This window comes from Strix aluco, chromosome 5, assembly GCF_031877795.1.
Source record: "Strix aluco isolate bStrAlu1 chromosome 5, bStrAlu1.hap1, whole genome shotgun sequence".
NCBI lineage: Eukaryota > Metazoa > Chordata > Aves > Strigiformes > Strigidae > Strix > Strix aluco.
The window spans coordinates 81,033,842-81,178,020 of NC_133935.1; the positions used below are offsets into that span (position 1 = coordinate 81,033,842).

At 42.4% G+C, this 144,179-nt stretch overlaps 1 protein-coding gene across 4 annotated transcripts; it reads left to right on the top strand.

Annotated features, from left to right (window-relative positions):
* The first annotated feature begins 3,467 nt into the window (after positions 1 to 3,467).
* On the top strand, positions 3,468 to 66,783 carry FAM107B (family with sequence similarity 107 member B). Of its 4 annotated transcripts, XM_074827955.1 has the most exons (5): positions 3,468 to 3,666; positions 5,644 to 5,763; positions 57,257 to 57,440; positions 61,492 to 61,645; positions 63,631 to 66,783. In XM_074827955.1, the coding sequence occupies exons 3-5, from the start codon at positions 57,313 to 57,315 to the stop codon at positions 63,745 to 63,747; spliced, it is 399 nt and encodes a 132-aa protein (XP_074684056.1). In that variant the 5' UTR covers positions 3,468 to 3,666; positions 5,644 to 5,763; positions 57,257 to 57,312; the 3' UTR covers positions 63,748 to 66,783. The 4 variants fall into 4 exon arrangements, with proteins under 4 accessions (XP_074684056.1, XP_074684058.1, XP_074684057.1 ...); XM_074827957.1 differs by lacking the exon at positions 5,644 to 5,763; XM_074827956.1 differs by lacking the exons at positions 3,468 to 3,666; positions 5,644 to 5,763 and adding an exon at positions 15,589 to 15,609.
* Positions 66,784 to 144,179: the final 77,396 nt, after the last annotated feature.

Here is a 144,179-nt window from a genome sequence, read left to right on the forward strand (position 1 = left end):
ACACACAGCTAAAAGATTTCTGAAGAAGGCATCCAGCTGACACTTGTAAGGCCCCTGACTCGTATAACCAGCAGAAGCACTTCCAGTAGCAATTAATCTAATTCTAATACAGACACCTAAGACAGGAGGCATGAATCTCCCTCTGGAGGTATCTACCTCTCCCCCAGCCTACGTGACCTACTTAGACGAGACATCTGCTTTCAGACAGCTAAAATTGAGCAAGGGGAATCCCACAGCAGCTGACTCTGTACTACACTTTGTTTCTGCCACAGTGAAATTGTTATTACTATTATTTAAGGTTATATTATGGTAACACTCAAAGGCCAGGTATGGTGCAGGCATGGAATAAAATGCAATTCCCTACCCCACAAAGAGGACAACTCAAGTAATGAAAGGATGATTTTGCTTTTAATTCTGCAGTTTGACTGAAAAGAAATACAAACACCAGAAGGCAATTAAAATACATAATACTTGATTCATAAGATACCAAAATGCCAAACTACATACTACATATGTCCCATGACACTTATACAATAGAATGACTATATACTTTTGGCTATAATGTTAATAAGAAGGGGATTTATCTTGTTAAATATTTCCAGTGCATCATTCTGTCTGAGAGTTGTTCTAAAGTGCAGACAGTTTATTCATTTTTTTGATTCCAATACCCTGCTTTTCAGTTAAAATAAAATGGTAACATCTTACATTTATATAGTGCCTTTCATCTAGAAAGATCCCTGAGGCTTTCTCAAGCGCCTTCTGGAGTTTCAGTACCCACAGTGCTGGAGGAAGAAGGCTTGTCATGAGTAAAATACAGTTATGGCCAAATTTCTTTATTGCATGAACCACTCACTGTAATTTTCATCTGGTCAAGAGGCATGAGGCACATACCATGTGCCTTAAAGAAGGAAGGGGAGCTCGCGTGGCTCACAGATGGGAGACAATACTGACTCCTCATGTGTCCCTACTCCTAACTTACAGGCTGGAGTTGAGCTGGACTGACTCACTCTCTCCCCAGCCAAGGGTTTGGGGTACCTAGAAGCTCTTGCACCAAAATCAGGCTACCTGATGACACAAGCTATCCCTTAAATTACTTGTGAGATGTTTGACTCAGAGCTATCATTTGACCATGGTCCTGTCTCAGGCACTGAGTGAGGAATTAACACTGGGATAACAGGTAGATCTCAGCCATTGCTGGTCCTTAGATGTGTTCTTGGTGAGTCCTTTCAACTTTCTGACTCTCCTCTTTCTTACTTATGTCCAGCAAAAGTCTGGATACAGCCATGGCAGCTTAGGGGTTGCACAGCATTACAGTCATTTCATGGAGCGCAAGCTAATACTATGTGTGGGGAGGGACTTTGCTAAATCTGCACCTGGTACAGCCAAGGATACCACATAACCTTTTAAACTGAATGTAACGCTGGAACAAAGTAGCTATCGCCATGAAAAATGCCTGTGTGCCTTTGACAAGCCCTGGCAAGATACCCAGAAATTTTTGGTAGCTTCAGCAAAGTGTTACATTCCATTTCAAGGTGTGGATGCGCAGGATGTGCTGGGAAGAGGGTTCATATCGCAGCAAAATAGCTGTCTGAGCTGAGAAAGGACTGGGAAACACTGATGTTAAGTGTCAGATTTCAGAGCAGGGACAACTGCCGGTGCAGTGTCTAAGGCAACGGGAGATAAAAACTTTATCAGTCTACAAACTGTCTTTAGAATACAAATGGTTAATGCTTACATACAGAAATGATGTGGAGAGGTCTGTAAGGTCAAGAATGCAGAAGATAGGGAAATCCAGCATTCCATCTGGCCTTGAAGGTAGTGTTATTTCTTTGCTGTTTGCAATTCCCTGGTCATACACCATTTCCCCCTCCCATGATTCAGATAGAGGTTGCTCACAGAACAAGGAACTATTCAATATTTATACTCCCTCATTCATCCAGGCACATCATTGTGCTGCATTTAATAAAAAAAATAATCAATTTTTATGAGGTTTTTCTCCATATAGTATCCATGAGCTTCACATACAGAACAACTATATCTCACAACACTCCTGCAAAGGAAAGGGCACCAGGGGACTGAGGCTGCCCATAACCAGGGCTGACACTGTGACCATGGACAACGCAAAGGGGTGTCCAACTTGTCACGCCACAAGTGACATTTTGAGGAGCATGTAGCATTTTATAACATTTTGTTTGTTCACAGCATAGCTTTGACTGCATATGTTGGTGCTCAGCAAGAGAATCAAATTGAACCAGAACTGACAGTGGCCACCCGTGTTCTGGATTTTATCGATTTGTTAGGTTTCACCCAGGCTGCCTTTTTTTCCTAGTGAAAGAACAGCCACACACAAAGACCGGAGCAATCTTTTAGTACATACCGGTACCCCGGATTTCAGCTCTGCCCCACAGAAAACACATTTCTCTCCACGAGTCATGCTCCTTACCGTGGGGGGGCAAGGGATTATTTAGGACAGATTTGGTGGAAATAGCACCATCTACTGAGCACCCAATATCCTCCCTGTGGGGATTTCTTGGGGTTGGGGTGTTTGGGGGTTGGGGCTGTCTCTGCAGCCCAAGTGATGTTGAATGCTCAGCTCCTCAGGTTACTGAGCTCCTCAAATCAGTCTGAAGTTTTCCAGCCCTGGGATGACTCAAGTTGCTGTCACTTTGTTGTGATTCAAGTTATCTGCTCTGAAGAAACGCAACATAATCCTAGTGATAAATATACAAAAGATATCGATTCAATCCAAGTATCTACACCAATGCATAAAACCACATTTCATCTCCAAAGATCTTTCTGTTTTGGGGGGTTCATTCCCAAAGTCTGTGCATGCTGTATCGTGTCCCAGGCTCTCTCTGTCATGTCTCCATCACGTAGCCCTCACTATGAAACAGATTTTGGGGCACACCAAGGCACATTTTGACTGGCTGGCCATGATTTCTTGGCCTCTTACTTGGATGATTCTGCTCGCAGAGTGGGAACCTTATTTCCTGCAGACTGCCCTGTGGAAATAGCCACAGTGGACAGGGCTCCGGGCCACGGAAAGGGAGAAGAAACCACGCGGGGAAAGTTGAAGGGTGGGACAGCTGGAAGATTCCCCTTCCATGAAGAGAGGGGTGGCTCTTGCAGGCGAGTGGGGCCACTCAACGGCCTCGGCAGGCGTTTGCGAACCGCCCGCGGGCACTCCACGCGTGTTGCCCTTCCCGGGGTGTGGGCCCGGCTGCAGCCTCCCGCCGCCCTCCCCGCGCCCCGAGGAGGCAGAGCTCCACGACGCTCACCTCCGCCTCCACACCCCCCTCCAGTTTTTAACCCCCCGTTTCTCTCGGGATTTCCACCCAGCCAGGCCCCCCCACCCCGGATTTTTCCACGCCTGACAACAAAGGAGGCGGCCGGGCGGCCTCGGCGGTGACTCAGCGGCGGGCCCGCCCCCGGCCCGCCCCGCCGCTCCCCTCAGGCGAGGCCGGGCCGGCTCCGCGCGTGTGGCGGGGCCGCGCCGGCGGGCGGGCGAAGGCACAGTCCGTCCGTCCGTCGGGCAGTGAGCGGGCGGGCGGCTGCCGGCCGGCTTCCCTCCTTCTTCCCTCCTCCTTCCCTCCTCCCGCCGGGCGCCTCGGGGTCTCCCTGCCCTCGTCCCCCGCGCTGCCGGGCGGGGAGAGCCGCCCCGGCGAGGTAGGTTTTGTGTCTCCTCACACAAAGGCGCGGCGCTGGCGCGGTGGGACGGGGCAGCCGGGGGGTGGCTGAGGGAAGGCGGCTCCCTGTGAGGGTCCGCGGTGGGAGGCGGGAAGGGGAGGGGGGGTCCCATCACCGCACCCCCCTCCCCAAGCTGTCGGGGTGCCGCTGGTGGGAGGGTTGTGCGAAGCGGGAGGCGGCGGCACCCGCGGGCCGTGGGGCTCCCGCGGGGGAGCCCCGTCTCTGCTCCCGCGTTTCCCTTCAGGATGAAGGGAGTTAATAGTAGCCCTGCAAAAAAAAAAATAAAAAAAAAACCAAAGGGGAGAGGGGGTGAAGTATCAGGGTGCCCGGTGGGGTGTGCGGAGCAGCGAGGATGCTGCCGGTCCCGCCGACCGGGCGCCCGCCCGCCGACCCCCGCGGCCCAGCCGTGAGCTGCTTGGCGGGCTTCCCCTCGGCTCGCCGGGACCGTGGAGCCGCTGGGGCGTTTGGGTTTGCCAGTGGGGCAACTTTTATTCTCTGGTGACTTTTGCTGGCTCGGCGGGGTCCGTGGGCTGCAGCCCGGTGGGGCCAGGGGAGCGTGATGTTGAGTGGAAGAGGTGGAAAAGGAAAAGCAAATACAAAATATACATAATTCATTTTCTATATGTCCTGCCCTGAAAAATGAGAATTTAGAGTAGCTGAACTTCTGATGTGGACAGTGGATGTTTCCTTAACAAATCTTTAAAAAAAGTAAAAGCTGTGAGCGTGCCAGGACCGGAGGAGTTGCGCTGTCTCCCTGCGTGTGCTTCCATCCCTCCCGGTGCGGTTCTGTCAGAGTTTCCCTCAAGGGCCCCAAGAGTCCAAATGTCCAGATTTTCCTACGTTTGGGTTGAAAGGCAGTGCAGCTGGCCAGCGTAACTGCTGGATAAAGGTATTTTGGGACTTCACAAAGCGAAGGGGTGCAATGCAGGAGTTCTGTGTAACTGAACTACTTGTTTGCTTCTTCCGTTGGATTTTTTTCATAGCTTAATGAGTTCTGGCATATATCAATACTGTGTGAACACAGTATACGGCTGTGGCTGGTGTTGGAGCAGAGTCTGGTCCTATAAGTTCAGGGCAATGCTTGTAGCAAACTTGAGAGAGAGGCAGGAACATGTGAACTTTTGGGGTTTCGTTGAGAATTTGCATAGTCTAACAAAAACACAACAAAACGAGGAAAAGATGCTTCTGTGTGAGCGTAATTTGGTCGCTGTGTGTAGTTTGTGGTGGGAGCGTTGTTGAATAACTCTGGCAGGGGTGCTGTTCTGCGTTGTGGTACGTGTATGTGTGCGCTAAATCCTGTAGCACCAATGAGGATATTTAACTTTCATTGACTTGGCAAAGAAGTAGGAGCATGGAAGAACATTGTTAAAAATGGGAATAATTGCTTGTGGATCTCGTAGGCAGTTTGAGAGGCTTTTAAACTGTCTTTACTTTCCTTGTGAGATGAACAGGACACTGAGAATCTCTTGCTTTATTGATGGTTTTCCTAGCAATATATGGACAGACAGCATGCACTATGAATGTGATAGCTGCTTGCTTATTGTCAGCGATATTTGCTCAGGGACAATAAACAATTGTTTGCTGGGCTTTATTAAAAAGAACCACAAAGGCCCCATATCTCCTAAAACAAAGCCTTTATTGTCTTAAAGCAACTGTGGGCCAATTTCATGCTTGGTGTAGTTCCACTGATGTCCGTGGAGTTTTGCCAGGGATGATTTTGGCAGGTGAAGTGTCACTTCTGTTTTTCAGTGTCCAAAATGCTCAAGAGTAATACTGCTATTTTGCCTCCAGCACTTAAGTATTGTTAGTTAAAATGGTATGCTGATCGCTTCCCAAAAGTAAGAGGTAGAGGTGGGAGAGTCATCTCATCAAGTCCTCTAAATACTTTCCCATTTGTTTTCTCCTTTCTGCTTCAGATCTTACATCCCTTAATTTACTCTCTTCCTTCTTTTTCAGTCTTAGCACCTTTTTTATCTCTTCAAAATTAAGAAGTTTCTCTGAACTCCGGCTCAACCTTGAGCATTTAACGGTTTGAGACTAGCAGTGTTGAACCCTACAGCACCCCTGCACGACTAGGTAAGTGAGGAGCTATGTGGCAGCTGCAGTTGGGAGATCTTTCTCGCACATGCCTCTTCTTTACAAGCTCATTTGTGTGGTGGCTATGGTCAGTGTGTTTGCTGAAGTGGCAGATTGTTTGACAGTCATGCAGTGGAACAGCCAAGCTTGAGAGTAGACATGGGTGGCGGTAGGGGAGTCACTCAGTTTTTACACAGTGCCATACTCAGGATGTTGAGAAACTGCTTCTGGGAACACCCCTTCATAACATAGGTAAGGACAGGAAAATCCTAAAAATTGGGAGCAGAAGGAAAAATGGGGAAAGATAGAAGGAAACTTTCTTGTTTACTAGCTGTGGGAAGAAGAGTGGAACTGTTTAACCAGTAATTGGCTTTAACAGAACTTTGGCTCCATCAAAGTTTCAAAAAAAAGATTTTACTGAATAAAACTGTGTTATCTTTGTATGCAGTTAACAGTGTTAAGTACATGTGGCCAACTCTAAGGCTTTTCTGGCACTGTGGTAGTTTTAAAGAGAGCAAGTTTCAGTGCTCAGCTTTGCGGAGTCTCTGCTGAGCCGTTTTTATATCTTGACATCTTTGCGCTGTACAACTTTGGATCTATTTGCATCTCATAAGTACACAAAATGAGCATGTCAGACACAACTCACAGCTGATACCGTTCTGACACTTTTGGAAAAAGCAAGCATCAAAGAGCAAGCTATATTCACTGCCTAACTTTGGAGGGGAAAAAAATGTGCTTAATGCTTCTTCAACTCAGTGATTAGTCTAAAGTTTATTCTGGTTTGGCCAGACCTGGCGTGTTCTTGAGTATCAGTGGAAGTATGGTTTGCAGCTTCAGATGATGTTGCAAAGAGCATGCAACTCTTCTGTATTTACGTAAAGAGCATGTAAGTTGGAGTTTTGATGTTTTAACTTCAACAGAAGATATTGGAAGGGTTCAGCTGTGGAAAAGGAATTGGTTGCATGCTAACCTGAACATAGAGGTGCAAATTTGATAGGAAAAATGTTTTTTAGAAGAAAGATAAATTACATGGCTAGAACTACACTTCTCAGCGATACTTCCTCTTTCCACATCTTGCGTGTTTTTGTCAGGCTTATCTCTGTGCGGGCTTCATTTATGTTAATCCTCTCAAAGCTGTGCTGAAGTGGAAAGGTGCTGCATCTTCCCACATTGGGGAAGACACCTTCCCTTTGCAGATGAGGAATAAAAGGACCAGAAAGTAAACAGGTTGTCCATGACTACACAGGAACTTGAACTCTTGTCTCCTGAACTATTGGCTAGTGTTGAAACGAAGGAATTTCCCCCTGCATGAAGGAGTAGAAGAGGCACGGTCCAAAAGGCACAGTATGAAAATCAATTTGGTTACCTGGCTGTGATGCAATTAGTGGTCGACTGCTCTCCCACCAATAACACATATGTTGGTCTTTGTTAGGCTATGAAGAACAGGAGGGTTTTGTAATGATAAGTGCTTAAACAAAGACATTCAGCATACATAGGAGAGAAAAAACAGTAAGGGACATTTTTCTTCTCCTTTCTACACCTGCCTTTAAATAGTGGGTGCTGTTTTCACAGATGGATCTCTGGCTGGGTCTTTGGTCCTTCATCTGGCCCGTTGTACAGGGGCACATCAGCAGGTGCCAGCAGAAGGGAAGAGAAGGCTTTGCAGAGCCCAGAGGGCCATGGCAGACCAGGGCTGCCTTTCTGTGACCCCAGTGAGATGGTGTGAGTGCAGATCCCCACCCTGAGAGACCAGGCTCGTGCTTTTTAAAGGTGGTTTCTGAAGGGGCGGCTGCTCTCACTTCTGCACAGACACTTGCACAGCTGCTGTTCTTGCCTGGCCTCTTCCGCTACAGGGCGTTGGTGCGAAGGACTGTGTGTGTTGCACGACAGCGGGGAGGCAGTCTTGTGTGACAGAAATCTTACAGGCGTTATATTATCAGGGAGCACCAGCATCTGCAGGAAAAGGAAGGATGTGGTCTTTTCTTCCTCTTTCTGTATGACTTGAAAACACCAGAGGATACCTGTTACCTCCGTGTTTTGTCACACTGAGAAAACTGAAGTTTGAAATAATGTTTTTCCTTACAACACTGTGTTTGGTGGTTGACTGTTTTAATTGCAGTCTGTCAGCGTTTTAACTTTAGTTTCAAAAGGTGTTTCGAGCTGGCAGCTTCTTGTGTTTAGGCCAGCGTTGTAAGTTTTGTGCAATGAAGGGTAGGAAACTCACAGGTGGGAGAGCAGTGTTTCCAAGCTGTGTCTGTAAAAGAAGAAGCCACAAAGATTTTGGAGCAGTTGTGTGCAGTGCTCAGTCCAATGGTCTGTATCACATTATGTTAAAATAAAAATTGAAATCAATAGTTACTCTGATTTTTTTAGCCTGGGCCTATAGCTGAAAGGGCAGGGTTTGTGGTGGCTTGGTGCCATTTGCTTTCTAGTATAGATCTAGTCTGCTTTGGAGTTAATCAGCTTGTTTAGATGGGACAAGGATGAGAGAAGGAAGCAAAATTGCAATAACCTTTGCCTTATTTAGCTTTATTTATCCTAGAAGCAGAACTCCTGTATTTGCTTACATTTTGAAAATTTCTTTGGCAACATGAAGCCAGAAGGTTGCCTTTTGTGCAAATACACACTCTTCTTCAAAGAGAGGAATAGTACAGTCATTTAGGAACAGTGGGACAAATTCTTTCTTTTAGATGAGATCAATTTCTTTTATTTTCACATTTATACTGCAGTTTCTTTATGTGGCTGCAGGATGAACTGTAAATCCTCTGTCCTGTCCTTCAGCAAATCTCAGCTTTTTACATTTACTGCCCCTCAGTATGAGCTGCATTAGAGTCCTGTAGAGAACTAGCTTTATGATAATGAAGCATGAAACATGCTCTTGCTGTAAGGAGTGCTTTAACATCCTGGACAGCAACCTTGCTGCTTGTTGTGGTGGGACGGGTCTTATTTTTTACCTTGTACCCAGGAATTACTCACCTTCCCTGTAAGCTGGAGAGCTAAAACCCACAAATGAGTCTGAAGGAGAAACTGCCCTCAGGTTTGACTTTGGTTGAAGCAGTCCCTTTGCTTTGCAGCATAGTATATTTTAGGGAGGGGAAAACCGAGTCTTGAAACTGTTTGTTATAGTGTAGAGTGAAACTCACATTAAGCTGCTTTTGCGTACTTGAATATTAAGAGTTCTCCTGTCCGTCTTGGAAGGACGTTCAGTTCACCATGCTCGTGCCCACTGGAGCTGGCTAACTCAGCAGATCCGGAGGCATCTGCTCTGAATGGGAGCCAGACACTGCCAGTCAAAGGTATTTCAATAGCGATGGCATTCAGTGGGTCTGTTGGTGGGTTGGCGAGGATGATGATGGGAAATAATAGAACAATTCTTTTCATTCCTTGCCTGTACAGTGAATGGGCATTCATAAGACCTCATGTATATACACAGGCTTTTGTTCTGGTGCTAATAATAAAACAGAGTTCACAGCTCTGAGTAGTCAAGATGATGTTATAAGAAGTGAGTCAAGACCATTCGTGTGTGCATAACTGTGCTCCTAATCTAGGCCAGTGCCAGTGCTGGACGCTTCCGAACAAGCTGGAAAGTTTTCAGGGGACCTGGAGTTCATGCTGTCAGATGGGTGAAGTGCACCTCCAGCTGAGCAGAGCACTTAAGGATGGCGATCAGAATGGATGGACTTGAGTTGCTTTGCATGTTAATATGACCATAGAGGAAAAGTCTTACTGTTTAGTACCTCTGAAGAGCAAGGAGTTTAGTTTGAGCTAAAGGAAATTTCCTTCTTCTTGTCAGGATGAGTCGCTAAGCAGCCCTTTAAATATGTTGTTTCAACTGAAATACATCCCTGCTACCTCAGTTTCCTCTTAACTGTCACTGGGGAAAAAGATGACTTGCTGAGCATCCCGCTGTGCTGCTGCTACGTCCTTCAGACTTGCTGCAGTAGTTGAGCTCTGCGGTGCCCTTCAAGGACGAGTGGATGCCTGGGCTTGCCCTGAGGTGCAGTTTGTGGCTTGGCTGTTGGTAGAGGAGAAAAACTGATTTTCATCTGAAGCCACTGGGATTTGGGAGGTTTATTTTTGGAGAGAATAGGGAGGAGTTTGGCTGGGTTATGGTAGTTTTTGCATTATACTATGTTTTTTTTTTCTTGTCCTAGAGCTTTTCGAGGTAACTTGTCCTTGAAGATGAGCTATGTCATATAATGCAAGCTGTAATACACGTGCTTAACTTGTAATACCAGGCATATCACCACTGCCTCCTGGAAACAGTCTGGAAGAAATCTATAGCCAGGTCTGGGTGTCTTAAGAGAAGGGAGGAAAGGATGGGGTGGTCTGGTGGTTTGGGGATTTTCTTTGGGTGGGAGGTGTTTTTTGGTATTTCTAAAAGTAAACCAACTTTTTCTTCAAAGCCTTAGAAGTACCCTTGAGGCCATCCTGCTACGGACGGTGCAGAAGCAAACTGAAGCGCTGTGGGTTGTAGACGACTTCCCAGTTGTGCTGGCAGTAGGTTTGCAAGGTGAAGCGATGACCTTTCATAGGTGGCTGCTAGGGCAGGGGCGAGCACAGCTTGCCTTGCCACTCTCCCACCCTTCTCCTTGTCCTTTGTCATAGCGAGCAGCCGCAACGACACGCTAACTGATCAGAAATGCTCAGGAGCAGGGAGTCCTGTGTATTCTGGAAGGAAGCCCTGGCTGTGCATGTGGTTGTCCTGTGCATGCTTTTTGTTACCACAGATAACAACTGTGGGGAGCAGGGTGGCTCTCCAAAGACAGGCTAAGCGTGCTCATTTTGCTTCATTCACCTGTTTCTTCTTTCAAGGACAAGAAGGCTGAACAACTCAAACTTCTTATGCAAAATATGAGTGAACACATTCTTCCTTTTTCAGAAAATACCTTAAAAGCTAGCTTTAGAATTCAAGAAATTTAATGTCTCTGAAAAGCAGAAAGCATGTATCTTTTGGGGTGAAGCCGTATTCCATTGAAAAGATTTACAAAAATATTTTTCTGAAGTTCCAGTAACTGGAAAGCCAGCCTTGAAGTTTGTTATGAAGACTGTAGTTTGTGAATGTCTGTGCCAGTCAGTCTCAGGTTGAGGATTTAGTTTAAAAGGCTGAGGCATGTGTTACAGATGCCATTGTATGAAAACGCTCACTCTTGTGGGGAAGCTCAAATCTGAGTATTTGGGCCTGTCTTGCTTTCTCTGTAGTTAGTGACTGATGAAACTAAGCAAAAAGAGGGAGAGGTTGGAGTCATCAACTGGACGTGTTATATGCTACATCCTTTTCCTAATCACACAAAAGTGCTGTACCTTCACAGTTTCCTCTATAAACCCAAGAGTTTACTGAATGTACAATGACTTTGATTTTTTTTTTTGCAATGTAGTATGTAAGCAGAGTAAGATAAATTTCCTTGCTCGAGTATGTGAAGACAAGTTAGCACATCAAGTCAGAAAAACTGTGCCAGCTATTGTTTTCCAGTGGCCTGAGGGCCCTTCCTGCACTGTCCTAAAGAGACAGTCTTTGCCCTGAGGAATTTGCAGTTTAAACAGAGAAGAGAGTGAGTGAATGGACATTAGACACAAAAAGGTGAAGCATGTTTTTTTTTCTTTTGTGACATCAGCTCAGTGGTTTTGCAAACTTGAAGTAGAAAAATTTTTCTTATGTTGGAGATCAGTTTTGCACTGAATGCAGCTGCTTTGCTGGAGAGCCAGATTTTACTGAAACTTCCAGTGTAGATGTAGCTTTATGTATAAAAGTGCGTCACTCATGTTTATTGCATTACAGGAACATATTTTAACACTTTAAGCTGCCCTATAGGGATTGATATACTTCTCAGCTAGTTAAGGCCTACTTTTTCTCTGTAGAAGCACTAAAAAGGCATCTCCTCAACCTTGTTACCTGCTTCCAGATAACTAATAGGATTAACAGTTCCGAGGAAACATGTTCCTTTAGTTAAATGTAATCCATTTGCTAGCTTCAGCAAAAATTATTGCGAGGAGGAGAAGCACAGGTCTATATAGTAAGTCTTATTTGCAAAGAAAACAGGACTTAAAAAAGTTAGACCAGTACTTTTTGCTAGAAAATTTCTGCAACTGATGTAACTTTTATTGTGAAATTTTATGGCAGACAACTCTAAAAATGGGGGCCAGTTCAAAATGCAGAGTCAGAGATTGGTCTGGTCAGTGATGCTGGTATAGCTTTTTAAAGGAATCGGGTGAAGAACTTCAAAAGAAGGGTAAGTACTTAAATCCTGGGGGACTATCTTGGATGCTGTAGCAGTGGGCCATATGGGTCCCTAAGTAACTAAATTTTCTGCTCAAATGGTAATTCAGGTATCTGTTTGGTCTCTTTCTAAATCACTGCTGTGATTTCCTATGACTAAGTAGTTCTTCCTTTCCTCAAAGTTGTCACTGTGTTGCTAGCGTGGGATGGCTACAGACAGCATCTGCCAGGGAAAGGCTCTCATTTCTATGCTGCTGAGGTTGTGGTCGGCTCAATCTGTGATGTACTTAGCTTTGCACCCAGAAGGATGCCCAGGTTTTATAGTGCTATGCTAATTAAGGTCTTGGTGTCTGCCATACAAAATTCTTAACTGCTGAAGCATCCCCATATCAGCTTTCAGTAAAACTGTTTTTCAGAGTCTTTCTTTTTCCTTCAGAATTTTGCAGGAAAAAAAGACTCTAGCTGCTGAAGTGCAATGTTTTACTTTCCTGTGTTTTGTCTGTATTGATGGAAGGCTTTCTTTTAATGCATAATTCTTTTGACTGCCATCATCTGACGGTATACAGGGGGAGGGCTGCCTTTGTAATGCCTGCTCTCTGCACTGAAAGGCAAGAGTTTTGAATGAACTTTAAGGTAGAGGAGTGTGTGCTTTCAAAGAGCTTATTTCTTCCAACATTGACTGAAATAGAATTAATGAAGAGTTCCATCAAATTGGGCATAGCATGCATTGATAAAATGGTGCTTTGTTAAATGACTGCTCTAAGGGATCATTTCAACTCCTTCCTCCCGTTTTAATATTGGATCTTAATCTCTTTACTACAAGTAACATTGGGACTAGTAGAATTAAGTATTAAAGTTTGAGCCAGTGGTGAGTTCATTTATTCCTTTTTTTTTGTCTGTAATGATGAAGAAGCCTCAGCTGATTTCCTGTTCAGGTTTGATGCTTCACAAGACTTGAGGTTCATCTTTATTTTATATCCAGAATCACACTTTGGTTTAGGGTATTTTTTCTTTCTAATAGGAAGCTGATTAATTGGCTGCTAAAACAGCCACAGATGTAGTTAATTTACTTTCTAAGTACAGATGTTTATAGAGTGCTATGAAGTCAGGCAAAGATTGGATTTAGAAAGCACCAGATTACACCTACTAGTCAACAAAACACTGAATATCAAACATAACTCATTACTGTAAAAGCAATGAAATAAGGAGCTCCCACTCCTACTGGGTTTTTTCCCCCAGGAAGGGGACTGGAAAAAAATGTACCCTAAAATACAACCATTCAGATTCTTAAGATTAAATGTTTTTGTAATCAATGTACTGGTTTTGTGTTTGGTTTTTTTTTAAACTGCCGTAGTTAAGGTGCTATGAACTCAGTTTAGGGTATCATGGTTTGCTAAATGGGAGGTTTAGGAGTGTACTGTAGGAAACTATCCCTCAGGAAGGAAAGGATATGAAAGCCCAACAAGCCATTTACAAAAATTACAATCATTCCAGTTAATGTGGTTAAACTAGGTAATTTCTGCTTAACATTTTGTAGAATCATTGTGTATTTGAAAAATAAACTGTGTCAGGATAAACAAATCCTTCCAATATCTATTTAAAGTAGATAAGTATTTATTATTGTCCTTTTACAACTTGAGAAGCAAAGGCTGAATTGACTTGTCTACAGCTATAACTAATTAGTGCAAGGATAGAATTTGAACTTGGGACTTTGAACCAAGAGGAAAAACAAACAGAATGAACACTGCAAACAGAAACATAATGAAAAGATAATATAAACTTTATATTTCAAGCAAAAACCCACTATGCCAATATTGAAATCATCTTCTCATAAAGGCCTTTAGGCAAGTAGGCAGCCTAAAAAAGCTGCTTCTTACTGAAAACAGGATCTGGTTAGACCATGATCATTACTGTACTTGCCAGTTTTGCATGTCGTACATTACCCCCATTAACCTTGTTGCTTCTGAGAAAATTCCTAAAGACAAATTGGAATTCAAATTAAATTTTCAAATAATTGAAGTTCAAATGAAGAGCACCAGGCAAATTACACTTCATCTTGAAAAGCTGCAACAAAATCATGCTAGAGATTTCCTTTACTTATCTTCCAGATAGGTTATTGGTGTGAGTCACCCGAAGCGGTTGTACTAAATGTGGAAATGTAGCTGACTCAAAGACAAGTGATTGGCATCGTTTTATGGGGATGTCACTAACTGTGGTTTCATTAAATTGCAGTTTTTCCTCTGTCCTGGTCAAATGTTAATTTTCATTACAATTTGGGCTGAGCATAGAATAAACGTTTCTTTTTTGCTTTTGGTAAGTTCTCTGGACCACAAGGGCCATGACCTTTATTTTTTTAATGCAAAGGACAATGCTTCTTAAAGCACAATACTCGCTTGCTTCTCTAAATTGTATGCTGGAGGGGTGGTAGCACTCACACGGTTGCTGCACCACTTCAATATTTGTGCATTTTGGGAGAACAGTGTAGTCTTGTAACGGAGTTTGGGATTCCACACCCTCCCGCCCCCCACCCTCCACTTTTCTGGAAATGCATTTGGAAGGAATTTAATTAATTGAAGTACTTAATGTTTTCAGTCAATGCTTTTGTGTCACTGATGAAATTTAAGAGATAGGGAGTTTTTAGCGGTGTTCCTGTATAAGTTTAAGCAATTTCAGACTTTCTTAAAGATATTTTTTTGTTTCTAAACATGCTAAATTAAAAAGCAAAGTAAGCTTCTCTTAGCTTTCTGGACTTCTAAATGTCTTCTGTACTGGATGTTGTTTGAATTGGATTCCTTTGCCTTAACTGTCTTGTTTGCTCTGGTGCTTGTGATTCATTTAATTGTGAACTTGCTAGCACTTGACTAATGGAAAACCTAAAGTAAATAAGTGATAGTGCATGCTAGAGAATCAAAAGGCCCTACAGTGAGCCGTGGTGCTCTTTAAAAATCTTTCTGTAAACCAATTGTTGAATGAGGAGCAGATGAATGGAAGTTTAAAAGCTTGAATCATTAAAAGTTTGGGTCATTGAAAGCCTAGACTACATTTAAGTGTTATTACTTGGAAGTCCTTAATGGAAGGGGAGTAGAAGAGCATTTTTAAAAGGGCTTTACATTTGCCTAGGGTTTAGAACTGAATCTAGGGCTTGGAGTTTCCAGGATCAGTCTGGCACTGGAATGGGAATATCAACAAGCTAGTCAAATGTAGGTGGTCAGCTTAAATGATAAGGTTTTTCTGTTGTCTTCCTCTCCACTCTCTAACAATTTAGTCTCTACTGTGAATTGTTTTTTTCCTGATGTGCATATCTTCTACATCTCTTTTATGGGAGGCTTGAATTTACGGTGCAATTCCTCTGCCCTTCACCTGAGTAGTGTTTGTTAAGAATATGAATCTTTTTATCCAGAAACAGCTGTTCTGAAGCTGAAAACCTAACTTCAGAAGTTAGAGGTGGCTGAAATCTGACTAAGGTGTACACATATGTGTGCAGTAAATAAAAACAGGCTGCCTTGCAGCTGTGACTTGTGGTGGCACCACGCTTTCTTTCCTCCCAGCCCCGTTCTGGACTCCATGTGTTGCTTTTTACAGGTGGGGCATAAAGCACTGAGTGAAGCTGTGTGGCTCGGTACAAGCATGTATGCATCTTTCAGAGGCCGAGGATGATGTTGGACTGCAGCTGTGTCTGTGCCTGATTCTGCTCTAGGGATGTACAAAAAGCAAGAGAAGTAAAGGTGAAGTAGACAGTAACACAAAAGATTTTTAGTGATACAACTTGTCCTCAACTGAATAACTGGCCTGTGGTTAAACTGGGTCTATTCTCACTGCAGCAGGGTTAGACCTTGTTGCATTATCCTGTATAAGACAATTTGTTAAAGGTTAGTGGTTTCTTTTTTTCTAAAGTGAAAGATGCTTTAGATTATAGGTGTCAGTTAAGTAACTGGCAAACAAGAGGAAGTTTGTAAAATGACTGAAAGTGGTTCTTGCAAGAATCTGAAATTTTAATCGTGTTTATCACAATGATGGTGTGTTTTTCCTAATAGAAGAGGTCTTTGTACTTAAAGATTGAATAGTTTGTGCTTTTGGGCCTCTTTTTGTTTATTTTCAGTTTTTTACTTTTTCTTAAATGTGCCACAGAAGCCAGATGTATCCTGCAAGACACCTTCTGTCACAAAGAATGCAGGCACGTAGGTACATTAAAGTGGACCTTTCCATCATCATCATCATGTTTGATAAATTTTGACCTGATCTCTGGATTGGGGAAGAAAATGGGTCAGATAGTGGTATGAGACTGGAAAGAAAATGGAATGTGAGATAATTAAAAAATAAAATAAAATTTTGGTATATCTGTTTGTACCGTATGTATTTCTGCTACAAACCGAAGCTGTAAGCTTTCTAGCTGACCTGCATGAGATAAGCTTGCATGAGTCTTTAACACCAGCATCACAAGTTGAAGTCCTCTGTGCTGCATAACTAAATCCCTGTTGTCATCCTGTTCACATGTAGTCAGTGTGGGGATCCTCCAGTTTTGCCTTCCATAAACCTTGGTTTTGTTTTCCTGACAATTCATTTCCTGTTGATCCAAATTCTTACAGGTTGTTTGTTTTATGTTTTTTGTTTTTTTACTGTGCTTCCGAGGGCTGTTACTTGCAACTGTTGTCTATCTGCACTGGAATGAGCCCTGTCAGAGCCTGGACTCCTGCCTGGAGTCTTTCATTACTCAGCCACCAGTTTACATGAAATTTGGGGGAGCTTCATATCTTGGAGGCTTCAAACCCTTTAAAAATTTGGCTGAAACCAGCCAAAACTTATGAAGAGGATTGCGAGTGCACACTTTAAATTATCATATAAGAAATCTAAGAAAGTAATTTAGCTTAAATACCAGACCTGGTCCTATATTTTCTTCTTGGTTATGAAACAGTCTCTCTGGATATGTTTTTGCAGCTTAGCTGTGCACCAGGGGAACTCCCTGTGGTGGCTCTTGTAGCCCAGCTCTTGCAGTCTGGTTTTGCTAGTGTGCTGATTTAACTAAGATGTAGGCATCAGAATAGTGTCCTAGATTCTTCTTACTTCATGTCTAAATGCTTTACAACATAGTTGCTACCTTTTCAGAAAGCTGCTTGTGCAAGCAAACCACACTGATTTCCTTCAGCTCTACTTAACTGTCATTTGGTGGGTAGCTGAGATGGGGAACAGTAGATAGGCTTTCATTCTTGCTAACTTTCTGAACCACATGAAAATTTTGTAAAGCTGAAGGCGGGAAAAAACCCCTATGTATTTCAGTCCCCTCATTTGGTTACAACTATAAAGGCGTAATGTTCATTTATCAGTTCCTTCTGGAAGCTTTTGGTAACGGAATGAGCTACTCCAGTAATTCAATATGTGCATCGCAAAGTCTTGAAAATTAGAATGGATAGGAAACTCTTGTTATTTCAAATTGTTATGTATTTGTAAACTGGCTTCAGGCCTTTGAGTTGAAAGACTAACCATTGAATTCAACATACTGCTGGATTGTATCACAGAAAGATAAAACTTAGTTCCACGTGAATGAAGTGAAAACTCAAGACACGCTAGTATGAAACTCAGTAAGCCCACAGTGAATATATGTTGGCTAGTTTTGTTATTTCTTTTTTTCTTTTTACAGTTAAAGATCATATCATAAAGCAATTTCTTTATATCAGTGTCCTGTCACATCATGTAGGATCAATATTTGCTCAAATAGGAAATACTTATTAAGGAAAACTGCTGCAGACCTGAGCTTGCGTTCTAACTGTATTATCTCTGCTGGCCAATAACCGCATGTTTTATCTGGTATTCTTCCCAGTGCACGAGCATGCCTAGTGAGTAACACATGAAAAACAAATATAACAAGGGGTTGATACATTTGCCAACTTGCAGAGTATAAGGATCTCATTATTTTTTCCTACTTCCTGCCTTTGTATTTTTCCTTGGCAGCCTAGGCAAGGTTCTTTCCCATTTCATCTGCATGTTAGTCTTTCTGTGGGGATGGCTATGTTGAACGATGAATTCGGTTTTAATTTTATTTATTTATTTTAACAGTAGCTTTTTTTATTTGGATGTTGCAGGAAGTTACATAGTTATTTTTGCTTAATTTTGTTGTTGTATGTAAAAGGAAGGCTAAGGACCACATTCTACAGGGGAAAAAGAAAAGAAGGATGTCAGGAATGTACAACTTACTGCTATCAATAAAACTTTAATTAACTAAATGCGCTCTCTGGCCTTTTGCCCATGTAATAAATAAAAATTAGAGAGAATCTCTTAAGTCGTTATTACCTGTTATCAAAAATACTTATGTTTCCAGTTACATTTCCGTCCCACAGTGGAGATGAAGAAAAATTGGCTAGCAAGTCTCTATATGCAAAGAAATTTTGGTTGTTCAGGTTACGTGGTTCCCTACATTTGTGTGTTTGCACTGGTGTCGTAAAGAATCGCCTTTATCAAGCCAATCCATATTTAAAATCACCTTTGTGTATACAAAAAGTATGGATCCTTCAGCAGGACTCCTGTTGACTTTGCTTGTAAGGTCTGCCCAGGGTTGTCTCTGTTTACTGCACTATGCAGGATATCACCTGCACAATTCCTTGGAGAGGGAAATTCCTGTTCAGCAGAGCCTGTGCCCTGCCTCCCCCTGTACCATTAACCTGGTTCCTGTTGATGAGAGGTCTTTCTGCAAGCGCTGCTCAACCCAGTAAGTCTGGATTTAAACTGTCTGAGCAGGTATTGGGCAGCTGGGCTGCCAACACAGATGGCAACTTGTCTCGCCTCTTCCAGGAGAAATGAACCTCCCCACTCCAAGCCTCTGCAAGGTTTTTGGTAGTTCTCAACTTCTTCTGCTGGAGACCAGTAAGAGCCTGCCCACCTCTCCAGAAGGGATTGAACCCGTGTCAGCGCTGCCTGCAAGCGGTTGTCCTTTGGGTGCAGTTACAGTGATGAGTAATGAGGAGGGAAACAACTCCAACTGCCTTGTTTTACTTCTTGTGCCTGAATCTCCCATTTTTTATCTCTAATCTTCAGGCTCAGCCAATGAGGTTTAACTGCAGATCCTAACACTGAGCTGATTATGCGCAGATCTGCGGGTGAAACATTAAGCTGTCAGAAGGGACACTTGCCATGCTGCCTGACATGAAGTGGTGTCTTCTTAGATCCCCATCAGGCAAACTGTGTGTTACCATGTCCTTCCAGAGCCCAGTGGTCCCCGGGCACCATCCCATCCTGCACAAGGGGAGAGCGCAGGGGCAGCATCGCACTGTGCTTTAAGTGCAGCCCTGACCCCGGGTGTGAGCTGGGGCTCCCATCGGCCACAGGTTTGGCGTGACTCTCCCCAGGTTATCCTTCTGTGTGCTGATGCCGTGGGATTGCGGGGCCCTCTCTCCAAAGGGTCACCCCCATCACCTGCTGCAGGAACTGGTGGGACTGTGCTCAGGTTGCCCATGTGCAGTGTGGGTGCTGGCAGCCAGGGATGAACTCCAGGCAGCATTACCCACTGCTGAGCCTGGCCCAAGCCTGCTCCTTGGTTGCCCATTTCCCCATAAATTGCAGATGCTGTCAGAGTCTCCTGGCTTGGCTTTTTGTTGGCCCTTTTGCTGCAAGAAAGCATTTTTAGTAGCTGCTTTTCACCATTAAAATGATTATTTTGTTATGAATCAGAGCTGACTTAAATGCAGGTGGAGGATGACTCCCTAAGCCAGGGTGTCTCTCCCAGACCCCTAATGCAATTGAGGCTTACTGCACGTTAGCTGTCCTGAGCTGTCCTGTCTGGGCTCCATGTTCCAGAGGGGAGTGGTTTGTCACAGCTGATAGCATCCTCTTATGACAGCCAGCAAAGGGTGGGGGAAAGGAAACACCATCCTGAAATCCCATTCCCTTCAGATGGAAAGCCCTGGTGACCATGAAATGGGATTCTCTGTGAGAGCCAGGATTTCCCAGGGCTGCTCCTCAGGGCACAGGAAAATCCATCATTTTCTTCCAGATCATTTTTTTCATTTCCTGGTTCACCACTCAAGTTAAATTTCCTTTTAAGTGCTGTTTACGTTTGCAGCTTTAAAAATGTGGGAAAGGCTCTCTCATGGCAGGCTGTGCTACAGCGCTAGTAATTATTTCAGAGATGGCTCCTGCGTTGCCTCTTGCCCTCTCATCTGTCATCAGCTCCCTCCTGTGTTTTGTGAAGTTTTTGCTTTGCTGCTGACTGTGGCACGACAAAAAGTGAGCTCATACAGAGCTCAAATTACTGTTGAACTAGTTCGGATCTGTTTAATGGAAACCTTCCTTCTCCAAACCCTTTGCACTTATTTTACTTAAGTCATAAAACTTTGTCTGTTTGAACTTTATGAAAACAAACCAAAACCCTCTTCTGTGTTAGTTACAAAACACTTTGGTTCCTTTCCCTGTTTTTGTTTCGTGTTATTTACTTAACTGCTGCTGCAGTAGTGTCTTGGGGTAAAAAGACACTACTTCTTAGCCAAACAATTTAAATTTTTCATAAAGGGAGATGTATAACGAAACTCGTTGTGAAATGAGTTAAACATCCATTCCAGCTCAAGCTTTAAATAGGAAGTGTGGATCATTTCAAAAGCCAGGAAAATTTGGACATGATAGAGTATGGATGTGATAATACTTTTCAGCAGCTGTGGAAATAAAGGAAAACGTCTGACTGGTCCTGGCAAAAGTTTGCATAAATTTATAACTTAGGGTGTATGCATATGATCTCATGAGACAGAGTGAATTTTTGCAACCGCGTGCAATGCTGAGTGGTATGTGAGCATCAACCCATATTTAAAAAATCCTGCGGTAAGTGTCTTCTCAATTTTTTTATTTTTTCCTGAGGCAGAGATGTGCCAGGATCTATTGTGGACTTTGTTAAGTAAATTCCGTCTCTCCTTGTGTATTCTTGTTTTGCTTTTTTGGCTTTCTGTGCTACTGGCTAATCTGTTAGTGATGCTTAAGTTTAAAGGGACCTCAGCTGCACATTCCAGTGAAGAAAAAAAATAAATTGTATATGCTTCTGAGTTTTCTCTCTGAACTCCTTTTGTTACCCCTGTTTTTTGAGATGGCCATATATTCTAGAAGTTAATTTAGCAGGTTGAGAAAAGCTTTTTTAAATTGTCAGCTTTGCATTTATTCAGGAAAAGCTTTGGTATCTTCTGCCCTCAGAATTTCAGTGAACCCACGATCACTGCAGAATCATTTGGGTATGGATTTTCTCCAGTTGCTGTGTTAAACATGTACAAGGAACTGTACATGTTTAAAAACAATTAATGGGAAATAATAAGATATTTTAGCCCAACAGGCTCAGTTCTCTGTACGCATTCAGTAAATGACTCTTATTGAGATTAATGGTTTCCTGTGTTTTATTAGCACAGCAGTTTCAGCTGGTCCTCTAATCTCACATTTCTTTTTATAACTATTTTATAAGGAGAAGGACCCAATTAAACCAGTTCAGGTTTCTCTGTTACACTGCTGTTATCCTTGCTCTCATCATAACACGCCTGTCTTGGCTGGCTGGCTGCTGTGCTTCGCAAGCCTCTGGCGTGTCCCCCTGGAACTTCTGCGTTTGCGCCGAAAGCTCCTACAGTCACTTATGCAGCTGTATCTTTTTGACCATCTCTGCCTCCTTTTATTCTGGTGTGTACACAAAAGCACACAATCCCATGTTTACTTTGTATTTTTTAGCCAACGCAGGCTGAGATTACAAGGTGGTTCTACCTCTGTGCAGGACTGCTCTAGACACTGAAACCTCCCAAGGTGGAGCTGCATGCCCCTTGCATCCCTTGTGCAGTTACTGGCTCCTGTGCCAGCCCCCCAGAGCAGGGCTGATGTAGGGAGGTGGGAAAAGAGAGGGGAGGGGGAAAGCGGGTGGCAGCTGCTGCAGAGCGATTAGGACAGCTTCTGCTACCTGATCTAGCAGCCAGGTGGTTTCTGTTGTTGCCAGTAGAGGTGAGGATAGAAGCTAGGCAGGAAAGAGGGGCCATCCTATATCTGCAGCCATCGCCCAAATGCAGATAGCTGGGCTGTAAGCAGGAAGAAAAGGAAGGCTTTAGCTCTTGGGGCAGCGTGCCTTGCAAAGAATAATTTTCTGCTTCTCCAGGGAAGAATAACACAGGTGAGCATACCCTGAAGACTTTCTGTCAGACATAAATCTGACATAAATCTGGTCCTGCTGTGGGTGCCTGGTGTGTGGTAAAGCAGCACTGCTTTGGGCTTCGCTGCTCTGCTATTTAACTGGTACCTCAATGAGGTGTGGAAGCATCCACTACGTTTGTGCCTTTGTCTTATTATACAAGCATCCTGCCAGTGGTGTGATACAGGAGTGAGTCTTGTCCAAGATGAGGTCAGGGGAGTGTACTTTAGATTCTCTGTTGAGGATATAAGGCTTAAACACTAAACTATAAATTCAAGATTGGCAAAGACCTGTTTCAGGATGGAATGCCCCATGATTTCGGTTTGTCCATCTTGAGATCATCTTAAAGTATTTTGTTGAATGTGTGTATGGGGGTAGGTCATTTGGATTGTGTAGATTGAAACATTAATTTAAACTGGATTAGAAAATCGTAAAAGTAATGGGGAAAAATCTTATTTACAAGTAAGTTTAAAATAAATGTGTAGTTTAGCCATAATGAAATATGCAGTCTAACTTAACCTCCCCTACCTCCCTGATCTAAGCACCTTAAGGCTTCCCCCCCAGCCCTGAACATTTGTGACCTGTTCAGATTCAGGTAGTTAAGATGTTGCAACCAGTGTTTTTGAGAAACAAGCAAAATTTTTCAGTAGTTTTTCTATGAAATTCAGAGATGTTTTCTTCATTGATTTTTTTTTTTTAATTTCATTCCATGAATTCAGTAACTAGTTATTTCAATTTGTAAATTTTTCAAGTAGTTATTCCAAAGCTGAGAAAGTGAAGAGTCAGGATTATGATTGAGAAAGAAGAGGATAACTCTACTAGTTCTAAAATCTGGAGTCAGGATGGAAAATAATCAAATTGCTAACTTCAGATAATAATTTGTTCTAAATGTTTGATCTATAAACAAAATGTCTGTTCCACTTTGTGCCCAGCTTGCTTCAGGTGATTTTATCTAAGTAAATAAAATCAGTTTTGCTTTGATGGTTTTGTGAACTCACTCTGCCTTCACTTATGTCTCTTAATGCAACCTTGATAGGAATAACAGCTGAAAATGTGTTCACTTAGAACATTAGAACTGAGTAATTTTCCATGTGTAATAAAGAATTTGAATAAGTGTGTGTTATATGGGACCAATTAGTGCTGTAATTTATCTGTCTCTTCAGCAAACAAAAGGCTCATGTTACAGTAACCCTTCTGCAGAGAATAACTGAAACAGAAAATGCTACAAATATTTAACAGTCGAGGTTTCTGCTTAAATAATTTTCATTTTTAGCATCTGTTCATTTCTAGAATATAAATCAACACCAGTATTTTCTCCTGAGATGTGTCTTGTTGAATCCTTTTTAGCTGAAGTGAAAAATGGAGGCATGGGATTATTTTGAACCTGCATGTACTTTGCTCTTGATGTAAAACATTGAAACCCCCAAACTGCAAGCTTTGAATATGCAGAAGTTGCCCCTGGCTGTGCAATAAGATATTTAGATGTGCAGATCATGAAGAACCTTTGTGGTCTTTCAAGGAAGGACTACCTTGGTAAAAACAAGTTTAAAACTTGAAGCTTGCTATGATTTCTTTCTTAAATCTAATAGATGCCTGGACAAAGGGAATTAGTCATAAGAAGGAAGTCTTAAAACTGGTTTGTATTAGATTTCAAAGGTGAGGGTTGTGCTGGTCATTTAAAACCTTGGATTTCTCACCACCACCAGAGCCAACAAATGGCAATCTAACATGAGGTTCTGGCAAGATATAGTCTCATCTGTAAAGGGCCTTATGCAAGTTAAAACAGATGTGGTTTGGGATCATACTTAACATCTGTGGCTGGTGACAGAGCAGTACATGAGAGGAGATGACTTGTTCTCGTGGCATGGGATGCTTGTAGATTCAGCTGATATGGACTCATCATTTATGCATGTTTTGGCTAGTCCTTCAACACAGAATTGGAGAATGTAGGTCAACTGCACCAGTGAGGCTCTGGTTTCTGAAAGAAGATTGGAGATCCTATCCCAGTGCCTCTTTCCAGTACCCTTTGGGCTTTCGGAGTGCCATTTGGAAGGTTTCATTAAGAGCCTGCTTCCTGGCTCCCTTTAGCACAGAAGACTGTTAGCCATCTGATACTCATTTGCCCATGGGCAGCCATTGCAAAAGTTAGCATAAAGGATGGCACCTCAAAGGGAAGCAGAAGGGGTGTTTCCTTGAGTCTGTCCTTCCCTGTGTCATCTCCAGCCAGCGTCCTGCCACGCATGCATGGATGCACACAAGATGCATGGGCAGGAAAGGGACCTACTTCTGCACAGTCTCCTCTTTCAGACATTATGACCCTCTCACGTGCCTTTTTGGCTCGCTGGAGGAAAACACATGCTTCTTTGCATATTTGCTCAGTTAATAAAGGAAATGGGTATTGAGTACATTATATCCTTCCAAAACTGTAACAATTTCACCACCACCATCTTTATTATTGATTTGAATATTTGATATCAATGAAATCAGAGTAGATTAAGTAGCATTTTCAATTCCAACTGGATGTGATTGCTGTAATTGTTGCCAGGCACTATCTGAAGACGTTTCTACCTAAACACAAAACCTAACCGAGGGGAGAAGAGACTGCTAATGAGATTATGAAGTGAAATATCGATTAACGAACATTCTCTATCGTGGAGACTGGAAAAGGAGGAGAAAAATTAATGCAAAAGGAATCAAAAGAGGTCTTGTTATTTGTGGATTAAAATTTGTAGTTTAAACAATGGGATTTAATCTGTTAGCGGATTTTATAGTTAAAGTATGTGGAATAGGCTGAATTGGGGGCCAAGTATTCGAAACATAAGTACCGCAAGCATTTAAACCAGAAGCAGGAAGACGAAGGGAAAGAAGTAGTAAGCAATTGGTCTTTCTTTCTGTAAGGCTGTGAGACTAGGACTTGTGTATTCAACTGAAGTTTTTCCTTTGAAGCCTTTTGAAGGGTGGTTAATAATACACATGCCTTCTCCTCTGAGAAGTCAAGGATCACTGACAAATAAACCAGGGTTATCAAATGAAAACATATTTTAATTTGCTTTGCGATTTAAAACAACAGATTATTTCAGCATCTATAGCACTCGCCTTCTATTAAATTGTTTCAACATCAAAGGCCTTTCACCGAGGATGAGTTTTCTTGTTTTACATGGTCCACACTTCATTTTAGTCCTTGAATTCTGCATATGGCTGTCTCCTATAATGACATTTTTGTAAAGGACTTGTGTGTATTTCTGCTGTTTCTAACATATGTTCTTCTGTGCAGGCTTTGGATGGGGGAATGAAGCCACTTAGTGTCTTGGTAAAGGTTTTTTTCTGTACTTAAGAATAAATCAGTCTTTATTTTAGAAAACATTTGCACAGTGATGGTACCTATTAAGCATAAAATGCTTCTGTGATATCCATTGGAAAGAATGTCTATGAATAAAAAATGAACTACTTGAATCAATACTATTTTCATTCCCTGCTTTCTTAGTCTTGCCTTTTGCTTCTACACTCTTTACGAGCTTTCCATGATGGTGGAGTTTTCCTTTCAAAAGAGGCAACATGGCCTTGTTATTCTCCCTTGCTTTGTTTCATCTGCAGCGCACACAGTAACGTGATAGGGAAGTTGGGAGTTATAATTTCAGAACTGCGCACGCAGATAGTTTGTCTTTAAAATATCCACACCCCCCCCGCCCTTTGCTTCTGCTTGGTTCTTTTGCCTTATCAGCTCTTTCCTTTTACTTCTTTTTATGATTTCTTTTTATGGTACGTTGTACGTGCTCTGTGAACACAAATTAACAGCCTCTGAATCAGAGCATATTCCTGATTAGATGAGGTCTCCTGGCTCTCGCTTATGGAAATCTTAAATAATCCAGAGGACTTTAGGTGTAAGTATAGTTTTAATAATAAAACTTGCCCTGTGCTAAATTCCTGGAGATTTTTGTAATAGCAGTCCTCATCAGGGTTATTAACCTAGGGTTATTAACTTTCAGATGTTCACTAAGGCCAAGTCTTGTTCACTTGTCTTCAGTATTCTTTTACTGATTTAATAAAATGGCATCATTATATCTTTGTTACACCTGGACTTGTCTCTTATGTGCAGAGGGTAGTGGTGGTTTACTATCTTAATTTCAAAACTTCCTGATTTTATGTGCAGTACTGTGGCCAGTGTTCACTGAAGCTGATAAACCTTCCCTAGAGGAAGGCTGGTTTGATAACAACAAAGGAATGAGGATGATAAGGAGAGTCACTGGTTTGGAGAAATGGGTAGGTGTTAATGCTAGGCAAAGAATAACTAAGTGTATAATGGACAGGTAGTGAGAGTAACCCTCCAGCACTGACTTCTGTTCACATCGATTTTGTTTCCTTATTCTTTTCATAATCACAAAACTAGATTCTAATTTAGTGCAGACTTTTATCTTCCTCTTCCTTGTTAGCGTAGAGATGGTCACAGCTGGTGGTAGTAATGAGCCCACGTACTGCACAAAGTCAGGGGAGACTGCAGTTCATTGCCACTGTGCCCAGCCCCATTTAATGAAGCTTTTTGAGAGCACGCAGCAGTAGTGCATGCTTTTTAAGATGATGACAGATCCTGTTAGGTTTTAAATGCATCTTCTTTCCAGAAGCATGACAGGGTTTTCATGCAGGTTGGTGCTGTATTTAAGGTTACATCACCATTTCCATTATAAACCCCTTGTTTCCAGTAATGGTGCTGTGTGGCAGCCCTGTCACAAAGTACTTAGCAGAAAAAGGTTTTGTTAAGATTAAGAAAGGAAGAATTTTCAGCCTCTTCTAATGTTATGGTCACTAAACATATGGGAAGGGAAGAAGGCCTCCGTGTGTGTGATTAAAATGGGCTTAGATGGAGTTTAAGGTGCTTGGAATAAGAGGCATGTCCTTCTCACTGCTGGAACGTGGGGAAAGTTGAAGAGGGTAGCACAGGTAAGGACTGTGAAGCTATTAGCATTGGCCTAGAGTAGTAAACACAAATGTTTGCAAGGCTTCTGCAGTGAGTAGGGGGTATGAGCGACTGTGATGTCATTCTGCTAGAGTTAATTGCACTAATGCACCGGGAGCTGTGCCAGCTGCAGGCTCTGGCTGTGGAGCTGTTTCTCTATATTGTCATTTCTATTAAACGTGATTGCTGATGAAGAGCTTTGGCTCCCTTTACTTGGCTTGGAGCTGGTATGGTGTGTTCTATTTTGTTGGTAATTGTCTCTAGCTTGGAAAGGAAACTCTTGGATCTCTACTAAAGGCATATTTGTGACTTGTAATAGATGTTTCTGTGACCTTGGACCATGTGCTCCACAAAAATGTAAGAGGAAATTAATGGAACATCTGACCTTACTTTTTAAAGGTCAGACTTTCATTTTTACTTTCTTGACTAAAGTTTCAGGAATTCTAAGTTAATCTGAGTTGCAATGACTTTTTGACTAGGGTGAAGCACTATCTTGCCTTTCTTTTTCTTTTCCCAATTTTAAAGTTTTCATTTCCTGGATCTGTGAAATTGTAATCCTAGATGGTGCATAAGATAGTCATTCCTTGTTCATACACTCAGATCTAAACTCAATAGTTGGAGGCAGTTTGTGGTATTCAGTTAGTGGAAAAGGAAGCCTTGAGTTAATCAACTTCCAGTAAACGAAATCTTAATGGTTATATCGACAGACTTCTAGCTCTGGCCTTGTGGGCTGTTGCAGCAATTCAGCAGCGTGCAGTAATATTCACTTGCAAACTGAAAGTCTATTAAAAAAGAAGTGCTGTCTGCATGACTTCAGTTCTAAATTGTCTGTATTAATTTATAATTTCCTATTTTTAATGTAAATTAAATGAATAGTTGATTTAGAGCTAATAAAGCAAATGGTATGTCAGATTTTTAGAGTGAGAGAGGATCTTCTGGCATTAATCCTAAACAGTCTCATGTCTTATTCAGGCTACAACTTTAGTCTGCCAATCAGACTTTGTTTTTTCACATATTTTCTTAATAGTTTGCACATTTGGGGATTGCTTTTTATAAGAATTACTGTAAAAAAATCAAATAGAGGTGATTCATCAAGATCTATTCTGATTATTTACAAAGGCCATATATATGTGTGAGTATATATATATGTACATATGTATCTGTGTTTTAAAACAGCAGGCTTCAGGCTTTAACCACATGCAGAATGCAATCACATTGTTTTTTGTTGGCCACGTTTGTGGCCAAGAAATGGACTTGGCCAAGAAATGGGCTATTTATTCTCCTTTTAAGTCCACAAATAGACTTAAAAGGAAAATAAATAGATGGAAGCAAGAGAGACACTTGGGATTATAAGGAAGTCTAATATTCTCTGCCAGAGTTAGGGTCGTCTTTTTTTGCAGTGATGGAAAATTTAAGAGTCCTCCGTTAAAGTTTAAATAGGCAGGATTTGAAATTACTGCGCATCTGGAAGTGTAGTAGATGGTCAAATGTAGAAGGGCTAATCTTAAAGGGCTCAACTGGGACTTGCATGATCCGCCTTGAGTTTCCAGTTCTACCTAGTTTCTCATATAGCTTTGGACAAGTAACTTGATCTCAGTTTGGCTTGTTTTTTTAAATGTTCTCCATCTTACAATGTAAGGAAGTTTGATCTCAGCTCTACAGAATGACATGAGAGTAAATTGGAAAGTGTCCAGTGGATGAACACAGGCTGCTGCTTCTACCTTTAGCCCTGGGCTACTGTGATAACCAGTCAGGTGGGGACAACCATCTCCAGAAAGTGACTCCAGAGCATAAATGAGGAAGTGAATGTGAGTTACCCAGGAGCTGTGGTGTATTCTGGTTTTATTCTCTACTGTTGCATCCTCTCTCTAGTCTGTGTGCTTCCTTCCAAGCAGTGGGGAGCTGCTGACCCATGTTTGCTCCAGCACTTAATCCAAGTGGGTGTGCTGCTCTGCTCTTCAGTTGTTGGCTCTATTTCTCCTGTTTGTTCCTGCAAGTCACTTGAAAGATGGATGTTCTAATATGAAGCACATCTTTTGTATATGTATTTCCATAGTGCTACCAACTATAATGACAAAGTATTATAAATTCCATTTTTAAACCTGTGGGGCGTGTGTGTAGGTTTGTCAAGGGGCACCATCCTTCAAGCTGACTACCTGCATAAGTGCCTACTCCTAAGTACAGAGTGCAAAGCAATTCAAAAAAGCTCTTAAAACCGGAAGAAACGACCACATCTAATGAGTCTTGTGCTGATTTAAACATATATTTGATTTGAATTTATTTAAATAACTGTGAGAACATGTGCTACCAAAGCCACTTTTCTCAAGACCTAATTGCTTTGAAGTCTTGAAAAACTCATCTTGTGCATGCACGTCTGCAATTCTAAACATCTTTAAGATAAATGTAGATTAATGAAGTGTCTTGAGAGTACTTGCCTATACATGCACTTAACCTAAACGGATGATGAACTGAATATATGAATGCTTCATTACAGAGAGACAGAGGTGAGTCTAAAGTTTTTAATTTGAATGAAGAAAGCTGGGACTGACTTTCATATGTGTCCAAATTCTGCTTGCATGTCTCTTTGCTAGGAGTCTGCTATGCATTTACAGTCTGATCTCATTCCACTCCAACAGGAACAGATGGGGATTCTTGAACTTGGCCCAAATTCCTAGAAAGACACTGCACTGACGTTTTGTAAAGGTGTGAGAGGGAGGGGGAATTTGGATGGCAGAGGGTGACATGGCAGAGAATGATACAAGGAAGAAGCAGCAACACTTCACTTTATTCAGCACTGCAGCAATGACTGTGAATATAAAATATTTCACTGTGGTAGAATAAATGCTTCTCTCCCGTGCCATCTAGATGCCATATCAAATGGATCCTCTTTGCTTGATTTTTTTTATTCCCCCATCTAATTAGCTCATAATTATAATCTTAATGACACTTTCAAACTGGAACATCCCAATACTTGAGTCTTTCCCTTCTCCCTGCCCAGTTTGGATTTGTATGGGAATTTTGGCTACTTTGCAGATATTTTGATAAGGCTTATGCAGAATATGGGGTCTGAGAGCCACATGAAGATATTTCCTTTTCCTCTCCATCCCCGCACATGCCTGCCTGTTGCCCCATGGTCTCAACCTTGCTGCTCCTCTCCAGGGGAACCTGGGAGGGAGCGCTCAAATCCCAAGTGATTTTGAACAAAAGCGTGACTTTGGCTCTGCTACCTTTTGTTATCTAATGGAACAAGCAGAGATGAGTGTATGTGTAATATTGTAAATGAAATGAGGGGGGGGAAATCTGAGATGTTATATTTAGTAATAATAATAATTTTAAAATTTTCCACATGGAAATGTGATTCTGCCTTTTTTAACAGGCTATTCTCACTTGCAAGCCGGACTGGTAATCCCGTTTGTCTACAGCTTTTCTGACTGAGTTCTTCTTGCTTTATTTGAGGGGTTGGAGATATTGTGAGCAATCTTACAAGTTGTTTATCCCTAATTTAAAACAAAGTGTTTAAGAGAACAGTGTGTGCTTCTGATGGAGTATCTTCTAAATAGAAAATTCTCTTGCTTCTTTCAAAACATTAAATATTCTCACCAGGAAAGGTCTGGTAGCTTTCCTTTAAAATGTGTGGCTTCGGCCTCAGTGCCAGCAAGATTTTGTGTTAGACTGAAATTTCCATATTGTATCAGAGTATAGTTGTCTCTTTATTTATTAGATACCTACTTGCATGATGGGCTATTCAAAGGAAAGCTGAGATGTCTTTTATTCTAGGTAGCATTAGTTTAATATGTGGAAAATATGTCTCTCTGTGTGTGTAAAATCACACACTAAGCTGAATCATTGCTTTGGAAATTATTTTCAGTTGGTGAACTTCAATTTTTTGCATTCTCTTTTTTTTTAAGTTTAAATTTATCAGTTACTTTGTTCCATTGTTCCAGAAAAAAACCAGATATTGTTAATTTATATCTTCTAAGTCTCTTGGACCAGGTGAAACTGTGTAACAGAAGATTGAAGTGGGAAAGGGAATTACTGCTGGTGAGTGATTAGATGTATGCTGTTTTTCAGTATCTAGCAAGAAAACTGGCAGATGTGTAGGCTGCAAACCTGGTATCTATATAGTGCAGGCTGTTGGAGTCATTATCCTTAACACCCAGCTCCGACGAGCATGGACTAGTCTTGCGTGCATCTCTACAGTATATGAGTCATTTGCTGCTCTCCTGACTGCACAGGTTTCTGTCTCTTACTGACTGCTTCCTTCTTTGTCTGTCTTTATGACAAAACAGCCAGCACTGAAAATGGCTCCTATACAACCACCCTGCTAAAGCGAACATACTGAGCTGTGTCCTCAAAAATTACGCGACAGCTTCCAGGCGCCTCTGGCATGGGTACAGTGCTGTGGTCTCTGCTTCAGCGTGCCACATAAACCATGTGTAGTTTTCACCAGGCACTCATTCGGCCTAAAGGCACTCTGGTCCCATGTGAAACACGTTGCCGTTTGGCACTGCTGTGTCAGCAGAGCGGATTAGCAGTACAGCTAACAGACACACCAAAGAAAATGCTAGGAATAGTCAGTTGGCCTTTCAAGCTAACTATTCAAGCAGCTGCTTTGGAGCAGCAGGCCTGTTCCTGGTTCCTATAAAACCAGTTCTCTGGATGCAGTGGATAATAGTATCCCTTGCTGTTGAATCTCCTTCCTTGTAAGGAGCAGACCTCAGCTGACATTTCTCAGGCCTGCACATGTGTTTGTAGTGTGGTTTTCTTTTAAACCGTATGCTACAGTTCCTATAGTGAGTCTTAATTCAATTTAATTCTTGTCTGACAAAGGTCCTCTTGTCTGTTTTACACGAAGCATATGCTGACATTCACTCAATTCTTTTCATCAAGTATTTGGCAGCATAATTATGTATGGAGAGTCGTTCAGACCGTGCTGACTTATACCTTCTGAAAGATCTGGCCCACAGTGTGTTATTTGTCTCTGGGTTTTGTTTTACTCAACATTTGGAAGATACGTACAAATATTGGGGGGGAATTAACCATCAGTATTCAAAATCTGCCATTGTTTCTTCATTTCACTCTTAACTATCAGGGGTTTATTTAGTTTGCTATATGAAAATAAAAATGGTAATCTGTACTTGATGATACACAGATCGTAAAAAGGATATGAAAAAATTTAATGTGCCTAATGAAACTTTAGGTTTTGGCAACTGCGACGTTAATGGTTTGCTACTGAAAGCTTTGTAATTGCTGTCCATCTTGGAGGGACTGGACCTCAAGGGATCGCTTGAATAAAGGAGACTCCTTCTATCCTGCCTATCTTGTTACTTTGTTCAATGGCAAGTCAGGACCTAGTAAGAGATCACCTGGTGTTTTTTTAGCCTCTGTTGAACATAGGTTTTAGTAACAGCTGGTGAGCTGTTAGACTTTCCTAAGTCTGCCCTGGAAATCCCTGGGATGCCTGGCTATGGGCATTTTGTCCAAGATTCAGGTAACGTGCAAGCTAACAGTTGTACAGTTCTTGCACTCCTACTCCTTAATATGCTAAATGGGATTTAGCTTAAATGGGTTTGTATACAAACGTCCTGGATTCCTCACTGTGTCACTTGCTTTTCGTGAGACGATTTTGCAGTAGGCAGTAGGTCTTGTTACCTTGTGAGGAAACGAAATTCATGCCGTGTTTCATACTGAATATGCCCTGAGAGTTTATCTAATCAGTGACCTGTTTTATTGTTGGCTAAGCTTTGCACATCTGCAAGACTCGGCTTTTTTTCTCCCCATTAACACAGATGCAGAACAGGTGGATGTTTTTAGGAAACAGATGTGACATCTGAGTAGATGGCTGAGAGCTGAGGCCGAATCACTGAACTTTTGGTACTCTGAGTCCATCTTTGCTGTAGTTGTGGTCTGTATTTCACAGTCAACACACAACTGAGTGATGGACAGCACTGGGAATTGAAACCAGGGCAGCCCTCTGACTTCTGAGGTGGTAAGCCAACCTACTCTGGATGTGATACAGCCACTTCCAGGGATACAGATACAGAAGCCATAGTTACAGAAGAGCTCAGTGTTACTCCAGCTTGTTTGAACTTTTTAAGGAACAAGTGGGAGATGCACCAAGTGAACAAACCCAACAGGCAGGGACAAGCTTCCAAGTGAAATTAAAGGCAAGACTTCTATAACTATAACTGATGTGAAGAAATGTCGTCATTTCCCACTTCCATCAGCTGGGGCAGAGCTGGCTGTTGCAGCAACTGGCCGCTCCTTGCCGAAGTGGAGCAGTTGTTTTTATTGCAGCTGCCAATGTGAGACTGGTTGGGTCTTTGGGAGGGCATGAACTGGTGCAGGACACCTCCTGCTCAACTGGGACAACTGTGCTTGTTGCCTCTTGGAAAATAAGGACAAGTGTGTTGGAGGAGAGCAGGAAAGTCCCGTGCATGGGCAGCTGTGAGAATTCAAGCCCCAGGATGGAAAGCTGCCAGCATGGCTGCCTGACCATGATGTCCTGTCATCTCATGGGAAGATTCATGCGTTTGTCACCCAAGAGATACCGTGCCTGTCACTTGTACAGAAAGGAACAGAGCCACTACAGATGCTCCTTGTTCAGTACTTTAGTTTTTTCTTGGTGATTATGTGATTTACTCAGTTTTTTTAATCCCAAGGACCAAATTGTTCAATTGTAGTTTTAATTTTATGTTTTATGGCTTCTTAGACAACGCTTTGCAGGTCTCCATCTCATTAATACCTTTATTCAGAGTGATGATCCAAGCAGGAGGACTAATAATAGAATTTAACATTGTTGCTTTTGATTTGAGAACTGCATGAAGAATGGTGTCAAATTAAAATACTTAGTGTTTTGTGTGTTGCTCTTTGTAGTCTGAACTCTTTTTGTGACAAGTGACATTAATTTTCATACAATTCTGGAAGAAAGAAATCTGATATCTATTTCTAATTGCTACTGGTTAGGAATGTGATATGTGTGTAATGCAGGATAGATTGATTAGACTCATTATGACATGAAATGAAAATGTCAGACCACAGAAATAAGCAATAGAGTTGTTGCATTTTTTATTACACTCTTGCCATGGGTTTTGCATAATTGAAAAAGGATCATACATACAAAAAATAACCTCGCCCTGAAAAACAGAACATCAGAGAAGAAAAAAGCTCTTTCAATTATTGGAATAAACTGAGTCCCAGGAGATTGAGGAGTATGATTTGTCTGAATAATTGCATGCAAAGAAATATATGGGGGAAAAAAATAGAAGAAGTACGTGTTCTGGTTTAGAATCTCAATGAGGAGACTGGGTTGCATCTCTTTACAAGCACGAGATTGTTTCAGGACTGTGGCAGAAGCAATGGAAACATTTCCAAACAGATCCTAGTGGTGCCATGCCTGGAAGATGCAGAAGGAAAAAAATGTACTTAGTGCGTTATTTTCTTTAAATAAGCTGCAGCACCTAGCTGCAAGAATTGATGCCTTGCTTTAATAATTTAAAACTTTTCTAAGACTAAGATCTGATGTCCAGACCCTTCTCCTTTTATCTTACTGCAGAAGCAGCATTGTTACTCCTGAATCATTCTGTGTTGGTGAGAACCATCCAAATATACTATTTTTGCAAAATGGCACATTTAATGGCTTTCCCTTCCAGTCTCCCTTCTCCTCCCTCCACAGACTTCATCTCTGGATTTGTGCCCTGGGAGTTTTGGGAGGCAGGGGAGCCAGGAGCTGTCTGCCCCACAGGATTCTCTTCTGAGAGACTTCTCTTTCTGGTGGGAAAACAGCAGGGAGGAGAAGTACATGTTTCTGTGCCATTCCAAGGGGACTTTGTTACAAGCTTGTAAAAGCTGGGGGATGGAAAACAGGCTTGATAGAGCAACACCAGAGAGAATAGTACGCTCTGGGAACAGAGTGGTCTCTTCAGTATGTACCCCCGCTGCCTCTCAGTGCCTGTCATGGAGAGAGTGGCCTCGAGAGCATTGCAGATTTTCTCATGACCTCTGTGGTCTCCTCCAGATTTGCTAAAAATATCTCCTGCGATGGAGATCTGTTGAACAGATTTTTCATTTCTGCTATGTTTGACTCTTGCTCTAAAAAAAATCATTAATCCTACCTGTTTGTATGTTCTGCCGTCCTGCGTTAGCAAAGGCTCAGCTTTGTATTCATGTAGGAACTAACCAGCCAGTTTGATGTTCTGTATGTTTATTAGCATTAAAGGCCAACACCTGGAGCTTAAAATGACATGAACATTTAAATCGCATCTTGTTTTGGACTGAGATCAAGAATGAAAGATTTTGGCTCAAAAACTTCGAGGAAGGTGGGAGATGTCAGGGTGTGTAGGTGTGCTATGGCTCGCCCTGGGGCAGGGAAGGGATAAATGAGCCTCTTGAAGTTCCTTCCAGCCCAGTGTTCTATGATTCTGCAAAAATGCGATTACAATGGTTGCTAGCTGTGCAAATTGCTGTAGATAAATTGCTTTCAGCAACTTGTGTTTTATGGCTGTTCTCATCATTTTAGTTGATGCACTCTTTTGTGGGAGAAGTGTTGCGGGTGCATTCATGCAGGTCTCCAGCGTCATGCTGCTGCGTATGAAGGTTAACCGAGGCCATTGCTCCTCCCAGCACTTCTGCATATATGACTCTATGGAGAACTGTAATATTAAGATTGTGCACATTCCCTGAGTGAGTCAGATAAGCTGAGGAAGATTAATTGATTTCAGTAGACTGGCTCCAGCTCATGCCAGCTGTGAGTCTAACCTGGTGCTATTTATAGTAGTATTTCATCTGATTGTGTCATCTCAGTGTAAAAACTTGAAATCTCTTGGATGCATGGGTCTGGTTCTCCGAGTACACCTGTAATTTCTGAGCTCCTTCTCAATTCTTGGTACCCAAGTTGACCTGCATATAAAGTGGCCTTTATTTAAGTCTGCAGATACCTAGGTATTTAAAAAAACAAAAAACCCCAAAAAACCCCAACCAAAAAACCCACAATCCACTCCCACGTCCAAAAAACCCCTGAAAACAAACAAAAAAAACCCCCAGAACAGCAACAACAACAAAACCACCCCCCTCAAATCCAGATTGTAAGAATATCAGGTTGATCACCTGGAAACAGAGTATTCTAAAACACTGTCTTCAAATTTTCCACCTATTTAATACTGGGAACTATCATTGCAGTATATTTTTAAACAAGTGCTCAGGGAACACCACTGAAAATGTTTCAAGTATTTTCATGCAGACCTATTTTGGAAGAATTTATTCTGAAAGTCATCTTTGTTGAAAAACATCTCTGGGCTAGATTTATCCCTGGAGTAATCTTCCTTGATTTTTAATAGCATTGCAGGAAGGGTGAATTTGGCTTGTGTTTTAATTTATAACACAGGAAATATGTACAACTACAGCACAGCTTTGCCCAGGGTATGGTACACAAGGGGAAAACATGCACAATTCTATCAGTACTTTGTTAATTTAATTATAACAACAGATGCAGCACTTAATCTATTTGACTTTTGTTATTGAGTTACTAAATCCTACTCAAAGAATATTTTTATTTTCCCCAGCTACAGCACTGAGTGAAAAGCCTCACAGCTTCTTGAAATGTTAAGCAGCTTTTCAACTTCCTCTCTCTCTGCATCAATAATCTAATATTTTTGCTGATAGCACTTTGTTTTGAAACTTTGAGATGTAAATCTTTCTTCCTTTCTGCTTGTACCAACACCTTTTTCCTCCTGTGCTTGCAGAAAGAGAAATGCCACAAAAGAGACCTTCTTCCTCTTTGTATCTTTTTTTTTTCCTTCCCTCCCCTCCTCCCTTTTTAGCTTAGAACATGCTCAAAGTTAATTTAGAAACAGAGCTGTCTTTGAGACAGTTTGGGAACGTTTATGTTCAGTGGCATTTGGTATGTGTTCAAGAAAGCACTTCCATTAAAGGCATTTCTCAAATTGGAAACCAGAGTAGTAAACTAGTAAGTGCTACTTGTGTTTGGTGGCCTGGAAATAACAGAAATACTTCCATTGGTATTTCCAGTGGTGCAATTTATATTGCCTTCAAACAGAAAGCTGTGCTTCTTGCTTAACCAGGACACAGAGAAATGAGACGTTTCCAGCTGTGCAAGCTGAGCCTGGTGGTGGTACGTGGCCACATCCGTGGTTGGGGAGAGCAGTAATTCTGCTCGAGGGCTTCCTTCCCTGGTGTGGGTGTCCTGGGTGCAGGAGGGCTCTGTCACCTTGGGTGCGGTATCTCTCTCAGCGTTGGACAAGTTTGTCTCATCCTAATATAAATGTGATCAGTCATAGAATTACAGAAGGGTTTGAGTTTGACCTTTAAAGTTCATCCAGTCCAATCCCTCCCTACAGTGGGCAGGGACATCTTTCACTAGATCAGGTTGCTCAAAGCCCCATCCAACCTGACTTTGAACACTTCCAGTGATGGGGCTTCACAGATTGCTTCTCTGGGCAACCTGTTGCAGTGTTTCAACACCCTCAGCATAAAATATTTCTTCCTTATGTCCAATCTAAACCTATTTTCTTTCAGTTTAAAACCATTGCCCCTTGCCCTGTCACTACAGTCCCTGCTAAAGTCTTTCTCCATCTTTCTTATAAGCCTGCTTTATATATTGAAAGGCTGAAACAAGGTCTCCTTGGAGCCTTCTCTTCTCCAGGCTGAGCAAGCCCAACTCTCTCAGCCTTTCTTCATAGGAGAGGTGTTCCAGCCTCTGACCATTTTCATGGTCCTCCTCTGGGCCTGCTCTAACAGGTCATTTCCAAGAGGTGCTGTTCTCTTTTTTTTTCTCCACGGAAAAAGTCTAGATTGGCTTAGCCTAGCCAAAAGGACCACATACCTTTTAGATGAAGTGGATTGTCCCACTTAGTGACTGTTTTTGTTCCACCCATGTTCTGCTGCCAGTGTTTAGCTAGCCACTTCCATGCCAGGAGCATGGCATTTCTGGCCAAGTTTGGGTGCTTGGGGAGCAGGGGGGGTGTATGCATCCTCTGAGCAGTCAGTACTGGGGATCCACTGGGCTCTGCAGTGAGTTCAGCCATTGATGGCATTGCACTACTCTTTGAGATTCTACATACAGGACTGAAAAATAGTTTTCACTGTACAGCATTTACTACATGGTAAGTTCATGTAGTGATTCATAAGAAGTTCTGGCTCCTCATTGGATTTCAGATGAAGGTGACTCAGATGTGTTAGACTTGGTGACCCTTCTCTCCATTCTTTTAAACAGTTTGGCTTCCAGGTATGAAAGCCTTTTCCTTTCTTCAACTTTCCCAATCATTGGGACTTTCCACAGCTGCGTAATTGTGTAATCACCTTCCTGTATGAGGAGGAAGGGGTTTTTCTCACCCCTATGTAGCAGGTAGGAGCAGTTCAGCTTTCCTCATGCCATAGATCACAGGGGCACGTTGCTCTCATTGTTTACATGACTAGTTCAGACCAACAACATTAATGGCACTTGCAGTCATTTTGTTATCTAGATAATTAATCCACAAGGTATTGCACACAATGCGGTGAATAATACAGGAAATAATTATAAACTGAGCATTTGCCATGGTTTTACATTATGCAGTATGTGAAGCTGGAAGTAACTGGCATACTGGATATATTGTAGAAAGCAGTGGCAGGTTTGATTTGTTCAGTATTACTGTAGTTTATGAAATTTGAACTAGAATTTCTAATTTGATTTTTGAAGGGACCTTGCCCACTGCTGTTCAAAAGCAGTTTGGGAGTCTAGCCTCTTGGACTTGCCATAACTCCAGTGGAGGAAGACAAGTCTCTCTGGAGGCTGCTTGAGAGCGATGATATTTGATATTAGTACTCAGCATAGCTGCTTTGATTTGCCCTCTGGATAACTATGCAAATGCTATAAGGAGCTTGCTTTCCCATTTTAGCTACAGCAGTTAAAGGCCTAAAGGTAGGTGACATGAATGCTTCTATAAAGATGCACGTTTTAATGAAGCCATTGTTTATAACTAGGTAATAATCATAATGGTATAAACAAGGGTTAGAGTGGGATGTATAAAAAAGGTCTTAAGCGAGACAGAGACAAGTGGTTGATGTTTTCAGTTTTTAGCTGAGGTCTTGGGTAAGATTAATAGAAGGTGTTTACAGCTGAACTAAGTTGATTTATCTGATGTAAGGAAGGGGAGAACCAGACATGAGAATTTGGATGAAATTCTTGTTGCCTTGGCCTTCTGTGTGTCTGCCTTACTCATTTAACATACTGTCTCCTGCCTCTCAAGTCACTTGCTGAAGTAATGCAGCTGTCCCATAGGAGTTTTTGGGAAGGGATATTTAAAAGACACATTCAGAGGTTTTCTCTAAAATGGATGTCAGCACCCCCTAGCAATGGAAATACCCCGCAGAGGAGATTAAAGAACTCTGAAATTGTGCATAAATCTCTTTTCCCCGATAAGAGCCTGTGCTCTGGCCTCTACAAACATTTCCATGTTGACTCTACTGGAAACAACTAACAAATTTGTAAATCTCCCTACTAGTGAGACTGATACTTCTGATGGTAGATGGGCGCATTTGCTGGCATGCACTCTAGTAAGCCCACTGCTGCTGACTTGCAAAGTTCATTCATTAACTTCAAACTTTTAATGGTCTTACTGTCGGTTTTTTATCACCGTGTGAGTTTAACTAAACATTGTTTTCCTGGAAGCACTGGATTTTCAATGGTAGTAAATGTTTATGTTGAATAGATGCCATAGGAAAACACTGAGCACAGTAGGATGTGGATCAAAATTACTTTGCAGACATATACTTCCTGAATCAAAATCTACACCCCTGTACAACCACAAAGACTTACTGTTTTTTCCACCAGGCCCTGAGGTGTATGTTTAATTAGGTGTGTTTGTGAGGGGGAAATGGCTCTTGAAAGAGGGTGTTTAACCCGAAACTCTGGAGTTGTTAACTTAGCTACGTACAAGATGATGCCATGTTGGTGGACTCTCATGGAGGTGACTGTCACCCTGCTCAAAGATACATAATATTGCGCCTCATGCAGCCCGACTTTGCAGCAAAGAGGTTAGTAGTGCTGGCAAGGTGACGTTTGGGGATGAAGGTGGCAACTGACATCTTTTTTATCTGGAAAAACTAAACGGTTACCTAAAATGTGAGCGGGATGTTACCTTTGTGTGAAAGATGAACTGAGGGTCATGTCTCTGGAGGGACGCAGTATCAACTGCTGAAGGCAGCCAGAGGTAAAATTTTTGAAAGTTCTCCTATTTTGTACACCCCAAAGGCCATTGGCTTCCAGGAAGATAAAGGATATAAAATGGGGATAATGATTGAGCTCTCTGTGGAGACTGTAAGCTTGTGGAGCATAATGACTCTCTCAAGTGTGTGTGGACAGTGAGGTTGCTCTAATTTTGGTTCTAATTGCTGTTTGTAAAATAAATGTGTAACATGAGCTCTAATGAAACTTGATAACAATGAGTGAAATCTTGTCATTTCATCCTTTTTGCTAACTCCTTCCTCATTGCCTGCATATATCATGAAAGATGAAGGAGCTTGGAATTTTTTTCTGACAATGTCCTTAGTAGAGATATATTGCTTTTCCACCTGCACTTTTTAGTCTAATCTTAAATGTTACTGGGATCTAACCTTCTTCTACAAGTTGTACTGCTTTGTAGGTTGAAGTGGTACGATTCTCCGCACTAGCTGATTGTGTTTATGCTGGCACAGCTGTTCCCGGTCTGGAATAACTTTGCTTGATACTGATACAGATAGACCCGTGTGCTGCTTTTCACTGGTACGTTGCACTGGCAGAAGTTGCATGATCCCAGCTGACCATGTCTGTCTCAAACCCCCAGAAGAGGGGGTTTTGCTTCTTTGCAGGGCCTGTTTGCTCACGTGGGTGCAGCATGAGCTGATCACTGCTATAGTTTCTCAAATACAGCTGATTTGGGACTGGCTGGAGGAAGCTGTCATCTGCTGGAAAGATCCATAAGATGCACATCTGGTTGAGCTAACACCATGTTCAGACCATGTTCAAACATTGACCAGTTTTAGTTTGGTGCCATTGGTATCTGTGATGTTGCTGCTCTCAGTAGTGCTGGAAAAGTGTAGGTGAGAGAACAAGAAGTATTAATGACAAATCTGTGCAGGGGAAGGCTCCTGGATTACTTTCATAACCAAATGCATTTCTAAACTGGAAATGGATCCTGTTGCTGTCTGGCAGTAACAATGCCGCCTTTGTTGTGTTTCTGTGCAGCTTTTCCAATCGCTTTTGTTGGGATCAGTGTTAAAGCAGGTGGGACAACATCCTCTGTGCAGGCAAGCTGCTGGGTTCGGTGTCGTGGGTAGGAATCCTGGATTTATAACACCATATATCTCGATGCTGAAAAAAGCTATAGCTGACTCATTAACATTCACATTAAAGGATGACTATTAACATTCTCTTGATGAAACGGGACTTAACTGTAGCAAACATTTTCTGTAGTCTTAAACACTAATGTATATGGTAAACTCACATTGGTGTAGTGGCTGAAGATGCAGTATTTGCACCCTGCTGAGCACTGAGACTGTTGAGGAGACCACGCTGTTTTAAAGAGAACAGATTTTGATAAATGGGTCTCTGTCTTATAACTAACATGCTTGAGAAGAACGTGCTGTATTCAGCAGTGGGATAGGAAAGCCCTCAGGCTCCCAGTTCTCATTCTGGCTTTTCAACGTGGATCTTGGTTTTGGAGTTGTTTCTGAGAATGTATTTGCTAGTGCAGCTTACAAAAGCATGTGTTTAATGTGTCTTTTTTTGTTGTTGAGATGACAAATCCATAGACAAATAAAAAAAAACCCCACTAGGGACTTTGGTAATAACTTGGGAAGTAAGAAATTCATAAAAATAGGCTTGGGGTGAAAATGGCATCTGTCCTTCAGGCATATAACTTGTAAATCCCTGGTGTTTCTTTTACAGCACCAAGAAGTTCACAGCCTCTGTGTTATTAACTCTAACATATTTTCTAAATTTTCTTCTGTGTATCTGTTACTCCATAACTTTTTAGCTTATTTTAAATATCAATTTAATTTTCTATACTCCATTCAGTAAGTTACCTATTTGGATTTTGCCTCTTGATTCTAAAACAAGCATTTGTTTGATCCTAAAAAAAGAGTGCTTAACATGAAATGGCTCCAAAACCTTTGACAAAACGCTGCCTATAATAGAACAAAGCATAGTGTTGTTATAATTTATGATGTTTCTTACTGATCTGCTCATCCAAAAAAGCCTGTCTTGCTCTCTCAGCATTTGGTATCCGACATGTTCTCTTGTGCTGACAACCACAGCCTGTTCCACATTAATTTAAGCCTCAGCGACTTGCTCAGCATCACAAATCCAGTTTTTGGTAGAGCTGAGAATAGAGCCTGTCTCTTCTGTCACGACTTGGTTCCTCGCTGTAATTACGGGGCAGCTTTCCTGCTGAGTGAGCGAGCTTCTGTTGTGACCAAGCCCATTATAATGAACAGGTCCCACTTTATATTTTGATGAATTCCCCTTGCTAAGTAATTTTCTTTTTGCAGTTTTAAAACATAATTCCTCAGTGAATCATGGCAAAACATGATTGCCTAATTAAAAAAAAAGAAGCAGATGTTAATTTTCTACTTTGGCAATCTGAAATTCTCCACTATTTGTTAAGCTAGCAGGTTGAGAAAGTAATTGTGTTGTAAGACGATGGACAAGCTGTGATGTATGTATGAATCTGAGCAAATTGGGTTAAAGTATTTGAAAGTGTTGTGGAAGGTTAGTTTGTTTTACTCAGATTTATGGTACTAGTAATGGATCAAGAATGTACAGTAAAGGAAAGGGGCTTCCACCTCCTTTTATTTTTTTAGAAATAGTGCTAATATTTGCAGACCGCCTTTCCTGCATGAGATGCCTGCACAAATGCCAATTCCCCTTTCACCCTCAATCACAAAGACAGTTCCTCTCCTTCTAATAAATCCATAACGTCTTTGTAGGTTACGCAGTCATGGAGAAAACTAGTAATTAATTTAGTGATTGGAAACACAAAAGGCAGTGCTTGCTGGTTTGTGACACAGCGCAATGTGTTCACCAGAGTGCCGAGTATTCACCCATGACTATTTGTTGGAGTGTCTTCTGATTGCAAAACAGAGGTGTGCTTTTCAAAAAACATGGGGGTCATATAGGCTCATTGGAATTTTAATTAAAATTTTTCTGTATTTAGTTTTTTTAAAACAGCCCATTTAGCTGTTGAAGGAGAGCAGGAAGAGGACCGCAGGGACACCTCTTGCCATTTCTTCCTTCCTTCTACAAACATCTGAGACAGTAAGATGATATCCTGCTGGGAGCACCGCACGGTGACATTTTTAAGGAGTCCTTAACATGCAGTTTATTGCCAGCGTATGAAGTTTGTTGGCCTGAAAGTTTCCCTCTTCAGTTGCAGAGCCAGCAGGTGCCAAGAGCCGCCCTGAGTTGTCTGTTCAGCAGAGGAACAAAGAACAGGGCTGGCTCCAGGCATGAAGAGGTGCAGCTGGCAATTGGCGGTTATGATAGCCTATCAATAGGTATTCATCGTATTAATTAAGCTGCTGCTGTTAAAACCAGAGCTAGGGGACAGCTTTTCAGCCTGCCTGTTGTAAAATAAGCTGAGTCACCTGTGAAATTAATAAGCGGGCTCCAAGACTTGTGAGAAGGCTTTTTTCAAACCCTTTTCTCTTCAGGCTGACAGCACCCTCTTTCAGAGACGTGGCCGTCTGGTTGTCTGTATGCGAATGACAAATGGCATTCACTTCTCTGGAAGCTCTGTAGGCTGCTTTCGTGAACCTTGACTAGCAAGAGCCAAGCTGTGACCTAATACTGCTTTTGTTCCTCAGCTGCAGGCATCTAACGACAGACTTTCAGCCCCTTTCTTGGCTCTGTGTAAGTTTTGCTTTGCAGTCCTTTGGTTTTTGGCTTCTTTAAGGTTTTTCTTTATTACTGAGCATGAAGAGACAAGAATACACACGTTGTATTTTCCTTTATGAGACCATTGTGAACTGGCATGCGACTTTTTGAGATGTAGGTTGTTTAAGAGTTTGATGGAGATCTCTGTAGTGCCTGTTAGGATTACTGAGGTTTTTGGGTTTTTTTGTTCAACTTACATACTTAAGAGTTCTTCCAGTTCAAGTCCAGTTCAATTCCACTTCTGTAGCACATAAATTAAGTGAGCTGTCCTCTCAAAAGCCCCAGTGAAGGATGCAAGGAGAAGAGCTGAGCGGTCCTACTAACTCTGGTGGAACGGCTGGCCCCCTTCATGAGTGCTGCTGAGGAAGGACAGTCTGAGACTTTCCTCCAGGTGGTCTGTCAAGCAGAAAGGTAACAATTGTAGGAAATTCCTTTCCCGCCACCAGCTCGCAAATTCAACAAACAACCCCTTTGTGGAGAGACTGGGGTCATCCCTCTAGTTTCTTATTTTTCTTCTTTAACTACTTGGAATTTGTTGAGCAGTTCCTTTCTGGAGGGATTAGGGAGTGGTGGTCTGTTTCTCCCTTCCTGAACCTCTTCAAGCCTTTCTAAGAAAACCAAAAAAAGAGGATGGCATAGAAAACATCCTAGAAACAGTCCTGTGTCACCATACATGACTTAATTTCTTCTGCCAGAGTATAAGCTAAATCTCCCCTGTGTACCTGCTAAGCTTGTGTGACTGCTTTTGTTTTAGGTGTTGACATTCTGTGTTCTTCATTCCAGGGAGGCTAAAAGGCCAAAGGCAACTCAGTTGTGTGAGCAACACATCAATATACTGTTCAGATGGAGGCAAGTTTCTTTAGAAAACAATACCTTTCTGTCTGAGAAGCAAGGCAGGCTGTGTTACCATTTTATGTGCAGTGTACTGACTGATACTCAGCCCTGCCCTGGTGTCAGAGCTTCCTGATTTATGAGGTTGCAGTAGAAGTTGCTGATTGTAGCTGCTCATAAAGAGCATGTAAAAAGACACCACCTTTGACAGATGTGACCCAGTGTCAACATTTTTTTTCAATTTTTGTTTTCTACAAATTCTTGTTTTTCTAGCTCTCATTTCTTCCATCAAACAGTGAGAAGATGATGTTCCACTAAACCGTCTGTGGCACATGATGTTCTTTGCAGGGCTCCTGTTGATCACTGTTGCAGTTTAATAGCTTCATGTCCATCAGGCTTGGCTGTCCTAAACACATATGGCATATGCCCTGCCTCCTGTAGCATACATTTCCAGGAGGCTTGTTCTGGCTGACATATTCTTACACCCACTCATTCCTATTAAACCCATTAGGGCACCATACCTTTGGTTAAGGTCATGAGTAGGGTGTGGAACAGCCTTCTCTTTAATTTCTTGCTCCGCCTCACTTTTGGAAGATCAGGTCATCAGTTTTACGGGTCTCCTTATTTTTGCATTTTCCTTCAGGTCTTTATTCCCTGCCTTTGTAGTGGTGTCCTTTTCAGCTGAGTTGCAGTGAGGAGCCACATACCTAAAATACATCTCTGCCAGCTGAGAGTGGATAAAACAGGTCTGGGCAAGGAAGGGTGTCTCTGTGGACACGGTGCTGGCTGGAATGTGGATACAGTTGCCTGAGCCAAGACTCACTCCTTGAGGTGAAGGTTTTATTTCTTTCCTGTGAGTAAGCGGGGAGTGTGTTAGCTTGGAGTAGCAGTAGGTTTAAGGAAATTATTTCTTTTTGTTTCCTTTTCTCTATTTCTAAGAAAAGATACTCCTTTTGTTGAGAAATCAAAACAGAGGCTGGATGCTTGCTCTGAGCTGTCTGCCACCAAAGAGAGAAGGAAAAAAGCAATCTTTACTAGTGCAGATTTTTGTGTGGTGTGGTTTGGGGTTTTTTTTTGTCCTTCCTAGGAAAGGGGTTTCTTCCAAAAAAATGAAGGGAACTTGAGTTGTTGAGTTGGCAGGTAATTGATACATATCTGCCTGGTCTGAAGAAGTACTTAACTTTTACATAACTACCTATGAATATATTTCGGAAGCTGGCAAGCTGCAGTCGACTGTGTGTTTTTCATTATGTCGGTGTTTTTAAATTTGTTGAAAATGGGCTTCTTTTATGAGTGGTAGAATTCCTTTTAAGTTGTCATTCAGAAACACCCAGAGGGGAGGAGAGTTCTGACAGCTCAGCAGATCGTGCTGTGCCTCCTGGCAGGATACTGGTGTGCCCTAAGGAACAACACTTGGCACGAAGCAAAATCTGGAGGTTCACCCGCCCTGCTACACTCTGATCGGCAAGACTCGGGGATTTACAGCGCTGGTGTAACTCAGGCAGCATGTGAAATACTTAGCTTGTTTGGTCTCATTTTTGCTGCTCTAACTACTGAATACATAACTACCTGATTAATGCAGAGATTTTAATCTTCTAACCCCTTGCAAACACGTATTAATTGCATTCATAGATTTATAAATTTGTAAAACTAGAAGGGGTAATTATTATCCTGTAATTTGGTCTCTCCATGCAATTGAACACAAATCTTTTTACTGAATTTAGTGTTTTATTCCCCTTGCTTTAAAAGTGTGTACCTTATTTTAGGAATTTGTTTTCTAGCCCCAATCTCCAGTTGTGAAAATTTCTCAAACCGTTGTCCGACTTGTTACTTATAGGATAATCAGGCTGGTCTTAATCTTCACTTTTTAAAAATCAAATGAGCAGACCTCTTAGAACTGCCTCAATATAGGGCATGTTTTCCAGTTCATAGATACTGTTCTTACATTTGCTTTTTAACTTCCTATTTTCTTTATAAATAAGAAAACTGTGTTTGCTGTGCTAATCATGTTTACATGGGTTTCAAGGAACCTGCCTCTTCTCTTGTTCCAAAATTTTTCACATGTATCAAAGGTCATTTTACCCTTTTTGGCTTATATCTGGCATAAACCTCTGCCCCTTTGAGTATTTACTAGGACCCTCCATCATCATAGCATTCAGAAGAGGATTTCTGTTTCAGGAGTATGACCTACACACTTTGTTCCTTGACCTTGCTTGCCCTCACGGGGACACACATTGCTCACTAGATCTTGTGAAGGAAGTACAGAACAAGTGCAGAAACAACCACTATTGATGTGTTTCTCTCTTCCCTGGAAGAATCCTGCTGAAGTCTTGTGAACTAGATTTTAAGAGCATTCAAGACTCACCAGTCTCTTTTAGGCACCTCAAGTCAGATGTTTGAAATGTTTCCACTCTCCCAATTAATGAGGCTCCTGGCTGCTCTGGATTTCCCCCTTTCCCATAGAAATACATCTCTGTAGTGTTAAACCTTCTCTACTTGAAGAATCACTTTCCTCTAATGCTGATGTTTTCAGAACTAGAATGACTTAGAAGTAAGACTTTCTGCTATAAAATGGTATGGGCTTTTCTTTAAGTTTAGCGGGCTTGTATTTAAACATGGATTTGGGTCAGTCTTCCCCCATCTCCCCTCTGACTTTTTCTACCCTGTTCCTGTCTGCAGGAAGTCCTTTACCACTGGGTGACACTGTTTGATAGTTCTTAACATTTGCAACAGTGAAGCCCTGAAGAAACTCTCCTTTGACTCTTTGGACTTCTGATTTTGAATCAAGGCTTAGTTTTCATATGAAAACCCATATTTTAATGTAGATAAATTTGATTCAACCAAACCTGCCCTGATTTTTAATTTAGTGGTCCAGACTGACTGGTCTAGAACGCTGATGGTGCATTGTAGCTGCAGGGAGTATAATTGATCTTATTTGCTTTTGTGATCTTAAAATCTATTTAAAAACTGCATCATTTCAGAATTGCATATGGATCACTGTTGACCCATGTATAAATAAATTGCTAGTTACCTTTTGGGATTAATCTAGTTGCAAACTGTGCTGTGGAGTGCATTTCCTAGGAGGCATAATTTCAGTGATCTTTTCCTGAAAGTCATGTTTACTGCAATGTAATGATTACCTGTGTAGTGTATTGGTGAAAGCCAGATATACAGTCAGTTGCATGCCTTTGCTAGTCATGATTTATTCCTTTCAAATGAATGACATCAGATGAGATGGAGGGGAGAGGGTGTATGCACAACATGCTGCTGTTTTGCAAGGAGAAAGCAATGCAGTTATTAAGGGCCTTTTTAGTGAGAGATGTCCAATACACTGGGTCTTCTCCTTGCCATCAGAATGGCTTTCCGCATCCCCAACCCTGTCTAGGGATTTCAGTAATCACAAGGACCTGAGCAAAATGAGCATGGACAATATAAAGTCCTTAACAAACATGCAGGACTTCTTGGAAAAAGAAATTATGTAAGACGCATAGTCTGCTTTGTCAGCCGTTAGTCTCAGACTGGAAGCATGATGTTACAGTGGGTTGAGCACAGACCAGGATTTAGGGAAGATGGGTGCTGTTCACAGTGTGCTAGTCTTCATCTTATGTTTTCCTGTCTTTTACACTGCCTATATTAAAAACTAGATGCTAAGTAGTTTGTTGCAGAGAAAATCTATATCCAAAATTCACCTGCATCAGACAAAAAGGGGATCTAGTCTCTGCCTGCAGTGGTGAATGAAGGTCTCCATCTCCTTTTTCTCTCCCAGTGCTCTCACAGCCCACCTTGCCTGGAGACCTCCTGTTGCAGTAGGAGGGGATAGGAACTTTCTTTCTCTCATCTTCCACCTCTGATTAAACAGCTGCAATGATACCTCTTCAGCATTTTAACTGAGCAAGAGAAGAAAGAAATGCAACTATTCAGAACTGGTACTTTCAGCTGGTTTCAAACCCAGTGGCAGAGAGCTTCATTGTAGATCTTGCAGCCTGAGGGAAAATTCTTTCGGATTCATACAAATTCCTGTTCATTGGGCCTGGTGATTTTAGTGGAAGGTGAGTATGTGCTTAAAGCTGTGTCTTTCTGCATCTCTTGTCCAAGTAGACTAGATACCAAGAGGAACTAGCCATTCTGTCCTCACCAGTACTGCTCTTTAGCCCTCAGCCTCTAGGCTCTTCCCTTAGCACCCAAGACTTGACTGAACTTGAAAGCACAGCAACAGAGACTGCCTGCTGGTGTTTAAATTGAATGAGAGCCATAAGCAGCTCTTTGCATTTGAGAGAATTTTAGCTGTGGATCATTGCCCCAAATCTTGCACTCCGTCTCCTTTTAGGTGTCAGTGCCAATGCAAACATCTTTAAAATGACCCTCTTTCTTGTGGTTTCTCATCTAGTGGATGTTTTATCTGTGCTTTGTTGACATTACACTCTCAGCAGTACTTAAGGGAAGAAAATGAGCATTAGCTGGATTTCCTTGAGATTTTGAGTGGTTTAGTGTATTTTAATATCCTCTAAAGTGCCAACAAGAATAGCTTCAGTAGCCAGCAAGCTCTGCTTCCTTCCATATCCTTGACATCACTGAGATTGCTTTGAGCTGCCCTGATCAAGTGAGCAGCACCCTTGTTCCTCAAAGAAGTCAATCATAGAATCATAAAATACCAGGTTGGAAGGGACCTCAAGGATCATCTGGTCCAACCTTTCTTGGCAAAACCACGGTCTAGACAAGACGGCCAGCACCCTGTCCAGCTGAATCTTCAAAGTGTCCAATGTTGGGGAATCTACCATGTCCCTGGGGAGATTATTCCATTGTCTGATCGTTCTCATTGTGAAAAATTTTCCTCTTGTGTCCAGTTGGAATATCCCCAGGACTAACTTGTACCCATTACCCCTCATGTTTTCCATGTGATTCCTTGTAAAAAGGGAGTTTCCATCTTCTTTGTAGCCACCCTTGAAACATGATGATAAGGTCTCCCCTAACCCTTCTCTTCCCAAAGCTGAACAAACCCAATTCTCTCAGCCCTTCCTCATATGACAGGCTTCCCAGTCTCTTGATCATCTTTGTGGCCCTCCTCTGGACCTTCTCCAGCCTGTCCACATCTTTTTTGTATAGCTGGGATCAAAACTGAACACAATATTCCAGGTGTGGCCTGACAAGTGCAGAGTAGAGTGGGATAATGACTTTCTTCTCTCTGCCGGTGATGCCATTGTTGATGCAACACAGAACCCCGCTGGCTTTCTTTGCTGCAGCAACACACTATTCACTCATACTGAGCTGCTTGTCCACCAGGAACCCCAGTTCCCTTTCCACAGAGCTACTCCCCAGACAGGTAGATCCCAGCCTGTGCTGCACTCCTGGATTATGTTTTCCCAGGTGCAAGACCTTACACTTGTCCTTGTTGAACTGCATAAGGTTCTTGTTAGCCCACTCTTCCAGCGTGTCCAAGTCATGCTGCAGGGTGGCTCACCCTTCTGAAGTGTCCACTTTTCCACTCAGTTTGATATTATCAGCAAACTTCATCAGGGTACACTTGATCCCATCATCCAGATCACTTCTGAAGATACAAACAAAGTTGGGCCCAATATCGATCCCTGGGGGACCCCACTTGTGACAGGTTTACAGTTTGAAAAAGAGCTATTTACCACCACCCTCTGGGTGCAGCCTGTCAGCCAGTTCCCCACCCAACACACAGACCATTTGTCTCAACCATAACACATCAGTTTCTATAGGAGGAAGCTGTGGGGAACTATATCGAAAGCCTTGAAGAAATTCAGGTAGACAATGTCCACTGCTCACTAAGCAGGTTACTTTGTCATAGAAGGCAATCAGGTTTGTCAAGCACGATTTGCCCTTGGGGAATCTGTGCTGGCTTTTTCCAATCACATGCTTCATTTGACTTGTGATAGCCCCCAGGAAGATTCATTCCATAACTTTCCCTGGGACTGAAGTAAGACTGATGGGCCTATAATTTCCTGGATCCTCCTTTAAGCTCTTCTTGTAGATAGCGGTGACATTAGCCTTCTTCCAGTCTTCTGGGACGTCCTCCGATCTCCACAACTTCTCAAAGATTATGGTGAGCGGCCTCACAAGAACATCAGCCAGCTCTCTTAACACCCTTGGGTGGATAACATCAGGCTCATAGATTTGTAGGGGTCAAGCTCCTGTCGTAGTTCGCATACCAACTCTTCCTTCACTGACGATGGGTCTGTGTTTACATCAACCTGAATTTTTGTTCCCAAGGCCAGGGGCCCAACAGTGCTGGTAAAGACAGAGGTGAAGAAAGTGTTGAGAACCCCTGCCTTTTCAGCATTGCTGCTGACTAACTCACCTCTCCTGTTTAACACAGGGCCAATATTTTCCCACTGTTTCTGCTTGTTGTCCATGTGGTCTGTCAGTCTTTTGGCAGCCATGCAACTAGTGAAGCTGTTAACTGATGATACCCAGTGTAAGGAAGGTATTCCAAGTTAAACTGTTCTGGCATAGCATGGACAGAAATTTTTCAGTCTTGCTACTTCATTTTGTCTGCTGGGATCTGAAGATTTTAAAGTGCATGACAAGAAGCAGTAAGATTGGCCTTGCAGAAGCTCTTGATGGTTTCAGAGATGCTCTTCTCTTGTATGTGCATGAACTGGGGCACACAGGGATGAAGTAACCTGCTTAAGATCAGTAATGCAAGGCTGGAGTCATAAACAAAAGCCAGATGCCTGCCAAAGGGTTTAAAAGTCCAATGGGCTTCATTTTGTTTGTAGAATAGTAATGTAGTAAGTAATCTCGTAACAGGATGATATTCGATGAGCGATCCCTGTGGCACAGTAGGTGCACACTGCCCTAAATGTGATTTTGAGGCAGGTGAAGACACTCTTGTGATCTAGAAGCAAAACTCTTATAGCTGGGAAGTGGTAGCCTTTTTGAACAAAACATGAGGGGCTGGGAGGAATTGCAGTCCCCAGGAACCTCTCTGGTCCTTCTCTCTGCCTCCGCAGGCAGTCTGGCTGGTTTTTGCCATGATCCAAACCCTGTTCATCCCTTTCAGCTGCGAAAGACAGTGTAAGAGCTAAACTCCTTGGGTGGTGCCTGGCTTGAGCATCTTGGCTGGGAAGAGTATTTTGTATTCTGTTTTCAGGAACTCTTTGAATTAAAGAGTGAACTGTGGGAAGTTATTAATGGTATCTATAATCAAGGATTAATCAAGTAAATCTCTCTAGTCAAGTGCCTCTTACTGCCCTGAGAGGATATAGATAAAAACGATAGTGGTGGTGAGCTTTCATGTGCAAACAGTACTGAGATGGTGCCTGGAAATCACACTCTGCATTTAAGTAGCTCTTTTGCCTTACTCTCGAGCTGGCCGATGCAAGGCGGTGCTGGTCATGTAACGGCTGAGCAGAGACATGTTGAAGAGTTTTTATTACAATTCTTCTAGAAATCGGAAGGGGGAGAGTAAAACCATATTTCTTCTCAAAGAATGCCTTTGGGTTACTTGTAACAAACCGCAAGTCTACGCGGTAGTTTAAAGAGCTAAAAATGTAAGTCTTAAAAAATAGTGTTTGATGGTTTACAGTACAGTTCAGAACAGATGTTGAAGTTTTTCGAGAATAAAATCTTCTTCAGTGTTTGAGCTAATGCTTCTGTGGAAGATACTAATTCAAGAATTTATTATGGCAAAAAGGAAATCACGTAACTTTTGGATCCTGGACTAGTCTATTATTTTGATGTTCATCAGTATTTTTAGGCATTTATTTATCTGCTTTTTAAGGGGCCTCAACTCTACTTCTGCTTTCACAGCTGGAAATAATTGTAGGAATCATTTGAAGGGTGAGAATGCCATATATATGTATAATAATACAAATATATGGTGTCTCACAGGAATTTTTATATTCAGATTCCATATGTAGTGGGTGATTCCTGGTATGAGGAATACCAGATAGAACATAAATGCAATTCCCTGAATGCCATATAAACACGAGGGGTTTTTTGGCATGAACTTCCCGCTCTTGCAGAAGCTATGGGAGCCCTGTTGTAGCAAAAGCTCTGGCAGCTGCTGAACCCTTAACCCAGTGTTGTTAAGATCTACTTTGTTAAGAACACTAGTGGCTGTCTGTAGCTCTTGTATGCGTGTTTCCAATGTTACTACCATTAGGGACTTTTACTGAAGAAAACCATCTGTAGATAGAATAAAAAATAAATAACACTGGAAGCAAACATGTCCGTAGGACATGTTCCCCCAAACATAGCTTGCATGCTTCTGGCATGCCCCGGTTCAGTTGCATCTATTCAGTATGATCAATTTGAAGGGTCTCTTCCATTCTTCCTGAAGTTACTTGAGCTCCAAGGAAAATAAATGAGAGAATTTCAAGTATGTGACCACTTGGTCTTGACTCTCCAAGACTGAGGTACCAGTATGGTACTTCTTGGTTGCTCTAGAAGCTTCTTTGTATCTGAAAACATTAAACTTCTCTCTGGGAGGGAGGATACTTGAAGTTATTTTTATACAGCATTTTCTTTGTCTAGTGGGATATTGAAATTGCTTTGCAGTTTGAGGAGTTAAAATTTCTCTTCCATGCGGGATCTCCAATTTATTTCTTCTAGATGAAAATCCACGTGTATGTAAGTAGCCATGTGAGAGTTCCTCAGGCAGGACAAGATAGGATAGATAAATGCTTTTGTGCTGCTTGTGCATCAACAGCTAATTCAGCAGATGCACTGGGGAAGCACCGGCTAAATTAGTGGTGTATTAAACTTGAGCTAAGCTCAGCTGAAACATCCCCCAAATTCCAATCTCTCCTTTGTTTTGGAGCAAGGTAACGGGGAAACACAGAAATGAATTCTCAATTGATCATGTAACAGCAGATGGTTAAAAGGGGCCTCTCGGATGCTCTTAAGGCAGCATATTCCTGTTAAGTGTTTATTTGGATTATTCGTGTCCCACTGTTGCATCTAGTGATGATCTGAAAGCAGCTTTATGGGTTGTGACTTTTGTGGTGATGAGCACTAGAGACTCATGGAATTAATATTTTTTTAATTGTTATTGCTTGAACATTGATTAAACTTTGTTTAAGGACTTTTAAAGGATTCTGTCATTGAGCTTGGCTGGTTTATTTGTGTGAGCCTGAATCATGGAATGAAACTATGGGACTGAACTGCCAGCTCTGTTCCTGTCTGCCATTAGCGTGGTGAATCCTTTGTGCCTCAGTTTCCTTCTTATGTGAAATTTGCCTGTGCTTTTGTAAATGTCTGCTTTGAAAAGGTGTGGGTGGTAATCACACTATCTTAATTGTATTGTTTGTGTATAATATTACACAGTGACTCCGCAGGACTGGGTTGGTGGCTTCCAGCCAGACTGAGGTTTGCAAAGGGTGTGAGAGGATTCACCAAGTGGGAACTGGGTGCCCTGTTTCGCTGTTTAGAAATCCTAGCTGAAATCATTTGCAGCTTAATCACACATGGAAAGCGTCTTCAGTTCCCAAGGGAGTTTTATTCATTCAAGTTTGCTGCTAGTTCATGTTACATTAGGAAACCACGATTCCTGACCTCTGAGTTGAATACATGTTTTTAAAAATAGAGATGGGACAGAAGAAAGGAGAATAAATAGACTTCATTTCAAGGGCTTGCCAAAAGCAAATCTATGTGCTGCAAAATATTACATCAAACTTTCTGAGGAATGACTGAATCAAATTGTTTTCCAGGGGCTTGTGTTAAAAAAATGGTACATTGTTTATGACAGACAGTTGTAGGGTAATTCTGCATTTTTCATCTTTGCCTAAGCAAACAGAAGACTTGTCTTGAAGAAGCAGCAGGTTATTTTCAGATTTACTTTAATGGAGAGCTGTCAGTGATTAATGCTTTCTAGAAGACTCTCAGCCCCATCAACACAACAGAACTGGTAGAGGAGTACAGCAAAACCAAATATTTACAGAGTGGGTTTATTTTGGGTGGAGGTTGGATATGTAACATTTGAATTGGTTTAGGTGTGATAAGCCTGACGTGAACACCGGGGAAATATGAATCGTGTCCTTATTTAAAAAAAGAAAAGAACTGTAGCTAGTTTATTAATTGTCTACGGTAAAGAGAATAGGCTTCTACACACCTTTTATTAGCAGCATGGTGCTCTGTGATATTTGTTGAGAAGTATGTTGTGGTTTGGGTTTTCTGGGTTTTTTTTGATTTCTGGGGTTTTTTTTGATATGGCATGCAATTAAACAGTGAGGGATTTGAGATATGAGTTCAGTGAAGGGCTACTGAGACGAGCTGGGGGCTTGGGAGCATGTGCTGTGGCAGAGGCTGAGAGACCTGGGCTGCTTCAGCCTGGAACATAGGCAGGACTGGGGGGGACTTAACAGCAGCCCCCCGTGCCTGGGAGGAACTTAGCAAGAAGATGGAGCCAGGGTCTTCACTGTGGTGCATGGCCAGAGGGTGAGAGGCAATGGCATGAGTTGAAACAAAAGGTTCATACCAGTGTAGGGAAAAACTTCACCATGAAGATAATAGATGAGCAGGATTGCCCACAGAGGCTGTGCAGCCTTGGAGGATTTCAGAACCTTACTGGGTAAAGTCCTGAGCAACCTGGACTGATCTCATAGCTATCCCTGCTCTCAGCAGGAGGTTGAATTAGAAATCTTCCAAGTTTCTTCTGACCCCAATTTTCCAATGATCCATGTGGTGATAGCTGCTTGCTTGATTGAAGCAAGAAGCTGATGGGAGAAGTATTTTTATTGCATGATCAATGTCAGTAAGAGGTTTATGTCATGTACAGCAATATACTTACATAGTTTTGAACTGTGGGCAATTTTTATATTAGTTTCAGAGGTCCCTGTGAGAACTAGCACCCCCGCAGAGTTCAAAAACGCTACATATAAACTTGCCTTGAAAAACTAATGCAGGGGCCACCCTGACAGCGGCTCATACTGGTAAGCTGTTTCTCATTGGATTTGCTCCATAGAAACTTGGTGTGTGAGATGTAGCACCAATAAAACACAGTTCCCATCATCCACTCAAACAAAGAAGCTGAAAGGGCTATGCCGGATCCGTTGGACACATTCAAATCCAGAGTGGCTTCTCTGCATCCACTGAAAACTTAGTCCTGTCATTTTGCTTCTTCATCTGTAAGTGCACATACAGCCCAAGCAGGGTGATGGTGGTACTGTTCAGTGTTAACGTACGAAGTAGTAGTGGAAATCTTTCCGCTATATCAAGTGGATTTTGAATCAGACCTGAGCAACAATATGAGATTCCTAATGAAAGAAAATAGTTTAGGGATTAAACTGAGACTGAATTTAGACAGGTTTTACAGCCTGTGGAGTGAGAGAGGGAGGGAAGGGCTGCTAACAGTGGGGTCTAAATTAAAGCACATACTCAGCTTTTACTGGAAAATATGTGGCAAATCCCAGTGATTCTCTGATTTGTCTCATAGCTCCGCACGGTACAGTGTGCAGCATTCAGCTGTTCTGCCAGTCAGGGTAATGGAGGTCTGTCGCCTTTTCTTTCATGTCCCATTGATTCATCTCTGTAAACCCACATGCTGTGAGATATTTTTTTGGGGGTCTGTTTGAGGGGACAATGTTTCATCAAACTGATAATTGCAGACTCTGTGTGCAGGTTTCCATGACAGAGAATGGAGGCAGAATTGCTCTGAATGGGCTTTGTTTTGGATGCTGAACTTCTTGTGACTGAAGCTTTTTAATGGAAGGGGGTATGAATAGTCATGTATAAATTATTTAAAAACTATATTTTACTTGTCAGCTGTTGACTAAAAGTGTTGTGATTTGGTGTACAGATATGTTTTCTCTAACAGGATAGGAAAATGCCACATTTCCAGATGATATAAATCATAAAGACTTCATTCATTGCCTTCAGATCAGGATTTCTGTGGATCTTCACTGGGTGAAATACAGCCTTTAAGAAACAACCTCACCCAGCTTTTTCTCCTCTACCTTTCCACTCAAAAATCTGTACCCCATCCCAACGACTGCAGATCTGGCAATTTCCATATGGAAGTTTTTGCTTGGTACAGCACAGTTCAGGGCTTATCCGCAGGTGTTTTCCCCATAGCTGGCATGATACTGATGTATGGTTTTGGTACACATTCGTAGTATTTAATATAGTCAGTATTTAAAATGTCTTTAGGTTCTCCGTATTGCTATCTAAAAATGCTTCATCTGAGTAGGCTTATTAAAATCAATAGGGCTCTTCATGCGCTTAACCTAAATTATTTGTCTAGTTCTTCTTAAAACGGGAGGAATTTGTCTCCAAGTCAATGGATGAAGGCTATTAGAGATTACATTGTTGTGAAATTGCTGTCTATTAAAAAAGCTGCTACTGATGTTTGCTGTTAGAGCTTTTACTTACTACAGACAAAATTAATCTAGGAAAAGCATACCTGTTACCAATGTAATATGCTGCCTTTATGTTTTAACACACCTTTAAAAGGCCTTTCAATGTAGACTTACTGCAGTTTTTCCCGTTTTACAGATACTGTGAACAAGGACACTGAACCCAAAGATCCATATCCCATTCCAAGAAAGATTATGGCTGAACCAGACTACATAGATGATGACAATCCTGAGTTAATTAGACCTCAAAAATTAATTAATCCTGTTAAGTCATCACGGAATCATCAGGATCTCCATAGAGAGCTGCTTATGAATCAGAAAAGGTAAGAGTCTGAAAATCACTTGTGCCACCCTCCCACTCCAAACACAGGGCTTGAGTTTTAGTTTCATCAAAATGATGTTTTACCCAAAACCTAGCAGACATTTTTTGTTGTTTCAGAAATTGTAGATGAAAAGATTCTGATTCTTAACCATGGCATTTATTTCTGTTTTGAATTTCAGTTGCTCTGCACAAGGTGCTGTAAAAGACTTTCTCACTTTGGTTTTGTGAAGACTTGCAAAGGGTCAGTTTCAAGAGGGAGCAGTTCAGTTCTCCCCTATCACATTTCATATTGCTTACCTGGGCACTGTAATTTGTCTTGAACTCTTAACTTTATCAAGTATTTGACAAGATTTTGCAATTAACAGCAGGACGATAAAATCTGTGGGTTTTCACTGTTCCCAGCACACCGAGTCTGTGGGGCCACCTTTAAATCAAAGAAATAATCTATTTTTATCTCACATGAAACTGTTCTCTCCTTACTTTATCTTTCTTGCAATGCAGTGTGGTAGTCTGGTGCCTGCTCTGCTGCTGCACAAGTGTTTCTTTGTATGCGATGCAAATGCTGCTCCCTCCATTCTGGGATGGGATGCACAGCTGTTGCTCTATATATTGCTTTTAAAGTTGTAAATAACTGGAACTCGATCTCATCAACTTCAGAGACACAGGCACTTGGCCCAGAAATAGCTGAAGTTCTGTTATTAAACCTCTTCAGCAACGGAGGAGCCATTTAGAAAACATGTTAAGAAAATAGCCACCAGACCACAGGGTGGAGGCAAAGCCACCAAGCTTGTTGATAGTCCTCCATTTAAACAAACATGATAACTATGATAAAAAATAGCGATTTGGTGGATTGAAGCCACTCAAAATGGAATTTCCAAAGGCAAGGATGTGGGGATCCGCACTACAGAACTGGCAGAACAGTATTTCAGAGTGCATTTGAGAATAAAGTTGCTGATAGCAGCCATTCAGGCTCTTTGAGACCCAGGACCTTGATAAAGGAGAGGAGGAAGGTCTTGCTTTGACTGCTCCAGCACAACTGGATTTGTCCATTTGACAGGAAGAGTCACATTATGACAGTTTTTCTTTTTTTTTTCCCCCCCCTCTGTCAGGGTAGTATTTTGAGGGGAGAAGGGGTCTTTTCTATCTGTAATAGCAAAATCCTCACAAATGCTGGGCTTAGATACTTAATTCTAAATGAACTGCATACACAATACAGCATTTCTTTAGTGATAAAGTGGTAGAAATGTTTTACAGAATGCCAACTGAATTGGAAGAAACTGGCCTAAATAGGTGTTTGTCCTATTTTTCATTAATGAGATTAAACATCAAAGTTAGTTCCTAGCACCAAGAAGGCTATATATTCATTGAAAGATAGTTGAAGTTTCCCGACTTATGATCTTATTGTAAAGGATGTGGAGGCTGCAATAAATTAAGGCTAATTTTTTTTCTTTTAAGTTTATGAAAGCATAAAGCACTTTTAAATAGTATGGAGTTCTTTTCTTCTAGGAGAATATCCTATTACACAGAGTTGTGCAGCCCTCAATACCCACTCTTCTCTTATTGTGATTTTGATTAGCTGCAGCTGTTAATTTTAGATTCTTATTTATTGGTGCAGAAATGAAATAGTTTGAGGGTTTTCAGCAGCAGAAAAACTGGTATTTTTGAGAAGAGGGTTAGTCTTCTGTGCTTCATGCCACTGTACTAGCTCTGATATGAAGCTCGTGTTCTGCTTTGTTACTGCAAACTGTCATATTTATGGAGGACTTGTAGTGCTCTTATAGAAGCCTGCTTAACATGCACCTTATTTTATTGTGAAGACTCAATGTAGGCATCAGCAGCTTCGCTTTTTGAGCAGTCAGCTCTGAACAGCCATTTCTGGATCTTAGAAGATATTAGCCAGTGCTGGTCCCATCGTTCTCCATGCCTACTGTGAGCAGTGTCTGCTGGGTCTTGAACTGACGTAGTTCTTTACTTGCAGAAATGGTAGTTGCTCCGGGCAGACAAAGATCCAGGTGGTGGTACCTCAAGGCACTGGTCACTTATTTTAAGCTATTTTTACTCATCAGGAGTCAACCTCAGCTCTGTAGAGTATTGGTCCTATCCCTTCCAGAGGTTTTAACCCTATCAACTCTAACTGGTGTTATAATACACTTTGCTTACTCTATATCAACGCTTTAGGATTTTTCATTTAATGAGGACAATCACTAGGGGGTGATACAAGACTCCCAGTTAATCCAGTAGCTGCCTATTTGTTGCTTTTCCTTTTTACGTGTGGGAGTGGAAATAGGATTGACGTGGTTCTGCTACGGACCTGACTACCAACCCCACTTGATTAGACTGAGAGGTTTTATTTACTTGCATCTTCTGCAGGTCCCCTTTATTACAGCTACAGCATGTTTCTTGTGCCTCTGCTTTGTTACAGTACAACCTGACTGGAAAAAAGCAGGAACGAGTAATGTTACTCAGCAGCTTACCTCTGGTTTGTGGCTGTTGCTAATTGCTGTCATGGAAGTTTCCATTGATTCAGCTCTCACTGATCCAGTAGTAGTAGTAGTAGTAGTAATAAAAAATCACTCCAGCTTTTCTCTGCCTGACTTAGATTTTATGTGTTAAAATGTAATTAAAATAGCATGAAACATAAAATATTAACACAATCTTGTAGCTTCTGTTGCATTCAGGCCATGAGATCTATTATGAGAAATAGCGAACAGCATTTGGTGTTGCTAAATATTTGATTTTGCTGTCAGGGTATGTACAGGGATAGTGTGTTGCATAATATATGGAGTCATTCATAGATGTCACCATAAAATGACATTTTAATGTATTATTGGACATGCTGTCAGATATGCATATTATGGAAGAATTGGTCAACCACAGATATATAGCAAGTAGGGAAGAGTAAGAATATGCTTTCTGAAAGCTTATTCAGATTATTGAATTTCTTAAAGTTGAAATAAAAAATGGTTGTTAATGCTGAATATTTTCACTTAATAGTCTTCACAGGGAAAATGACAATAACGAAGGCAAATTTTGGATCTTTCTGCTCTGACTTAAGTGACACTCATATCTGAATAACAGGGAGAGCTTTGAGTCTTACCGTAACAGATTTTGAAAACATCATAGCAAAACAGATATAAAAGAAATAGCTGAAGTCACAAAAATAAGTAGGAGTGAGCATGTATCTGTGTGTGTGCGCCTGTATAAATAAAGTCATGCATCTTCCCAAAGAGTAAGCTTTCTCATTTTAGAGTAGTTGGCTTGGAAAGCAATTTGTGCTGAACAGACTTGAAACATTCAGTTGATGTAGTACCTAAAGTCTTGTGAGAGGGAGAATCCTCCAGCCTTTGTCTGGTCTCCAAGGTGACTGCAACTTTTTTTATTCTGTTTTTTGTTGGTTTAGCTTCTTTGTGATTTTGAGTGCAGCCTGGGAGCTCTCACTGAAAATAGCTTCTCTATTCCAGCTAGTCCAGCCAGGCATGGGTAAAGCTCTCACATTTTCAAGTAAGGACAGAATCCATGATTTCCAGGAGCAGTGTGACAAAGTCCAGAGGGAGACCACTTTTTAGTTCTGTCCATGCAAATTTCGGTGGGCATAATACCCTCCATAGAACTGTCTGAACACAATCTCTCTGAGTTATCAGCCAGCAAGGGAAGTTTTTTTGTCCAAAATTTGTTTCTAGCTCTGCTAGAGTCTTGATTTCTGATGGTTTTTTTAATCCCTTCTTCTGGAATTGAGAGGATCGGGGGAAGACTAAAGATGAAAGACAAAATAGTGAATTATACAGGAGAAATACTAGCATGCATGTTAAAGGGAAATATCCTCAGTAATAATACAGCTTAAATTCTAGTTTAGGGCTTTTGGCTAGAAACCAGGCAAATGTCTGCATGGTTTTTTACCTTTTAAATCATTATTTATATTCCAGTGTATCTAAATAGGCAACTGCTTGACTGTAGAAAACCTGCCTACAATTCTGTGTGAATTTCTGCTAAATAAAACTGATCTCTTTCTTCCCTGTCCCCCCCCCCCCCCCCCCCCCCTCTTTAATTTGAAGGGGTCTTGCACCTCAGAACAAACCAGAGCTACAGAAGGTGATGGAGAAGAGGAAACGAGATCAAGTTATTAAACAACAAAAAGAAGAGGAAGCACAAAAGAAGAAATCAGACCTGGAAATAGAGCTACTGAAACGGCAGCAGAAACTGGAGCAGGTAAGATGGGGAATAACACTACCTTTTCACATCTGCATCAGAGCTACTCACCCAAGGCTCCCTTTGTAGACACGAAAAATGCAGCAGCCGATTTTTGGCACATTTCCTCTGATCAAATGCAGATATCTTTTTTAGGATGAGTCAAATCACACTCTACAACTACCTGTTTGTTGTTACTTACTGTATAGGAACTGCATATGGTGTCTGCCTTTGGTCAAATGAATCCTGTACCACACAACAGGAATGTGTGTGGAGCACTGACCTTATTTAACCATTGAAACTGTGGTGAATTAGTCAACTTTAGTAGTCTAATGATTAAGAGGTGATCCACGAGGAATGGCTGTTAGGCTGTAGTGCATCAAAACTGGTGGATGCTTAATGAATAAAAAAATCAATTGATTCTTTCTCCTGGGTTATGTAAGAAACTAGATGACTTCAAAAAGATCTTTTGTAGCCTTAAAACGTGTGAGCCCATTGGGGTTCACCAATGAACCCCATTGAGTATGGAGATGGTGTGGAGTTGGAGTTCATTGTGGTGAAGCTTACTGCTAGGCACTGGGCCAGCCAGATGTCTCTGTGCCAATTAAGGCACTTCGTGTACCTGCAAGGAAATATCTCTACAGTGAAACACCTCATCATAGAAGTCACTGTGCATCAAGCATTGCATTTATTTTTAAATGAATGAATGCATGCTCGAAAACAGTATTTCCTGTTTTTCTCAATGGAAATCAATTAAGGCAAATAATTACTCTATTGAAAATGAGGTGTAATCCAATCATTATTTAGGTTTTGGGGGTTTTATTTTGTTTTTTTTAATTAGGCTTAGAAATATTTTTGGAGGGCGAAAGCTATTCTATTTTTAAGTGTATCATCCTGTCACTTTCCTTTTCTGCTCTTAAGTGCCCAGCTTCAAATGGTTCAGCTTGTGGGAAGATTAGATTTGAAGCTGAGCTGTCCAAGGACATATGTAGAATAGAAAATTCTGTTAGAAGAGGAGAAGCCTGCCCATTGCAAACAATGTTGTGACTTTGTAAACATCATAGGAATGGCGTTAATTGACAACACGACTCATGGAGGAACGTTGTCATGATTTATTGTAACAAGGCATGTCCCTTGCCAGTGAACCAGAGACAAAGGAGAGATTATTTAGGTGAGCTGTATGTGGTCCCCTTTAATCAGGGAGACCTTGGTCTGCTAAAAAAAAAAAAAAAAAGAAAGATTCTTTCAAGAGCTTTTGTTAGTTTTCTAAAGGATTGTTTCTTCCTTTCTGCCAACTTATCTGCCTTCACTGAGGATTGCTAAGCAATCCATATTCTGTGCCGTGTTCTGTATGAGCACTGTATAGCTTTGCCCCATAGAGCAGGACATTTAACCTCACATGGTAGATTCCAGTGTCTGCATGGGCAGGAGCTCCAACTGGGTTAAAAATGTCAGTTGAATGGGCTCTCAAAAATGAACAACTAAGGGCCAAGGAGGATTTTTTTTTTTATTGCTTTTTGTGATAGACAAAACAGAAACACCAAAGGAGGCTCAAGTTAGATACAGAAATCCATACCTAGACACTCAGAAATAAATTCTGCAAGTGTGCTTAGTAGTAGCTGTTTGCATGTGTTCTCCCAAAAGTCACATTCGTCCTTGTCCTGTTGTAAAACCCAGGGAAGGGAATTGTTACTGTTTCTTTAATGAAGATGTCCAAGAATTTCTTCAAAAATGCTTCATCTTGTTCTCATACTGGGCTTGCAGAGTTTTTGTCCATCTGGCAGAGGTGGACATCTGGAACAAGCTAGAGCCAAGGATCTGAAAAGATTTACCGTTTATGAGAACAGATACTCTCAAAGAAATGGAACTTTATCTTTTCCCTGAGAGGGAGAAAGGAAGCGGTTTAAATAGTTTTGCACAGCCAATTATTGAAACCTTTAGTTTTTTGTCTTGTATTTTGATGATCTGTTTTATATGCTTTTTTTTACATGTGATTCCCTTTTAAGCTGGAACTGGAGCAACAGAAGATACAGGAAGAGCAGGAAAATGCACCTGAATTTGTCAAAGTCAAGGGCAACTTGAGGAGGACGGTCCAGGAAGCAACGGAAGCACCAGACTCCTAGAGCCAGTGCCTGCTAAGACTTCCAGCTTTCCTGCAGAGAGAGGCTTTTGCAAGTTGTCTCAGATTTGCCCCTCAAGAGGGAAAATAACAGCATCCAGCTGACACTTACTGAAGATGAGATTTTTAATTCCTGGGACATGTGGATTAAAAAGACAGTACCATAAACAGATCGACTTGCCAAATGCAGTCCTGAGATCAATGGATAAGGAGTTGTTTGTCAGTTCAGTGTCATGGACTAGTCTGATGTGCTTGCTCAGAGATTTTAACCAGGGAAACTAGAGAAACTCCTTCAGTGTTGCACTGCTTTATCTCTTGTGATCCTAGTTTAGTGGAGATACACAGATTATATTTTGCTTTAAAACACAAAAATCCTCCTGTGATATCTTATGAAGCTTTGCTGTGCAGGTAGATTTCCTCCATCTAGACCTACAGCCTGTGTGTATCACACAAAAATTTGTGTTTAGTTGGAATTTTTATCAACTCTGGGAGGATATGAGTTATGTGGATCACTGCTGCCCATCCCCACTAGGATAGGCAGGTGTGGGCAAGATGAGAATGCTTAAAATTCACCAGCAGTGAAAAGTTAAGCAGCCTTAAAGCCCATTTCTCCCTGTTTGGCATGTAGAATTTGGGCTATGAAAGAGCAGAAATCTGATGATCCTCTCACCAGGGAGAATCCAGAAGCTGATTTATCTCTGTCTCTTACACCATTGTGTACAGCCTGTGCAGTGCTACCTGTGAATTTACCTCTCAATGCAAAATGACCTGTCTTCTACTTTTTGTGTTTTGAAATCCTATTTACTTTGCTGTTGTGGCCTTTCTCCTCCAAGGACATGCTGATCTGAGTACAGTGTTAACACATTACTTGGTAGTGTTTAAACTCATTTGCTGGAACTGAAATCAGGAATCTGATCTGCCATCAGTTCCTGCTCTTTGCAACAGAGCAGTGTTTAAGCCAGACCAAACTGATCATTGGAATCTACTGAAATGGAAATTTTTTTGCTGAAGTGAGGCATAAAATGAAATTCATTTTATCCTATCCTTCCTTTAGCCTCAAGAAAGAAGGGAAGTGTGTTACCACTGAGTCGTAGGGTCCACTTCTGTCACCTTCTGCCTTTCCACAAGTTGCCCCTGTGACTTGCCATTAAATAAAATATTGCTCACCTTGCACAGGGATGGCAGAATCTGATCCTTCATGCTTATGACTACTAGTTATCCAGGAAAGCCTGGGATGAGGAGGGCGGAACAGATTACTCATGTAGGATTATAGAATTGGATTCTTACCTGGTGTGAATGGGTGCAGGTATCTTTTCAGAATCTGGGGAGAAATCCTCATCTTCCTTGGACGGCACAGTTCTAGCTCTCACTGAAGCTGTGTTCATCTGTATCAGCTGAGGATCTAATCCTAGTCTTTGCCTTAGGATGCTAAACAAAATAATTTCTACTTTGTAATTACATTGGACATAACCGTTTGCGAACACTTTTTATTAATATCAACAGTGGTGTGTTTTGTATTGTAAAGGTGGTGGGGGAGGGTTTGTTGGTTTGTTTTTTAGTTCCTTTTGCCTTTTAAGTATTGGACATTTTAAATACAATTTCAGCATGAACAAAATGCTCACAATTAGAAATGTTTCCTAGATACAGACTTCAATTTGTCAAGATCCAGGCATTTTTTATGAGGACATAATCGGATTGAGAGTAAATTGAGTTGTGATAAGTGTATTGCCATTGATTGAGACTTGCAGTGTGACTCATGTCTAGAAGATTAAATGTGAAGATGGTCTACCAGACTGTTCAGATTATGGACATACAAAAGACAAAAGGCCAAAAGTAAGACTCTTTCATGTATTTTCTCAACAAAGGAACACCCTGAGTGCTGCAGGTTCTTCCCTCTCTCCTCCTCTTCTTCTGGAAGGAGAAGATCTTCCTTTCTGGCAGCACATTATTCAAACACTTGCACTGATTAAGTTTGTTTCATGTTGTTGAGACAGCACTATCTATGAGCCTTCTACGCCACACTCATGTTTTATCTTAGCCGCTCTCAGCCTACCAGACTTCATGCCTCTTGGTTTCCACTCCACAGTTAACCTTCTGCTCACTATGGAAATGTCTAGAAGTTGTTGAGGAAACCCTCCTCTGGCTTGAGCAGACCATTTCTTCTCAGCCATTTCCCCTCGGTGAGCATGTCAGTCCTACTATGTGTGCACAGTGAAATGAAGTTGGTGTAATCCAAATGGCACCGGAGTCGGTGGGGGATGAGGACCTCTCTTTGGCTTCAGTGGGTGTGTTGGATTGGGCCCTTCAAGGCTGAAGGCATTCTGCCTTCATTTCTTTCCATGTCAGCTTGTGATTCAGGGTAGAGTTTGTCTTTCTGAAACACAGGAGGCCAGAAAACCCTTGTACATACAGCGTGAAGTAGGTTTTTGTTTTCAGTTGGAATTAATTCTCTGTGTGAACAGAACATCAATGTGTGTGTTAGAACATCTTTGAATTCTGCTGACCCTTTAGTCTAGGAATCCCAGCCACCTTCATGTCGATTTGACAGGCAAAAGCTTGTCTTCAAAGTCAGGATTGTGCTAGAATGGGCAACCCTTAAATGGGTGGTCAGCTAGTCACACCACAAGTGTCCTGTGCGGCTACTCAAGTAAGAAACTGCTTGCCAGTGAGCATAAGCAATTCCTCATCTGCCCTTTAGCTATATGGGTTTTGAAGTAATCCAGCAAATACTTCAGTGATTTGAAAATGGCTCACTTACCACTTTGTACTTTTTTAAAACTCTTGCTTTTGATAGTATAATAGTAAATTTTTTAGCATTTTTGTGGCTTTAACCTTCTGTTAATATCTGCACTTGTTTGAGTGTACATATATAAATATATATAAATATAAAAAGGGAGCCTTAATGGATTTGTTTTCATAATTTAATATTTTTTGTATTTGCTCTTGTATAATTGTTTTTAACTAAAGGTATTACGAGAATGAGGGTGGAATACTTAGAACCAAAGTTATGCTTAATAAAATCTACTACATGCTTGGCGTATGCGGTGGTGTCTGTCATGTCCTGCTGAAAACAAAGCCTCGGGGACTGTGCTGAGATATCCAGGTTATTTAAAATTCTGCAATGCAGGGGGGGGAGTATGAAGATCGTGCTGACTTTTTGTTCCTTTAAACTGCATCCATGTTTGTATATGCAAAATTATTGGCAAATTAGCTGGCAGAAAAAGCTCATTGTGTCTCTTAGTCTTATTATCTTTTGAATATTTTTGACACAGGAGACTGTTAGGACTGTGTAGCTGTTCAGCTGGTGCAAGGTGAGGCAGAGCATGAGTGAAAACTTATGATGGGAATCAAATAATTGTGAAACTCATTCCCTATCCTTCTAACTTTATCAGAGTATACCAGGCAAAATTCAACCCTGGAATCGTTAGCATTGCAACAGCTCCACCCTGAAAGGGAATGAGGAAAGAGCCTGGTCCTGGGTTCAGTCCTGCAAAGGTCCTTTTAATTTAGCTAGTGCTTAAGCCTGCGGTTCCAGTAGGAAAAACTTGGACATGTGAAAGAAAGTGCATGCACAAATGATTTGCTGGGTTAGGGTCAGATTGCTCAGTGCCATTGCTAAGAGCAAAATCCTGTGTCAACAGCAGACAGAGAAAACTAGCAGGGGGAGGAAGGGGGCTGGAGCAGGTGTGGGTCATCAATTCTCCACAAAGATCCTCAGCTCTTACTGGTGAGCCCTGGTCAGCCAGGGACAGGTGGTGATGGAGGGGGAGCTGGAGAGGAGCGTGGGGTAAAACAAAGTGGGGGAGGAGAAGAGCAGTGAATTCAGAACAGATGTCAGGAAATGCTTTTTCCTTCAGAAACTGCTCAGCATGTGGAATGGGTCCTGGCAGTACTGCTGATGCAATGATGCTGGACCTGCTCCAGGAGCTGTCAAATGTGGGGGAGGTAAGAAAGAACAGAGAGTTAATAAGGGGTGGGTTCCTGTGGCCTGATGGAGATACTGCCCTGTGCACTCCTACCTCAAGCATATTCAAATGTGTTTTGAATTATCTTTTGATACTTCACTGCAGCTCCAGAAAGAAAACAGTGAGGGCACGTGATCTGCTTTTGTAGCATGTCCAGCGGAAAAGATGATCTTCCTTTTGTATGCTTTTTTGGACTGCGTTGAGCTAATATGTTTTGTCATGTGGCTTTGCAAGCACTGGTCTGCTGGGGGCTTTGCTTGTGCTCCTGTAGCCATATGCAGATGGTTTGTGTCATGCCACAGCTACATGGAAAGATGTACCTTGAGGTCCCTTAGCTGCTGTTACAGGGTCCATGGATAGCACTCATAACCTAAAATGGCTAATGACACCTGTGGTGACCAGTTGCACTTAAGAAAATAACTGAGCGAGATGGTTGGAGTCAGACCAGCTTCAGCAGTGCGGTTTCCATCGGATCAGAACTGATGTCTTTAGGGTGAAGAATGGGAGGGCAAGTTGGGTTCTTGGGGCATTGCAATAGGAAGAGCACAAACACTCAATGACATTTGGAGGACTGGAAATATGAAGTAGCTTTCCCCCCATGCCACCACTTAAAACTGTTGGTTGAAATATTTCATCTGTCAGAGTAAAGGTTTGTGGTGCCCTTGGTAATATTAAGGATGACTCTCCTCGATGGAGGTGGCCAGAGGAAGTATTTGGTGGTGGTAGTAGAGCACAGACATCCTGACTGCCACTCCAGTGCTTGTTTTCCACAGCCCATGTTTTGGCGTTGCTTTCGACCTCGGTAATGGCTGCACTGGGTCCACCACACTGCCTGCATTGCCTCGCCCAGGTTAGACAAGGGCTATTCTGTTCTTCTTCAGGTACCCAGGGGTCCATTTTAGTGAATCTTAGGTGCATTTGAGCGAATCGTCTGCTTTTCACAGAATCACAGAATCATCTAGGTTGGAAAAGACCTTGAAGATCATCTAGTCCAACCATTTCATTTCTATCTGCGCAGAGAAAACAGCCCTGTGAAGCGCAGTTCCCTTCCTTTCTTTGACTGTAAAGGCCTGCAATGCCTGACTGGGAGGGAACATCATCTAGTTTGCAAAGGCCTCAAGCTGAGCGATTCAAATGCCACCTCTGCCCCACAGGAATGATGAGGCACCTGGATACCTTTAGTAAATTCAGCCACTAATCTGTGTGTGGTTCATAAGCTGATAAAGAGCTCACCTCTCCACTGTGCTCACTGGCTCTGGGGCTTGGAGTCTTCAACTGAGCCCCTGAGGTGCTGGGGTGACATGTGGCCTCTGCAGGGGGCTGGGGAGAAGGGACCTGCCCCAGGGAGGGAGGTGGCATCTCCACAGTGGTGGTGAGGGAAGGGGGAGGACATAAAGCACCTGAGAAGCGGTTCCAAGAGCCAGAATCACCCACTACAGCTGTAGTACTTAATTACCTGAGTAATCATTTTCAGAGTTAACTTCTATTATGTACCCAAGTCTAACCTCTGCGGTGGATGGCATGAGCAATTTAACACAGATTGAGGCTGGCACCGGGGAACTTCAGCCTGATTAGGTGGGAAGAAGAAACATACTTCTTTCCCCCTCTTCAGCTGTTCAGAAACAAATCTTTCATAACACAATTGAAATGCCAAGTCTGCTTCATTGTGCTTGAAAATTAAAGAGCACCCAGCAAGGCTCAGCCCCTTAGCAGGGTTCATTTGAAGCATGGCTCGGTACAGAAAGGCAAAGGGTGCGGAGAACTGAATCCCACCTGCTCTGGAGTCAGGGCACGGCAGCCCAGCCCATCTGAAACGGTCTCCCCCTAAAAAGCGGTGATGTCCACCAGGCTATCTGTCTTTGAACTCTCCTTTGGTAAATGAGGCCTAAAAGATTCTCCAATGAAAAGCTGTTCAGGAATTTTCTTTCATCATCAGCAGCAGGAAGACAGAGAGACCCTTTAAATTTACTCTGTCAAACCTGGAAGGCCCTTCATCACTGCAGTCATGGACCATAAAGAGTCATTTTCCCTGATGTACAATTTCAGCACTTGTCCTCATCCAGCTTTATTTCTGTGCTAATCGTTTAGGTGAATTCTCCTCTGTACAATTTCAGGGTACCACCTTCACAAGCTGAGCTCAGCAAAAAAGCAGCTTTTGGAAATTTGCTGCCCTATACTTCACAACCACTGGTTTGTTGGGGAAATTTGCCTCTAATTTCTAATACAAATCAAATTAACTCATTAAATACCAAGGAGTAAATTATCTTCAAAACACAGATCTTGCATTTTTTGTCATTTTCTTATTGCAAGGGAGTTGCTTCTGTTTTGCACCGAGAATTCTATTCCCAGCATATTAGGGAATCGTACTGATAACCAGACCAGAGGTGAACTCAAACTACCTACAGCTTTAAAAGGCCCCTCTGCGGGCAGACCAGCTCATTCCTGATGCTGAAGAGCAGGAATTGCTGTCTGGAGAGGAAAAAGGAGGAATAGACAGTGGGAAGGCAAGTCCCTGGCTGATGAAGATTTCCACCCTGTACCCAAGGTTAAACAGCAAGTGTGAGGATGATGCACAAGCCTGCGCACGGCATAGTGTGTTCCTGCGTTTACATCTAAAGTACCCTATGTTTTTTTTTCTTTTCCCCTGAAGCCTCATTGTGCTTTTGATTCCTTTCCTATTGTTTCCTTTCACCCCAAGCTCTTGATGCCTATTCAGGCCTCCCTGCCCTTGGATTATTTCCCAGGGTTGGTTTGTAATGAAAGGCATTTAATTAGTGAGGAATCCTTGGGATGGATCCTAAAATGGGTGTTTGAGGCTGTTGACTGCACTGCGGTGCAGAGCAAAGGGGAAACCCAGCCCGAGCCCTCAGCATGTGGGGAGTGGAAATGAGAAATACTGTGTATGCAGGGGGAACGAGCGGCTCAGAATAAAAATTCAGAGTGGATGTCTGACAGAACATAAATGACCAATTGGTATAATTGTATCAAACTTTTTATCTTGGAGCCCCACTGAAAAAGAAGGGCCATGATGATAAAAGCGCGACGGGGGTGAGAAGGAAGATGGAAGTACATTGTGTGATTAGCAAGAAGCCTAAAGTACCTAGAAACAATCCCTGGGCAAAGTCATATGGTCTCGCTTAAAGCTATAAAAAGCCTCTTTGACTGATTTACCGTGCAGGTTATTTAACCTCCCCTTCACTCGGCCCCAGCGCGGGGGTTTCCAGGGGCTGTTGGGATGCGACGAGTCCCCGCGGGTCGGATCCTGCTGAACTGGCACACGCTGCTGCCATCTCCTGGGCAAAGCCGTGCGGAGCGGGCTGGAGGATTTCACCCTGTGGGTTGGCCCTGCAAAGGCTTTCCCTCCTTCCCCTTCCAAAGCTTTCCTCCGAAAACACGGCGGTGCTGAGCTCTTGAGACTTGCTGTGATGTAAACTGGTGATTTCTTGGGGAAATGCACGATTAAGTAGTGGGTTTTGTTATGCAAATGTCATTAACAGTTCCATGGCGCTGAGACATCATGCTAAAAAGCCTTGAGTGTGTTTCAATATCGCAGTAATTCAGGAGCTGGATTTGCAAAGGGTTTTTTGGTGTCTCAGTTTCTGCAAAAACACCCAGTCTGGTTTGCCGTGCAGAGGTCTGTCAGGGCTGTTGTGGAGGCTCCAGGGCCGTTCTGCACTGGCAGATCACTGCCAAGATTCAAGGCAATACCAGGATGTTCTGGAGGTGTGATGAGCCCAAATGTGCCGGGGTTGTGGCTGGCACAGCCTTCTCCAGAGGCTGGTCCTTTACCCTTAGCGGCAACAGCAACCTCTCTGTTGTACTCTGGGATCGTTGCAGAGGATTTATGTATCGCTGCAATTCCAGCAACAAGCACATCTCTGTGCTCCCTCCCCTCCGCCCCCTTCCCGCTAGCTACCCCACCAGCAGTGGTGTTTGTCCTGCTGCCGCTGTGGAGAGCATGTGGTGCCCTTCGGGGCCTGGCAGCCCTTCCCAGCAGGAGAGGGACCCCGGCCAGACCCTCGCTCTGTGCCAGGGAAGGGGCTGGATGGGACATCACCTGAATGCAGCTGGGGAGAATCCTCTATTCCCACATATCCCGCCCGTCCCTCTGCAGTTTCCATCCTGGTCTCCAGACCTTTGACTTCTCCCTCTCTTCACCCATTCAAACTCCCTCCTTTGCTTTCTAAAAATGTCCCCCTTCCCCATCCTCGCGCTCCATCCTCTCGGCTGACAGCAGACTCCTCCTGTTGCTATAACAACGAGCAGCAGCCCGGCCAAATCGGCCAGACCCTGCCACACTTCTCTGCCTGCATCCGAATCACCTCCCTATGTGCGAACACACTCGCTTCTTCCTCAAGTCTTCACCATCTGCTTACAGATTGCTCCATTCAGGGGGCTGCCGGCCCCCATGTGCCTCCTTCCCTCTCCATGCTCTGCAGCCCTCCAGCTGGGTCCACACATGACATGGACCACATTTACTGTCCCACACACCCTCCGATCCAAAACACCTCTGTTTTGGCCCATAAACCCCATGCAAATTAAATTATGAATACATGAAAATGGGAGGATTGCTTGAAATATGGTGAAAAAAACTGTCCAGGGCTGTATCCTGGTCTGGTCTGAAAGCTGGAAGGCATGGCTGGCACAAAAGTGCAGGAAAAAAAAAAATAATTATAAAGCAAAGTCACTGGGTGTTCCTGCTCTGTGGTCTGAGCCTCAAATCCTGTCCAAGGAGTATCTGCTGGCGCTGGGTAAAGCCTCTCTGTTACAACAAGCTGGGTGTCGGGTGCTGTGGGCAGAGCTTGCTGTTCCTGCGGAGAGTGCAAAAACCAGCCCTGACACTCTTGAGCTCCTGGGAGCCCTGCTAAACCCAGCAGCAAGCAGGTATTCGTGGTGGCTTTTCCACCCTGGATCATGACCTCCACTTAAAAGTCCTTTCTCCAAGCTTTTGTGGGGGCTGACAGCAGCAGACTGGAAGGTGCAGGTGGGAAACAGCGAGTTTCCCTCCGGCAGGGAAAACGTGGCACTGAGCTCCTTGTCCCTGCTGAGCCCCAGCTCAGGAACTACACCATGTCCTCTGCTATCTCATCACCTCAGGATATCAAAGTGCTCCAGCTGTCATTTTACCTGTAGCATTTTCCACGGGGAAATTTGGGGGTTTCACAAAACAAACATTAAATCATGTATTTTCCTCTGGTGGGCTAGCAAGCCTTAGGAGCTGCTCTCTTCCAGCGCTGTCTGTATTTGTATGATGAGCAGGGTGCCTAGACATGGCCAGAGACCTGCTGAGAGTTTGTTCCCGAAAACTGTGTGCATTTTTAAATTGTCTAGCCCTTGACATTCATACCGCATCCTCACTAAATGAAGTGAAATAACTTCAAAACCAGCAAATTAAAAAGCAAGCTAGAATACCTAAGGCAATTTCTGTTCCTTGTAGCAGTGAACTGTTTTTGCAGTCTTGCCTGCAGCTGGAACTGCATATCAGCTACTGATATTTTTGGTGGTTTTGTGGCCTCAACCACAATATAAATTTCCTTCTTTATGTACATAGTTTTGGATTAAAGAACTGTTCTTTCAGTTCATTTTGGATTGCTGGCTTCAAGAGCTCCCTTATTCCAAAGCTACCGGTCTTTTCTTTTTTCAAACAACTTCTAGGTGCAAAATGCTTTTTGCTTGGTGTAAAGATGGACTTTTCACACAGCCTGGTTTTGGTACTTGGGAAAAGGCTTCAGACACCTTGATGCTACTGCCACTCTTCCATCAGGAGGAAGCATATGTTCTTCCTATGACAACAGGGGATGATGACCCTTTGTGCTGAGTTTGCCATCCTCCAAGGAAGAAGCGAGGATATCTTTAATGAAGCTGGAAAGTCCGGTGGGTTCTCTTGCCAGACAGAGGTTCTCTCCCCTAAGTGGAAACCCTCAGCTGTCTGCAGGCTAAGAGGTGTGCTCTGTGCCTCTAAGCAGGCTCAGCTGAAATCCATGGCAGGTCCAGGCTGTGCCATCCTAACAGCAGCAAGCAGGCCCGGATGTTCTTGTCCTCACTTTGGTTGATCAACCAACCTGCTGCTTCCCAGTCAAATCTCCAGCTCCAGTTGTGCTGGCCTGCCTTCCCCAGTGTCAGGATGCCCCAGAGGCAGGAGCAAGAGCAGCTGGCCAAAGAGTGACATGGTCTGCTACACAGACGATATCCCTTGACCCAAGTTGACTTAGCCAGTGAAATGGAGGAAATCCCAGCAGCGGATCACCTTGACACCTGTGATCCTGCATCACCAATTTTCTCTAGAGAAAGCATCAATCTTTCTTTGAACCCATCCAAATAAGTAGGTACAATGGATCCTGGCTTTCTACCCGCCATTTCAAGGGCTGTTGGAGGAAGACATCAAAATTTCATAAGAGCATCTTTGTTTTTCAGTAGCCTGAGTCTCTTTGTTCCTTACTAGTTTAAGGAATGCCCATCTGAACTCACAACAAAGCATTTGTTCATGTAGATAAAGTGTTTGGACCCATTTGGTCCCAGGCACAATCTCCCACAAGGATAAAGTCCCCCATAGTCCCATGCTACTGTTCTTGATTAGAGCAATCTTGGGCTTCCTCTTCTACCAATCCGGGACCTATTCCTCTGTCAATCCATGATTTATTCCTCTGAACATTAGCAGAGACTTCCAAATTTGGGGTGTTTTTTGAGGAAGAATCAGACAGAATCTGCCTCTAGCCAATGACTACCCAGATGAGTTTTATACTCTTTAGTACCACAAATGACAAAACAAGGACCCTTCCGATAATGCCAGGCTACATTAAGTTGCAGCTTTTTGAGGCCATGTATTTTTTCCATTCCCAGTTTTTAACTTGTAATGATATGTAGGGTTGCTACTAGGGACGTGAGAGGAGGTTAGGGCTCAATAGCTTGTATGTCTTTTTCATCCTCTTGCTGCAATCTTTCAGACATGAGAAATGCTTCAGAAAAGCTGTTTTATAGGCCCTTGTCAACTAGCATGTGTCAAAGAAGTTCTCCCAAATGTGCTTGTTCTCACCTTGAGTTGAATTTGTGCAATCAAGCATTGAGGTAAAGATAAGGGGTGTTTATCAGCAGTTATTCCAATTCCTAAAGATTTTAGCAAAATCTACTGCATTTCATTCTGAATTCTGAACTGAGTTCGTAGTTGGATTATGTTACCGCTGAGTTCATATCCAGGAATGATGGCATCCCTATACTTAGGCTAATTTAAAATTGAAGATATTTGGAATGTCTAAGCTTCCAAATAAGAGGAAAGCATCTAAGAAAATGCCTGCATAGTTAAGCGATGCTATTCAGTGAAGACATTTTGTACATAACAGCCCCTTCAAAGCAGCCATCTTCAAAAAGACAAGGAAGTTTCAAAAATCACTCATTGTCTTGAAAATGTCATGATTATCCCAAATGTAGCAAGAATAGGTCTCGAAGACATGCATGATCCTTCTTCCAGCCATGACTGACTGGTTATCGTGTTTCACCTCTTTTGAGGCAGGAGTTAGCTCATGGAAAGAGCACTGAAGTCAGTTCAGAAATATCTCAGCTGACATTTAAGTTCAGGAATATTTGCATTGCAGGCAGCATGGTCAGCGTTCTTCAGAAATTGCTCGGAACGGTACTGGAGATGTTTGCAGATGGTGCTCTGCGCACATGTAGCTCCAGCACTCTCCACTGCGTTTAAACATGGCTCAAGTCCACAGTAGCACGAGCACGGCTCGTGCAGCGTGAGGTTTTGTTTGTGTGCCAGGGGAAAACTGCCTCAAGATAATTCATTAAGAAAAACAAAGCAGAGGCCACTGTTTGGATCATCTCATCTTTGTAGTTTGTTCTCTTCCTTTGTGATACAAAAATGCTTTTAATGAGTGGCTTTGTGTCATGAATGGCCACTTTTAACAGTTTCCTCAGTGAAAAATTCAAGGTTCCTTTTTATGTGTTTTAAAATTTTTGTTTCATAAGGAGGGTTAGGAAACACAGTGTTAAGGCTCATACAAAGTTGTTAATACTCCTGCAAATCTACAGATATCACATTCCAGGAGTCCATTGTTTTAATCACATATTGCTGTACCAAATAATATTGCGACCTAAGTGTTTTATTATTTTTAGCTCTATCTTTCAACCTTGTTCTTTGTGAAGCTTTGTTTTATTTTCTGCGATCAGATTTGGTTACATCCCTCTCCTCAAATATTTTCTATGTTGGTTACCTGGAGCATCAGTCACTCTGAATGCAAGATGCACAGACCATCTCCAAATCATGCATGTAACCTCCTCAAGTCATCCCTTATTGCTCTTACATGAAATCAGGGGAGAGAGGAAGCCTGATCCTGTGTCCTGAATGGGGAACAAAGAGCCAAAAATCTCCTGGGTTTTATTCTTGGTGCTCTTTCTAGCTCACTGTGTGGTCCTGGCCTCCTCCTCGAGGCTCTGATTCAGCCAACCATTGCAGCTCTTTGCTCCTGTTGAGGCTCTGAACAGCTCACTGAGTTCAATGGAAAGCCAGCAGACTAAATGCTTTTGTGTTTGGGTCTTAATCTTCTGGTATCAAGTGTTCAATATGTTGTGTATATATATCACGTACCCAGAATGAAAAAAAAAAAAGAATGTGAATGAAAAATGGAGGTGAATATACTTGCATCTGGGTTTCTTGTTGCCGTTTGCAATAGTTTAGAAGGCAAAAATGAATGAGGTGTAATTAAAACAAAAATGCAGTATGAAAACGCAGTCCAGAACAATAATTAAGCTGATGTCTTGTCTGCAGCAAGAAGATAGATGCCATTTTGGCTGATGTATTGTTTATATAGGTGCAAACATGCAGAGTTAATATCAGTTCTTTCACCCTGTGTTAAAAAACCAGAGACTGTGATGTTGCATGGAGTGGGTGCTTCAGGGAGTGGATAGCAAAAACCAGGTTACACAGAAGTCCTGCAGGACGCAGGTCTCAGATGCTTCTAGGATACTTCCTAGACATGTGCAACGAAAGAGGGTTCCTCAAGCAAGAAAGCTTTGGACTTGTTCCTGCACCCGGAGCTTTTCCCTCTGCCTTGTTCTTTGCCTGGCCAGAAAAATGAACCACCTTCAGGTATGTTTTAAAACTGGTCGTGGTGATTTAGGGATGGAAATCCCCTTATTTTTTAACGTGATTTTTCTGCCTCTAAGTGCCACTTCAAAAATATATTCCCTGGTGCTTAAAATTGATGAGGTAGTCTAGAGGAGGGAAAACGGTGTTCAATATTCTCTACTTTCTGAGTTTTGGAAGGTTGCCTGGGAATATTTCTAAGTTTCAGAAGCTTTCTGAGAAAAATCTGTAAAACTGAAAAGCAAAAGGAGAGTTTGAGTGACACAGGTTATTTCTGTGACTAGCTAACGAAAATCAAATGAGTACACTTGTTCTTGAGCTGTGGTTTCTCTCTGGAAAATCAAACTATAACATAACACTAGGTGAGATGTGTATCATTCCTTCCCCATCTTTTTCAGGGGCCAGAGCAAGACCTATCATCAGCAACTCCAATCTCATGGTCCTTCGTGTGGGCCTTATCTTGACTTATCCCATTTGTGATCATGGGTCTATAGCATAATTCAGGTTGGAAGGGACCTCTGGGTGTCTCTGATGCACCCTAAAAGCAGGGCCAGCTTAGGGGAGGTCACTCACAGCCTATCCGCCTGAGTTTTTAGTATCTCCAAGGGTGGAGATTTCACAACCTCTCAGAGCAGCCTGCTGCAGTGCCTCATCATGTTCCTTGCCCTTCAGTTTGGTGCCTCTTTTGTTTTTCTGGATTCCCCTTTTGGGCTTGGTTAAGGTAAGGGCAAGATTTGAATTGCCTAAACATTGGTATCTAGTCCCATTTTAGGTGCTAGTGGGGACTGTCACCTCAGGTAATAGTCGCTCGCAGGGTTGCGTAGGGGCTAGGGCTGGGGACAACTGGAGGTTATATGGCAGCCCAGGCCAAGAAAATATTCCTGGTGGAGACCTCCATGCTGTTGGGCTGCACCTGTGGAAAGCACCAGGAGTGCTCAGCACTGCTGCCGTCCTTGTAGTGCTGCTGCGTCAGGGCACCCTGGGCTGACCGGTGGAGGTACAGCTTGGGATACCATGAGGCTTTCTCTGGGGCATGGCCTGAGGAGCACCAGCAGCAGGAGGTGGCACGATGTTCAAAGGAGAAAGCAACTCAGAAATGGCTGCAGGTAGTGGATACTGGTGTCTTGGCAACACACAGGTGCTTCAGGCACGTGACAGGAGAGCATGGACACCCCCTCCAGCAGACAGCACGGAGTCATGCACATCCATAATACAGCATCTTCTGTGTCTGCAGCCAGGCCAAAGGATCTGTGGCCTCGCAGCTTCCCAACCTCTCCGTGCCCAGCAAGAATCAAACCCCTTCTTCCTCTGGCTGATGAAGTCTGCTGCCTGAGGCATGCGGGTAATGCTGAGCTTGGGCTCAGTCCCTGGAGAGCTAGAGTAAGAGCTCGCAGTCCCGCTTGTATGGGATGAAGGGGAGGAAGATGCTGCCAATCCATCATGCTGTGAATTGGCAGAGCTGCAGTAGTGGCATTACATTGATTTTGGCTTTTCAACCAGTTGAAGCTCTGGTCCATTATGACAGGAATATCACGTAATTACTGGAGCTATAACCTGAGCAGGAGGTGACAGTCGAAATCTATTTGCAAGGAATTCTAGAGATTTAATATACATAAAATATCTTATGTCAGTATTATAATAATACAGATATTTAATGTATAATGTTAAATTTATAACATGACTGAGGTTTTATCTTCTGATAGGTGACATCCTCAGCTGTATGGAGAGCTAACGGTGTGGAGCATGATGAATAATCAAATGAGCTGCAGGGGACAACCACAGTCAGGCAAGCCATAAATTTAAACTCTTTATTCTCTGCTGAGACCAACCTACAATGATTATATAAAAATGTGATAGAGGTGCATACGCTACCTGAAAAGGAGGAGTTGACAACACTAAGATTTCCCTGCACAGAGCCTCTGTTTTTCCTGTCTGAGGTGCATTGTAACAGACACAAACATTAGCATTTTCTGCTTCACAAGGCAACTGCTGGATGGGGAATTTTTCACCCGATAGTGTGGAAATAAAAAATGTTTGACAGAGGCAGAGTCTGAATGCCATGTATCAATAATCAGAGGCACCAGCCTGCATCTGGGGTTTAAAAAATGCTGTAGCACACTGAAGTTTTTCTAAACAACCTCCTTGAAGTTTGAATTCTCGAGCTTCCACATTTCTCAAGGCCCAAAGGCACTAAAGAAAAAAAATGTACAAACAGAATTTTAAATAAAGCTCTCTCCAGAGAGGAAACTAAAAAAGAATAAGACTTTGCTCCTGTAAGGGAGAAAAAGAGCTGAACACAGGTCCTTTGTTGCATTAGACCCTTGAACTCATCTACACGGTGCTGTCATTTCCAGTGACTTTGACTTGGGGTGACTAACACCAGGAAAAAACAATGCACAACTTTATCAGTCAGCTTTATTTTGAGGGAGGCTTCCAGGAACTAGAAATCCTGCCTGAACAGTGATAGTTTTATTTTTGTGAAGCAACAAAACAAAGTCTGGAGGAAGGACTCCCTGGGGATTTAGTCAATGGAGCATCTCCTTCCACGCTAGCACAGCCTGCGTGTTTGGCACTGGGCAGACCCAACCCAAAGAGCTGGCAGTCAGTCTGAATTCAGAAACAATTAGAGAATTTGAAACGCTCTGTACTTTGGGCACCAAAGCTCTTGCTTAGTTACATAAATCTCAGTCCTGATGTGAATGGCCAAACTGCAATTTGTTGGTCTGGGTCTGAGTCTAGGCCTTCAATTCCTGTTGAAATCACTGGAACACGAGCGTGCATCTAACATCACCATCTAGAAGGACATTTAACCTTGGGAGAGACCACCTGTGTCTGTCTTCACAGACATGCAATCAAGTAAGGGTCCTCAGTTGGCTTTTGTCCCTGGAAATCTTCCAAGACACTTTTCCCTTTCCATTGACTACACAAGGCGTTTGGATACTTTAAGAAAGATTTTTCGTTAGGAGCAAATATGTAGTACCTAGTTTTATACCTCTGATGCCTGCTGCTCATTTCTGGATGGACACTTAAAGGACATGCTTAGGGTCAAGAGACTTCAACAGAAATGTAGCAGACATCCCAGGATAATCCTGCACCACTGAACCTAGGTGGGATGGAGCTCACTGTAGGAGATACTCTTGACTACATGCAAACTTTGAGTAGGGAAAATAAAAGTCCAAGGAGTCTATAAAGGAAAAACTTGTCCACAACAAGAGGTTACAGGTAATCAGTTGGTGCCTAAGTGAATTTTGCAGAGAAACTGACTTGTCTCAGCACATTAAGACATTGAACAACCATTTAAAATTTTTTTCTGAGTTTCTGGCTCAGTGGAGGTCTTATGAATGGGTAAAAAGAATGAGAAAAAATTAAGGGAAGAGGAAAAAAAGCTGCTGCCACCTCAAAGTACTCTGGGTTTAAATAGCTCCTTATGCATTGTCACATAAGCATTTTGATCCCTGACAAATAAAAGAGCACATACCCTTGGGAAAAAATGTAAGGAATTGTTTTCCAGGAAAACCCTTTTACGGATGATTTGCATGCTAGGGGGAGGAAGTAATCTCAGCTGTACAATTCCTATGGTATTTCAAAAATGTACCTGTGCTCTAATGACTCCCAGGACCATAAAGCAGAGTGAAAAGAATAAGGGATGAGCCTGAGAACGTTTCTCTGGCAAATTCATTGTCCTGTGATGAGCAAGAAGCCTTTAACCCTTGGAAAATGCCTCCTACAGACTGCAGATGTGAAAAATGTTCCCTGCACGGTAGTTCTCATGTGATAGCTAGCAATAAATGGGGTCATATGGCACCCCACATCGTTACAGAAGACTGGTCTAATCGTTACTGAATATAATTTCCTTCCAGTCTGGGATTAAAAAATACTTAAATCTGAGCAGAAGATCCCACTGGGGATCCCCCATCACTGACAGGGAGATGCCAGTGATTTTTTACACCTCTCTTCCTGCATCTCATGTCCAAGTGAGAAGGAAAGACCCGGCCACTGCCCTTCAGCTGCCCTTATCTGGGATTTGGTTCTGCCAGGCTTTTGCAGGCTGTCTTGGGGTACAGCAGGCACCAGCAACCAGTTCTTCTTAATCCTCCTGCCAGAAACAGCAAAATCAAGGACCTAAAGTTATTGGTCCTAAACATTCAAAAAATCAAAGGGGAATTACAGAAATCATGAAACAACCCTTAAAAAAATAGCTTGAAAAACACTCATTGGGATCATTTTATTTTCCTCCTACAATTTGTCTACAGCTTTGTGGGCCAGAAGCTTACGTTTTAAAGTGATAAATAAGCTGTCCATGCAGGCATGCGAGGTCAGAAGGCAGGACTATTAACAAATATGCCAGATCTTTCTAAATACCAAAGTATTTACCCATTATTTACCTACAGCTCTCAGTTTTTTAGGGCTGTGGGTGAAAAATAGGAAGAAGCATCTCTGGAGAGCCTTTCCCCATAGTGCAGCATTTCTAGGGAGCTCCTGATATTTCATTCCTTTCTGCTTCACCATGGTGGTATATGAACAACTTCTCGTTGAGCCTAAAGCACATGAGTAAGATCTGTCAAAACTGATTACAGCTTTACTGCTGCTGAGACACTGTAATGCCAATTCTTTTTACATTTAGCTTCTCAATAGCCCCACTCTGAATTCAGATGTTTGCTGTAATTTAATAAAATACTCTAACAAATATATTTGTGTCAAACAGAAGTGTCCTCAGTGGTAAGTAATAAAACACTTAATCCAGCTGCAGAAGCATGAAGTGTAATATTTCCTGTAATCATTTCCTTTTCTGTGTAGCAAGATGACCTTAAAATCTCACAGAACGCATCGAGCTCCAGTGCTGGGACAGTTCTGATTTACTCTTCATCACCTAATGAGCATTTTTTTCTTCTCTGGTCTCCAGTCTGAAAGGAGAAGATATAAAAGAATAAGTACCATGTCTATCGCAGCACTGAATGATCTCAACTACACATTGCTCAGTTTGTTTCAAGTAATTTAACACTTTCTTTTTCCTTGTTTTGATTTTTTTAAATGCCAAAAAATCTAGACAGACAATTTAAAAAATTGTTCTCATTTGAAGAGAATATATTTTGCTTTGATTTTTAATTCAGTTAAGAAACAAATATAATCTTATGGAATAGAACAAGAATCTCTTTCCTCCTACTGCTTCTTTTCCTGCTTCTTTTTATTTTATCCCAAATTATTGCAAAATATCTTAACTACTGGGACTCCAGATCCTGGAGGACCACTTTGTGTTTCACCTTGCTGCTTGTTGGAAAGACTGGAAGGGGTTTGGGTGGCTTCCCGCTGAACTTCGGATTGGTAGCAAGTAAGAGAGCTTTCCTTTCTTGATGTTTCCTCCCTGGGGCTTTTGAGCACAAGAAGAATTTCAATTAGGAGCTGCAAATGGTAAGTACACCAGAGTGCCACGAAGTGCACCATGGAAAGGTGTGGACATCCAAACACCACAGCTCCAGCTTGGTATTATTAATGACTGCTACCAAGAGAGGGGGCTGTAAAATGTACTGTCATGGTTTATTTCTTTGTCTGGTGCATAGAAAATACTTTTCTTTCTATGCTGTGGCAGATCATCTTCCAGGTTCTTATTTATTTACACAACCATTTAAAATACATATATTTAAAAAGCGAAAAATGAACATAAGAAAAAAAAACCCAGAGGGACGCACTGACTAGATAAACTTCAAAGCTATTCCTTCCCCACTGCCTCCTGTGTCTACACGTTTCTCAGTTATGAAACATCAGTGTTTCATTTAACTTGCTGCCACTAGCACAGCATGACCTTCCTGTGTTTATTCTGGATGGAAAGAAGAAACTGCATCTCAAGGGAGCACAACGGGCACCGTGGCTGCTAGGAGGGGAGGCTGAGGAGTCAAAGCCTGGCCAAGCATTTACAGTGCACGCTCCTGTCCCAGGCAATGCCCAGTGCTTGGCTTTTCTCAGACACCCTGTTTGCCCCTTCCAAGCACACAGGTTCACCACCCACTGCAGACGGGACTCTCCAGGAGGCAGCAGAGACTTGGGAGGGTTTGCAATGAGGAAGGTATCAGTCATTTCTCAGTGGGCCCCGTCTCTTGCCACAGAGGTGTTGGAGCTGTCAAGACATAGTGAAGCTCATCAGAGGATTTCAGTCAGTCTGGAAAGAAGATGGAAACAGAGGTATAGTGGGAAATCAACCTCTCTACTGTTCTTATGGCTATTGCACATTGAGTCTTATTCAGCAAGTGTTGGTAAAGGGTGAAGGAGATGGCAGAGTCCTTGATTTCTACAAAAGCTGCATGTTCTGTATTTTTGATACCCCCCATCTCTCTGCAGTTGGTTCCTAGAGATCAGACTTTCGTTAGGGTCAGCACTGGGACAAGTGAGATCAAGAGAGCTCCTTGAGACTGTCAAGAAATGAAGGGGATGTGTATTGGGTTTACATGGCAAGGTTTTGGTAGCGGGGGGGGCTACAGGGGTGGCTTCTGCAAGAAGCTTTTAGAAGCTTCCCCCATGTCCAACAGAGCCAATGCCAGCCGGCTGCAAGAGAGACCCACCACTGGCCAAGGCCAAGCCCATCAGTGACAGTGGTGGTGCTTCTGGGATAACATATTTAAAAAGGGGAAAAAGTTACTGTGCAGCAGCAACTGCAGCTGGAGAGAGGAGTGAGAATATGTGAGAGAAACAACCCTGCAGACACCAGGGTCAGTGAAGCAGGAGGGGCAGGAGGTGCTCCAGGTGCCAGAGCAGAGATTCCCCTGCAGCCCGTGGTGCAGCCCATGGTGAGGCAGCTGTGCCCTGCACCCAGGGAGGGTAACGGGGGAGCAGATCTCCACCTGCAGCCCGGGGAGGACCCCACACTGGAGGAGGTGGGTGCCCAAGGAGGCTGTGACCCATGGGAACCCCACACTGGAGCAGGCTCCTGTCAGGACCTGTGGCTCTGTGGAGAGAGAAGCCCATGCTGGAGCGGGTTTTCTGGCAGGACTTGTGACCCCATGGGGGACCCACGCTGGAGCAGTCTGTTCCTGAAGGGCTGCACCCCGTGGGAGGGACCCACGCTGGAGCAGTTTGTGAAGAGCTGCAGCCTGTGGGGAATGACTCACGTTGGAGAAGTTCATGGAGAACTGTCTGCTGTGGGAGGAACACCATGCTGGGGCAGTGGAAGAGTGTGAGGAGTCCTCCCTCTGAGGAGGAAGGAGCGGCAGAGACAGCTGTGATGAACTGACCACAGCCCCATTTCCAGTCCTTGTGCTGCTTGAAGGGAAGAGGTAAAGAAAACTGGGAGTAAAGTTGAGCCCAGGAAGGAGGGAGGGGTGAGAGGAAGGCATTTTTAAGATTTGGTTTTATTTCTCACTATCCTATTCTGATTTGATTGGTGATAAATTAATTTATTTTTTTTTCACCAGGTTGAGTCTGTTTTGCCTGTGATGGTAGTTGCTGAGTGATCTCTCTGTCCTTATCTCGACCCATGAGCCTTTTGTTATAGTTTTCTCTCTCCTGTCCAGGTGAGGAGGGGAGTGATAGAGCAGCTTTGGTGGGCACCGGGCATCTAGTCAGGATCATCCCACCGCAGAATGTGACCTGGGCATCTGGGATCACTTCTTAGAGAGGCATCATGGCCTTGGAAAGCAGGAATCTAACTCCAAAACTGATGTTTGCAGTTTCTGGAGTAGCAGTAATGCCTCTTCTGGATAATGGATCTAGTTGCCAAAACGGAATTCGATGTGCCTGAAAACTGGGACAAAAAATGCTGAGGCTGTTGTGCCCAAACAAATGTAAGCTGGATCCTTGTGCTTCAGGCATGCAAGCAATATATGAGATAAAGGGCACAGTCAGATTTCCTCCCCTGATTTATTGCTTATTGTCAGATCTACAGCACCATTTAAGCATCTAATTCCAATTTCCAGTGATTAGGTCCTGGGTTTAGACTTGGTAAGAGGAAAAGGCACTGGGCACAGACAGATTTTTAAGTCATATAGAGGACTAATAGCCAGCAATTAGATCATTCTCTCGAGTGTGAAAAAGCCAGGTGCTGGTCCCTCCTCCGCTTTGCTTGAAATTTGCATTGAACTCGAGGCTCCTGCCTCCCCAGGGACTTACCTACCTCTTGGGCATTTAGAGATGTCATCAGCTGTGTCTGTCTTTGCTGGCATTTATCCACTTTCTATGATAATTGAGATGATGGAAGAAGAGAAAATAAATGAGAAAGCTTGGGAGGGGCAGCAAATGTAAGGCATTATAAAATTATTATATGTATTTTAAAAGGTGTAAATGATCTAAAAGCTCAATACTTAAAATTTCAGCTAATGGTGTGCCCTCACTTATTCTTAAAGAAAAATCAAGGATAGATTTTCAACTGATATAGTCTATTTTGTTGCCAAATTTTAAAAAATTAATTATGCGGTCATCACTTTCTGAAGAATTGGTTGGCAGCATGACACCAGCTAGAGCTTTAAGACTGAACTTATTATTCAAGCCACTGCCTTCTGACAGATGTAGAGGTTCAGGTTAAAACCTGATTTTGTGGCTCTTTCTTTGGGTTTCTGATGGTTGGGTAGAGTGGCCGGCAAGAACAACAGCTGGTTTACCTTGACACAGTTTTAAAGATTTTAGCTTAGATACACTGCTGTGTACCAGCAGAAGATCTCAGCTGCAGTATTCAGTTTTCTACTCTCATTTTCACCTGCTCCCATGAGATTTGGAGAGGTGTCAGTCCCCTGCAGGTAGGGCACTTTTTCTTAAAATATTAGAATAATTCCTCAAGATTCAAGAGTCTGGCATAATTTCAATCACAGTGTCCAAGTAAAATCTGATCTATACAGATTCTGTGGATCTGTTAATTTCTCTGCCCTGATTAAATAGACAAGTCAGCGCATCTCTATTCCCAGTCTCCTCGGAGTTCATTCTTCAGAAACATTAATTACTCTAGTGTTTGATTCTGGGAAGCCCCTTTTTCATGTGCTCCAAATCGCGCTTCCTCTTCACGGTGCCCACGGATGGCTGGAAAACCAGCACGTCTCTGCAAGAGGGCTCAGAGCAAAGGCCTGGGGAAGGACCCGCGTTGTTCTCTGGTGTGTTGCCCTTACTGCTCCTGGTGAGGAGCACACTGGGGGGAAATCACGTGTGCAGACAAGGAGACAGCCAGCAATGTGCCCTTTTTTACAGATACCTGCAATATATTATACAAAAATGAAATACATATTTAATTGGTATTGAGGCTTGTGAAATAATGTGTCTTCCCTGAAGCTGACCACATTTTTTTTATCAGCCAGGCTGATGTATCACTACCCCTAGATATCTGATGCTGACAGCTACTCAGATAAATCTATTTAGTTGTGCAGAGATGAGTATTATATAAAATATGATACTACTTGGTCATTTCAGCATTTTTTCAGGTGAAAAATTGGTGAAGTATAAAAAGCATGTGTGCTGTCTCGTTTCCTGCATACACAGACGTGCACAGCCACCCGCCCTTGTGTGACCCTTCTGGGCACAGCCCAGCAATAAAATTCACGCAGAATTTTTTATATAACATGAAAAGCAATCTTTTAAGTCTAATTTGTGACTCCACTGTATTTGGTTAAGAGAGGAGAGCTTTAGCTACAATATCTGTAATATAGCCCAATTCTCTGGAAATCCAGTATCCTTTCTTTTGGACAGTTGTGGAGGGTTTGGACCCTGCTGGATCTATAACTGCAAACACCCAGGTATTGCATACATAGTCCTGAAAGGTCCTTGAGCAGCTTCTCTCTAGCCACTCACATCTGTCCCAAGTCACAAAACATCAGATGCTTTCAGCAGACTTCTGAGTACCAGAAGCAGAGAGCAAGAGGAAGGAAGGGTTTTTTCAGCTCTCTGCAGCTGCATTTATAACTGTAATTTTTTCATGATGTTTAAGTAGCCCTTTTTGAAACTTGTTTTGCAGTTGCCAAGAAAAGTGAAAAATAAGAAAAAAACCTTTTTTCACATTACCTTTCCAATAAAAAATGGGGAAAAAAAAAAAGATCATGTTAAGTAATGTGAAATTTGAAGTACTTCTCAAAGTTAATAGCTTTTACCTCTTTTTCTCTTATGGCACAAAAATATCTTCAGGTCCACTTCATGGGAAACATTCTCAATGTTTTCCAGTTGTAACAGCACATGCAGACCAGTGACTGAGTGGGTGACCACAGTGGTGACTGCTGCAGCCGACACAGAGTCACCACCTCCAGCCTGGCAGCTGATTTCCCCAGCCCTGAATTCCCCTTTGAAATGAGCTGCTGTCTGCGATGGGAGATGGAAGCGATGAGCTTTTGTCCTGCTCAGTAACAGGATAAGCTATTCAAATTATTTGGCAGAATTTAAAATGTAGCTCTCACCTTTCTCACCACTCTTGAGCTGTTGAATTTGACATTTTCCCACTAGGAGACACGTTCATGGAAAGAAGTCAGTGATTTTTAAAAGGCTTGAGAAATATAAGTACTAGCAAGAAATATGTTTTCTACCTGGCTTGTCTTTATGAGCCACTGGGTGGACGGTTCCTACATCCAGGCTTCCTCTGGCTCTGGCAGGCAGGCTTGCCTGCTGCCTGCAGCCTCACGTCCTCAGGTGTTGAGAGCTGGGGCCAGGGCTAGAGAAAAGGTGCAAGATCAAATCTAGGGGAGGTAAGAAGTCCTTCTCTGCAGACACTGGTCTCCCAAAAGAGACTCCATGTATTTTAAGCCCCTCTTTGATGACTGATGCAGAAGCAGGGGGTTTTGCTGTAGCTAAGAGTAATCCCCCGTAAGTGCACCACTGAGAATAAACTTCATGGCTGGAGGTGGAAGTAGGAAAAAAACCTTGCCTTGTCTTTAAATATGTCATCATGTAGCACCCAGGCTGTTCTGAAGACAAGAAGAGAATATAAGACCTTCACTTCTATGCGCCCAGAGGTGTCGTCTCTCTCTGGCAGAAATAGTCCTCCCTCTCCTGTCAAAGGAACTGTAGAATTTTCCAGCGAGCTCCTGTGATCCCATACAAACCTACCTCTGCACATCGCCCCTGTGCCAGTTACCCCAGGGCCACCCTTGTGATCAGCCATTCAGACACTCACACTGTGCTCTGCAAAAGGAGACACGCCGGGGCAGAAGGAAGAGAAAAAAAGCCCTAATTGACAGGAGTGGAAAAACCCAATTACAGAGATGAAAGAGGCAGGCCAGGCATATGTTTCTCGGCTTTGGATCATCAGACCTGCCAGTTCTCATTATTTTCTAGCAAGCCTCACTCTCTCTCAAGAAGGGGCTCTGGCAGTATATGGCCTTTTGGAGAAATGTGCCTGCCTGACTCACCTGAGCCCATGTTAGCAAAGCACCTGATGGTAGAAGCAGCAACACAGGTGCATCATTACTGCAAGAAAAAAAATGGATTAAAGGTAGACCAGAGGAAGGAGGAGGAAACAAGGTGGGGGGGAGGGGGGAGGAATCATGTCCCAGGAGAATAAACTAATCAAAACCGTGGCATTAAATAAAACAAAGCATCTCCCATTAATAATTGAGGAAGCACGCCAGCACGCTGCATGCGCTGTGGGTATCTCATTTGTCTGAAGAATGGAAGGAGCAAAAGGGAGTGAAGCAGGTATGAAAGGCATCATTTCCCTGTGTCTCTAATGAGCATTGCTGCTTTCTTTTTTCCCCCAACGCCTCCTCCCCCATTACACTCCTATTTGTCATCTGAAAACATCTTACTCTTAAGAGGACACTGGCGTGGTGTCAGGTCTGAAGGAGGCAGCAGAGCTGCTTTGTCCTTGGGTGCTATTTGGGACTCATCCCTTCATTAGGAGATTTCTCCAAAAGGAGAGGAGGGCTCGGTGTGCTGCAGCTTTGTGATCCTAGACAGTGGTCCAAGCTTCTGATACGCACAGAGACTGTACTTTCTTGAGGTGGAGAGACACAGGGGTGGATATGTAGATACCTAGCTCCTACACACAGCATATAAAATACAGCTTTGAAACATTAATTGGAAGAAATCAGGCACTTTAAATTAGGAGAGGGCAGGGTCAGCATTATAACCCAATCCGATCCTTGTCATGTGCACTGAGATAATGCTTTCTTGTGTGATTGACTATCATTTTCACGCAGAGCAATGAGTGAGGTTGGGTTGGTAGCTCAAGGTACCCTTCCTTGTTTGCAGCAGCTGTGGGTAATTGCAAAGACAGCAAATGGGGTTTAATCCTGTGCCTAAAGGGGCCAAATAGAGCCCTTCAGATCTATATTCCATGTCTCCCTAGGACAGCTCCCCACATGAAGGGTTTCATGATGGATGGTGGTACACATATCCCTTGCTTCTGGGATGCCTCTTAGGAAACTGCACCCTGCAGCTCTATTTAGCCTGTCTTTTTTGATACATCTGTGTTTTATTAGTCATAGAAACCACCAGAACTTACATGAAAGAAAGGTTACTCTTGTTAGAGCTTGGCCTTTCAGTGTTGTCCTTTGCTTTGGCATATCCCTAAATATCGGCAGCAGGCGGGGGCACGCAGAGGCAGCAGTGGGACTCCCGTGTGGGAACACCGTCCCTCTGGACAAGACCACCTCTGCCAGAGGGGCAACCACAGGCTCTCCTCCCTGGGAGGAAAGCAGAGGACTAGACAGGGTTTCCCTAGGTCACCAGATATTTCCACACAGCAACAGGCTTGTCTTTTAGCTATACATGAGTATGTTTTTAGGAAAACAGTCTTTTTATTCCTGAGAATAAATGCCACACAGAGAAATCCTTTATTTGGCCAAAGCAAGCTGTTCCCAAGAGACATGTCTAAAGCTGTCTTCTCCATCAACTGGTCTGCACTTCCAAATCAAGCCTGAATTTGAATCTTCCTGATTCTTTCTGAATGTCCCCATGATGCTGTATGACCACTGTGACAAACTCTTGTCCCTATTGTGCAAACCTCTAGATTTTGGCGGTGTCACTCTTGCAGGCAGATGCATTGCTGTCTGCCACTCTTATGGCCATGCCATTCTGACACAAGGTATATGTGCAGTGATATCACCCCAGCTCAGCATGTCCCTGGGACGTAAATCAGACCAGGCTGGGAGAGGGTCAGGGAAGAACCTCTGTGTGTCAGCCCCATCCTCACACTTACTCCTTTTGAAGAGGAAGATTATTTCTGCTTCATAGTCTTACCTGAAAAATACCTTGTGAAGGATCTTAGGCTATGAAACAAAAGTGATTTCTCCTCATACAGAAACAAGGAATAAGCTGTGAATGTATTTTAACTGAGTTGAGTGTGTTTTAGAGAGAGTTGCAGTAGACCTGACCCTAAACTCATTGAAGTCAGTGCAGAGACTCCTTGTCCTCCTCCTTCCAGAGACCTTTGGTTAGACTCAGTACTCCCAAACTGTTCTTCCACTGATGCAGATGAGGAGTATCTCAAAGGAAACTGCTGGCGTGCACCAGTTTGAAGGAGCAGTTGGAGAATCAGCATCACTTGCTAGCTCGATCACTCAGCTGATCTGCCCTACGACAGGGCTGGGGGAATTTATTCCTGCACTACTCTGTGTCCTCTCTGCTCAAGTCAATCTAGAGAGCCTAACCAAGAAGGGGAACTCAGCACTGTCTATAAACATCCCCATCTGAAGGGATGAAAAAGATCCAAAAAAAGCTCATCTCCATTCAGGTTCCTGTTTGGGTTTCCAGAGTCTGAAAGCTGATGTGTTGCTCCACAGCCTTTCTGTCTGGTCAAGAGAGAGGAATAGGAAACTCCTGACATCTACCACCCAGGAGGACTCAGCCTGCTCCATGGGGCGAGGCCACCTCTCCCTCCACAGCACAGGAAGTCCAGGGCCACCCAAGATGCCTACAGCTGCCTGCAGAAACACAGCCGGTGGTGAAGAACAAAGCTGAGAAGGGAGCTGGGGCTTTTCACTCCTCCTAGTGCTGTTGATCACACTGTGCTGCTGCTCAGGGAGGCAGGATCACGCCCTGTTTTCTCTCTAGCCTCCTTTCCGAAGCCATTTAGCAAGGCGGTGACCATCTCCTTTCCCAACCAACAAAGGAACGACCACACCAACTTTCAGACAGGGAGAACATGGGTAGATGCAAGAACCCTGTGAACTCATACTGCTCTGGGCAAGATAAAGAAGTTGTTGTGCAATGGCATATTGAATAAGGGTGGGAGTTTTGTGAATGTTTCTACAAGAAGCTTAGAAATCCCCTAAACTTCCAGCCATAGAGATGGGGATCTGACATTCTTTTTGGGCCCTGGAAATCGAGCTATTCCTATTTCAGCTTACATAAATAGAAGCAAAACTAGATCTGCACCTTGCTCCCAAAGGACAGAGTGGCATTTTCAAGATGGTAATGTGTACCAAAGTATCATGCAGAGACCCCAGCAAGGATCAAAGCCTTGCTTTGGTAAAATGCAGACTCTTCTTCAGAAACTGTGTAGTCTAGAGCTGCATCCACATTAACCATTTGTTTCAGAGCCTTGGTGAGATTTTGAAGTGAATCCCCCAGCAGTAGTTCCCATGCAGGATTTAGTTTGGTTTTCAGATTGGGTTTGGTGGGGATGGATTGGATTCCTTCTAGAGGACACATAAGCTCTGCTACCACCGCTAATGTTCTTCATCTCCTCATGGGGACATACGGGTCCAATGAGACTAATGATTGCCTTCCAGATACCATGAAAACAGCTGTGTGGTGGGGATATTTGGTGCAAGAACTGGACTAAACTGAATCCCCCTGACCTGCCCATAGTAGAGTTACCAGTGTTTCATCACCAACAGCTTCCATCTCCTGATATCCCACCACACCAAATTACTTGACAGTGAAGATGAAGCCTTAAGTGAAGAAAGGATAGTAATTAGGATCTAAATGTCTGAATTGTTTCTGATAGGTGTTTTCTGATTACACCGTTCTCTACTATCAGCAGTTGCCTAGGACCAGAAAAGGCCCTGTGCTTAGCATGAGGGAAAAAAGCACATACTCTCCAGTGAGTCCCAAATCCTTTGTTTACAGTCCTTCTGAAGAGTACGTAGATGGAAGTGAGCTGAAGGAGGTTTTCAGTTTAAAGCAACCCCGACAGGAAATTGCTAAACTACTTGCAGCAGTGTGTAACCTATCACTGGAGTCAATTGCACTAGCAGAGAAATTCTGTTAAAAATCAGTTCTGCATTAAAAAGACTCTGGGGAGTCCAGGGAACTTGGACTGAAAGTTATTTACTATACCTGTGCAAGTATGTCTGTTTACTAGTGTGTTTGATGAGTGTGTTTGACTTCCACACCAGAAAAATCAGCTGAAACTGTAATATAAAATAATCAGCGGACATATGAATAAATTAGGGGAATAGGCATGACATTTGTAGAGAGGAATGATGCATCATAAATGTGTCAGAGCTCTTCAGGGGTCTCAGAGAGGATGTGTTTAGGGTACAGAATAACTGAACAGTCTTAGCTGGAAAAGAGGTGTCTGGGGGGCCAGGGGGCTGAGCAAAGCTGTCACGCCTCAGTGGAAAGCAGAAGGTGCCTGGCCCCAGATCCTTTTTCTTTCAGTGTCAAAAATTGCACCAGAAGAGACCTGCAAGTGCCAGGCTTTTGAAAACAAGCTAAAGAACATATGAACAGCCATGCAGCAAGAGTGCACAGCAGCAAGGGTGTACTGTAGGGACTAAGCTGTTTTTTCACACAACGTAGACTTAAATTATGAGACTTCTCCAGTTTAAGGTGAACTACTAAGCAATCATCTCCCTAGCTGATACAGAACCAGCCTCCTCCAGCTGGCTCACCTCTGAAGCACTCAGTGCACAGCCTTCTCTAGGAAGGAAGGAGCACACCACAAAGGAAATTTTGCTTAAACTGAGCCTGAAACACTGAGAACAATTTTTCACTTAGCAAACCATAGGCATTTCTGCGAGCTGCACAAAAATCTGTAATCTCTAGACAGCAAGATCAAAACCAGATCTTGTTGCAAAGGAAGCCTATTTCAAAAATGCCTTAACATTATGAAGATATTCAGAATATTCAACAGTTCTCTAGACGCTTTTTCCCAGACAATCACCTTTAGCTCCAAATTCCATCCCTGCATCCCTATTTTCCCTAATCTGCGGAGGGGTGTTGATAAAGTATATCAGTGGGAAATCTTCAATCCACTGAGTTGTAAGAAAAAGTCGTTTTATTTCCATGAAAAGCAGATAGCAAATTTGCTTTAAAACCTTTATTTCCCTAGAAAAATGGATAGGGGAAAAGTCCATGGTCTGCCTGGAGGTCAGCTCTATAGAAAGCAGTGAAAATGGAATTGAATGAAAACAGAAGATTTTATTGTTTTCATATTTGCAGCACTACAAACCTCATTACTATAGTAAAATAATACATTTTTTTAATCAAAAGGAGCATCATATGAGCTACTGGAATTGAGAGGAAATTAAATATGTGTTTAAGTGCTATTTTTAATATTTTAAAGGCTTGCTAGAAAATGTATAGGGCTCTCTTTTCCTATGACTGACATTTCTAAAAGGATGCTGGGATTCCTATGAGAGTAAAATACCTTCAGTCTATATGGTAAGTGTCAGAAGTGTATGTCTCAGTCCTGATATATTTTTGATTCCACAACCATGTATTCATACTATGTCAGACATGCTAAGAAGTTGCTGAAAAATGTGTTGACGGAAGAAATATGAGTTGAACTCCTGTAGAGCCCCTCCAGAATACCAAAGAGTAGACAGATCCATCAAAAATATCCATGAAGACCTGATGTATTTAAAAAATCCCTGTTGCTGCAAGTTGTGATTAACATAGCTGTCAGATTCTTGTCTTTATCTCTCTCCCTTTCTAAATCATAATTTAAAACAGATTTTCACAGACATTTGCCCCCAAAAGGCAACCCAATAATGTTATGCACTCCAGAAGTAGTTTCAGTCAGAGGAGCTCAAAGCACCTTACAAATAATACCCAGACATTGGATGAAATCAATAGACCTACTCTGAAGTGGATGAGAATGATTTAGGATTGAAGTCCAAAGACACCCAGCAATTTCACCTCAAAGCTTTTGACTGCTGGGCCCTTGTCGTCTCCTACCTCCCCTGTTAACAAGAGAGCAGTAAGAAAGCATTAACATCAGCAAAGCAGACAAGACGTGGTGCAGTTGTCACCTATGTCTCAATGGTGACATTCTGCAGTAGTTAAAGGCAATTCACAAAGGAATAAAATAACCTGGATTTTTACCCATGGTTTGCTTCTCCCATGCATAAAAAGAAATCTGGATGTTCTTTTGCCTTGAATGTCCTCAAAAAGATGACCCTTTTTTTTTGGCATCTTAATACATTAAGAAAGCACTTCTGTTCTTTGATTTTGGAGAGTGACTCTGATGCATATTATAAACTTTTTTCAACCTTTATTAAAAAGGTAGGGATATAATGACATTCTATCAAAGGCTCTTTTTGAGTAATTTTTCCTCCAGGTGTATGAAAGACAATTAATGGAATCACACATGAAAATAAGGCAGAAATCCTGAGCCTGGTGGCAATATTTGTGTTCAGTATATTGGATTTCAGTAGTGTTTAAAAAAGCTAAAAATCATCTCTCCTCTTAGACATTTCGTTTGCTTGTTCTTTGATGTCAATTTTCCAGTCTTTTAAAGACTTTTTAATAAAATGCAAGCTTTAAGAGTCTATAATTTCTAACTAAAAGGACAAGACTTTGTTCTAAACTCTTCAATTGTGGTTGGAAAAGGGCTCCTTGGGCTCTTTTTAATTAATTCTCCTGGGAATGTCTGTGGACTTCCCTGGTTTCAGCACTGATCAAGAACATCCAATGCTCCATTGTTTCTGTGCAGTCTCCAACTCAACACAAGTCATGACTAATCCCAGGATTTTTAAAGTCCTTTTTGATTCCCAGGCCAAGAAACTGAACTTCCATGCTGTCAGATCTATGCCCTTACAAAAACATCAAAGAGGCCCAAGAATTAAGAGGATTTTAAAAAATAATTCATAAATAAGAAGGTAAGGTGTTTTTACTATATCTCCTGGATTTTACTTCTGTGCATTAACTCACTTCTCTGAGCTTTCCTCTTTGATCTGGAGAACTATGCAAACTCTCGTTCCTTCTTTAAGTTTGCTGAAGTTCTCACTCAGGGAAAACTGTCTTAAACCTCACTGGAAAAATAATAGAAATTCCCAGGACTCCCAACTTATTCATTCAAAACAAACTGTTGGAACAAGAAACAAAGGTTCTTATGAGCACCTCTGGTCAATATTAGCTTACACCTTAATTGTGGAACAAGTAAATTCTTGTCCAGGTAAAGTTGTGATACCAAGACTGATACCAGCCATCATGAACGGTTCCTGGGTGGATGCTCATTGTCAACCCAAATTTAAGATCCTAGCCATGATGCTTCCGTTAGAATAAAGTATTCCTTTGACAATGAGGAGCTTCACAAAGAACTGTGCTTTAAACTGAGGTCTGAATTCAGCTGATACAGATCTTGTACACCAACAATGGGAAGACATCCCATCCATACAAGGTATGGCAAGATGAGTAAAAGAGAGAAATGAGGGATTAAGGCAGATTACAACAGACAATAGGAAATGTTCTCATGTTGTATATGTTTGACTGCTTTTATTTTACCTGTAATTAGGTCATAAACTCTTCGGTATGGAGACTGCATGTGATGGCAACAGAACAAATAGGTCCCATTTTTTTACAATGAAGCCTTAAACTGCTGCAACCTCTGGAGATGTTGCAATATAACCAATAATATTAAAAGAAAGATTAACGTGAGGGAATTTGAACAGTAATGGAGGTAAGAAAATGCTGTGCAGAGTTTCAAAGGTGAAGTCTGAAAGCTGAGAAGGAAATTAATCATTATTACTGTTGTTATTATTCATTTATATTGGGCCATAAGTGCATGTGTCAGATCTGTGAAGCGGAAGTCAGAAGAATCAATATTTTCTTATTGCATTTATGTATTTTTGTCAAAGCTTCATAAATTGTTGCTGGTTTTGGAATCAGATTTTGAACTTCATGCCAAATCCAGCTGTTGTGCATTTCTAATAGAAAGCATCGCTGCCATTTATTGTTAGGCATAAAATTGAGAAACTAACCATAAAAGGATGCTCAGCACTAACTCTGACAAATCCATCTCAATGAAGGCTGTTATCTAGGGATATATAAATATTGAATGGGGAGATGCTTGTTTCCTTTCAGCACATTCTCCTGGATAATTCATTTGGCATCACAATACCAAAAGCTTTATTTTATATATTAAATAGATTTGTTTCTTTGGCCCCTACTCATTCTGCCTGTGGTTTGCCTTCCCATTAAACTAGTTGTGTTTCAATTGCAGTCTCCATGGGTAGGAAAGAGAGTTATTAAAACACACCAGACTGAGCAGATCTCTCCCAGCCTGACAGTTGCTTGTACAGGTTGCCACTGTTTAAAACTGCTTTTCTAATTATTGACGGACTCTTCAAATGAGGGGTCAGGACAGTTAGCCACTGAGGTGCTCAGAGGATGTCCAGCAGTTGCAATGGGTGAGATCCACGTAAGGAGAACAAATGTCAGGACATGTAGGAAAATCGTTAACTTGCATACCTGAAACACCATCAGACAATATACATCCGAGCAACCATCTGCATTTGAAACGCTCCTCTGTGTGGAGAAGCATGTATTTAGATTAAATATGTCAGATTTTCTCAGGGGATGAAGACATTATGTGAAGATGGAATGGGGGGACTACTGTGCTAAGAATAGCAGACTCCTTGAATATGTCAAGGGATAATTAACTGATTTATCAGGAATAAAACCCTGGAGGGAAGAAGGGCCCAAGAAAACTGATTAATATCCAAGGATCACCTCCTCCAAACCCAGGAGCGATGCATCCTGACAAAGAGGAAGTCAGGCAAAAATGCCAGGAGGCCTGCATGGATGGACAAGGAGCTCCTGGATAAACTCAAACACAAAAAGAAAGCCTGCAGAGGTTGGAAGCAAGGACAGGTAGCCTGGGAGGAATAAAGAAACTGTCCGAGCAGCCAGGGATCAGTTTAGGAAGGCCAAAGCCCTGATAGAATGAAATCTGGCCAGGGACATCAAGGACAACCAGAAAAGCTTCTGTAGGTATGTCAGTAATAAAAGAAAGACTAGGGAAAATGTGGGCCCACTCTGGAAGGAAAGGGGAGACTTGGTTACCTGGGATAAGGAGAAGGCTGAGGTACTCAATGTCTTTTTTGCCTCAGTCTTCACTGGCAAGACCTCCAGCCACACAGCCCAAGACCCAGAAGGCAAAGGAGGGGACTGGGAGAATGAAGAACCACCCACTGTAGAAGAAGATCAGGTTTGAGACCATCTGAGGAACCTGAAGGTGCACAAATCCATGGGACCTGATGATATGCATCCGTGGGTCCTGAGGGAACTGGTGAATGAAGTCACTATACATCATATCTGAGAAGTTGTGGCAGTTCAGTGAAGATCCCACTGACTGGAAAAGGGGAAACATAACCACTATTTTTAAAAAGGGCAAAAAGGAAGACTCAGGGAACTACAGGCCAACCAGTCTCACCTCTGTGCCTGGCAAGATCATGGAGCAGATCCTCCATACTAGGGCACATGGAAAATAGGGAGGTGTCTGGGGACAGCCAACATGGCTTCACTAAAGGCAAATTGCGCCTGACAAATCTGGTGGCCACCTATGACAGAGTTACAGCATTGGTGTATAAGGGAAGACAAACTGACATCATGTACATGAACTAGTGCAAAGCTTTTAACACTATCCCACACTACTACCTTGTCTCTAAATTGGAAAAGACATGGATTTGATTGATGGACCACTCAGTGAATAAGAAAGTTGTGGTCAACAGCTCGAAGTCTAAGTGGAGACCAGTGATGAGTGGCATTCCTCAGGGGTTAGTATTGGGACTGGTGCCTTGTCAATGATATGGACAGTGGGATTGAGTGCACCCTCAGCAAGTTTGCAGATGACACCAAGCTGTGTGATGTGGTCAACAGACTGGAGGGAAGGGATGCCATCCAGAGGGACCTGGATAGGATTGAGGAGTGGGCCTGTGCGAATCTTGTAAAATTCAACAAGGCCAAGTGCAAGGTCCTGCACATGGGTCGGGAAAATCCCAAGCACAAATACACGCTGGGCGATGAGTGGATTGAGAGCAGCCCTGTGGAAAAGGACTTGGGGTTATGAGTGGATGAAAAACTGACTATGAGCCAGCAATGTGCGCTCGCAGCCCAGAAAGCCAACCGTGTCCTGGGCTGCATCAAGAGCAGTGTGGCCAGCAGGTCGAGGGAGGGGATTCTCCCCCTCTACTCCATTCTGGTGAGATCCCACCTGCAGTGCTGTGTCCAGCTCTGGGACCACCAACATCAGAAGGACACAGACCTGCTGGAGCGGGGCCAGAGGAGGCCACGAAGATGATCAGGGGGCTGGAGCACCTCCCCTATGAGGAGAGGCTGAGGGAGCTGAGGTTGTTCGGCCTGGAGAAGAGAAGGCTCAAGGGAGACCTTACAGTGGTCTTCCAGTACTTGAAGGGGGCTACAGGAAAGATCACAGAATCACAGAATCACAGAATCACAGAATTGTCTAGGTTGGAAAAGACCTTGAAGATCATCCAGTCCAACCATCAACCCAACATTAACAGTTCCCAACTACACCATATCCCTCAGCGCTATGTCAACCCGACTCTTAAACACCTCCAGGGATGGGGACTCCACCACCTCCCTGGGCAGCCCATTCCAACGCCTAACAACCCCTTCTGTAAAAAAATGCTTCCTAATATCTAGTCTAAACATTTCCTGGTGCAACTTGAGGCCATTACCTCTTGTTCTATCGCTTATTACTTGGTTAAAGAGACTCATCCCCAGCTCTCTGCAACCTCCTTTCAGGCAGTTGTAGAGGGCGATGAGGTCTCCCCTCAGCCTCCTCTTCTCCAGACTAAACAACCCCAGTTCCCTCAGCCGCTCCTCGTACGACATGTGCTCCAGACCCTGCACCAGCTTCGTTGTCCTTCTTTGGACACACTCGAGTAATTCAATGTCCTTTTTGTAGTGAGGGGCCCAAAACTGAACACAGTCATCGAGGTGCGGCCTCACCAGTGCGGAGTACAGGGGTAAGATCCCTTCCCTGTCCCTGCTGGCCACGCTATTTCTGATACAAGCCAGGATGCCATTGGCCTTCTTGGCCACCTGGGCACACTGCTGGCTCATGTTCAGCCAGCTGTCAATCAACACCCCCAGGTCCCTCTCTGACTGGCAGCTCTCCAGCCACTCCTCCCCAAGCCTGTAGTGCTGCTGGGGGTTGTTGTGGCCCAAGTGCAGCACCCGGCATTTGGCCTTATTGAAGCTCATACAGTTGGCCTTAGCCCATCGCTCCAGCCTGTCCAGGTCTCTCTGCAGAGCCTCCCTACCCTTGAGCAGATCAACACTCCCACCCGACTTGGTGTCATCTGCAAACTTACTGAGGGTGCACTCGATCCCCTCGTCTAGATCATCAGTAAAGTTGTTAAACAGGAGTGGCCCCAAAACCGAGCCCTGGGGGACACCACCCATGACCGGCCGCCAACCAGATGTAACTCCGTTCACCACAACTCTTTGGGCCCGGCCATCCAACCAGTTTTTTACCCAGCAAAGCATGTGCCTATCCAAGCCTCGAGCAGCCAGTTTTGCCAGGAGAATGCTGTGGGAAACAGTGTCAAAGATGGGGAGGAACTCTTTATAAAGGAGTGTAGTGATAGGATGAGGGGTCAAGGTTTTAAACTGAAAGAGGGTAGGTTTAGGTTAGATATAGGGAAGAAATTCTTTACTGTGAGGGTGGTGAGTCACTGGCACAGGTTTTCCAGAGAAGTTATGGATGCCCCATCTCTGGCAGTGTTCAAGGCCAGTTTGGACGGGACTTTGAGCAACCTGATTTAGTAGAAGGTGCCCCTGTCCATGGCAGAGGACTTGGAACTAGATGGTCTTTAAGGTCCCTTCCAACCCAAGCCATTCTATGGCTGTGATTCTATGATTACGATCACGTAGATAGTTGCAGGAGAAATCTGCATAGAGTCCCATTATTCATACCCACCAATCCTGTGTGAGGCTCTGGCTTTAGCAGTCTTCTTTCCTCCACTTAAGTTGGTTTCCAAATATAGAGATGATAAAGGAAGAGGGAGAAAAATTTCAAACTTTTGAATGAGATTATATGACACCAATGCCCGTCAGAATAATGTCTGTCATCAGCTGGTGAGTCAAGGGGTCCCTGCTGTCCTGTGTTCCTATAAGTAGTGCCAAACATCCATTTGATGGCTTTTGATGCTAATACTTTCCTGCTGATGCTCAAATCACTTTCAGCCTCACAGTCTGCTTTGCCAAGAGGAAAGTTTCATTTTGAAGGTCAGCAATATTGCCTTTATTTATGTGTATAAAATTAACTCAGGAACACGCTTTCCCTATCCACTTCCAAGTACATGAATTTAGGCTGACATTATGGTGTTCAGTATCTGTCCTTGCACAAACACAGTACTAGGAAGGAATCCACAACAGAAACATACATGCTGGAGAGATGGAAAATAAGTGTTTTAATGGCTTAAGCCAGAAATGTCTACTTCACATTTCATAATTCTTGCAAAAGCTGAAGACTTCAGAGGACTTCTGTAAGTGTCATTCAAAAGATGTCCCAATAAATCCTAGAAGGTGGGCAAAAGGAAAAGAAGAGGCCTATAGAACAGTGATCTGCGGGTTTGAAGACTCGAGTCTTATTTCTGGCTCTTCAGCTGAAAATTTCTGTGAGCAAGATATTCCATTTCCCTCTTCTGTGTCTATCCTTCCCCTCCTGCAATTTGTGTAGCTTAGTTTGCAAACTCCTTAGGCTTTGAGACAACTTGGTTTCCTCCCACAGGGAAGTGCAGCACCCAGAAAGAATCACCCCCTGACTCTGTGGTGCCTTTGGAAATGATTATAAATTAAGAATTTTAGGAATAGGCTGCATATGCTATAAGTTTTAAGGAGCTACTATTTTGCAAATGTTTAAACAGATGTACCAGGAATATTTTTATATTGTTACTGTCTGACCATCTGTAAAACCAGGTGTCCAAATTACATGACTTAAGAAGATTAAAAGAGACATATATAGCTAATACATTTGGAAGCTGATGAACTCACTTAAGCTACCTCTCAAACACATAATTTTATGGCAGTTCTGAAGTGTGATGTCTTGGATGAGTCTAGAAAACTTGCATTTCTATACCAAGACAAGCATTTATTAGTAAACTGGAGAGACCCAAATAGAGGGCCACTAAGATGGTTAGGGGGCTGGAGCACATGATGTAGAGAGGCAAAAGGAACTGGGCTTGGTTAACTTGGAAGAGATAAGTGAGGGTGTAGCAGCATCTGTCTGGTACTTACGAGTGGTTTATATGAAAGACAAAGCCAGACTCTTCTCAGAGCTGCAATGGTCACACAATGGATGGAAGAAAGTTTTCGGAGGCTTTCAAAACTCAACTGGTCACAACCCTGAGCAATGTGATCTAATTAGGAAGTTACCCCACCTTCGTACAGGGGACCTAGAGACCTCCCAAGGTCCCTTCAACCTAAATTGTCCTGTTGGTCTGTGTTTTTGTGATATGAAGCTCCTCTTTTTATTTCTGAAGGGGTATGTATGGTGATTATTTCTTGCACGCAGATGGTTCTAGCTGCCAGAATAACTAAGTACCTTAAAATGCTTATTATGCCTCTGAGCTCCTGATGGGATGTGGCAGTGTTATTATTTCATTAGAAAAATGAGGAACTCACGTCAACCTCTTTTCAAAAGGGGAATCAATTTCAACAACCTTTAGCCTTTAGTTAGGAGTCTGATTGAATTGCAGCTTCAGCAGTGACTCCACGCAAGCCTTCGCAATGCAAAATCACCCCTCCAACCAGGACTGAGAGTAGAAGGTCCTTTAGGGTTGAGAGAGGTAGCTGAAGCTATCTTAGTATCCCTTTGATGCTGGACAAAAATTTCTGAGTGGGCAGTAATGGACTTATTAATGGACTTGTCTCATTAACGGCTACCAATTATCAGAAGATGGCTGGAGCTACTGCTTCTGTCCTGTGGCCTTGGGGAGTGAATTCCACTTTATATTATTGATGTATTTATGAAAGGATCTTCCAAGTTTATACCAAATTCTGCACTCTATAAAATTCTTGTGGCATTAAAACATTAGTACTGGTACTTGTTAGTGGGAAATTATCTATCCTCTAGAGGTCCTATGTGCTGAACCTGGTGTCCTCAATTTATTAGTGGAGAGGGTTTAGGTTGTCTTTTTCTACCTGGCAGAAGCATCAAGAGATGATTACTTCCAGCACATCTTTTGAGAACTGGCTTTTTAAATTTTGCAGACTTAAACTGCTGCAGCCCTAGATCTACAGTAGTGTAATTAACTCTAGCTTTTCTCTGCCTGTCCCTCTTCATTCTGGGAACCAGCTGTTTCCCCTGTGCTACTGTCAGGGAAATTGTAATTGTGTGAGAATGAGAAAATGGTTAGCCATCCTACTAGTGTGTCTTGGTAAAACATTTTAGCCCATGTCATGTGAAACTATGAAAACATTTGTGGATTTTCGTTCTTTTTTTGTTTGTTTGTTTCCTCCATCGATGTGAAAAAAATCCCCCCAGGAAGCTCTCACTTACAATGAGATGTGGACAGCATAGGGAAGGTGCTGATGTGGGTCACTCATATATGTGCCTCTAAGCAAGTCATGTAGAGATGAATTTCAATGGCATTTTCTATATATTTATATGAATCAGATCATTCTCTGGAAGTTCTGAGATGAAAAGAGCCACAACAAACAGTGACTCAGGGAAGCAGAGGCCCCAAATTTCCTCCTTCCACAGCAAGACCCTTATACCTTGCTGTTCCATCTGTCCAGCCAACACCCATAGAAATTGCACAGGCTACACGATGCTCTGTGGTTGGTGCTCTATTTATGGCCCATCACTGTGAGAATGATTTAATTGGCAACGTCATGTGAGAGCTCACTTCAGCCTCATACATGTATTGTGTGTGTTTTTCTTTCATTCTGATTCTTTCAGCCTGCACTTGCTGATAATAATGAGGATAAAACTTCCACCAGGGAAATTTATTGGACTGATAGAAACACAACTAGATTAAGATGGTAGTTTGTAAAAGAGTTAGGAAAAAATAATACAGGAAGAAAAGGACATGGAAAAATAACATTTTAATTTATGCTAGTGCCATTAAATTCCTAGACAGTTTAATTTTCATTTCTCTTTGCATGCTCCCAGTATGTCAATATGTGTATTTCTGTGGTGATTATGTCTGTGGCCTGACATGGGGATGATAGAATCAAGTACCTTCAGAACAAAACAGCTGAACTTTTGAATTTATATGAAAGTTTTGCAACAGGCAAGCCATCCATTTGGCCAAAATACGAAGCTGCTGTGTGGTCCTACAGCTCTGCTCAGAGGAAGGTACTTCGTGTGGTCTCACAGATCTTGGGTGTCAGGGGAATGGCCAACAGCAAAACCCAGTTGCCCAGTGGAGTGGTGGTGTTTGTATTCATCTGATGTTACTCTGAAGAATTGTCCCTTTCTTGTGCAAACTTGGAAAATTTAGCTTCTGTTATCCAGCAAATCAGATGAGGTTGGAGTAAATCCATCACCTGGGGCTATTTTCCCTTTCTGCTGTGCCCTTGCTGCTCTCCTCTGATCCACGTGGTGGGCTGAGAGGGTGATTCAGCCAGCTGTAGAGGAAGGAAGGACAGCCAACTGGTCACAAGTACATCAGCCCTTCTGATCAGATATCAGGTGAAACCCATCTGGAAGGCAGTTTGGCTTTTGCTGGAGTAACTTAATGGGAGATTCCAACTGCTTGTGCATTGTGTTTTCTAGGGAGATAAGTCTAAGCCATGGGCATTTAGGCAATGCCTCAGGGTATGGGAAAAGGGTCACTTTGGCCTCCATCTGCATTTGAGATTTACAGGTTCCCTGGTGGTTCAGAGAGCTTGGAGGGGTGAGATTTGCATTACTCTCAGGCAAAATCTGGTTTTCAATTAACAGTTGTGCTACAGAATTGGAGGAGACATATAGGATAAATGCCTGGGGTAGGAATCTGGCCAAATGACTTAATGACCTCATTTAAACTAGCCTATTCTTTTTCCTAAACAGTGGAACTGTTTGGCAGTGAGTCCTTTCAGTCGCAGAGCAAGCCTTTCTGTCAGCAGAGCGCCCTTTAGCTGGAGTAGCAATTTGTACATCACAACTAATTGTGTACACCATGTGGTGATGTTCGGACAATACCCTCAAAAACAACCTCCCTGCACCCGCTTCCAGCTGAAGGACACTTTACTGCCACACACACAAGCAAAAGCACAAGTGCAGAATTAGTCTGTGCTCAGGCTCACCCAAACCTCCCAAGTGTACCTAATATGAAAAAAATAAAACCCCAAACCTGATTTTGAAGGAGCCAGCTCCAGAAGCAGATTCCTTGGGGTACCTGCAGATTTGGTGTAAAACTTAGCTCCCAACCTGCTGATCCTTCCAAAATTGTGGGGTGCAACACAGTCTGAATTGACATCTGCATGCCGATCTATAGATGCTCTTAGAAAAAGGAAGTGCAGTTCCTCTCTGCAGATATAGGGCATGACTCATTCACTAATTAGAAAGGACACCAAGAGTGTGTGAAATTTTATTGTGCTGCGTACATCCATTTGTGGGTCAGGCATGATCAGCAGACCATGAGACTTAACAGCTTGGGAACATGTTACAATTAATAATGAAATACAGCTGCATTCATTTGTAATTTGTAATCTGTTAATATCTCATAGGGGCAGAGGTTTTGTAAATACCTGATAGGAATTTCATACAAAAGGCATTTTCAGCAATACGAACATTAAACTGCTTGCAGTATTTTGCTTATGAATGTTTTTCAGGGCTGAACTCTTCCTGGGGGGGAATCATCATCCTGGAGATGTGAATCCTGTTCTTAATCCTAAAACCTTTGCTTCTGTTTCTCTATCTTCTCTAGCAGATGACTCCTATGAAATGAGCATCAAACATGTTATGAGAACGGCAATGTTTCCATGCTTGGGCAGGGAGTGTACCAGCTGAAAGGTAAGGGAAAGTCAGGGGTACCAGGGTCTCTTTGTGCCAAGGACAGTGCTTAAACACAGTTCAGTGTTTAAATTTCTGTGATTGGAAGTTAATATCTGAATACCAAAATTCCTTCCCCTTCTCTTTCCTTTCCCCTTGTCCTTGTCCTTGCCCCTTCCTCTTCCCATTTCTCATTTCCTTCCTCTATTTGTTTAACTGAGTCCCATTAATATTGATAGGTGTTGCACATAAATAAAGAAAAATTTAGCTGTTTCTTATTAATGTTCCTGGCAAAAGTCTTTCCCTTACCAAGGCAGACAAGCTTAACCCTGAATTCAGGAGTTAATAAATGACAAAATGAGGATAACTTTGTTATTCCTAACTCTGCCCCTTTTCACTCTCACTATCTTTTAGAAACTGTGCCCTCATTTTGCAGTGTAGCACTTTTGCATTTATTCACATCTTTTTCATTCAGTGTATGAAATTCAGTGTATTTATGCCTCAACTAAAAATAAAATCAGCAATCCCCTGCACTGAAAATAGGGATCTTTCCATATAACCTTTGTGGAGCTTCTCAGTATGATACTTGAATATCTCACAAATATTACTTCTTCGATCCTAAAACAAAACTCTGAGAAATATCATTCCTACTATACTAGCAGGGAATTGAGGCACAGAAGGAATTAAAAAGGCTTGCTGGAAGTCACACGATAAATGTGTTGGACAGATAAGGATTAAACATGCTTTGCCTTCCTCATGAATCTGGCTTCAGTCATTAGACATTGTATAACAGAACTCTACCACTCATCACACAGCTTGATCCTGTTGGCCTAAGAAAAAACCTGCATGGGGTAGGAATCCTAAAAAAGAGGGAAGGCAGAGATCAAAGAGCCAAACAGGATTTTCTTTTGCATGCCTCTAGAGGTCTTGGTTTCCCTTCATCAACTGTATATGGACACTTTAGAAGAACATCTTCACTGGCACCTGAAATCCAGATACAATGTAGATGCCTGCATTAGATAACGTAGATTCCACCCTTTGCTGTCAAGACATAAACTGAAAACTCCTGTTCTGAGTCATTATTTGTACCCCATGCTCCATGTTTGACTTTGAAGAAAGTGGCTCAGAATCATCTCGCTTGATTAATGACTTTTACTTAACGCCCTTGAGGTCTGCTGCCTCTTGAGACATTTCCAGGAGGAAATTAATCTTCCCTTAGATCTGGATTGCCCCCTGGATGTGTCTCGCTGTCCAGTGACTACCAAGTGAGAAAAGTTGCTGATTAAGGATCATGGTGGGCCTCTCATCTCAGCTAAGAAGAGAAACTCTAAAAACTACCAGGATAGCAGTAACATATGTAATGCCTACACAACATGGATTCAAACACCTTGCCATCTTCCTGCGTTGCGATCCCACTCTGGCCAGAATGGTTCTGATCCACAAAATCACATGTCAGACAGAAAGATCGCTTATGATCTCTTTGTAACAAGGGGTTGCCCACTATCACACAGGTTTTGTGTGTGTGTTACCTTCTGTTACTCAGAGCATGATGTTACTCAATGCACAGAGCAGCCTGTTGCAGAAACTGAGTCTGGTCACACCTTTATGCAATGACAAGGAAATTGTGCCTTTTCTTGGCCATTACATCCAAGCCCGTGTTGTGGACTTGGTGACAGCAGTTCAGCTCTTCATTGATCCTATTTTAACTGGTGTGACTTTGATGGTGGTGTAACAGTCTAAAACTGGGACAAGGTGATGGAAAACAAAAGGCTGCAATTTCAAAGGATGTCCACGAGCCAATTAATTAGTCTTCTTAGAAAAGTTGTGCTGAGAAAATAGGTCAGTTGCTTCTCTCGTTTATACCATTGTAGGCTCTTGACCTCAATGGATCAGAATTGATTTTTAAGCAGCAAAGTCTCAGGACTGCTGTCGGTCTGAACTGCTGCTCCCACTATCGATGTGGTCTGCCTTTGCTATGGTTTACATCTCTTGAAATGATTTGGAAAAGGCTGTGTGAAGTCAATAAAGAACAGACCATTTTTTTCTCTGCACATTTCCTCTTTTAGTACCAAAAGAAAAAAAATTACTCTGCAGACAATAGCAATGTATATGGCCATTGAAAAGATAAAGTCTTGCCTTAAAGCCGGTATTATTGTTTCTTTCAGGGTAATGAGACCTCTCCGTGAGCACTAATAAAAGCTGTAATATGTGAACCTAACTCTTTTTGTACCTGTAACAAAAAACATGTATATCTTAAAAGGTTATGTGGACATAAAAAAAATCTAGTATAGAAGCCGCATGAAAGTCAAGGTAACCTCATGAGAAATGTAACATAAAGTAGCAAACAGAGGGCAACATTTCGTGATAGAATATATAGATCATATGGAGCACATAATGAAACACATAGATTTTAAGGTGAAATTGCTTCCTTTACTGATACATGTGTTATGTGTATGGGGTATTAAAGAAAATGGATGCACTTTCCCAGCAATCGAGCACCACACTTCACGACGTGTAGAGTTGAAAAACATGATATCAGTGAACTAAAACTACAGGGTCATAGAACTGGGAGAAAAAACATTTCAGCTCATATGGTGGATGCAGGGTAACTACAGCTTCCCCAAGCCAGTTCTCTTACTTCTTCCACAGGGTAGAAAGATCTTACACTTTTGCTGCAAAAGATGTAGATGGGAAACCTGAGACAAAACTACAGGTGGAAGCCTTGGAAATGATTTGAGCTGGGATAATTGGAGTCATAGGCAGGACTTGGCAATTGCGCCTCATGCTCTGGATTCATTTTTCAACAGCTGATCCCCACTGTTGGGTTAACATATGTGCATTAGCATTGTTTAACGTTAATATGTTTTTCACTCTTGTAAGAGCCCCTGGTGAATTCAGGCCAGGATGTGGGTTTGATGTAGGACTTCTCTTCCAGCAGAAGGTGTGAGGTCAGGGCACTCTTTCTAGGGTAATTTAGTCTGTCACATGATGCTGAAAAACTAGGTCAATTAGTCCATGCTGAGCAGTGTGCTACCATTTAAACGGTGACTAATGCCCTCAGCCTTTTTGTTTACTAATGTTTGCAGTATCCCCACCTTTTCTCTCTTTTATTGACTAGAAATGCAATGTAGTTCCATCTTTTTCTTGAGGGATAAATCACATCCTCTAAATTAACGAGTAATCAAAAAATAGGTTTGGGGACTGAACTGGTTTTAGTTGTGCCTAATCCAGTATGACCTCCAATTATTTTATTATCACTATGACTTGCTTTAAAAGAGAGTCAACAATGAGCAGCACAGTGTAATTCCCCGTTTATATCTGGATTAAGTGCTGACGTGTATTCACATCTTGGTATGAGCTACCATGCATAGAAAAGGTTTGCACTGAGATATTTACATCACTTCCTAAGAGAATGGGGGTGAGTCCTTATCAGGATTTTGTGCAGCCTGTTGGATCTAATCTGCCCGAAGGAGCACAGGCATTTCCTAAGTGAGGACAACCACAAGCTTGGAGTGAGGAGTGCTGAACCTTCCTGCTGAGGAGGTTAAGGACCAGGAAGGAAAAATCTGAACTGAAACCCTAGGAGACTCCAAGAAAATGACAGAATATGAAGATCTACTGCCAACAAATGATTCCTCACCTGCAATTGCACTCTGATATACTGTATGCATGGAGGCTGGTGTACCATACTCTACGTGAGTTAGACCTTCCTCTTCCCAGATGGACATGGAGAAGAAATGAATGAATTTAATCTTTGAATGAGTAGATAGTTTGGGTTTCTTTGTTTATTTTGAGTTTTAGCTTTATGATTAAGTTTCATCTGTCTGAAGTTGGGGGTGATTTTAAGAGACTAGGCTGACATCAAGATGTTCCATAATTCTGAATGTGATAATACTGGTAGCCCAGTTTCTGAACCACCCATGGACCCACAGGGTCATTGAATAATATAGGTTGAAGGGAATGTCTTGTGGAAAACAGGTCTAAGTTCTGAATTAAGTCAGGTTGCCTGGGGCTTTTTGTCCAACCGAATTTTGAAAATCTGCAGAGATGGACATTGCACAGCCTCTTGGGGCAGCCTCCTTCAGTTCTTAACCGTTCTTACGGTGAAGAATTTTTTCTTGTGACCAGCTGTACCTTTCTTTGTTCCAGCTTTTGTTCAGTAACTTTTTCCCACTTTCCATTGTGCCGTCCTGAGAACAGACTGTCTCTGTCTCATCTATATCCTCACCACCAGAAAGGAGAATGCTGAGCCCCAACCTCCCAACACCTTCCTCAAATCATCTATGGAGGAATTGGTTACAACTCCTTGTGTAGGTAGTTTGAGAGATAGTAACAATGAAGTCAGAGAGAAAGGAACGCCTTCACTGGTCCAGTGTTAGCCACAAAGCCCTAAGGCATCCTGCAGCAGATGTGCTCTCTTGCAGCCTTAGTGCAGGTTTTGGCAGCTGGAGCCTGAAAATATTTCTGTTTCCTAATGCCAGAAAATGTTGATGTCTCTTCCAATGGAAGGCTCTTAAAGAATACAGAAAATAGCCACAGGCACAACAGTAGCTAGATATGATGCCAGTGAAAGATTTCCAGCTATTTGTGACATGCAGGCAATAGGGGGCAAATTTTCAAGGGAGACCTACTCAAGAACCCAGTCCACCCTCTCTCTCAGGAGTCTCTGTGTATAGCAGCCACGCAGTGTGTTTTGAAAATACAGCTTTTTCCTCTCATTTTGCCTCCTGACATTGCATGTCTGCTCCTAATAAGATGCTGGACATCACATCGTATATGGCTTCCATATGCATCTGGAGTAGTACTGAAGCAGTTAATAGTAATACTGCATGGATCTGGTCATGGAAAGATTTTCATTCTCTTCCCATGCTTTGATGGTCAAAGTGCTCTGCTTAGTTAAATTGTGGAAGGGAACTGGGTTCTTCATCTGAAGTCCTTCCTAATGTAAGGAAAATCATACCCATTAGCAGAAGGACACGGGCAGGGGGAAAGGTGAAGCAGGACCACTCTTTCTGCTGGGCAGCAATGAGAAGTGGAATTAGGTCTCTGTCCATAAGTCAGGCGCTAAACCCCCATTAGTGAAATGATGACAACCTATTAGGGCCATTCAGATGTGTCCCTTTGGAGCCATAGAGAGCTGTTTAGAAAAGATTAAAGCTTGCTACAAAGGCTGTAAATGAGAATTATCGGCACATGATGATTCCAGTCTGACTCCCCTGTCTGCAGCACTTCATGAAGCCATGGGCTGCACTGAGAAGCAGGTTCTCTGCTACGGAAAAGGCAAATCCTGCTGGCTCATATTTCCTATCTCCTACAAGTGTGTGATCACCCAAGGGCAGGACAGGCTGTCGGACAAGCGCACCTCTGTGGAGAACAACTGCAGGCCTGGGACTTGTCAGGGCTGTGAAAGCAGATTAAAGGGATCGTGGTTCCTGCCTTGTGGCAGCTGGAAGACTGCAAGGAGCAGTAACTGTGTCCATTATTATTGCTGGTTTTGCTAATGCTATCTCCACTGCTGTAAGCGTCAGCAAGCAAAATGCCAAGTACTGGTACAAACACTTGATTTCATTGGTTTGATTTGGGTGTGTATATACTGATTCTCTACAGATTGTGTGATACCAGCCAGAAATTGTGAACTAGTAGACTGAAAGACTGGAAGAAGAATTTTTTTCATGTAATTACCTACCAAAGAAGTCCAGAAATCTATGCAGAGTTTGGACTTCTCTGCTTAGTGGTTTTCCAAAGTGTCTTCCTTCATGTGATGCAGCAAAATTGATAGTAATTCCTGGAGAGATGCAGCAAAGCAGAGTAGCAACACCACATGCTCAGCAAGGCACTTGATTGGTTTTACTGCTTTCATCCAACCATGCAACTCCATTTCTCACTGTGACTCAAATATCACTCTGTTGATCTACTAGGGCTGGAAAATTCATAATGCACTGTGGTTCAGGGGAAATTTCTTCCTCTGAAAAACAAACCACTTCCACTTGATTAAGTTTTGTGGGTTTTTCCCTGACATATCTAGTGATGGATTACTGGAGGAATGTACCAAAGTATAAAAGCAGCAAGGAACTTTATTATAATAATCTGTAACATTTTTAATAAAAGCACACTGAGCAAAGTAAAGGAAATGCCTTGCAAAATTTATGCCCCCAGCTGACTTTAGTATCTATAGATCTGCTTATGAATAAAAATACTCATCTATATGAGACTTGGTAGGAGTGGGATGCTGCCATGATTTACAATTATGAGTAGTGCAAATATGGATTAATGAATTTAGGGCATTCTGCATCTATTTAGGGCCCCACTGCAGCATAGTTTCAGATAGCCTTAAACTACTTTGAGATGCCTAGCTTGTGTGCTGGAAACAGCCAGTTGCAATAACACTTTCTTTAAACAGCACTTGAGAGCCACACTGAAAAAGCCCACATATTGAGCCTACAGAAATCAAAACACATGGACTGATCTTTCAAACTCATGAAAATCATATGTCTCTTAGGTATGATGGATACAACTGGTAATAGAGGGAGTCTTTTCTTCCATCCATCTAAATGTCTTGACTGCAGGGGAAGACTGCCAAAGAAAGGGTGAAGACCTGAAAAGAAGGGGATAAGACCTGAAAATTGTGTGGAACTGGGTCTCAGTGGATGTTTTGAAGCAGAGCTCATACAGGTAGATAGGGCATATTACTAGCTTCTTACTGTGCTTATTCTAACTCCAATTAATATGCCGTGTTGATGAAAAAAGATCCTGTAAGTCGCTTCCCAGATGTCTCTCTCAACATTTTGATTATGACTCTGAAGTTTCTCCAAGGTCACCACTGATTTTTGTTATTTATCCAGATTTTGGATAGCTGCATCCCATCCAACTGAAACAAGCACGAACAGCTCGAGGCTGTCAGGTGATGATGTGCAGACATACCTATCATATTGCAAAAACCAAGCCATGTCTGCATTAATTTCCTTTTCCAGCATGATCAATAGCTATGAGGTTTATTGACTTCACACTGCACCCAGCTTGACAATAAAGTATATATCACTGTGTACAGACCAGTCATCGCATCTATCCTTATCTTAGTAGACAGACAAGCCCTGTCTGAATCGCCCTAGCAATAGGGTTAGAAATTAAAGGGCAGGGTTTTAAGGTAAGAAATAACAACATTCTGGTTTTATTTCAGTTGCAAACAAGCTTTTATTTAACCCTTCTTTTCTCTCAGTACAAAGTGTTGTGCAAGAGGCTCATTTCCCTTCACCTGAACTTGAACTCCTGGAATTTTATCTTTGGTTTGGGTACAGGATTTCATACTCAGCATCACCTCAACCACAGTCTTGTTGAAGTTCATCAGCTGTGATATGAACGGAAGTAATTCAGCCTCTCTATTTGCTTAGGCAATTGAAAAGGCAATGTATCAACACATGTTCCTAAAAATTGAGATTGGCAGTTAGCATATCTGTCTGAAAAAGGAAAGTTCTGGCATGACTGTCAGTGCTCAGCACCTTTTATGTATTTTACATGAAACAAAACCCAGAATAACCCTGACTTGTCGTCCCAGGCCAATGCCCTGCTGCTGGGTCTTGCTTGCTCCTTGCTGGCCTTGAGTGCTTCTCTCTGTCCCTGAGACTGGCGTCCTTTGCTTGCACTGACTCTGCAGGAGGATGGAGCAGACATTGCTCTGTCCCTGTCTTTGGGGTAATTTCATGAAAGACATGGATTTGCCCTGACACGTACATTGACTGGAAGCCTCCTGCAGCCCAGGCTGCCTGGGGAGTGAAAGAAAGGAGGATGTACCACATCACAAGGTGTGTTTTAAAAAGAGAAAACTGGGATGTGCTGAGTTCTTGCAAGAAATAGAGAACTCCTAATCTGGATCCAAAATGGAGGTTTCTGTTTGCAGGCTGAAAGAATCCCCATTTTGCGTTGTCTACACACAGGGAGCTTTCTGCTCCAAATACCATCTCCTTTTGAAATGCATTTTCTGAGGAGCCTGACCCAACATATTGCAGAGGGAACTGCAGTGCCCAACAACTGTACCTGCAATGCAGCCTCTACAGTGTCTATACTTTGGGGTCAGAAGCCAAAACAGCCCAAATTTGATACTCACTTAACAAATACATTACTTGCATCTATTTATTTTAGGAATTTCTAGACAATCCATGATCACAACAGCAAAGAGGCTGGGTCATCTCTGAAGTGACATAAATGAGAAACAGGTCTGCGTTCAGTCTCTAGAGAGCCATGGTGTGACAAGGTCAAGGAGGACCATGCTGAAGGACAGCCAGACCCCAGAGAAACTTCATTTAGAGCTCAGTTTTACAAAGCATTGAGCCATCTGGCCTCTGTCCAGCAAAGCACTTTGACGCATGTTTAACATTAAGCATGCAAATAATGCTATTGACTGCAACGGGCATTTGGCAAAAATAACCTCCTTTGATAGAGGTCCCTTTATTGCCTCCCTTCAGGTGTTTCCTGACTGTATTTCCAGGGGTGTGACAAATGCTCAGCAGTCTTTGCAAAGGGCACAGACAAAGGTGACTGCTAAATACACCTTCTAAAATGCAGCCAATAGCTTTGCCACACTCAGGGGACTAAGATGCTTCCACATGAGACACAGCTATTTCGTCTACTCACAGTCCTTGTAATATCCTTGTTTTCCTACTGTTTCTGAGGCCAAGGTCTAAGTTCAACGAATGTGCATAAAACAGTTTGAAATCCACAGACTGGCCCCATTTCCATGAGATTTTCCATTCCACTCCATCAAATGCCTTCTCTCTGTATAGGAGAAACTAAATGAGGAAACTTAATTTTAGCAAGGATAATTTTAGAAAGACTTCTCTCTTCTCATTAGCAAAACGCAGGAGAGAGAGGCATCTTCCAGTGCAGACTGTAGTGGAGTTTAATTGGCTTCAGCTGAGCTACATCCATGTATATCCCAGCACAGTAGCCCCAGCCTTTATTTAGTAGCCGTATATATAAGTACATGCTTATAGAGCTGATGTTTCTTGAGGGGCTCATGTGCCCATTTATTCATCCTTTTTTCATATCACATGAGCAGAGATGTGTGATCACAGTTATACTAATATAATAAGAATAGTCAAAAATTACCACTGACTTCTACATGTTTCACTCACAACGGTCATTTTACAATGAACATCTTTTCTCATGATATTTCATAAATCCTCCTCATTCAGACATTTCTCCCCGTACTGCTAAGAAACCTTATAAAATTCTTTTAGGTATTTCCATTTGAAGGTTAAATTTGGCAGTGCAGCCAAGTAATTACACTTCACAGAAGTACGTGTAATTTATCTGAATAAGATTGTCCTTCTGTCTCGTTATATTCCAGAAATTTGCGACACAATGTTAAAATGTAAACCATGAAAATGGTTTGGTTTGATTAGTTCTGCAAGAATTTGTATTCTCAGAAGATATGTGTGTGCATACACCTTGAGCAAGCCACCTCACTCCTGAATTGCTAGGATGCCAAGATCAAAATATCTCTGTTCAATTTCAGTTGATTTAAGAAAAACAACCAAACAGAAGGCTGTGGATTGTGAATGGGTAATTCCTCCCATTGATCTCTGCAAATAATTACTGATTCAAATTACCATGGAGAAGTGTATTTTCAGTTCCTCTCCTCCTGCTTAGAAAAAAGGAAACCAATCATATTCAATTATTGTATAGCATTACTACATGTTACAAAGACTTGACTCTATTTTAGAGGCAGGAATAATTACATTAGCAATATTGTTACCATGGTGTCACCACTGCTTGGGAAATTTATTATATTGTAGTAAATAAAATTCAGGCTCCACAATAGCTTCCACAGACAAGTTTAATAAAAATTCCACCTCATTATGAATATATGTATAAAACATCTGTAATGCTGGTGGCTTAGAGGAAAGTGTCATGTGCTATTAGTATAGGAGTAGCAGAGATAGGTGTGAGTAAAAAAAGGGTAAGGAAAAAGCAGCGATTTTCCATGGTCCAAATCTTTTGCTTTTCCTTTTGAGATTGAGACTTTTTTTTGTTCTTTCCCACTCATCTCCCTTCATCTGCTGTGGAAGTCTGGTCCAGCAGCATTAGGAGGCTTTTTCTATATCACTTTGTTACCTTTAACTGTAAGTCTCAACCCTTGTCTCAAATCCTCAGCCCTTTCAGGAGCTAAGGCTGCATGAGGTGAGGGATTTTAATGACAAAGGTGGGACTTTGTGGATGAGCTTCTTTCTGCAAAAAAGATTTCTGCAGTGGTTTCCTTGTGATGCAAAGTTGTATAATTGTTAATATTTTTGCAGTTTGTTCCCCATTAGAGCAGTGGTTTCATATCAGTAAAATAGCACCTGTTACAAATGACTTCCTGCTTTTGAAATAATTTAGCTGTTTTTTTCTGCTCTTCAGTAAACAAGAAAACTGTTACGATAGAAAGGTTTTCTATCTTATAAAAATGCAAGCATAAATCAATGCCAAGATGCAGTCACTGTAGGATTATTGCTGAAATGGGACCCTGCAGACCATCTAGGTAATGGTATTGTGTTAAGCAACAAAGAGTGATGCTATTAAAAAAAACATAAAAACAGGCAATAAACTTTGTGAAAATGATGGTTTTGAACAGGGGATTTGCTTTTTACAACAAGTCTGTAAGAAGATTCACATCCCTGACTGAAATGCTGTTAACTGCCATGTCAATGTTTGAATAGATTTCTAAAGAAATGGAAATAGTTTTATTTGTATAAATTATTTTGGTAATGGAAGCAATTCATTTAGATGCAAGTTCAAAGGTAATTACCATTCTTGGTACAAAGATTTCTTAAGAAAGAGTCAAAGGGGGAAGAACTTCCCCTGTGTTTTTCTCATCTGATGCCTTAAAATGAGCTTCAAAAAATGGAGGTTGGAGTTTTCAGTTCCAGAGTTTCTGCTACGCTCTCTGCATCTTTGTGGATGGATTGTCAAATATCTTGTTTATAAACCTGTACTCTTGTAACCGGGAAAGATGTCAGAGAAAGTTAGGTCAGAATAAGTTAATACTCCTAATAAGTAAGCAAACTTAAACAAAACAAGACCAAACTCCTCAATTCCCAAATGCCAAATATATTTAATTAATGTGGGCCATGCTTTCGTGCTGATAAGCACTAATGAATATGAATGACTCTCAGTAATCCAGGAAAGGATTTCTGAGAATTTTGTTTGTACCTAAGGCATTGTTCGACGGAGTCTGGCACAGCATCAGTGAGCTGAGATATGCCACACAGGGCTGCTGAGAAGAGACAGATTTTGATTTCTCCCCTTCGGCCACATAAGGCAAAGGTCCCTCCCAGGGACCTCTTGCACAGCCACATCCCACCATACCCTCGATGCTGCCAGTGGGTCCCTCTGGGTCATGTCACAGCTCATCCCATGGGATGAAGCCATGACAGCTCGGAGGAACCGGTCACCAGGGATGCTCTGCCAGAAGGAGTGTGAAACAGCTTAGCAAATGTAAAGTAGTGATACAGCTGTGAGTGGGGTGGTTGGGGGTCCCCCCTCAGTTTCTAGAGGGAGAGGACTCAGTTTTCAGTGTGCTTTGGCAAAATGAGTGGGACCACTCACTGCTTTCTCTTAAGCATCCACTCCCCTGGTAGTAGGACTTGGGGAATGAGAAAGGATGAAAACAAGCCTCAAGTGGGACTTGCTTTGTTTAAATATGGATGGGCACTTTATTTTTGTTGATTTTCCTCTTTCCCATGTTCTATCATGTTTTGTTTTTATAGTCTCAGGAGGGAGACTTCCAAACCCAGACTATGGACCCTGATTAAACCCCCAATTTTTAAAAATTTCATCCATCAGTAGGCATGGGAATAAATTTTATTTCTTCTAGAGATGGATGGCTCACACACCTGGCATAGTGTGCAGGGTCTGACCCACAAAACACTCATATATCTCTCTTTTCTACTTTCAGTGGGCATTTGGTCAAAGGAAATATCCCAATAGCTCCTTGCAACATCAGTGTAATGGGTGCTTTGATTAGGATTGCTTTCATTAAGATAATTCCTTTTATATTCCCCATAGAATTATAAGAGTGTCCAATCAATGAGAATTTTATTCTACAAATCTCCACCTCTTACTAGAGAACACATTTTCAGTAGAAAATTTTCAATATCCCCTGCCAGAGGATAGATTTTTAATAGAATTTTTAAAATCAGTTTGTAACCCTTTAAGTGATTGTGACTATTTCTCAAAGGACATGCAAGATATGAAGCTATTATGGGAGGGCATGCAAGATTTGAAGCTAGCAGCAATTGCTAGAATAACTTGTTGGTGTTTATTTTCTCCTCCTCTTGGAACAGATGGGCACAGCACAGAGCCAGCATTTAGCTTGGGCTGTTTGGATACACTCTCACATACCTGTCTGCAGGGGTTTGTTTTCTGCCTGCAGTGCCTAAGCTATTCCATACAAATACATCCTGCCATGGAAAGTATATAAATACCTGTGTCAGTTGTCATAGCTGCCAACCTGACTATGAAACTGGTCCTTGCATACTCCCAGCTCTGGCCCATGGCTCTCAGCTTTTGGCAAACTTGAGTCTTCATCACATCTCCTTTTACCTCCTGCTTTTCAGCTCATGCTAATGGCCCTGAGTATTTCACATGTTCTTCACCCAACATCTCCTTTTAGATGTGTCTTCTCACTTAAAAGCATAACTTATGTGGGGGGATTCCTGTTGCCTAACTTCAGATGTCTGCAGAATAGATGACTAAATGTGAGCCAGCTGGCTAGGCTGTCGGTAGTCTTTTCTATCGCAGTCCTCCCTTCCTACCACTATTTGGCAACCTGGAAAAATGTGGAGTGATTCAGCTTATAAGACCTACTTACTGGCTGGGTAATTCATTTCATTCAGAAAGACTGGATGAATTGTCCCTTTCAAATTCCTGTAACTCTCCATTGACTATCAAGGAGACCAACTCACAGAGAGATGACTACATTTTCTAATTAAGAGATACAAACCCCACCCCAAATGCCTATCAATGGACTGGAAACATGCTCTAGCACTCGGACTGAATAGAGCTATGTATCTGTTTATGAAATTGCAACTGCATGGGGACCCTGCTGCAAAAGAAAGAGAAAGAGAAACTTCAGTGACAGTGGAAGGAGGTGACATAACTCAAGACTATTGAACCCAAAGCTTGTAAAGAAATTTTCTTCCCTCTGAAAGGAATACACTCCACTTACAAGTAAAATCTGTCTTTATTAATGTTACTGCTTCTCCTATCAGCTTAAGTAAGTGTGTCTGATCAGCTCAACCACTCAGTGTTTTTCCTTGTTTGTCAGACAGTAGCAGAAGGAAAGGAAAATTTTGCAAACAGACTATGGGGCTGCAAGGCAAAAATGATGGGGGCTGAGGGTGAGCAGGGACTCCCTCATCCGGAATTTGCCCGCCGTAAGGAGCCCTCGGTGGGTTTTTAACTCAAACATTGTTACAATGGAAAATAAACAGTTGTGTTTGTCCATGCTGATAGCAGGCATTTGCCCATAGCAAATGCATCGATATGCAAAGGGTTTTCTTGGTGGACGTGTTCAGTGTAAGTCCAGATAATGAGATGCATATTTCTTCATTGGCAATTCTCCACCAGACAGCAGTTTAAATCTTTGCCCCTCATTTGTATGTTATATTTGGTCCATAATGTACTTATTTTCAAGTGTCATTTTTAATTTAATGCATGAGAGAACTTATTACCCCTGGCAGAGTTAAACAGTTAAACTAGGATCTGTCAATTCCTCCCGAACTGTTGACAAGTGGAATAATATTGCGCTGTGATTAGTTTATATGAAGACTTGTGGACTAGTTGAAACCCTGGGAGTCATGCAGTGATTTCTGCTTTGCATGCATGAGACAAAAGAGGCATCTGGGTGTTTTTGTTGTAACCTCTTATGGCAGAAAGAGGTAACTTGGATTTAGACAGGTTTGGGCCCCTGAGGATCTCAAAGTTTGAGTTTGCTTAATTATTGAGTTTTGCAGTGTTTGGAAGATGTTCCCATATGCAAAACTTAACACCAACCTTAACCACAGTGTTTAAGTATCTCTGAAGATGGCAGGTATGGATCTATGTGTGAGATGAGGGTAGTGCCATTAAAAGACACTTCCATGCCGAGTGTTACAACTTAGAGAGTTTTCTCATTTGCATCTTTCATTATGTGAATAAGACCCTGTGAAATTATTTTTTGTGAACCTCTTCCCCTTTTCTTGCCTTGCAAGCTTCTTTTTGCTGGGAGGCAGCTGGTGAGTCAGAAGCAGCTGCCAGTTTTGCTCAACTGCTGAGAGCAGTGACACACACTGTCCTGCATGGTAGAGACTCCTCACTGGCTTTTATTTTGTTTTCCCTCTTAGGAAATGAGAGGTCACTCTGGCTGAAGTAGCTGGTAGCCTATTATTGTATATGGGAAAACATAACACTTACTGATGCCGTGAAGAATCCTTAAGCAGGAAACTAATGAGAAGGAAAACCACATTCCTTAAAAAGACCCCAGTGCTTTGGATCACCCTAAAGAAAAGCTGTCACGAAATGCTTTTGTACAGACCTACACTCAGTGAACAAGACTGTATTTTCTTTATTGCTAAGGATATTTGAAAAAAACATCACAGCTTGTGTTTGGGTGGGGAAAAATAATAATAGTGCTGGTTCTTATATAAGATTTTTCACCAGTAAATCTTACATCAAATTGGTACCACTGGCTCCATTTCACAGGAAGAGAAATTGAGGCACAAGCAGAAAAACAACCTATTCCAGGTCACTCTGCCAGAAATTGAGCCCAGGTTTTCTGAAGCCTAATTCAGCTCAGCCTGACAGCTGAGTCTTCTGATCTCTGTATATACTCCAACTTAGTGTTTTCATTGATTTTTTTTGTTTGAAGTGAGCAAATGTTTATTTCCCAAGAGAGAGGCTCTTTTGCTTCCCGCATAGCAATTATGATGGCAGACAATCCTACCATGCTGCCTGAGAGCTTAGCATCCTCTTGGGGTGATTTTCCAGTCTTCTGGTTTCTCATCCTTGGCACATTTACTGGCCCTGCCATCAAAGTTAACTGCAGTGGTTATTCATGGAATGGAGATGTGGAGAAGTGAGAAATGACCAAGTCCTTCAGGCATGTCCTGGGAGAAACCAGCCTGTCAGCTCTCTTTCACCTTAAAGCAATGCTCATGGCAAAGGTCTCATTCTCCCTTCTGGGAAAGTGTCCTTGAGCAGAGGGCTTCTACATGGTGGGTGTCTCTACACGGTCGGAAGATGGGACCCTGTAAGCCCTTCCCTCTAGCCATGCAGGATGGAGATGCAGCACTGTGTGCTCATCAATATCATGCCTGGCAGGCCGTTCATATTCAGCCACCTCATGAAACCTCTGCCCTTGTGATAAGCAGTATCAGGGCCTGCTGTGGGGGGACACAGAGAGCAGGGGAACAGTGACTCTCCATGAACACCACCAGACTTGGGTATTTCTGCAGACAAGGACCTTGCTTCAGTGGCTTCACTCTGCCATGGGTATTAGCCTTGCATTTCTGAGAATAGCTTTCCAACAGGCAGCCTGCCAACTCTGTGAGGAAGAATTCCCACATCAGGTGAGACTCTTGTTGTGTTCCTATTATTAAGATACAATGTTTTAGTAGGAGACTGGTTTGAAAAGAGGAATTACTTTAAGTTTTCCTGGTTTAGTTCTACCCATTTTAAATAAAGCAGATTTCAAATGTCTCTGTAGTAGAAGGTGTGACACAGAAAGAGTCACTGCATAGCAAAAACAGTAATTGATGACGGTTGAAACTGTCAGATTTGCTAGGAGCACTGATCATCTAGTCAAGGGAAGCAAAATAATTTCAATGAGACCATCATGTTTCATTGGATGTGACTGGAGTGATCAAGCTTGCAGCAACGCAGCCACCACAGGCTGGCACAGGAGGCTCTGAGTTGCTTTACAGTGTGGTGCAGTGACAGATAAATGTTCTTGCACTCACATCTGTAGAATTTCAGGCTGAGGATGTGGGGATGCAGTTGCATGGAGCAATATTTCAGCCTTGCTCCTCAGTTGGGCTTCCTGCCTGCTGTTTATGCTCTGCTTGCAACTTCAGGTGATCACCTTCTTCTAGGGATGAGATCAGGGCCTGGGTCCTTCTGCAGTAAGTGTCTCATGTTGCAAACATGGCTTCTGTTGAACACCAAGACGTTTACTTGCCTTGAGAGACTGAGTCAAACCCCCCTCCTCATTTCCACTTTCCATGTTTTAATACAGGAAATTTTGACCACTCCCGCAGTCCTAGAAGGTTGGATGTAGCCAGTCTCCTTTGTCACTGCATTTAGATGTTATTGTGCAGATGAATATAAAAAATAAGGTTCAGACAGTGGATACACTTCATACTGAGAGGAGGGAGGGGAATTTTCCCCCTCAGTGAGTCAAGGACTGTTAAGGTTGTGACACCTGGACTAGCAAGGCTGTGCTTGCATCTCCAAGGAAGTGGAACAATGCTTATTGTTATTAAAGCCACAATAGGTTGTTGGGCTTTTTTTCTGAAGGTGTTAGAAAGAAATATCTTTCAACAGGAAAGATTATATCTGGCCAGGCACTCCTGAGGGCTCCAAAAAGGAAATTATCTATAAAATCTAGTGCCATCTAACATGAACAGGTTCCCTGAAGGATGCAGCCCAGACTAGACCCCTGACAAAGGATGCGTCAGGATGGTGTGTGCAGCAAGTCGTCAGGATGCTGTGAGAGAGAGAAACAGAGAGACCAGGCAGAATTAACCTTCCTATAACCAGATTGTTCTTTGATTTCTTCAAGCTATGTCTTTTATGAACATTAACAGCCACCATGTTGGGATTTTTTAGGTATGTAAATAAAGATATTTATTTTCATTTTGCCTTAATGTAAGTTAAAGTTGATTTCTAGTTGCATGCTAAGTGTCAAAATGTCCTTCATACATGAGCTCACCAGGGTCAGAAAGAGGAAGAAGTGTCTTCTGATAACCAGGGCTGTCCAGAAGAGCCTTTGGTGTGGGGAAGGAGCCTGGACCCAGAGTGTTCCCAGAGTGTCTCCTATAATAGGCTTTCCAGAACAGTGGGTCAGTCTGTATTTTTACAAACAAATTTGTCACTATGCCTGCTGGTAGAAGCTCTGAAGGACTTTTAGGATGCCGTTACTCAAAGACATTACTTCTGAGGATGCTGTTCAAAATGTGTCTAGCTGAAGGTGTGACCCCAGGTCCCTTCTTAGTTCAGACTGAGGAGGACCAGAGCAGGCATCTGCCTCTGTCACACACACATCAAGAGGCCACATCTCACAGCTCTCAGCCCTGTGCTGCAACTCACCAAAATCTGAGTCTGTGTCACCTTTGCTGTATCCTCTACATGCAGAGAAAACGGGGAAATGAATAGCAATCCCAGGTACATTCCTGCTTTCCCCACAGACCACCGTGGCAGGTGTAGTGTTTTGGGGTGCCCTGAGTAGCAGGCAGGCAATTGTATCTTTGCTGCCCATCTGCAGGTGTTTTAAGCTCAGCAGGAGGGAAGGAGAGAGTGCCTCTATGTCCTCTTCAAGAACTGCTTTGTCTCCTTTTGTATTGCATTTTGCTCATAACTGATGCTGCTGAGTGTCCTTGTGGAGCAAATAAGAGGTTCAGCCCATAGATACTACATATTTGATGTACAAGACTGATTTATAGGATTGGAAGTTAATTAGATTGTAACGATAGGGTGTAAGTGCTGTGTCACTCTTAATAATTGGGTGATTAATGTCAGTTAAAAATAAAGCTACCATGATAAAATACAGTGGAGCTGAGGACAGTTGCTTCTCATTGGCTATCAAGAACAGCGAACCTGATTTTGCAGAAGAGGATGTTTAGTCACATAATAAAAAACTGCGGAGATGACCCAGGAGAGAAGATGAGTCCTGGATGATGTGTGGCCATCCCAGCTGAACGCGTGGGGCCATTGCACTCTTCATACAACATGCAGGAAATGGACGTAAATGGCAAAAGCTGTGCTCACTACCTCCTCCTGTGCAGGAGGTTGGCGTTAGACATATTTACTCACAGAGGTCATCGCATCATCCTGAACGTTGCATTTCTCATGATTAAGGGGCTGAAAGCTATATGTATACAGCCAGACATTACTGAACGGGCCTTGGAACATCACTGAACACCCGTACCAGCTGTATCTACCTGCTTTTCACCCTTCATTTGTCCTAAAGGGGTAAAGTATCTGTACCAAACTACTGATGGTGCGTGGCTTGTTTCTGGTTGTGGGATGCAATCACTGCCCGTTCTTGGTCCTTCTCCATACCACATCCATAAGCACATGTGGTATATACATAAGCTCACATCTATACTTCACGAATTTCCATTTCTACTTGCTGGATGAAGAGCCCTGCCCCAAGTGTAAAGACACATTTGGCCCTGTGCTGTTGCGTAAATGACAGCCTGTTAGAGAGGAGCCTGGACGGTGTCAGGGACATGTAAGAAGCAAGTGAAGCTGGAGAAATGTGAACCTGTTTTTTTGAAGCCTGGTGAGTAGGAGTCTGATCCTCCGACTCCAATATTAGTTAATGGGATCTGAATGCTCAACTCCCACACACAGCTTTGAAAATTTACTCCATCTGCTCTGTTTCTTGTTATCTTGCCTTTTTTTCCCCCTAGCAGAGAAGACAGAGCCCTTTCTTTTCCTGAGATAAGCTTTGAGAGCTGTAACAGTTTGAGTACAAATGTTAATTTTACCAAAGCCAGTTTTAATACCAATTGGGAATTTGGTTTCTTCTCGAGAGGCACTATATCTACATTTAAAAATAGATCTGTGTGGCGAATGAATGCACAAGTTCACAGATGCAAGGTAGCAGTAATGACCAGATGAAAACATTATACTGTACTGATTTTATCACCTAACACTGAAAAATGGATAGGGATCATCTACAAGATCAAAAGGTTACATTTTATTGATGTCCCAGAGTTCATTTTATTTTTCTTCATGTCCGTTATTACATCTCTGGCACACACAAATACGTAAGTTGTTATAATTCCTTCAAAACATGCTGACTAGTGTCACTTGAGTCCAGAGTGACTTACTGGTGCTGCTGATTTAAAAGGAAGCTTGTGGATGAAACAACAGCCAAAATCTATACTTTTTTTTTTTCAAATCTTTTTTCACCCTTTGTTCTTTCAATGTCTTTTTTTTCACTCTTTTGAAAAAGTGTTGTCAAACTTTTCCTTTATCTGTTTTTTATCTGATTTTTATTTGTCTTTTCCCTTCTGTTTTCTTCATTTTCTTTTGTTCTTGTGGGATTTTTGTTGGCCTTATTAAATGTCTCTAGTAGCAATAGCAATGACATGACTATCCATTTCACTTTTAACATTTCGCGGTCTTTGATAAAACAAAGCAGAAAATTTTAGCCAAGCTATTGATTTCCACAGAGTATCCTAGAAATGCAGTAGAAATTATATTCCTCTCTTCACAACTCAATAAGAGAAATCCAGGCACTCCTGTGCTAAGGAAATACATGACATCTCATGCTAAGTTAGAGCCCTGAAATAAACCTTGTATTAATTAGCAAAGCAATAAAGCTTTGGCTCATTATTTGTTAAAAAGCACACAGCACTTACACTTGTGCAGCAATCACTCAGCCACCGGTAACACTGAGGCTACAAATTGCTTTCTAGATGTATTCCCAGAACATAAAACAAATACATCACATTTTTGTTTAACAAACATCACTACCTAATATGAACTATACAGGCTGCTGTTTATGCCATTTGCGGTAAACATAGCATTAAATATGTTGTTTGGATAAGAACTTGCCTAAGAACACTTGAGTCACAATGCAAGCTGGGACCACTAAATTGATTTTAAGTTAATCTGACATTTTAAAGGAAATTGTCATTATCTAATTCACAAGGAGCTATTCTGAATGACTGTAAAGAAAACTGTTTTCATTTTGCTTAGATCTGGCACTGTAAAAGGTCACACGCTTCTAAGCAGACCTTCTCACATTACAAAATATACTTGGAAAGATTTGCATTAGTAGAATTAGAGTATTTAACTGTATTTTAATGAAAACAGTCAGTGTTCTTTGTCTCTGAAGAAAGGGAGGATGAAAAGATAAATTTGAGAGGCTGAAGTTCAATTACCTCTTTCTATGTGCGTGTCACTCACACGGCTTAGCATATAATTGAGTTTTTTGATTTTCTGTTTGTTTAATTAAACTCAGAAGTAGAAGGAACATTTTAGGTCAACCTGAAACAGGTAATCTTTTTCATTTTCATTAATTTTTTTCAAATCAAATATATATTTTTTAAATATACATATTTATTATGGGGATATAATGTGAGCTACATCTCTAAATATAACTTCATTATAAAGTTTAGAATTTACCGAAATAAAATATTTTGGTTTAATTTTATTTTTTTCTCATTAATTTTCTGTTGGACACTGTGTGCCAAATGTGACTACAGTTTGTGAATAGCTTCAGTCATCCTGGTTCTGTGGGGTTTTTGGCACCCTTTGTTGATGTAGTTGCATTCCTCAATCCTTTCACTGGAACCCATTTAATACTTTCAGACCACTCTTGTTTTAAACTCACTAGCTACAGAGCAGGGATATGGGAATTTTCTTGCCTCAAAAAAATGTTCAGTGACTAAGTGCACTCAGGAGAAACTGTTGAGATGCTCTTACCATGGGAGGAAGGAGACATGTGTGACCCCCACAGACTTGGTGCCATTCTTACTGAGGAGAGGTTAGACAAGGCTTTGTAGGACACTGATTTCAGTGGTGTCCCAGTGGCCTCCACATGCAAAGATCCCATTGGTGTACAGTGGGAATTCACTGGCTCTTAGCTTGAAGCAACATCCCTTTTTGGTACCATTTGTTTGCTGATGCAAAACAGAGAAATTCCTTACTCTCTTCATTGACTTTACCTGTCTCTTGCTAAACTTAGTGCAAGAAGGGAAGGGGGCTATTTCATCTCTGCATGGTGCTATCCTACTCAAATATTGTTCCCCAGGCAAAGACAAAGCCATCTATTTATAAATAAGTGCACGCTGCAGCACTGCACCACTGCTGCGTCCACCCAGCAGGTTTGGATTGCTCTATGTGCAGTCAGCCCAGAGGATGAGACCTTCTGCACCCACCCATGTACACGGACCCTGCCTGATGTTTGCACATCCTATAGGAAAATCCCTTAGCTTTGTCTAAAAAAAAGTGTCTTGCTAGCTATTTCTCACTCTCAGGAGATGTCTGGTGCCTTGGTGCTGTTTGGGCATAACTGCACCATGCTTGTTCATGTGCCTCTCAGGTGAGACCGATCCAAAGATTACAAAATTATTTGAAGATTTTAAATGAAGGAATAAGGGTGTGTTGAGACAGGTAATTGAGCTGGTTTCTGGGAAAGAAGGAAGAGTTGTTATCACAGATAACAGTGAGGTTTCTATCATCTTGTTGGCCTTGGAAATAGCTTTGTTTTGGTATAAGGTTGCAGTTTTATGTTTGTATAGAAAATCTAACACCCTGAAGCAAGAACTTGAAAGGGTTGCAGAATATTAGCATTTCCTTGGTGAGGAAAGAGGAGATGTAGGTTTCATGGTTGAACTTCAGCTGCTTGATTCCTAATTTCCAGATGCTGGGCTTGGCTCTTCCTTCCCAAGAACACCCTATTTATCACAGGCAGGTAAAACTCACTGGCCAAGGAAAGTGTAGTTGAGCCAGCTGAACTTGATGTGTGGGGTTTTGGTTCTTTATTTGCTTGGTTTTTAAACAGGTTATGAAAAGCTGTCTGTTATACCTAAATGGGTGTCCCATGATGTCTTGTCTCTGTGGTGACTCTTGTGGAGTCATAAGGAGTTCAAATAAGAGAAGACCAAATGTAGCCATACACGACTTGTGCAATGTCTGCTCAGATTAGTAAGCAATACTGGCCAAGAGAGTGACTCTTTTACTAAACCCAAGTAAGCTAATCAAGATGCATCGACCTTGAGTGGCTGAAGACATGCTCTGATCAGGAGAGTGTTGGGTGAATCGGTCTGTTGCCTATGACCCTGGATTCACCTTGATGGTCTCATGCATTATATGGACCAGAAGGGGAGTGAGGCCCTCAGGGCCATGTTGAGTGTGAGAGCAGTGGTGTAGACCTCCACTGAGAAGGGAGAACACTCACATTTCTGAGCATGGACTCCATCTGGGATCTCCTAAGCCATGTGCTGAGGTCCTTGGAGAGACTGTGTTGAAACACTACTTGGGATCTCAAGGAAATGCAATGACAAATATTCCTGTTCTCTTCTAAAAATCCCATGTATCAGTCATGCAAATGGAACATTGTTCCCTGGTGACACAGACCCAAGCTAACACATAGCTTTGACTATGTATTTTGTTAATGGCCACTCTAAAGTCACTGCTCTTCTGCAATCCTACTTGTGCCACTTCATGTTCTGCTGAGGACATTGGGGAAATGAGAGCTGTCAAGTTGTGATAATGGTGCAAAATTCACAGTCTGGATATTGCATCCTAGCATGGCCTTTGCATATCTGAGCACTTAGGTGTTGTAGCACTGGGACTGTGCAATGTCACAGAGATAACACTGCCCTCAGCTCAAGCATGTACTTCCCTGAATGGCAACATCTTGCAGAAATTAACAGGCATTTGCTTATCCAAGTAAAATGCACATCTCTGAGCTGCCAGCTATTTGTGTTTGTGTAGATGAGCTGAAATATATTTTCTCAGTGAGAAGTTGATCTAAATCCTCCCTAATTTCAGTAAGAAAATCTATTGAACTCAGCAGACTCTAACATAGACATGCAGCATAGATGAAAATGCAGAATAAAATATTATTTTACATGTATTTGCTTTGGAAGGAACAAAGCGTGTTTTTTCAGCTTTGTAAGTGAAGTGGCGTGTTTAAACTGTGGTGTAAGGTTCACAATACTTTGCCATTCAAACAGCTGTGTGTGAGAGGGAGGAGAACTTGGTGTCTTAATACCATGTTTGAATCTGGAAAATTAAGGAAACAAAAATGCAACAGAATGACACTATAAAGCATTAGGGTTTATATGTGCGTGTGGAGCCAAGTGTTGTGCCATCAGCGTTCCTCACAGTGTGTGTTTTGCCATACTTGCTTTAAGAGGGTGAAGTGCAGCTCTCCTGTCTCCACCCTGTTGCTGCTGTTCAATGTTTTCTAGAAGTGCAGTGGGAGACACCACCCAGAACATACTATAATAATGTACAAGAAGATGTCTTATAAAGGAGGCATAATGCCTCTGTAGTACCTTGGAGACAAGATGTTTGGTTTGAGGTACTTCTTTGGAGTGTTAAAGAATGGAGATAAACTCCTTGTTGTTCTGCAGCTGTTGAAATCCAGGAGTCCCTTGGAATTCCATCGACAAGATGATGCACCCATGCTATGCAAGGCAGCATGACACAACATCTCCAGGTAGCTGTGGGTGGCTAAGCACTGCCAAGAACTGCAAGTCCTGCAGACAGCTCAGCTGGGTTACTACACAGTCACCCAAGTTTGAATTCTCTTGGTCCACTGTGGTCACCAGGCCATGGCATCCCACATTGTTTAGGGGTGTGCCAGCCCCTTGGTTCTTGACTGAAGCAATTGCCCTTTGAGTATCTCTCATCTGTACCTTCCTCCACTTTTTGGGTTTCTGAAAGAGCAGCCAGGATGCCTGAGACTAGCAAGGGCTTTTGGGTTGCAGACTCCTCTGGTACCATATCAGCTTGGTTGGATGCCAAAATCTCTGAGGATAAGGAGATGGAAGAGCTTTCTATCTCCTCACTGCTCAGCACTGTGGGGCATGCTGGCCCTCCACTTAGCAGTCCCAAGCTCTTAGGAGAGAGCTTAAACACATCCTGATGTCCCTTGTGCTTATGTGATTTGAGATGTCATCCCTGTGCTACGCTAGCATCTAATAGCTGTCTCCTCTCCGGCCCACGCCTGAGGTAGGAGCCAATAACTAGTGGTTGATGGATGGTGAGGAAGAGGAGCTTGATAAGATGCTTTAATGACAAAGCCATTAAAGGGGAAAAGGCACTATTTCTCTTGCAATATGCTACAGCTGCAGGAGGACTGAGAAGCGGCCTTCCCAGTTGCAGACCAACACCAGTAACAGTTTTTTCAATGGTTTAAACTTGATCTATTTGACTCTCTTGTAAAAGGAAGATTAATTTCTTCAGATATGTGTGTCATGTACCACACTCATGACCAAAAAACAAGAAGTGATGAGGAACAGGTCTGTATGCTGTCCTGTGTCATCTGCCTTCACACCCACAGCAGATCTGAAAAGGTGGTCATTCTGTGGACCTTGTTAATTGCTGTGGTCTAGAAAGGCATTTAAATACTTTTAATTCTTCCCTTCCCCAGGATGTGAAAGTGAGTAACATGCACTATGGTCACGCCTGGTTTCTAGGTGTAGAGCATCCCAGCCAGAGAAATTATCTGTCTACCTTACTTGTCAGAGACACCAGATGTCCAGAAATCTGTGGCTGGTGTGGTAACTTCTCAATATCCCACCAGTTTATGTCCCTGACAAGGAAAAAAAAAGCACATCTGGAGAAAACTGGACATACAATGTCCCTACATCAGCCTGGAGCCCCAGCTCTTGGCTGCCCAGAGGTATTGTAGGGAGGACCTGATTAGATAAAGTGGAGACCAGAAGTACCTTTCAAAATTGAGTTATATGGGCAACCATAAACATGTAACCACTGGACTTAGGATTCATAAAAACAATATTCATTATGAAGCTGCTTTACTGTGAAATCACTGTTGGCTCTTTAATACTGTTAAACATAAAACACAGTAACTGTTTTGCAAACTAATTGCCAAGAAAGCAGGGGCAATCTATCTTAGGATTTGTTTATATGCAATGAAGTTTTATAATCTAATTTGCAGATTACCAGCCATGATATTTAGGGCAATTAATGGACTGAGCTGAATTGCTCACTCCCTTATGTGATGTTTTCACAGAATATATTTCTGGACTGGGGAAGGGTACTTAAAATTCTGCACTCACATCTGTTTATTAATGGCCATACTCTTCCAGAACTGTAGATGTTACCTAGTGAACACAGTTCTGCTTTTATTGCTATTCCTATAAATTAGTTATTTGTAACAGTAATTCATAAGTGAATAAAACTAATTTTCCTTTTTATTTTAAAATTGACTTCTGTTAAATATGACACTGTGACTCTGACTGCATTATGAAATAGCAACTGAATGATAAACTCTTAACACTTTAATAACTTGCTCTGGCAAGCGTCAGTATAAGGATTGCTGTAAATATTCTAAATGTAGAAATACTTTGCATCTTACTGCTGTGAGTGCAAGTTTCTTTTCCTCTTCTTAAACCACTGTTAGTCCCTCCATCTCACTGTGGATTGTCAACTCTTCAGTGTGAGCAATGCATCTTAGGTTGTGCCACAGCAACCACTGCTGAAATAGCCGTGATAGTTTGAAAGGTTATAGTACTGTGCTGGAAGCCAGGTGAATAGATTGTGAAAGTATTAATCATTTCCTCTTCTTTAAGCCCAGGCTTTCCTCTGAAGCAGATGAGCACTCATGCTTTGATCTGATGTGAGAGTAGCAAAAATAGTTGATGATAACATCCCTGGTCTAGTAAGGTATACATACAACGTCTAACACCACAAGGTCATCTAAATCTCTGATGGATATCCAAAATACAGCTGTGGTACCTACAAATAATTTTGACAAAGAGATCAGGAATGGATGTTCATGTTGACTTTCACATGTGAGCCTGTGCTATTTTTATTCTTCAGCCCAAGGGAGATGACCTACCTCTTTGGGTACCCCATCCTTGCCACAGCTCTCGATACAATTTCCTTGTTCATCTAAGAATCACTTTTGTGTCTTTCTGGGCTTACATCAAGTTGTGGCAGAAGGAAAAGGAAAACCTAAGGGAGGGCAGGTGACCTCTGGAAGGTGAGACTGATGCTGGGAGCATCCTGAGTGGTTAGCAGCCTCCGGGACCTGGGAGCCTCTGAGCCACTGCAGTGGTGTTTCCTGGCCTGAACTGAGATGCTCACAGCACACACAACCAGCAACACTGGTAGTCAAGGGTAGCTGCCAAGGCTGATGCTCAAGCTGAGATTTGCTGACAGTGTTAAAATAGTCATTTAAGATTCTGTAGTAGCCAATGTAGAGGGTCCAGGCTCTCCAGAGAGCACTCATTCGCTTTGAAGATTAATGAGATGTGTAACCTACTCTCTGGAGCTGCATGTATTAGTCCATTGACTGGTGAAGGAGCCTTAATTGGCTATCTTTGGTTAGACATCTTACTCGTAAATTATTTTTACTAGGTTAGGTGACTCCTGGTCTAAGGAGAGAAACTGAGAATAGACTTCTCTCAGTAACACTTGCATTCAGATAGGTATGATTTGCTTTAACTTGTCTGACTTTCTGCCCTAAGGCATTATGTAGCAGAAGTCACTTTACTTAAGACCCAGCCAAACAAAATCTGTAGTCCACACTGTGCAGAAGATGTTCTGAGGCTGAAAAGGCAGAAGCTCTGTGAGGAGAAGAAAGGGGCTTCATGGGGGGGCATGGATGGGACTGCAGAAATGGACATCCAGTCCCTGGTTACATCACAGACTCTCTTTGAGAATACAGGGAATTCTTACAGTGCTGCCCTAAAAGGACCCATGGGGCTTGAGTTCAAAGTGTAAAGCCTTCAAACCTTCACTTTCCAGGCATTGAAAACTGGTCTACTTGATGTGCTGAGGTTTTTGTTAGAGAAGTTTCAAAAGGTGAATTACACCTTTCAGACCCAAGGACAGTGCATGAAGCAAAGCTTGGAAGTTCCAGACCATCCATAACCCCTAGCCACTTGCATGTAGTCTTGTACATATGTACTCATCCCTGTTTGTGTCCTCATTTTTTTAATGGGACTTGAGTGGGCTTAAAGATGTGTGCAATACATTAACTTGAACATGTACTGAGAAGAAAAGGTTTGGAATGCTCAAGCCTTGCCCAGAGGAAAAGGCAGTTGCACGATATGCACAAATACATGGCATAGTGTAGTGAAGGTGTCAGGTCTCATCTGAAATAATGTAAATGACGTTGGTCAATGCTGTTCAGGGAAAAGAAATCCTAGCTGGTGTGGGTAGAAAAGGGTTTCTAATGGAAAGAGACAGTCTTTTCCTTGACATATGGCTAGAAAACCCATAGAGGGCAAAATAAAGGAGGAATTTTTGTAATCTCAAATACATCTAGAGATAAATTGTTAGGGGCTAGAGATACTTCAGTTGAAATATAATGTCAGCACAAAGATTAAGAACTGATTATAAATAAATGTAGATTGGAAGTTTAAAATGCACAGTAAAACAAAAGCTGGGGAGTTTTTCAACACAGCTATGCAGAGGTTGCCTGTAGAAGAGGAACTAGACTTGCTGATGAGAGATCACTCCCCTGCCCCCCCCCCCCCCCAAAAAAAAATTACAAAAAATTGAACATGGAATTGGTTGAAAAGTGCTGGTTTAGTTCACTAAGATTGCTCTTGCACAGGTACAAACTAGGTCCAGTAGCACAAGTATAGACCAATAGATCATGCCACAGCACTAGGGAATGCATTTTCAGAAAACAAATGTAACTGCAGCAGTGATGTACACCGACAGACGCCACACCTTGTATTGAGCCTCTGTGTTCAGCTGGACTCATGATATCTGAGTCTGCTGAGGCCATCATCTTATAAATGTCAAATTAATGTTGAACAATCATAATATGAAACCCAGGGCTTTCAAATTGAGTAAGATGGTTATTGTACATTAATTACTATGCCACTATTAAGTCATACTTTGAGTTATGACATGTTTTTTCCTAGTTATTAACCTTCAGGCTTTTTTAAATTAGGGTTGTCCCAGTGCATCATTAGTGTTAAATTCTCACATGCTAAATTAAATAGATTATAAGCTGGAAAAACATTGGAGATCAGCTTTTGGAATACTTTTATGTTAGGTTTTTCTTTTAATCTACATCTTTTCCTGCAACAAGTTCAAATGCCACAGGCTGTTTCATGAAGTAGAGGAAGTTCAGAGTTTTGCTGGGAACTGGGCTCTTCTGGCTTGCTCAGTGTGATAACTGGGGAATGGGATCTCAAAGTTGTAGGTAGGTCTGAGATGTATGAGTGACAAGCAGCTACAGACGTCAGCCCAGTTGTGGGCTGAAAGAGCTGCTCATGGATGTCAGGAGATGCTGTCTGGTTCAACCTGCCCTGTTCAAGACAGCAATAATTCATGTCCAAGGCTGCCCAGCCCCTGATGAGTTCAGAACAGAAAGGTGGTACTCACAGATGGGAGATGCAGGAGGTGCTGCTGGGTGTCAGCTCCCACTGACCAGAGCTGATAAGGAGATGCTTTGCCTCCCAGATATCAGGTGCAGACTACTGAGATTCCCAAAATCTTGCACAGCACAGGCTGAAGGGGCACCTGGAAGATAGTTGCCTTTCTCCCATGGAGAGGCAGAAAAAAGTAGACCAACCTCATCTCAAAATTGAGAGAGGAAGTAGTACCTGAGGCAGCTGGCCTTGTGCAAGAGCAGTAGGTCTGCTCATACATCAGAGTCCGTCCACCACTTCTGATGGGAAGCCACCCCACTTCCAGCATAACTCTCTCTGGACATTCCAGTTCCCATACGTACATACAAGAGATTTTTCTGGCCTGCTTATGTGTCTTGAAAGTGGTCTAAGGCTGGGCATTGCCTTGTGGTTGGCACAGAGGCCACAAGAAGACTCAGTTCTCTTCCTGACCCGGGCAGCTGTCTGTTAGGGGACTCTGGACTAGTCTTCTTGCTTTGCCAGGTCTCACCCTCACGCTTGTGGAAGAGATGTGCAATGACCTTTTCTTGCAAGGATCTTTGTTCTCCAGTGATAGTCACTGTCACGAAGAAGTGTCTTCAGAGGGTCCAAGAAATATTTCTGCCTCTAGCTATGGTGGTATATCAGGAAAGTTCTGTGCTATCTCACCCTTGTCCTTACAGTAAGAAGACATTTCTAGGACTCTTATAATTCCAAACCAGTGCCTATCAAAGCCAATTAGTGTTCAGACATAAGTCATCTTGGGAGTGGGACTGCTTAGCAATGAGCAGCCTGTGGGTTGCTTGCACAGCTATAAAGACAAATGATCCAGAGAGGTTCAGTCAGGGAAGCACTCAGCACTCAGATGAGGCAGAGCCTCTGGTTTATACCACTCATGAACAGCACTATTTTCTTAGTGAATAGTTGCCAAAAAAAGCAAGGCAAGGGAAATGTGCCAATCGACAGCTAAACTGGAAATTAGACATGAGTTTGATATTAATCCTTCTTTTAGTCTGTGTCATAATCTAGGTGGATAACCTGGATAGATTTCTAGCATTGTTTTCTGTAATACCTCCTCACTGAGGAAGGCAAGGAAATATTTTCCCAAACACTTGGTAGGGAATCCTTCACTAACTTCCCCCTCCAGAGAGAGTGGCATTGGAGGAAGAGGCTGACCAGAGACCCCTTCTGTCATATATCCACACACAGTGGCTTCCTTTGACAGTCTGCTGGCTCCAGGAATGACATTTCTCTTCCTATATACTATTCCTTTGGCAGCATGGAGCATCATCCTTATCACTGCAATTATAATTATTAAAAGCTTCTAAGAGAGTTTTCAAAAGAAACAGTCCCAGCCCTGGTGGCATCTGTTTGTGGGGCATTACAAGTGATTTTTAGAGCAACTGGGTTGATGAAGGGAGCTTAGGAAGGTAAGGAGAAGAGCTAATGCAGTAAGTTCCTTCCAGTTCTTTTTTAAAGCTGAGTGAATAAATCACAATAAATAATTTACTTGTTGGCATCAGGCTTTTATCTTCTTTGGGGATATGCTACAAGTAAAATGTAGGTCCTCAAATTTGTCTGTTTGAATTATGTGAATATTTCTTTTTGTGTAATTCTCTATAGCTTGGTTAGGCATCTTAGACATCCCAGCTATGTTGCTTTGTTGCAGTTTGTTGTATGAAGTGGTTCCTCCTTTGTCAATTAAAGCAGAAGCACTTCTTCTATGGCCATTCATAATGCAAATTTGATTTCTGTGACTAACATGTACTTGAAACTAATCACCTAAGTTCCAGCAAACAGCTGAGTTGCATGAGGAACACATGAATGGCTGAAGGAAATTCAATAAACTCAGACAGCTTTTCATACTCTCACATCATCTATTCTTTTCACACCCCTAAAAGCTCATTGTCCTTTAAATTTAAGGTCAAATATTTACAAGCATAAACTTTGATATATCTCAAGTGCCAGAGATGCTTGTTGGTTTCTCCATTGGTTTCTTGGATAAATGAGGGTCTTGTACATGGGTGTAGTTCTAGTCATGTCATTGCTTATGGTAATGCCATCAAGTTTAATTGACTATTTTCCTGCCAAAACAATTGCAGGACTTGTTTAATTAAGTCCTTGTAAATTGAGGTAAAGACTTTAACTCCTCTTTATCAAACATTTTTCTTTGTACACACCTTTGCTTAAATAAGTGACCTAGCAGTTGTCATATCACTAGACAACATTTCACTCAAACACACATCTGTGATGCAAGAAGGCAAATCAAAATTCATATCAGAATTTTGATCTCTCACAAATGTCACAGGTGACTGGAGGAAGGACTTTGATTTTTGGTGGTTAAAATATATATGGTATCAATACACGGGAAATTTACTTTCACTTCACTGAAAACTAGAGCTCCTGTTTGCTCATTGAAGAAAAAAAAAAAAAAAGGAAATAAATTTAATAAGAAATATAAGCTCTGTACCAGCTGAAATCAAGTCTTGCAATTAACCCTGAGCTCTGTATTGCCTTTGTCCATAACATTAATAATGCCTCCCTCTTCTTGGCCTCCAAAACCATGTCTCCTGTTGAGGACAATAGGTGCCTATCAGGTTCTGTATATCCATGTACAGTCAACACAATGTGCTTCTAGCAGAGGATTTTCCTACCACATTGCATTACCAGAACCTCAAATCACAGCCCCAGCAACCACGAGCTCTAACAATGGTGACCCACCATGGCGCAGCATATCTATGCTTACATTATCCCTGTCAAAGTAATGCCTGTGATAACGCTGGAACTGGAGGATCTTTCTATATATACCAGTCTGCAAGTGCTTTATGTTTTCTTACTGGTATCAATTTTTCTATTAATCCAGAGTTTGCCATTATAGGCTTTCTTTGAGTGATTGTAAGCAGTTACTTTATTAACCAATTGTAGCAACTATTTCTCTAAAAGTGTAAGGAGAAAAAAAAGACAGCTAATAAGCTCTTTTCTTTTGCTAACGTCATAACTTTAGGTCTTGATACAAAACCACAAGTCTGTAGTTTTAACCATCTATCCAATAAGTTCCTTTTAAAAATTATTCTGCTTATCTCTTGACAACCTGCAGTGAATAATGATCTATTTTTTGACTCTTGTGCTACAAAATTTATTCACCTAAATAGTAGGAAGTGGAAAACCTGTAGGTAAGTTTGCAAGTGTACCTTGAAGCCATAGATCATATACTTGTGCACAGATGGCTCCCTGCATATGGTCATTACCCTGAGACTTGCAGAGCTAAGGAAAAACCTAGAATTTTTTCAAGGACACCACAAATCATAACCAGGTCCTAGTGTCTGACTGGGATTTTACCCTGCTCAGCTGTAGAATGAATTCAGGAGCTAGAGGTGGAATAGACATCCACACTTTCAGCTTCTTCATTTTAGCCAAGTCCAAAAATGTAGGGATGAGCTTGTTCCTTAAAATCACTTGGCCAGGAGAAACCTCGCTTATTAGACTTGAGAGTTACTGAATGGCTGTTTCTTCAACCACCTCCTTAAAGTACTTCAGACTGGGTTAGTGCAGGGAAAAATGTAATAACCCTAGGATATTTGTCATGGTACTGTTGAAAAAGATTTAGCTACATATTTTATAATTTGATGCCTTGAGATGTTTTTTAAGACTTACCTTCATCTTTTATTCTGCATATTTTCCCCTTTAAAGAGTCATTTAAGCAGCCTGCTTCTCCACTCCTTGTAACAGTCAACAACCTGTTCATCTTCAGGGATGAAGACAAATCTTTTTGGGAGGAAGGGAGCAGATCACAATGTATGATAGCCCATAGCTTCACATGACTGTAAGGTGAAGAATAACCCACTGCAAACAGCCAAGATAGGCCCAATAGTTAGAAAGCACTGTGAAACTCTGCCTCAGCTCTCTGGTCTGATTGAAGCAAATTGCTGAAGCCCAGAGCAATTTGGCACTCAGGTACCTTAATGCATTTGAGAAACTGGGCCCCTGTTCTCCCTCAATGGAGATGACTTACATCCAAGGGTAGAGGTAAGTGTGGTTGCTGGCATAAGTGTGCTTTCACAGGAGCTACCCTCACTGCAGTGAAAGAGGTCAGGTCTCAGAAACAATGCAGTAAATGCCACCCCCAGGAATGACACAAGGGACTCTCCTTGAGTGTTGATGCCTGTAACCCAAAACCAAGGAGGGCGAACCCCAGAAAATGCCTTCCTGTGTGCCCATGAGTGAGTCTACACTTTCTCTTGAGAGGTGTCCCCTCTGCGTGCCAGTGGCTTCCCCCTCCCACACCTTTTGGTGGAGAACCTGCTGGGGGAAGGAAGTCCCTGCCATCACCATGCAACATCCAGGCTTGGTACTGCAGCTTGTGGGGCCAGGGGGGTTTCACTGGTCTATGTATTTACATGAAAAAACCCAAGCTTCTCTATATGCCACACGTCATACATGCCTTACAAGAGGGCAGTCCCCTGGCTGGGAGGTATGAGTCTGCCACAGATGTCCTGAATGACCTTCCTAGTGTAATGTCTGCCATCTCCCACTTCTCTGTGTCCCCTTTGCCAAAACATGGTGATAGGCGAGCAACAAGAAATTGGACAAATAAGTATGGCAATGTGGCACATGCCACAGATGACCTGCCAGATGTAGCTTGCAGAGCACAAGGGTTGGATTACTGCTGTCTGCCCTCATGGAGACAGTAATTTGATTCTCTTTTCTATCCTGGTGCCAATTTCTATAAAAGTTGCAGGAATGACACGTGTCAGAGAATTCAACTCTGGCTGAATTTGTCTGAAACTTTTAATTGGGTTCCAAAATCATGCAGGTGGGAGGGGAATGTGCAGGTGGGAGCTAGGACATGAACAGACATCATCATTACAAGAAGCCTAACATTTTAGGAAATGAAGCCAAAATTCTTTTTGTTCAGAGGGAAGATCGCGAGTTCATACACTGAAGTCCAGGAGGTTTCTGAGCCCTACAAAATAGGGTCCTACAGGTCTGGCAGGGCACATCTACTTGAGAGTACTGGTCTTCCTACCAGGATGCTCTGTTTATTTTTAAAGGCTTTCAGAAAACCATCTTCCGTTTGCAGCTGACATTTAAACAAGGGGCTTATTTTCAAGGCTAATTTGTCTTTGTGTCTTAACTGGCCACATTTTCACAATTAGCGGTCTCTGGCCCCCCGAGCCGCAGGAGCTAGGCGGGGGATTGCAGCATGTCGCCTTACGAAGGGAGGGAAGGGGGGGCTGCCTGGCTGCTGTTTCCATGCGGTACAGGCAGCGTGATCAGAGCGCTAACACAACAGCCTGTGTAATTACATGTTTCTAGGAAGTGTGTTAGCTCCACAGGGAGCTGAGTCCATTTGGAGAGGAGGAGGAGGCAGAGACTTTCTTTTGGGGGGGGTTAAGGTGAAAAAGGTCAGTGTGTAACCCACCTCTTTCTCGAATATGATAAAGGTAATTGTTACTCTCAAGTGAACGCTGGGTGCTTCCTGGTTCTGGCTCCTCTCACTCGTTGCTCATGTCTGTATTATGCAGGCGTCTGCTTTCAAAGCCAGGCGAAGCAGGGCTTTGCAAGAAGAGAGAAGAGAATTGACCCTGTTGGAAGCGGTACGTTGTGATATTTGACATTGTTTCTGCGCTAGCATCGCTAGGGCAGGGAGGAAGATGCAGAGTCAGGAGCATGGCAGTTTTATGCTACCTAGGCATTTATTTAGGTAGAGGAAGGAGGATGGCAATTAAAAGCAATTAATTATCGTCCGCGTGCTGGGGCAGGGGGAGGATGGCTTGGACTTAACCTGTCATGTAGGTGTTTGATACGTGTCCTGTGTTGCTGCTGCTCACTGTAGCAACGTGCGCCTGAGCTTTAAATATCCTGTAGTTCCTGATATCTTGTTTCTCCAGCAGGCTCTCCATTTCATTTTCCTCCTCTCTCTAGTGTAAAATTTGGCCTAGCTTAAGCTTCTTTCCCTGGCTGAGAAGGTTATTTCCTTCCCTCCTCTCCTCCCCACCCCCTCATCCATCCTCTCCTCCTCTTGCAAATGCTCTCCGACCCTGATTTGGGGTTTCTCTCCCTGCAGTTAGCTGTGGGCTCTGTGGATGCTTTGCCGTGACGGAGGGCCGAAGGCTGACCTAGTCGTGGGGAGGATTTGTATGTAGGAAGAGAGAGGATGGCTGTGCAGCGTGCTCCCGAATCTGCTCTGAGCTTGCTGATGGTAAGTGCTTGCTGAAATCCGTTTGGGAAGGGGGGGTGGGCGAGGGGAGCTGCACCGCATGGATTCAGGGCACCAAATCCACAGGAGGATTTTGCGTGACCCACCGCTTGGCTTTTACAGGTCCCAGGGAACTTTGCAAAGGGCTCATCTTGTGCTCGCACAGAGACGGTCTTCCCATGATGGGTTTTAATGCATCTGGACCAATGTTCAAAGCAGGATTTTGAAGTCACCTTTCCGGCAGAGCTGACACTTGCATTTGGGGTTTATCCTGAGCTGTAGTTTTTTCATTTTGTTCATTATATCTGTGTCTGGAATTCTCACGTCCTCTGCTTTCTCCTGCTTTTGCCCTTGCTATTGTGAGACAACTTAAACGATGAGAGGGAGAGCTTTATTTCTCCGTTGGTTGAGAGCTGTGTTGTTAGCTGTGACCAGGTACTCAGATGTTGTGTCATTTGGGGAATGGTCCTCTAACGCAGTGAATTGCCATTCAACTAGCTGCAGAGAGTGTCAGACCTGCTGCTGACTGCAGACCACAGGGTAATGACTAGAATTTATCTGAGCTATTTGCTACAACATGTTGAGCCACTGACCTACTTCTCAAAGTTCTGCATATTTATAATATTTTAAAGAAGATTATTTAGAAAGGCACGTGGCTGAGTCCGGAAACATGCCACTGTCCTGCTGCAATTAAAATAAACCTTTTTGGTGGGGTATTAGAGAGTTGTTTAGCTTTACTGATTTTATTTTTTTTTCCTCTCTTCTACTCTTGTTGCCATTTTCTGTGCAGCAGCATCAAGGATGGTTTTAGTGTAAGATCTCTGCTGGATGTTTTTCTGCCTAAATATCACTGTAATGTTTCTACTGGAGAGTTGCTATACAGAAAGAGCATGTGTGCGTGCACGTGTGTGTGTGTGTGCGAATGCATAGATATATATGCATTACAGATATATTTATATAGTTATTATTACTGATCTCTCTTCTGATTGTATTAGGAAATGGTCCCTAGCACTCAAAGAGATGATGAGTTTAGTAAAGGGAATGATGCAGGATAATAGCCCTGTAGCGCCTAAGGTTGTTAACAAAGGTCAAGTTGAGAAAAGCAAATTTTATGTCCATTACTCAAAATGCTAAACATGCTATTAAGCTTCCGCATGGTTTGTTTTATATTTGCCAGTGACTGACTTGCTGTGTAAGCTCATTTTATTTCCTCTTACTTACCTCCGGTCTTCCTGGCTTTTTAAATAGCCTCTTTCTATTTCTCTTTCAAAGATAAATTGATGGGTGCCTGTCACCCCTGTGTCATCGTTTGGGCTGTATATATTTTTAGTTTCACTACCCTCTTAATTCTCAAGTTAAACCTCTCCTTCCCCAGTCTCTGTAATCCTTGAACAGACCTTGTCAAACTCTGGTATGGTGCCAAGCTGCCCACAAATTTTCTCTCTTAAAACATGGCTTTCTGCAGGTGTCCCAGTTGTCATTTTGAGCTGAGCTGGACATTTCTACAGCTCTGGCCCATATCCTAGGCCCCTCGGGTCTCCTCACCTTGGGCATACCCTTGGACAGTGCTGTTGAGGTCTCCCAGCCCTACATGGATGGGCTGAGTTGAGGGTCCACAGCCAAAGGGGCTCCTGCCTTTAACCTCATGGATGGTTTAGGTGGCGGTGGGGGGAATGTATTTCTGGGTTGAGAGAGAACTTGTGTAACTCTTTGGGCTCTGGTCCAGCATGGTCTGGTACTAGAGGCTGGTTATGGTTTTGGAAAAGGTGATTTTGTATGTAAAACACTCCACTTTGCGAACTCCTTCTTTTGCCTTAGATTTTTCTTGGGTTGTGAATAGAAACCTTGTCCTTTCCCCTCTGCTCTGCCTTGGCTTTGATTGCATGCTTGAGCTGGCTCCCCTTGAATCAATAATAAATTCTTGCATAATTCATCCCACAATGAGTAGCTATAATGGCATCTCTTCTAAAACTGCTACCCTCCAGAGATTAAAGGATTAGATGTCTTCGGGAAGTCCACAGAAATAGCTTTTAATACTTTGATGGGCTTTCTCCATTGAGAGAGTTTTTTTGCAATGAGGAGTACTTCAGTACTGCATTTCCCCTGCAATAGGATGCAGAATGTGCATCCAACCATCCACTTTTTATGAGACCTAATCAGCATCAGCATATGACAGTGCTGCATCGTCCTCAGTCTGAAAATATCTCCTTCTCAACGGGGTACCTCAAAGCACTTTGTGTTTCAGGTAAAGAAACCAAGGTACAGAGCCACTAATTGACTTCCCTGGAATTAGATGCACTGAATTGAATGATCCAAATTAGGAGTTTGCTCATCTCAAACTCCTTTCTGGTCATTTAAGAAAGATGGACACCTCCTGAATATGGGATTTCCTTCCTATAGAAGGACCATCTATAGGATGTAGGTATCTAGCATCAGTATGCCCTAGCAGAGAGCTGCATGTGGGACCATGTGGCATTTCTGGGTGCCAGCCATGATGGCAGCTCACGATGACTTACCTGTGCCTGGTAAATGTAACCCAGGACATGGAGTTGACATGGCCTAAAGAAGCTCCCAGACAGCAAGTCAGCAGGGACTTGCACATTGCTTGTGCTGCTATTAGCACACCAGAGAATCTCATTAAACCTGCAGCCTTACGTGAACAGGTCTTACTTCAGTTTTGTGAAAAAATATTGACCATACAATGAATTAATCTAAACTGAATCTGTTTTTGTTTTGATCTTGTTTTATAGCCAGTTTAATACTCAGGTTTTTTTTTTCCTCTGTTTCTAGTGATAGTTTCTTTTTTTTTCTCCCAGGCCAGAGAAAAGGCTCAGTGAAGGAGAATTTCAGTCTTAAACATATATTTTCCTAACAGAAAGATATTGTTTTCATACAAATTCTGCAATCTGCAAATATAACTGCAAGTTGTCCATTCTGGTAAATGGCTTGTATTACAAATGACTCTGGATTGTGCCTGGTCTGTAGGACTCCTGCCTCTACCTTGCTCCAGAGATCACAGCAGAGAAGGGTTGTTTCCTGGTTCAGCATGGAGGAAATTGGACTGAACTGTGCCCAGAGTGGGTCTGCCTGTAGCATTATCAAATCATTAAAACAGAGCTTCCTCAGCTTCTGTGAACCAAGAGGAGAGAGCATCTAAGCATGAAATAGCAAATACCATGTCTTGTTAGGAATGATAACACCTGCTGTGTTAAGATCATTAATGCTGATGGGAGTAAGTGCAATAGCAGTAGGATTTAATGTCCATCTTATTAGTATATTGTAAAATTTTAAAGCTGCAGACATATTGATTGTACAGATTTTAACAGCACAATAAGTTATGATACCTGGTGTCTCTTGAGACAACATTACTGCATCTCATGAAAATAGATCTTAGGGACTTGACCTTCAAACTACTGTAGGTCATAACATGAACACTAATTAATCTGTGTTAAATGACAGTGGAGGTTCAGATGAGCAAGGTATACAGCTCAGTGTATAGCAATTAATCTAAAGTAATCTTAAAATGGTAGGGATGAGGAGCATGGTTTTCTGTTTCCAGGAAAGCTAGCTCCAGCCAGCTCCTCTCACGCCCTCCATCAAACTGAAGTTATTTCTGTATTTATAATCCAACTTTGCTCTCTCTGGTGTGTATATATGAATGCTTTCCTTGAAGAAATAACAATACACCATTCAGAAAACAAGTACACTTGTAAATTAATGGTAACTCCTTGTGTTTGGAGGAGCATCTTTCATTTCAGGGGACTGTGTGATGCTTTCACACTCTAAAATTCATTATTTTGTGTCTGGGTTGCTTTCAAACTGAGGCTGGAATAGAGGTGCATGTGAGATATCCTAGGTGACCTTCACTACATGGGACTCGGTTATCTCTATAATTCAAGGGGAAAATGCTGCCAACAGGGAATTTGGAGCATTAACGCAGGCCATGGTGTCCACAATCTCCAGGATGAAGAGTGAGAAATTGGCTGGCTAGCCCACCATTGGGGCTGCCAGCCTCAGTGTTTCTTTGTTTTACTGGGTTGAAGGCATTGCAACAGATGTCTAAGGCAGACACCTGCAACAGGAAGACATGTGAAAACTGCCCCATTTCTAAACTTTAGCATAAATAATTGTCATCTGAGTGCTATTGTCCACTGAAAATCCCAATTTGCTGCTGTGCTTCCAGTCCTTCTTTTAAAGAGACTTCTCCTGAACCATCCTTCCATCCCTCGAGCAAAGCTACACTGGAGTCCTCAAAACAATGTAAACTCCTTGATCTGATCATTCTTTTGAAAGGCAGCACTGAACACTGTAGGATTGCCCTTAAAACACACTCAAAGATTTAACTGTATCCTTACTAAATGCTATGACGGCTTACTAAATGCTATGGTTGGCTTCTGAAGTGTTGGGCTTGGCAACGTGCTGGATATTTCATAAATTATTTCATATGTTTGACTGCAAAGTTTTTATGGCTGAAGTCTGCATATAGAGCTTCTAAACCCCATTTGGACCTAGGACTGATCTCCACACACCATAAAGCTATGTTCTGTCCCACTCAAACCTCTAGACAGATTGCAGCGGCACAGTTTGTCTTGGAGGATCATATTAAAGCCTTTGGGAGCAGCAAGGTTACAGTGGAAGGATGAGGTCATTTTCTGCCTCTCTCATCTCAGGCTTAAATTATCTCTATGTTGACAGTATGCAAAAGCCCTTGACATTCAAACCTCCTTGCTGTGACCTCATCTACAGACCACGTTGACCTGGAAGGCAAGCTACTCTTGGCACGCTCTTTTCGCGAAAACAAAACCCACTCATTCCTTGCCGTTGCACGGTGCAGAGGTTAATGCAGCTCTCATCTGATGTTGAAGCAGTGT

Bases quoted from the DNA above. Each gene is read 5' to 3' on its own strand.
- FAM107B (XM_074827954.1), top strand. The intron at 57,441-61,491 runs GTAAGAGTCTGA...TTTAATTTGAAG, and splicing joins CTGCTTATGAATCAGAAAAG to GGGTCTTGCACCTCAGAACA. The intron at 61,646-63,630 runs GTAAGATGGGGA...TTCCCTTTTAAG, and splicing joins GGCAGCAGAAACTGGAGCAG to CTGGAACTGGAGCAACAGAA.